Source organism: Pollicipes pollicipes, unplaced genomic scaffold, assembly GCF_011947565.3.
Source record: "Pollicipes pollicipes isolate AB1234 unplaced genomic scaffold, Ppol_2.1 Scaffold_7261;HRSCAF=8764_pilon_pilon_pilon, whole genome shotgun sequence".
Lineage (NCBI taxonomy): Eukaryota > Metazoa > Arthropoda > Thecostraca > Pollicipedomorpha > Pollicipedidae > Pollicipes > Pollicipes pollicipes.
Genome location: NW_023597054.1, coordinates 7,713,906 through 7,846,437, shown reverse-complemented (window position 1 = coordinate 7,846,437; position 132,532 = coordinate 7,713,906). Strand labels below are relative to the sequence as shown.

The 132,532-nt window shown below is 52.5% G+C and overlaps 5 protein-coding genes across 21 annotated transcripts in view; 3 read left to right on the top strand and 2 right to left on the bottom strand.

Annotated features, from left to right (window-relative positions):
- Nucleotides 1-13,421: 13,421 nt before the first annotated feature.
- LOC119112817 (cytosolic endo-beta-N-acetylglucosaminidase) lies at nt 13,422-49,079 on the bottom strand. Its single transcript, XM_037237103.1, has 12 exons — nt 49,047-49,079; nt 48,107-48,150; nt 28,588-28,736; nt 26,949-27,112; nt 26,452-26,591; nt 18,167-18,332; nt 17,574-17,786; nt 16,909-17,072; nt 15,163-15,327; nt 14,672-14,800; nt 14,175-14,339; nt 13,422-13,774 (listed from the first exon to the last, which is right to left on the bottom strand). Exons 1-12 carry the CDS (start codon nt 49,077-49,079, stop codon nt 13,654-13,656), a joined length of 1,653 nt encoding a protein of 550 aa, XP_037092998.1. The 3' UTR covers nt 13,422-13,653.
- LOC119111852 (zinc finger protein 345) lies at nt 48,123-53,719 on the top strand. 5 transcript variants are annotated; one of them, XM_037235685.1, is made up of 3 exons: nt 48,123-48,325; nt 50,147-50,595; nt 50,856-53,719. In XM_037235685.1, exons 2-3 carry the CDS (start codon nt 50,155-50,157, stop codon nt 52,683-52,685), a joined length of 2,271 nt encoding a protein of 756 aa, XP_037091580.1. In that variant the 5' UTR covers nt 48,123-48,325; nt 50,147-50,154; the 3' UTR covers nt 52,686-53,719. The 5 variants fall into 5 exon arrangements, with proteins under 5 accessions (XP_037091580.1, XP_037091579.1, XP_037091578.1 ...); XM_037235684.1 differs by having other exon boundaries at nt 48,123-48,353; XM_037235683.1 differs by lacking the exon at nt 48,123-48,325 and adding an exon at nt 48,394-48,464.
- Nucleotides 53,720-54,178: 459 nt separating this feature from the next.
- emei (transmembrane protein 161-like emei) lies at nt 54,179-66,449 on the top strand. Of its 5 annotated transcripts, none has more exons than XM_037235754.1 (13): nt 54,179-54,201; nt 55,760-55,809; nt 57,365-57,468; nt 57,665-57,800; nt 59,296-59,409; nt 59,770-59,849; nt 60,808-61,023; nt 61,763-61,879; nt 62,328-62,468; nt 63,508-63,682; nt 63,919-64,015; nt 64,464-64,597; nt 65,754-66,449. In XM_037235754.1, exons 2-13 carry the CDS (start codon nt 55,807-55,809, stop codon nt 65,862-65,864), a joined length of 1,428 nt encoding a protein of 475 aa, XP_037091649.1. In that variant the 5' UTR covers nt 54,179-54,201; nt 55,760-55,806; the 3' UTR covers nt 65,865-66,449. The 5 variants fall into 5 exon arrangements, with proteins under 5 accessions (XP_037091649.1, XP_037091650.1, XP_037091648.1 ...); XM_037235753.1 differs by lacking the exon at nt 54,179-54,201 and adding an exon at nt 54,211-55,015; XM_037235751.1 differs by lacking the exon at nt 54,179-54,201 and adding an exon at nt 54,217-54,275.
- A 38,004-nt stretch (nt 66,450-104,453) lies between these two features.
- Nucleotides 104,454-106,436, top strand: LOC119112798 (uncharacterized). The gene is made up of 3 exons (XM_037237084.1): nt 104,454-104,601; nt 104,926-105,164; nt 106,138-106,436. Exons 1-3 carry the CDS (start codon nt 104,511-104,513, stop codon nt 106,321-106,323), a joined length of 516 nt encoding a protein of 171 aa, XP_037092979.1. The 5' UTR covers nt 104,454-104,510; the 3' UTR covers nt 106,324-106,436.
- LOC119112796 (CLIP-associating protein 1-A) overlaps nt 106,384-132,532 on the bottom strand; it is a 59,565-nt gene continuing 33,416 nt past the window's right edge. For 3 of the 9 annotated variants that reach the window (XM_037237075.1, XM_037237076.1, XM_037237082.1), the window contains 24 exons: nt 130,863-130,962; nt 126,236-126,304; nt 125,614-125,768; nt 124,049-124,158; nt 123,624-123,750; nt 122,898-123,151; nt 122,452-122,585; nt 122,058-122,204; nt 121,365-121,514; nt 119,299-119,412; nt 118,680-118,887; nt 118,407-118,512; nt 117,820-117,876; nt 117,262-117,369; nt 116,719-116,796; nt 116,283-116,450; nt 114,868-115,031; nt 114,104-114,284; nt 113,396-113,527; nt 112,918-113,132; nt 110,712-110,738; nt 109,920-110,306; nt 108,208-108,595; nt 106,384-107,163 (listed from right to left, as the gene is read on the bottom strand). In XM_037237075.1, the coding sequence (XP_037092970.1) occupies nt 106,957-107,163; nt 108,208-108,595; nt 109,920-110,306; nt 110,712-110,738; nt 112,918-113,132; nt 113,396-113,527; nt 114,104-114,284; nt 114,868-115,031; nt 116,283-116,450; nt 116,719-116,796; nt 117,262-117,369; nt 117,820-117,876; nt 118,407-118,512; nt 118,680-118,887; nt 119,299-119,412; nt 121,365-121,514; nt 122,058-122,204; nt 122,452-122,585; nt 122,898-123,151; nt 123,624-123,750; nt 124,049-124,158; nt 125,614-125,768; nt 126,236-126,304; nt 130,863-130,962 (3,786 nt within the window). In that variant the 3' untranslated portion in view covers nt 106,384-106,956. The remainder of the gene's footprint in view (nt 107,164-108,207; nt 108,596-109,919; nt 110,307-110,711; nt 110,739-112,917; nt 113,133-113,395; nt 113,528-114,103; nt 114,285-114,867; nt 115,032-116,282; nt 116,451-116,718; nt 116,797-117,261; nt 117,370-117,819; nt 117,877-118,406; nt 118,513-118,679; nt 118,888-119,298; nt 119,413-121,364; nt 121,515-122,057; nt 122,205-122,451; nt 122,586-122,897; nt 123,152-123,623; nt 123,751-124,048; nt 124,159-125,613; nt 125,769-126,235; nt 126,305-130,862; nt 130,963-132,532) is intronic. The other 6 variants (XM_037237077.1, XM_037237080.1, XM_037237078.1 and 3 more) reach the window with 6 other exon arrangements.

Below are 132,532 nucleotides of genomic sequence, written 5' to 3'. Positions count from 1 at the left end.
AAATTGTTTCTCGCGTTTAGGTACGTTTATGAAACACACAGGCCAGAATAGTCCAGAAGATATCTTAAACTAGCCTAACCAACCTAACCTAACCTAACCTAACCTAACTGAGAATAGACCAGTACCTAAGCTAAGCGAAGCTAACCTAACCTAACCTAACCTAACCTAAATTAACCTAACCTAACCTAACCTAACCTAACTTAGAATAGACCAGAACCTAAGCTAAGCTAAGCTAAGCTAAGCTAACCTGACCTAACCTAACCTAACCTAACCTAACCTAACCTAACCTAACCTAACCTAACCTAACCTAACCTAACCTAACCTAACCTAACCTAACCTCCCCACCCTATATCCCCTTCAACCCAGCATCCCATTGGCATCCATGTTCCCTACCATATATATATATGTGCTGTATTGTGAGCTTTTATTCAGCCGCCATATTCTCATTTTGCTTTACATTCCCCACCCAATCCCCCCCAATCCATGGTCCCGTTGGCGCCAAGGATCAAATTTCATGTATTGTTGTTACCTTGGCCCAGTGCATTTTATGGTTCTTGATGCCGCCTGATTGCGCAGTAATGTTGTGACTGCACGCAGTAATGGCACCAGTGGTCGCAGGTGCTGTTGTGTGTGCGGCACTCTGGAGGCTCGTCATCATAATTATACAAAATTGAAGGTTAGAGCATGAATCTACCTGTTTTGTGATTATTTATATGTCCTGCCTTAAACATGATAAATGGTATACAATCATTTTTTCTAATGTTAGGTAGGGAAGAACACCCTGACCCAAGAGATACCTAAACAAAACAGTAAATGACCCCACAGCACTTGAATAATTTTGTACTCCACTATAGGAAAAGTTCTACTGCACTACCAGGAAAAATTTTGGGAATTTCCAACACTGCTTCACTTTTTACAATCCGCCATCATTTGAGCACATTCCCAGGACCAGGCAATCAAACTGCCCCATAGGACACACAAAATGGCCAACATATGCCATAGCCGCTATAGGTACCAGGCATGGCCCGTCAGGCCCGCCGCCGATACGTAACCAAGCATCCCGCTAAAACGCGCCATGATCGCCCAAAAGGGCGCAATTACTTACTTCTCGTCCTTGAACTGCTCGCCAGTGTGCGCAATCGTAATAATGCTCTCTTCTGATTGAACCCCATCCAAAGGCTTTTGCCACAGAATACCACACGACGCCTGATAATAGGCATGGTTGTCACAACACATCTGTCCGAACCCCCGCTCACCACAACCCCGCTACGCTCCCCAACGCTCTGTACACAACGGTTGACGATTAGCCGGCGAGCAGATTGGCGCCGCGTTTTTCGTGAGCAACGACTAAAACGCTGCAGTCTGTATTGGAAAACCTGAAAAGCCCGTAAATCACATATTTGATTACATTTACTAAATGCTTGACATTCGGCATTTCGGTGGGCATAATTAGAAAAAATCGTTTCTTAGTCGGTGTTTGATTTGACATTTAGGCAATGATTTTGACATTAGGCAAGGAAACAAACAAAATAGCTCATGACATTCAGGAATTAAGTGGCCAATTGCCGTAAACTTTGTTTTTAGTTTTTCGACGGGATAGACGAAAATTGCGCAAAGCACATGTCACACTGTTCCCATTATTAGTGTCAGGGGGTGAGGGGACAGAGGCTAAGCACCCAAACTTTCCAAAGTGTTTGTTTTGGCAGCTGCAGAATCAAAGGAACAAACAAAAATGACTGTTGCCCGCCCGATCAACATCGTTCAATCAGGGGTGCAATTTCATTTATATACCAGCATATGTACCATACCAGTTGGCATTCTAAAATGGGGCCCACGTCATACATGAGCGAAGTGTGGGGCAACTGAGTTAGTGAGGGCATGGATTACAGGGAGGCTTAGGCTCCAGCTGGGCTCCATATGTGACGCCCACATCACACCATATTTCCACGTGCACCAGAAATGTTCGTGCCTTGTGCTGCCCCGTCGCTATATACCATTTCAAGAAGAAATTATGTTCAGCGAGGCAATGCTTACTTTGATGTGATCCATACTTGTTATATGTGGACAGCCGAGACTATGGCAGCGTGATCTGCAAGCGGGGTTGGCATCTTGGCATAATATGGGGGTATATGGGCCGCCATATGTTGCATACGCAATGCCACTGTCACATAAACAATGATCTGTGTACTAATCGTTTTTCTGTCTTTAGGTTTTACCATATCATGCAAAATTATGTTACAACATCGGACGGCTGCCAGGACTGGCATCCGTTATGGGCTGAGTATGGACTACCTGAGCTCATGCCAATGAAGGCTGCAGGCGACCTGGTATTTGGGCCCCATCTGGGACCCGGATGGGCTGCCCATACGCAGGGGCGCAGCCAGAGACTTGGCAAGGAGGGACGCAGGGTTCACAAAGGGCCCACCCCAAGAAAAAATCGCCGGATACGACCCACTCGTTATTGAGAACATGCTTTTATTATTGTGTATACATGTGTAATATATATATATATATATATATATATATATATATACATATACATCTTAAACATTTCTGTCATCCATGACTATGACATAGGCTAAACGGTACTGCGAGATCAATGCCGCCTTAGTTTACAGTAAAGAAACTGACAAAATTGCGTGTTCAATGACTACATGAAATACGTCGCCGGCGGTCTTGATTATGTAAGAGCTCAGTGGGACTCTTTTTAATCGACAGACCCTAGAAACATTGTCGGATTTTTGGTGTTGTCTGGGTTGTGCAGAAATAGCAAAGATGCCGCGAATGTAGGCTGAAGATCAAAATGGGTCAACAACTTTCATTAGTATGAACAGGCCATGTTTCTTAGGATATCTTCATCATCCAGTCAGAACTGATTATTGGTGGTACTAATTATGTGACATAGTTTTGAGCAAGCGCGCTCGCATACCTTAGCAACAAAAAACTCGACGCTAGACGTTGCAGTCTCCCGAGGGCCGCGCAACGTCGGTCGCGTGGTTTACACTAGGCCGTGGTCAATAGGTGAGCGAAACGCATCTGAAGGAATTTCTCAGATGCTGGAAAGGTTTTTAAGTACATTTTAACGCTTTTGGGCACCAAATCGCACATATTTAGATATATTCTGGGCGTATATTTTAACCTGCGCGGTCTTCAAATTGACGACAGTAACGTTTTGTTCATTCCAGCATCGCGAAGTGGTGCCGAATCTGTTGTGGAACTGGAGGAGGAAAGGTAAATGTTCTATTTGTCGTATTGCTCAATTAATTTTGAAAGACATGCAGGAATATATGTTTTTACTACGGTCATTGTTGCGCGCTCGGCTTCCGCCTCTGGCATCATGGGTGTCGATTTCTGAAAATGATTCCGGGGGGGCAGGTTCGTGGGAGTCGTCATAAGAGGACAGGGCCAAAATATTCTAGAATTTCATGCTTTATGTTCTGGTTATCAGATGTATATATATATATATATATAATATATATATATATATACACGGAGAAGAGTGTGTGTGTGGTGTGTGTGTGGTGGGTGTGGTGTGTGTGTGTGTGTGTGTGGTGTGTGTGTGTGTGTGTGTGTGTGTGTGTGTGTGTGTGTGTGGTGTGCGTGTGCGTGTGCGTGTGCGTGTGCGTGTGCGTGTGCGTGTGCGTGTGCGTGTGCGTGTGCGTGTGCGTGTGCGTGTGCGTGTGCGTGTGCGTGTGCGTGTGCGTGTGCGTGTGCGTGTGCGTGTGCGTGTGCGTGTGCGTGTGCGTGTGCGTGTGCGTGTGCGTGTGCGTGTGCGTGTGCGTGTGCGTGTGCGTGTGCGTGTGCGTGTGCGTGTGCGTGTGCGTGTGCGTGTGCGTGTGCGTTGGTGGTGTGTGGTGTGCGTGTGCGTGTGCGTGTGCGTGTGCGTGTGCGTGTGCGTGTGCGTGTGCGTGTGCGTGTGCGTGTGCGTGTGCGTGTGCGTGTGCTGTGCGTGTGCGTGTGCGTGTGCGTGTGCGTGTGCGTGTTGCGTGGGTGTGTGCGTGTGCGTGTGCGTTGCGTGTGCGTGTGCGTGTGCGTGTGCGTGTGCGTGTGCGTGTGCGTGTGCGTGTGCGTGTGTGCGTGTGCGTGTGCGTGTGCGTGTGCGTGTGCGTGTGCGGTGCGTGTGCGTGTGCGTGTGCGTGTGCGTGTGCTTGTGCGTGTGCGTGTGCGTGTGCGTTGCGTGTGCGTGTGCGTGTGGTGTTCGTGTGCGTGTGCGTGTGCGTGTGCGTGTGCGTGTGCGTGTGCGTGTGCGTGTGCGTGTGCGTGTGCGTGTGCGTGTGCGTGTGCGTGTGCTGTGGCGTGTGCTGTGCGTGTGCGTGTGCGTGTGCGTGTGCGTGTGCGTGTGCGTGTGCGTGTGCGTGTGCGTGTGCGTGTGCGTTGTGCGTGTGGCGTGTGGTGTGTGTGTGGTGTGTGTGTGTGTGTGTGTGTGTGTGTGTGTGTGTGTGTGTGTGTGTGTGTATGCTCACATATCATTTAATGCTAATGTGTATAGCCACAGCAGTCATGCATGGAAGCCCCGCAGATTATATCTGCTTCTTATAAAGGCACCTATTTTGTGAACCTGTGGGGATGCAAGCTGGAGTTCTCTCGCCTACTGAAAAACTAAATTAGTTTATAATTCACCATTATGTGCTTAGAATGTTTTTCTATCTATTACCCCTTCACAAGAATCGAGTATACAGCGTCAACAATATATGTGGCTATCATAACCCATTTATACACAGGTTCTCGATGCACCAAAATGTCATCGATAACAAAATGTATTTTGGTGCGCGTCAAAGTGAACGAACTCATATAAAATATTCTTAATGTTCATTTCACGCACAAGTCAAGAACATGGTTTTCCACCTTTCCGCCAAGACGCTTAGGCAGATGCCCTGCTAATGAGAATCGATTTTCCCCGCTCTTTCCTATAAACACGAAATTCAAGCCAGTTGTACGTCTGGGGGGTGCTGTTCCAAGCTGTTGTGCCTCTGAGGGGAAAGCAGCCCTCGCTCGCTTGACTTCGAACGTGTGAAAAATGAAACATCCGTCATATCAATGTCATGCTTAATGCAGGTTATTTAAAAAGCGCTGCTAGTTGAGCTGGCTTTCCAGTTACCACGTCATGATACTTACGTGCACGGTGCTCATTGAGCGTTCCGACACAGGAACGCAGCCAGAGACTTGGTAATTGTGGGGTGGGACACAGGGTTGGCCAAGCTCTGCCAAGCTGGCCAAGCCAAGCAAATCTCCCTGCGGAAAGGCCCCTACCCAAAAAAAGTCATCGGTTATGGCCCACTTGATTTTTAGGAGAGTCCTGTCCTTAAACGCCATGAGTCATCAATAGATACAATGCTGTTTGCATTTTGAAGTCGATAAACTGAAAGAAATACACTGGTGCGACTAATTTTACAATGTTCCAGTGGACTGTTTCTAAGCCGATAGCACTCAGGGGCTGTGCCCGAATTTTTCTGGGTTGTTCAGGGACATTGTGAACGCAGATCTTAGATGGAAACAAGGCCATAAATTTGCGTTCGCATCGTCCCGTTTTGGTCTCAGAATGCTCAATTTTGTTCAGAATCAAGTGGGGGCAGGATTACATGAGTCAGTTTTGGCTGTGCGCGCTTGCAAGCCTTACCGTAAAAAACCCGCTGTCAGGCCTCGCGGTCTCCGGGGGGTCGTGCCGCGTTGGTCCGTTGGTCCGCGTTGGTGCCGCGTTGGTCCCTCTAAGAAATAGCCAACGGACGGACGAAGACGTTTCTGAATGGAAAAGCTTTGAACGTTCCAGGATATCGATTTGAACGCTTGGAAGGTGTTTCGGGAGTATGTTTCATCTGTGCAATTTTTATGTTTATAATATTGTTGGAGCATTTATAGCATTGCGAGCCGCTACAATAATTTGATGGTAGAACTAGACAAGCAAAGGTTAAATCTCTATTTTCGTGTTACTGTCGCTATCTATCTCTACAGTGGACAAGCTAAAAATCATTCAAGTTTATTATAAACCGCAGTCCACTGTCTGGACGGTGCTAAATGATTTTAAAAGACTCTTGGCAGCATCATTTTACGATGGCTGTTTTTGGGCGCCAGACGCCCACCACCCGATGTTAGTTGCACTGGCCAACGCCGATCGGTCTCATGGAAACCGCTACCTCGGCCATTGGTGCTCTTGCTCCTAAGATTGGGAGCACGCAGGGCCAAAGCTGTTCAATGCAATTTGTTTCACATGATGGTGATCCTGAACCAGGATGGACGCCTCGTTTGTGTCGGCCTTTTCATTGTTGACCTCATTGTTATCTACCCTGTCGGACACTGAGGAAACCTCTTTTCTTTTCCGGGCAAGGGATACAGTGGGTGAACCAATGGGGGGCACAATATATTTACCGGTTAGGAGCTTCAGGGCCGATCGCTTACAGCGTCAGTTGCTTACCGGCTGTAGTGCCGGTGACACAGGGACGGATCCCGTGGTTGATACCAAGACCCTTGTGCAGATAAATTATGGATTGGTCGCCTCCCTTACGCCTAAGGCCCCCTGAGCCCGTCATTGGTTCCCAAATAGATGCAGGGGTCCTCATTGATGCAAAAGATCCCTTATCGTCTCAGGTGTCCAATAATTGGCATAGAGATTACCGTTCAGCATAAGGGGCCCCTGGCTGAAAAGGGATGGAGAGCCCTGCGTCCGGTACCGGTGCCTTGCCTGACAAAAGGTCTTGCATTGTCGCGTCGTGGGCTCACATGGTTAATTCTCATCTCCACTTTTGTTATCAGAGGGCCTCAACTAACGCAGGGGCCCCTGGCTTTTGGGGTCCCGTCCCCTCACCTATTTAACAGATGTCGCCCTGGCCTACTCGAGGCCCTTTGCAAACATTGGATGCTTTTTTAGACGCCGTAGGTTTCCCACCAACACCGGAGCCCTTCTTTTTTTCAAGGTCCCAACCAATGCAAACAGCGGGTTCCCAAATTATTCGGTGTCGGTAGTCTCTGGCCAGAATAGAGACCGGCATTGTCTCAGGGTGCCCCCAATCGGTGCAAGAAGCTTCTAACTGACATCTGATGAAGGCCCTGCCTTCGTGCCCTCCAATTGGGCACTTGATCATCGGTTCCGAGAGACCCTTTGGCTGTTGGTTCTGCGGGGCCCTCGAATACTGTCGCAGGCCGACTCTGAGCTCCTTTTCAATAACCGACCCTTGTTAGGCACTGTGTTCCCCTGACTGACGCAGGAGTGATCCTGAATTCAGTGCCCCGACCAATGTAAATCATGGATCTCGCCCCTGTGTTTGCTTGGTAAATGGCTCTAAGCCCCGGACCTGACTTTGGAGTATAATCCGGTGGAAATATTTTGCGTGTCACGGTCATATCAACTCCACAATAATAGCGCGTTTCGCAGATAGGAGTGGTCAGAAAGAGCGGGAAAAAAACTAGCGCCAAATGCACTATAAAATGGGCTACCTCCCGGGTTTGGCCAAATGTCCCCTCAGCGACGTTATGGACTTGAAGTCCTCCCGAAACAAAAAGAAAATACAGACCAGATCAAATATGTTTGCTTGCTTGTCCTGGCGAAAGGTGTTGTCGTTGGGAATCGTTATAATTTTGTTTGGCGTCGATCGTCGAAACCAGGTTTTGGTAATCGATATAGAGTCAATGATAAGTCGCTTCAGAAGTTGTTGGACGTATACGGCCTCAGGAGCGAAGAGTATAAGGTGATTTGTGAGACTAAGAGCGTCTGCCGTGGAAATCCCGCCTGATTGCCACAGGGTGGAGTGTAGTTGCATCACTCCCATTAGGGGTGTTTGACACGGCTTGTGTTGGTGGTTATGGTCGGACGGATACCGTTATCGGTTTAGTCGGCTGGTGTTGATCGCCAGAGTTTTGCAACTGTTTCATCGAACATTCATGTTGAAGTGAAGGTCGACACACTGCAGGAGTTCTTCGGAAAGTGGACGGCTTATAACTTAACAGCGCTTTGTTTTCATTTCCCGATAAGACGTAGCAAAACAACACAATTTGCTACAGTCTGTTTAGCTTAAACATCACTTCATAACTCCCAACTCCTCCAATCAATAGCACAAAACTAGACAAAAGTCAACCATAAAAATACATCGTATAGTTAAATACAGACAGAAAAAAACAGAAAAACTTAACTGAACACGGCACGACTGCGGAGCTTTAAAAGTGTGACGAACTCAGTCAGGTGCCCTAAACTGGACATGATGACCCAGTTTTCATTTTCCGTCGCTCTTTAATCAGTGAAACAATTAGAAACCTTCTTTAAAATGGGTATAATTTCGAGCTTCTAATTGTAATGTCATACATGAATTTGGGCTCCGAAAGATAGGGGTGCCAGATTGAACATTGGAGGGGGGGGGGGGACAAGGGCCCAACCAAAAGAATATAAATAGACACCCGTGCCTGGCGTTACTTGCAGTTGCCAACGCCGTTCGGTTTTACAAAAACGATGACTTAAGTCGTCGCTATCCTTGCTCCCCGAGATTACGGCCGTGTCATTGGGGCTTTATGACGCACTCAGCTGCTGGGACTATATGGCGCCGCCAGCCTCTCACCCTGACGGGAAGGGCGGGCGCCGCGGTCAATCGAACCACGTGCCTGTGGTTTCCCAGACGCGCAGTGCCTAATGCAGCCGCGTGAACCACTACACTATAGGCAGCCAGCGCGCAGGCTCAAACAGTCTGATGGTATTTTTTGTACTGATGGTATTTGTTTTCTGCAAGATAATGAGCATTCTCAGAGAAACGTGAGCTGGCCTAGAACTCATTTCGACCCACTTCATTCAGCGCTGGTGAGACGCTTATTTCCTGTAGAGGGATCCCCTTTGAGTATAACACTACGAGGGCCGCCACTCTGTCCCACCGCGGCGAGTTTTCTGGCCGTCATTCTTTGGACACGGGACGGTATCACGCCCTTAGAGAGATGCACCACATCACATTTGTCCACTCCCTGACGCGGGAAGCCTTCTGACCCACGCAGTTGACCCGGGATGGATGCATAAACCGTCGTTAACGCAACAACATCCTTGCTCACCGTAGATGGTCAAATAATTGGCACATATACTCCAGTTGGGCTTAACGGGCCCGGGCTGGAAAAGAGATGGAGGGCCCACCGTTTGGTATTGGGAGCCCTGACTGGGACAGGACTTTTCTTTTACCTCAACGTGAGCACTCATTATAAGTTCTTGTTTCCTTCAATTGCCGGAGGGCATCGACCAACGGAAGAGACCCTCTGCCATTCAGGGTTTCGTCCACGTCCCTGTTAAGTAAATCTTCCCCTGACCGATTCGAGGCCCCATGTTGACACATAATGCCTGTTAAGCACTGTGGGATCCTGAACGATACAGGAACTCGACCGATGTAAATCACGGCCTGCCCTTGTCACTGCTTGGGAAATGGGCTCCCAGAGCTCATACCAACACGGAGCTGGGTGTTCGTTGTTCATGATCTCTGGCCGAAATAGAGGAACGCTCTGTCTCAGGGATCCCTACCGGTGCAAGAGATCATCTTAATGGCATTTGATATCACGGCCCTTTGGGCGGAGGTCCTTAATGTGACCTACAGTCAGCCCTTCGGAACCTTCAGTCATCCCATCGGGCCCTTGATCTTTGGTGCCGAGATACCCTTTAGCCCCTCTTCGGGCTCCCTCAAACACTACTCCGACTCGGGACCACTTGTCGCCACAGGGCCCCTGTTCGGCACTGTGGCCCCTAACCGACGCAGAAGCCCGTCATTGTGTTAGGAACCGGAGCATTGCAAAGCGTGGGCCCCGGCCTCATTTCTGCTTGAGAAATGGGTCTCAAGAGCTCAGACGGACATGGAGACGACTGTTCGGTGTTCGTGGTCTCTGACCGACTTAGACACCCTCATTGTCTCAGGGTTTCTTAAAACAGTGCAACAAGACTTCTGACTGGTATTTCAGGTCACGACCCTACGGGCCGCGACTCTCTATTTGACCGACAGCCGCTCTCTCGGGCCCTTATGCCCTCCAACCGGACCTTTGATCGACGGTTCCGATGGGCCGCCCGGGCCCCTCTTCGGGCTTCATGAAACATTTTCCTCGCTCGGTTCGGGACGCTTACAGGACTCTCTGCCGGGCGCTGTGGCCCCTGAAAGATATAAGCCCCTCCCCCCCCCACACCAGTGTAAATTGCTGGCGCCGGCTTTATAGCTGGTTGGAAAATGGGTCCTCAGGCCCATACAGACACGGAGCCACCTACGTGGCACGGTGGTGCCCGACCGACATGCAGGCCCACATCGGCTCAGGGGATCCCCGATCGGCGCAAAGAGCCCTCTGGCCGTCAGTTGAGGGTCCGTCTTCGCAGCTTTGGGCCCCTGAAGAAGACTCCGACCAGCCCTGTATGCCTTCAGAACCTCCAATCGGACCTTTGATTGTCGGACCGGATGGGCCCTCTAGGCTCTTCGGGCCTCCTCGAACACTGCCTCTGGCCGATTCGGGGCCCTTTGAGATCACAAAGGCCCCTGTTAGGCGCTTTGGGGCCCGAGCAATGCAAATCGGCTCCAGCTTTGTCCCTACTTGGGAAATGGGCCCTTAGGTCCATGCCGCCGCGGAGCCTGGTAGCGTCTTATCAAAATGTAGGCCATTATTGGCTCAGTAGACCTCTGATCAGGGCGCAGGGCCCTCTGGCTGACATTTAAATGCCCGGCCCTGCGGGCCAGGCCCCTGAATAAGACTTCTTTTTGCTTTTCTGGCCCTGGAAAGGTAACCATGACAGGCAAGGACTTTTTATGGACGCTAGTTCTTTCTGAGGGAATACTCTGGTGCTTGCAAGTGTAAAATCAATCGGAAGTTTTGGGCGATGTAGAGTTCCGCGTCCTTTAACATGCCGGTTTTCTGGCTTTTCGGCCCTTAAACGTAGCTTCCGAGGGGCCCTCCGAGTCCCTCGAGACCTAAGGGGGGGGGGGACGCGTGTCCCCCGTGCCCCTCTGCCTGCGCTACTGCCCATACGTCACCATATGTGGCACGGGTGCTTTAGGCTCGGTACTTTGCCAACATCTTCCTCACTGTTACATTTGTTTTGTGGTTTGCGCCCAACCGTTGAACATTTGCTTATCGTGCACAAACTCGTATGAAGCAAGAGAGGGGGCCGGATAGACTGGAATTCAAACAGACCGCATGTGACCAAGGTAGCCACATGCCGATATGGGATGCCGGGGGGCTGGTCCTTCGGTTTCATCTGGGAACCAGATGGGATGCCCATATGCTACCATCTTGACCATACACGCAATAATTTTCGTGCTGTGTGCTTCCTGGTTATGTCTTACCATGTTATGTACAAATGCGAGGGACAGTTGGCGTGAATATCATTCGGATGGCTGCGCATGGGCAAGCTGGGCCCATTTCAACATAAATTCGAGGTGGGCTAGCGGAGCGTCCAAGGAGTTGGGAGACATTGGACACGTCCCCGTCCCATTAAAAAAATGGTGCGCATAGATATGTGAAAATGGCAATAATACAAATGCAGACATGCAAGTAAAATTAAGAACATTGAAGATATGCGGTGTCTGTGTACGCCATAAGAAGAAATTCAAGCGCCTGCGGCGCGCTTGAATAGGGTTTTCGGCAATACATGTTTAATTATGCGCCTCTTCCCAAGCCAGCAAATACTGGCACGAGAAAATCAAACATGATGTTAGTTTTGCAATATCACGCTGCCTTCAAGGCCAAAAGCAAGGTCAAATGATGTGGAACTCCATATCACCAAACAGTTACCTGCCGATGTCAACTTTCCAGGCATTAGTATACCTGCCAGCCCATGAACTAGCGGCCATCAGAAGTCCTGCTCTCTCAAGGTCACCTTTCAAGGTCAAATCAGATTAAAGGACGCGGACCTCACTATCGCCAACAAACTTCCGACTGATTTTACACTTGCAAGCACCAGAGTATTCCCTCAGAAGGAACTACGAAAAAAGTCTTGACCTCTCGCGGTTACTTTTCCAGGTCAGACTAAGGCTCCAATGGCGGGAACCCCATACCACCAAAATTTGCCGTTCGAATTCAACTCTCTAAGCATTAGAATATTCTCTCGTGCATGAACTAACCTCCGTCAAAAAGCACTCACCTCTGAACGTCACCTGACAAGGTCAGACACAGGCTCGGGGGACGAAAAGTGCAAACTGTCAAAAGGAAGAATCCAGTCGATATCAGTTTTTCGAGTATCAGAATATTAACCAGCACATGAACTACCTTCCGTTTAAAAGCCCTGACCTCTCGAGATCACCTTAAGGTCAAACTAAGGCCAACATGGCGGGGACCTTTGGCGATTTGTGCAGGGATTTATTCAGCAACGTGTTCCGATTTCTTGGAAAACACGTGATATGGCAAATTATGGCACGAGAACATAAAAAGACGTATATGTCTCTGGATTGATATATATATATATATATATATATATATATATATAACAGTACAATCATCGCAGTATAATGACCTCATCTAAAAAGGCCCCGGTCTAGCCTTGCCACCACACTCAAGCTAACTAGTCATTGCTTCGCTATCTGATCATGTAGCCGGGTAGTAAAGTGATGGTCCGTCGCCTTTACACTTTATTTGTACGTCAATTGTTTCCTGATTGTTAAATGTTTGTGTTGTAATCAGTTAGGTTTCCTTGATTGATCTGTGTTGTAACACTGATCTATGTCATTGCCGTAATTATTTTCTTTGATTTTCTGTCCTAGTATCTGCCCTTGCGTCTACTTGTAGCCTGCCCTGAGACTGCGGCATGACAGTCTCAATCCAGCCCAGGTGCCCGGCGGTCGGCATACAACCCAGCCAGGTGCCCGGCGGTCGGCATACAATCCAGCCCTGGTGCCCGGCGGTCGGCATACAATCCAGCCCTGGTGCCCGGCGGTCGGCATACAATCCAGCCCTGGTGCCCGGCGGTCGGCATACAACCCAGCCAGGTGCCCGGCGGTCGGCATACAATCCAGCCCTGGTGCCCGGCGGTCGGCATACAATCCAGCCCTGGTGCCCGGCGGTCGGCATACAATCCAGCCCTGGTGCCCGGCGGTCGGCACAGAATCCGGCCCTGGTGCCCAGCGGTCGGCATACAATTTTCTGTGAAGCGAAGCGCGCATCACTCAGCCACGTTTGCATATACAGTACGATAACTTGGGAAACGGCAAGAGCTACGCCACCGGCCGAACCTGAACGCCATTATCCTGAGACCTAGATAACCATGACTTTGTGGCATGCCACATAAGGTGATCATTTGAAGCTGTGAAGGCTTCAGACCTGCGGCTTCGTGTAAGTCAATCGTGAAATGCCAACCGTCTCGACCCAAGAAGGAAACTAACGACGTCCTCGGCTAGAAAAAGTGGCATTGCCTGACCCCGCGACACTGAAAGGCGCATGCACTGACTGATGAAAACCATGCATTTCAACCAGACGTTGAAAGCCGTGATTTCTGTATATTTTGTATTCATATGGATTTATCATTTATTCCAAACCGCAGTGGAACGCACAGGAAAATACACATCACGGTGGAAACCGCTCTGTTCTTCAGCCCGTTCGACGAACGGAGAAGTAAAAAAAAAACTTGACTTCGTTTGTCATTGCTCCCAGTTGTGACCCGATCGCATCAGCATGAAGGCTCTGGCTGCCGCGGCGCCAGGCTGACCAGCCCCGCGGCCGGGCTGGCGGCAGGCCCTAGGGCGGCTGGGTTGACTGCAGCGCCAGGTAGCCGATTAGCAGCGAGGTGCGCGCCGCCAGGAACAGACCGATCGAGACGACCCGCGGGTCGTCCCCGGACACCGGCAACAGGTAGTGTCTGAAACAACCCGCGCGCGACTGCTCGACCGCACCTGAGTATCTGACGCGCGCAGCCGGTGCCTGAGCCCTCCACCAGCCCTAGGATTCCCCGACTGAGCCGCGCAGAAGGTACAGCAGCTCAGCACCAGCAGAGAGTGACTCAGCAGGTTTGAAGCAACAGCAACAGCAGCCCTGTGCTCATCTTGTTGTTGAAAACTGGTACACGGCGCACAACAAGGACCAAATCTAATCCACGTCACTTCACAGCTGCACACCATCGTAACGAAATGCACGATGGCATGTACACCTGCAAGCAACCCTTGAGTCAAAACATAGTTGAATACCGGCACCCAACACAAACTGGTTTCCCCCAAATGGAGGCCGCGCGTGGTGTGCCGGTCCGTCGGCTGTTCGCTCACCTGATCTGCCAGCCGTTGTGACCCGGACCGGGCAGAGGACGGCCCGCCAGTCGGGCCTCCGCCTGGTCAGCCGGCACCGGCAGGTGCACTGACAGACGACGGGCGTCGGCTCGCAGACCCGGCTCGGTCCCCAGCAGGCCGCTGGGTGGCTCTAGCACGTAACGGCTGCCGCGGCGGCGGACCGCAGTCAGCGGCGGACCGCAGCGAGTCGCCGCCGGACGCGACCGCCCCCGACGGCGCCCTCAGCCAGGTGCGTCCCATAATGCGTAGATAAATAAGGACATATAATACCTCACAACACCTTGCATCCTCAAAAATGATAGCATTCTATGTACGGTTGGAGAAAAGGGTTATGGGTCCTGGAGTATTCTATGCATCGAAGAATATTCCCTCTGATAGCTTCTTCACTACTAGCGTTCATTTATTCCTACCAAAAAGTACCGCTTAGAACTGATTAAAAGAGACCCCTGGCCACGAGGCACAGCCCAACGTCTCACCTGACACCCGGCTCCCGCCGATCCGTCAGATCCACGCAGAGGGCGCAGCCGTCGTCCGTCGTCTTCACGGCGTACAGCACGGCCAGCGACTGCCGGCCGGAGCTCAGGCTCAGGTCACACGCAAACAGCCTGCAGCAGAGACGCGCGCTGAGATGAGCTCACCGCCGCCGCGACACGGTCCGTAATGGATCACCCGACCTTGGCAGACGAACACATGCGCGCTTGCTCCATTAAACGACGGGAAAAACTGACAAACGCAAGAAATGGAGATTGGACTGGTTCTTGCCCCTGACGTCCCTGACGTCGGCCACAGCAATTGCACAGACCAGCGTTGTCAGAACATTCGACCTGTTCAAGCAGGGTATCACACGTCCATAACACGTTAGGCGGTGTCAGAGTGCCAGAACGGCTCCCGCTGTAATACACGCCAACAGGGTGGCTCGTATCACCGCCACCTGAGCACTCAGTGAACCCGAGCGCTGTACGCCTACCTGAACACGCCGTCCTGGTCTGAGGCGTTGCTGACGGCCAGACAGCCGCCACCACTGAAGGCGTCCTTATCTGTGTGGCGCACCTGCCAGCCCGGCTGGGGTAGCACCTCACCAGCGGCAGAGACAGCTTCGAGCCGGCGCTGTTCCATCGTACGAGCATCTTCCCTGCGGTTGTGCAATGGCACGCACGTTACGATCCGCAGACGGGCGGCAGGCATGTCAGGACGCGAACAGGCAGCATGCTTGTGACGGTGCATAGATCAGCGACCGTCCCTCAGAGTCGCTGGATTAGTGGCGGGTGCGGCAGGATGACAGACTGTGGGTATGTCAGAATGACAGGCGGCGGGCATGTCAGCGTACATAAAACGGTGGCGAGTCTCACGTGCAGGGGCGTCACTTCATATACTTTCGGGGGAGCTCAGCCCCCCCCCCCCCATGCGCCTCTGACTCTGACCCTCTCAATACATATCAGCAAGGAGGGGATATTGGACCAAATAAGTGCAGAACAATTGTCTTTACTATGGGTATACTAGGTCGTAGGCGCGTAAACACATCACAATGAGTACCATCTTTATGTTGTAACAAACAGGATCCTGTAGGTGCGCGATGCTTTGTCATGCCAACTCCTTCATACGTTAAGTCGGTCTGCAAATGGTTGACAAGTTTAAAAAAAAGATAATGGGGTTTGGGATCAAGAAAAGTTTACCGCAATGTGCGGCAGCTTTTAAATTTACAGGGTCGCCCAGATAAAAGTAAATGCATGTTTTCCTAAACAGCGGCAAGTGCATTTGTCGCATAATCATGGCTGTGGTGGCTTTACAACATGATCAGCGACACTGGTAGTCATCAGTGATCCCTTGCTAACATTTACCGAGATAATTTTCGGTGAATTAAACCCCATTCTAAGATTTTCACAACAGTCAGCTCACATTCACTTGAAATGAGAAGTCATTCCTCCGCGGGAAAACAGTTTTGAAGCTACCAAATATTAAAAAGTTGTTTTTTACTTGAACATCAAGGATACAAATTCAAGTGTCCGAAATCCAGGGAGAAATCAGGCTTTTATTAAATTAGGCTAATTAGGCTTTTATTAGGCTTTTATTAAATTTGATTTTATTAAATTAGGCTACGTCAACCTTTTTGGCTGAGCTCCTAAACCGATTTAAAGGGAGTGCTCCACATTGATATGAAGTTTTGAACGGAAACAGTCATCTTGAAGACCTTTGGGTGCTGTTAACAATCCTGCCCTTCCTAAGACCTAAGACCTTTTGGTTGCTGAGCTACGCGCCAGTGAAAATGGGGAAATGTATACCGGGGAGAGTATTTCAAAGTCATCTTGGCATCCATGACATCATAATACTATCATTTAAATCCTGCCATTCCATAACTCATGCGGCGATTAAGGCCGATAAAAATATCATTGTTGAGGCACTCATATTTGACGTTCGTGAACGTGATTTCCGGATGTAACGGCCGTCAACTGGCTCTCGATCAATGTTATGCAAGGTACGATGGCGCAATCAAAACATGACGTATTCAGAAGCATATTTACTTAATAGAGAATTGTGCTGTTTGGAGCAGTCTTTTCCACTTAAAAAGTATACCATAGTTCTAAGTGAGCTTGTTTCATCATATCTGATGCTTGCTTCGATATCTTCAAATGTGAAACATTCCCTTGAAAAAGGCACTCCTGGTCACGTGACCCAACAAGCCCACACGCAAGTGTCGGGTCTCCACGGAACGCACCGTTTTGCCGAGGCGCCGAGGGCTGGTGCGCGCAGGGCAAAGCCGGCCTGCACCGGCCGGCCGTCGGCGTCGGTCAGCGCCAGCTCGGCCGGCCGCCGCGTCTGCAGGAAGGTCGGCTGCGGACTCTGGGCCGAAAGCCGATGCCACGGCTTGGCGCGTGTCACCTGCCGCCGGGCCATGACGGGCATGACGTGCACTGTACACCAGCATCACGCAGAGGAGGGAAAAGCAGACGGGGCACTCCGCACACAGCACCACACAGATGCCGCTACAGCGGACAGCGGGCAGGACAGGAGACGGGCCACCTTGGGGACAACAACTGGAAACGCCACACAGCGGAGAGGGGAGCCGATGGATGGCTCCCCTGACCACACCACACAGCCGTCGCCACAGCGGAGAGGGGAGCCGATGGATGGCTCCCCTGACCACACCACACAGCCGTCGCCACAGCGGAGGGGGGGAGCCGATGGATGGCTCCCCTGACCACACCACACAGCCGTCGCCACAGCGGGCAGTGGAGGAGGCGCACCAGCAGAAAGGCACTTCGCTGCGGGGAGTGCACAGCGGACAGAACGGTTTGCTCTCCAGGTCCCGCTCTGCAGATGGCGCCTTGCGAGCAACGGTTCCGACTGGATCCAGCGCCACATGGAGGAAATCGGGCCCACCTGGCCGTCGGCGCAGAGCTTCAGTCCGCGGCCTTGACAGAAGTCGGTGACGAGCGGCAGACGGGCGGGTCCACGGGCGCCGAGTAGTGTCGAGAGCCGCGACCACAGCACGTCCTCGGCCAGCGCGAACCGGTCGGCGCCGAGCCGCTCGTGTGTCCATCCGGGGGCGAACAGCGCCGTCGAGAGACCCAGCCAGCGCGACTCGGCCACCGGCTGCCGGCGACGCATCGCGCGTCGGGCGAGGCGCGGTACACACACGGGGAGCGAGACACAGGGAACGTTATAAAGGGAGAGTGAAAGAGCGCACGGACGAGGGCAAACATAAAAAGGAGATGATGAAATCCATGATGTACGTGAAAACAGGCGATTCAAAGTGACGGGAAGATACTGCGGTAGGCTTAACAGCATGGCCGTTACAAAGCAACACAACACAGGATAGGATGATCACCACAGAGCGCGTCGCTTTTTGCTGTCTTCTTTGCGCCACTCGGACGTGCCGCAGCCCCAAGCGCCGCCCGTGACGAACACGCCGAGCATCTCCAGTCCAGCGAGCGTTCGGCGGCGCCCGCAGCTGACCGCGGGAGACGGTGCACCTGGATTACGTTGAATCCGCCGCCACCCAGCGAGCCACGGCCGAACATGTCGACGCCGGCGTACAGGTCGGCGCGGCGCCGGCCGGCCCGCTCGCCCGACGCCGCCAGCCGCTCCGGCGTCCAGCCGTAGTTGAGGAATATGCCATCACACAGATCGAAGTAGCACCTGCGAGCAGCATTCGGGTTGTTACGCTCGCACACGGCTTGGTTGCTGGTCCACCGGATATACGTCCTCCCTTGCTGGCAATGTTCACTGCGGCATCGCAACAGCCAAAAGGTACGCGACGTCCGATGAACCATCAGACCTAGTGCATATATTCAATTACTCGTCAGGAGTCATTACGAGAGAGGCCGCAGGCCAAGCGAGCATCCCGTCAACAAACCGGAATTTACGTGGCTTCAGCGCTCCGGCTCGGCTGGGCATGTCACGCCTTTTGCGGGCTTAAATCTTTGCAGCCTCTGGCCGTAATGTCTTTGAGTTTTCGTCTACAAGTGGCCCAGATCTTTAATCTTAAACCCTGAATCTCTTAACCTTGAAAGCCACTCAAGGTACTTCAATTCCAACCGTTTGATCAGACAGCATATTTGTACAGCGTCATAATGTCGCCACCGTTTTCACCTTTCGACCCATTAGACTGGAATACAAAATTGTCAAATCGAGGGAACAGGTGTAAAAAAGGTACTGAAAACGCAGGTCGGAGAAACAGGTGTAGATCTCGGCGCACGGGCATCGCAGCGCGTCTCCGCTCGCTCGAGGTCATATCCACAGAACCATGCGCAGCAAAGAAGAGGCAGTTCGCGAGGACGACTCTACTGGAATTAAGTTAAATGTTGATGGAAAGTCTACGAATGTAACGATTTAGATGACTACATCTCAGCGGAGAGACAGCCAAGCCTCTGATGTATGTTCGATACATGATCGTACATTCTGCGGCTGAAAATGGGCGGAAGCAAAATCTCATACGGAAGGAGAATATAATACGGAAGCAAAATCTGATATGTTTGCATCCTGGCCATCTTTAGCTGTGAGCCGTTCCCGTTCACTTATATGCATAAATGGAACTGCGACAAAATCCACGCGCTCACCAGGATGGTTAAGGCTTGGCCGGCGGGCGTAGAAATAATTGCAATAAAAGTTTCTACGCTAAAGAGCTTCTTCAACAAGCATGCATATCACGTTGCCGAGATGTGCTGTAAACCATACTGCTGAATACTGTCACATGCTATTCCATTTTCATGGTTACATGCCAGATTACAACCAATGTCTCGGTCCAATGAACGACGTATGATGATAAAAATGACGATGATGCTTCCCGCAAACTCAGTTCTTTAAATCATGGCGTACCGTTTGGAAAAATCCTTCAGTCTTCGTTTGATCTGAATGTTTTGAATGGATGGTTACCTGGGATCAGACCTCATGCTAAACAGCGCTCATTCTGTAAACGTGAGCCGCAATGATCCACACAGCCCACCCCGCCATCCAACTTCATCTGATCTTCAGCTATGCTTAGGTCAGATGAGTCTTCCCTTGCGCTTAGTTTTTTCATGCCTTCTCTAAAACACCATAGGAAGGATTCATCAGTCTCTGTAAAAATATGAAGCCGCACCAAGCACCGCACGCACGCACGCTATCACGCACGCACGCACGCACGCACATTATGTATATGCGTGCGTGCGTGCGTGCGTGTGGTGTGTGTGTGTGTGTGTGTGTGTGTGTGTGTGTGGTGTGTGTGTGGTGTGTGTGTGTGTGTGTGTGTGTGTGTGTGTGTGTGTGTGTGTGGTGTGTGTGTGTGGTGTGTGTGTGTGTGTGTGTGTGTGTGTGTGTGTGTGTGTGTTGTGTGTGTGTGTGTGTGGTGTGTGTGTGGTGTGTGTGTGTGTGTGTGTGTGTGTGTGTGTGTGGTGTGTGTGTGTGTGGTGGTGTGTGTGTGTGTGTGGTGTGTGTGTGTGTGGTGTGTGTGTGTGTGGTTGTGTGTGTGTGTGTGTGTGTGTGTGTGTGTGGTGTGTGTGTGTGTGTGGTGTGTGTGTGTGTGTGTGTGTGTGTGTGTGTGTGTGTGTGTGTGTGTGTTGTGTGTGTGTGTGTGTGTGTGTGTGTGTGTGTGTGTGTGTGTGTGACCCTTTACGATGCGCAAGGGACGATAGTTTCCCGATTACAAAATAGGGATCAGAAAATGAAATGGCCGAAATATAGTGAAATTCTGTGAGAGGGGAGGCACCAAGTTTCAAGTCACCCGGTTCGAGTTCCGTAGTGCAGGGTGGTCTCTCCCTTAATATACCCCTGGATTCGCCCCTCGTGGTACGCCTAAAAACTGTAAAACGTTGTTTGTAGCTTCCACTGTGCCTGCGGAGCATCCATGGGGGACCCGCGCAGCACGAAGCGGACTGCAAAGACGCGCTTGAATTTTACATTCATTCACAGATGTCTGTTGTCTAAAATACGGTGTGCTTCATTTCACCAGCACAGTACAGGAACCCGCTGAACCAACAGCTTAATAATTCAATTTTGTTATATCTCGGGGATATACACAAATAAACACAAACACTTCAATTTGAGATGTACTTCTAGTTTTCCAAACTTTAAATTATCTTTATTTCAAAGAACTGTTTTTTTCAAAGAACTGTGTTAAGTATTGAGCGCCAAGTTCCACATTGTGGAAGTTCCGTTTAGTATTCTGGGCGCCCAGCCCACTATTGCGGAAGCCCGGCCCAACATTGGCCGGGGGGGGGGCGGGGTAAGGGGGTAGATCAGCATTGGGGAGCTGGATTTTGTTGGGGAGCATGGCCCCATTGAGATAAGAAGTTCCACCCCTTTTGGGTGGCATATTTCTGTAGCGTCGTAATGTGGTCACTGTTTTCCGTTTCGACTGACATAGGCAACGTGAAGCCGCCAAACAGACAAATGGGTTTAGAGAAGCGCGGAATACGCAGGTCGGAAACGAGTGCAGATCTCGTCACCACTTGTCGTGTAGAACGTGCCGCAAAGTGTGTTTAAAATTTCAAACATTGCCGGTGAAGTCACTTATATACTTTCAGGGGGGGGGGGGGGGCTGAGCTTCCCCCTCCCCATAATGCTCATCTGAGCCCTTCAATGTATATGAGCAAAGAGGGATTACTAGACCATATAAGAAAAGAACGATCATCAAATCTTGATGTACGAAGTAAAAGGTTCCTATGAGCACATCATTATCAGTCTCATGTTAATTTTGTACCAAGAATGTCCTGTATGTGCCTAATGTTTTTGTCACGTGAACTGCTTTAACTGATCAGCTAGTCCGCAAATGTTACTAATTTTTTTCCTAAAAAAAAAAACGCCTGGATTGGGATGGAGAACAATGAACTGCAGCATGCGCCAGCGTTTGAAAGTACGGGGGGCGGGGCGATTCATGTTAACGCATGTTCTCCCCAACAGTGGCTAGTATATTTGTTACATAACCGTGGCTGTTGCGGTTACGCAACAGGATCAGAGAAAGCGACGGTCATCAGCGATCCCATACTGAGGTATATGAAGTTTTCTTTTTTCTGAATCATTCTAAGCTTTTCACAAAAGCGTTGTTCAAATTTACTTGAAATGCAAATTTCTTCATCCGCAGAAACACAGCTTCGATTCCACGAAACATTGAAAGGTTTGATTTATTTCACCATCAGCATCAAGTGGACGACATCCAGGACAAAATCAAGCTTTGGACGCAGGTTATGCCGACATCTATTACCCTGGATTCGGTCAACCTCTTCGGCTGGGACCACCCAACCGATTGTAGAACGTGAAGTGACGTGACGTGATTTTAGAAGTTAGCTGAACTCCCAGTGAAATGACACATGTAAACTATACACAGATTGCGTAGGAGTTCCTGCCGCAATCAAAAGACCAGATGACTGAAGGTCCAGGCCATAAAATACCAGAAAATCAAACGTCACATACGAACACATTGCGCATCGCGTTATGCCGGCCTTCTATAATACAACACAAGGTCCAAATAAGCGGGCATGCTTAGGGGATTACGCTAAACTGTGATATTTTCCCAAATAACATTCAGGTGTGATGGCCGAAAGGCCGGCGATTTCGACGTGGGTTTCGAACCCCAGTCGCACCATGGCCCCTTGGCGCTAATATGGCCTTTGCACTTGCTAGCTCTCCATGAAAGGGGTGTGCGACCACGTGCGTCGCGTTCTCTTTTGTAAAAAAGCCGACAGGATTGTGGGGCAGGAAGAAGTCGACCCTCGCCCCCCTTTCTTCTTCTTCATATCCTGGTGGAGTTTGATGTGCGGGTGGCAGGAAAGGGATTTGCGTGCAATCACTTATCATTTTGCTTAATTTTCTTCAAGAGCGGTCAACATCGGGTTACTAGCATTCCGAAAGGTTTTGAAAAATTGTCATATTGTGGCGTAGCACCGAAAGCGGGGTTATACCGCCCTTCGCTTCCCGGTACAGTCTGTCCGAGTGTACCAATGGTTGCGGTCGCCTGACGTTTAGAAACCCCAAATTTGCAGGAAAAGTAGCCTGTGTGTTCTCCATCGGGTAAAAATTGTCCCTATGACCCAGGTCACGTCGTTCTGACTCGACGTGGGTGGAACGTCTCGACATTTCCCACTTTCCTTTCTTTAGATTTGCCCCCGTTTTCTTTTCAGTGTTCCAGATCTGAAATTTCAGGCGATATCGAAGTTCCTACTGCATCATATGACCACGGATATCCTGAAACTTTGAAGCATACCAAAGCCAGTTTACCTTCGAGGCATATTGCCTTCTTACAACCGATCCAGGGCTAATTAAGAAACCATCATCCTATCCTTTACACGGCAGAGACCGTTCGTTCATTTATCTTTCATTTCTTCTCATTGAATCATGCTGTGAAAACTAACCAGTAACTAAGCAGCGTTTCTTCTCACGACACGGCTCATTCACCGAGAAACCTAACTGCAGGACAGATCCCAAACGACTCCTGCACTGCTGGACCCGTTACTGCACGCTTCATGTGCCCTAACGACTGCATCCACTACAAAGAAGCCACACCTCATCCCTTCCGGTGACACCTGAGCAGTACATACAGGTGTCATCTGTACCGAGAACACTTTCTAATGGCCTGTTTTTTCCTACTGCTTCTTTTCTCTTCTGCTGTAGCTCGCTTTTGCTTTTTGCAAGGCGTTAACTGGTTTTTCGCTTAGGCATTCTCTTCCAGCCACCATTTTACAGGATAGCTGGTCATTATGAGGGATGTGCCTCTCTGTTTCCGACAATTTTGGTCTTTTGGGGACACAAAGACTATTGGAAGAGGGAGTATGTCACCTATTGGACTGTAAGGTGACGGTGTAGCCGGGGTGTCAAACCACACCGAAGTTGCCACGGTGCCACGTTGTGCCGCTGCTACCGACGTGGCGTGCCGCGATCGTGTCGGTGCTGCCAGGGCGCCGTGCTGTGCCGATAGGCTGCAGGACATGTGAACAGTGTGATGGTATGGTCACGATGTCTACGCCGTGTTTCCGCGCTAGGGCGATGACGTCCAGACTGACATGGCTGCTATGGTTGTTCATAACCAGCAAAACCCTTCTATCAGCCGCGGGAGCGGCATGCTCGACGAAGTGCCAGAACCACTGTACAAAAAGTCCGAGGCTGATCCAGCCGTTGTCGCTACGGCGCATATGGTTCCAACGGGAGTGTCCTTGGTTAGTGCCGGGTTCTTCTTTTTCTCCCACCGAAGATCATCACTGGTGGGACAGTCACGCTCGACGCGCTGATGCACCCCACAATCGTCGTCAGCTTGCCCCGTTCTGCTGTCGTAACTTGGCTGACCTTGCGTTGTCCTCATTCAGCCAGCACTTTCGGAATTTCAGGCACAGATTTCAGGCCAGTTTCATCAACACTGTACACCTTATGATGGGGGGTACAGTCCATGCCCTGATATTGCGCACGTCAGGTTGTCGTAGAATTTTCCCATGTTGTTCTTGTCGACGCCTTCCAGTCTTGCCAACTGTGGCCTTGGGCTTTTCTGGGCGAAATTTTCGGATGCCTTTTTAAAAAGCCAGTCTGAGCCAGCCAGTCTGGGCCAGCGCACTTCTTCTGGTGATTGAAGGGCTGCTTTATCCTCTGTCTTTCGGCGTATTCGTATGCAATCCTGGCCAACGTCTCTCTCGATATACCGCAGTACATGCTGGGCAGGTACAGAATTCGCTGCTCCAATTCTCCTCAAAATGGTTGGACATGACTGTCTTTTTCCCGACGCATAGAGGGTCATCTGGTTCTAACGGGCCGTCGTCTTTTAGGCGATCCATGAAGGTTGAGCGGGGCACTCCAAACCTCTTATAGGCCTGCCGTATTTTCAGGCCCCTACGTACAGCTTTTGCGGCATTCTTCATGGACTCTGGGGTCCGAGATCCTCGGTCAGATGTTCGAATGTAGTTTCGAGGCATTCTTGATAGGAAAAGGCTAGGTAATAGGTACAACCACAGGTGGTGCCATCAATTTTTGGGAGGGGGGAGGGGACGAGACCGTAAAATCATCACCACACTTGAATGCAAAATGGATGATAAATCACGCGTTTAATAACCGGTATTCCCGTAAATGATCAATGTGGTGCAAATTCCCCATGCGCTATGAGTTGCACCGCCGCAAGGCATGGGTCCCGAAAGCCGGGGATAGAGGAAGTGGCCGAGGGCCACCACTTTCCGAAAATCTGGCATTGGCCCGGTGGAAATTGACTGGAAAAAAATAATCTAAACGAATATTTCACTTTCACTTCCACTTCCACTCCCTCACTTTCACTCCCTCTCACTTCAAACGAGGCAGGGCATCCGATTTCCATGCCGGTGTTTTTTTATCACAGAAACAAGAAACAGGGGAACCTTCCCCAAAATATGCCTGAAGAATTTATTTACTGCAAGCAGTTCAGCCCCAAAATCCGATTAAATCAGAGCGTCCCGGTGCCGTAACCCCCGCTTCGGCGTCACAGTCGAAAGGGCCGTTACCTGATGATGTGCAGTATCAAGTATTCTTGATATTGAGGTGGGCGATGCTTCCCAAAGGGCGATGCTGCCCCTCCCTCCCCTAAATGTGCCGATAGTTTGTAAACGACAATTAAATGGAATGTCCCATCTGTGGGGCGTATTTCAGAAACATGCACCAGTGGAACCTCAGGATTAGTTACATCTTATAAAAACACTGGGTAGTGCTGGAGCAGCACTGTCAATACATCATAAGGATATCACTTTTGATTATTTTATAGTCCAAATTGTGCTGTCAACGATTTGTAACAATGCGCTGCTTTCCTGCAGTACCGACCACCGTCGTCATGACAGCGACCATGCGCACCTCTACTGGCGCGAATAAAAGAAAGCCTGCGATTGGCCCAGCGGGCGAGGGCTTGTAGGGTTCCAGGGTCGGCTTTTTCAAATCGAAACTCGGGGCTGTTCAGGATTTCGAGAAAGCTGGTATTACTGATGAAATTGTACGCGTCCGGTGAAACAAGAAGTGAAAAAGTACAAAAGGGTGGGATAGCCCATTTAATTAAATATTTGAACACAAATGGATGAATTATAAACCGTAACTTTGCTGTTAAGTTGTTGACTCCTTTGAGGGATATGTTACCTAGCGTCGTTCTTGACGCTGACGTCAGGATATGTCAATGACGTGACATAAACACCAATGAACTTTTCAAACAGGGAGACATAGAAGTGTCACTTTGTACACTGGGGGGGGGGGGGGGAGGGGGGCTGCCTCCCATCTCCAATGTTGACTTGAGCCTCTCGAATGCTCTTCTGAGCCCTTCCTTCAGGACGCCAATCAGCAAAAAGGAATACTGGGCGAAGGAAATGCAGTAAGTGCCTGGGCTGCCAGTACACTACGTACCTAAACGCAGCACTATCAATATGATCACCATATGTCATCATTGTCACTGCTGCACCGCCTTTAAATGCGAGGGCATTCCTCAATTTCAAAACAATTTTGGAGCCAAATAAACCATTTTCATTTAAATTTTGACATCCAGGAGCAAAAGAAAGTGGCCAAATTCAGATGGGAAATCAGTATTTGGGATAGGTTAGGTTAACTTTGTCGGCTCAGTTCGCCCTGTCCACGTTTTTACAAGACTTTACCCTCGGGAGACAGAAGCTGCAAAGTTAAGAGAAAAAACAGGGCACTAGCAAAATCCCCATCGTTCGGCACTGGACGGTTTGGAATATGTCTTCAAGCATCTTAAATTTCACCTTGATATACAAAGAACATACCTGAAATAGGTTCTGGTACACCCAACCAACTTCAGGAAAAACAAAAAGGTGAGAGAGAGAAAAGCGCCACTCACTCGTTCTGTTCGTTGAGCTGGTCCTGCCAGCGGAGCTCGCCGTCACGGGTCACTGAGTCATACCAGATGACACGCGAGTGCTCAATCTCCTGGTGCATGCGGCTCGTGAGTTGGGCTACCAAGTGCCGTAGCAAGGGCAGCTGTTGGAGAGAACACACAAGGCGCTTCAGACTACAAACAGAGAACGGCCACTCTCACTGGCCAGGGCTTGGGCGTGCCGTCGCAAGACGGACGGTCAGCGCGTGAGGAACGGCCACGGAGAAAGTCACCCCCGAAGCTCCGGCGGCAGCGGCAAGTTCCTGCTGTGTGCTCGCGAACTTCTGGGCGAGACGCACGCGATGTCAGCAACAGCTGTACTACCTGCGAACCGAATGTGTTGAAAGCGTACTCGGCTAGGCGAGAGACGCGACGCAGTCCATGAGGGCAAACACGCGATGCAGCCCGCAAACTTGGGGCGGCCGCTAGACCCGCCGTCGGCTGCTCGGCGGACCGCTTGCCTGTGCAGGATCGATAGCGTTCTCGATGTTGAGCAGCCACCCGTCCAGACCGTGGTGGCGGCTGACGGCCACGAGCCGCTCCACAACCACCTCCACCACTTCCTGCGAGCGCAGTAGCTGCTGACACGTCTCCTCGCCGGCCGCCGACTCGGTGATGATGGTCCCTGCCGGCAGGCCCGCGGTGATGATAGTCTCTGCGAGCAGACACGCTGGGGATGATGGTCCCTGCGGGCAGACCTGCTGGGGATGATGGTCCTTGCGGGCAGACCTGCTGGGGATGATGGTCCCTGCGAGCAGGCCTGATACTGATGATGGTCCCTGCGAGTAGACCCGCTGGTGATGATGGTCCAGACCCGGTGGTGGTGACGGTTCCCGTGGAGGGAGCCAAGGATGATGATGTTCCCTGCCGACGGACCCAAGGATTATGATGGTTCCTGCAGGTAGATCCGGTGGTGATGATGGCCCCGCGGATGGAGCCAAGGATGATGATGGCCACTGCTAACGGACCCAAGGATGATGATGGTCCCCACGGAAAGACCCGGCGGTGATGATGGCCCGTGGAGGCGTGGACGGGCCCAAGGATGATGACGGTCTCTGTCAAAAACCCGGAGGAGATGATGCAGCTTGAACGCAGCGGGCGATGGTCTCTGCGCACAGACTGAGCCGTGATGATTGCCCCTGTAGACAGGGCCACTGATGCTGATGGCCCCGACGCAGCATATTCCGACGTTGGTTTACGTACTAAGTTCGAGTAAATATCATATTGCAATGTACAGAAGACCAATATTGCCAGCGCATCGAATTAAAGATTGTTGGAGGGTGTGTATTTGCGAGCTCCGGGTGGTCGCCTCCATAATCTACGTTTTGGCATAAGTGAAGCTTGTGTAATGTAACTGAAACAAAGGCCGTCACTTATGGGAACGCCATCCGAACACCGATGTAACGCGTCGGTTCTGCTTCCGACGCAACAGGTGATATCAACTGCTTGTTGGGAACACGATGGGAAAGCCTTCCGTTATTGGCAACGGCTTCTAACGCGACGTCAGAAGACTGTCTAGAATAGTCCAGCCGCTTTGGAAGCACTGTTATCAGTCCTTCGCAATATCGCCCTTCAGGCTTTAGAGCTGTGGTCACTTGTATGAAAGAGCAGATCATTACAGTTTTCGGCAGTTTAAATCTAGGGATGGCCCTCCTCAGGGACCAAACAATTGCTTTACTTTCCTACGGCTACGGAAGTTGTTAAGTACATTTGCGAGGAATATCATGCATATAGATAAGACAGTAGTAATAGCCTTATACCTCTTAGAAAAACCAAGAGAATGAAGAGATAAATGTGTTGATATTTCGGCAACATGCCTTTATCGAAACGAATGGCGGAAGTAAATAAATCTACCTACCCCTTTTAATATCAAAAGCACATAAATTTAGTTCTGCTAATCGTTTCGATAAAGGCATGATGCCAAAACATCGACGCATCTATCTCTCCATTATCCCGGTTTTCTACGAGGAATAAGGCTATGGCTACTACCTACGGCTACGGCTCGATCATGACTGCGGTATTGTGTCTAGTTGCTCCAGGTACAGATCCATCGCGCGCTATGCACTGGCACCGCCTAGACAGCCTAGATGCCATACTCACCGTAGATGGGCACACCATGCGTATGGGCTGCATCCACCCAGCCGCAGGGTGGAACGGTCACAAACTGATGGCTGAAGTAGACAAATTCGTCGATTCGCGACCAGTGATAAAAGGTGTACGCAGAAGAGTCGTCGTGACCGTCGTGAAACCTGAAACCACGGCAAAACAGCTCACATACTATGATATGACCCCGCTCCGTGCTGAATTCTACATAAAAGCACGGTACAAGTTTATCTTTTCAAATCAGCTTTTAGCACTGCATAAGACTTGCTGTCCCCCATACATTTATAATCTAGAGCTTGAGAAATCGGCTCCTTCATAGTTTGGGCGAAGATTATGCTGTAGAGTGGAAGCACATCACATATTTCCTTGCTTCACTAGAGCCAGGATCATGTCTAAAATGCTTAGACAGCACCTACGAGACGTCGTATCTTCAACTTGATTGCCTTACTGAATGATATCTTTCTTTGTCGCTGCCGCCCAAATTTGTCTCAACACGACACTGATTCCGGCATCTCCGGTGCGTTTACACTCCCTTCACGGTCATGATTTTCCTCTACTTTAATATGTCAAGTGACGTCGCAGTGATCTTTGGAATGCTGCCCAGTCTTGTGTATGCCAACAATCATAACGCACAGGGCATCTTTTGAGTCTGATCGTCCACCCCGATATCACCAGTCGAAACATGCTTAGAACACCGCAGTGAGATTCATATGTTGGAAACATTTTGCTATCTATGGAGAACACTGCTGTCACCGTACTCACAGCAGGAGCCTGGCATTAATCAGGACTGGGCCTCTGGTATCGCTGCCTTTCCCACCCACAGCCTCGTTGTGATACGCATTATATTTTGCGATGTTTCGAGCTTTGCCTTGCTAAACAAGCATCATGCATATCTTTCTTTTCTAAATAAGCTGTCCAATAATACAACGCCAACAGAATGGACTAGAGATGATACGGGGTTCAGGGCGGAGGGGGGGGGGGGGGAGGGGTACAGGGAGTCCGGACCCTGAGCTTCGGAATACCCGAAAAAGGATACATAGGCCCCTTGGGAGGGCTCTTTCGGCCCGCGAAACGCGAAGAACAATGACAGCACAGCATGATGATAAAATATTCCTTGTCAAAGCGTAAGTTCAGATCGCAGCAAATCACCCTTTGGGAATGCTCAAAATAACCCATCTGGAAACCGGGAGCCCCTCTGACTGTTTAGTGGGTCTTTTGTGTCCATCAAGTGCCCTTCAGTCGTTTCAGGCTCCTTATCCCTACTTAAGGCCCTCTGGACTTCCAAATTCCCTTCAAGACATCAATGGGGCATCTGGACTGCCCAGTAGGGCATGCCATCAGTAACAAAAGCAAGTGAGACAAAAAAACTATTTGGCGCAGGAGTCCAAAATATACGGCATAGCGAAAGTTCTTTCCAAAAACTTTAATTCGTTGGGCGCAAGTCGATCAAATAATCGCCGTTAACCAAACCCGGCGTTGCAGTCACCCCATGCTGGGCGGCGTCCGCCGCCGCAGGTAACACCAAGCTGCGGGCGGCAAGCGGCACAAAATACCTTTGAGTATAGAAACGATGCTACTGGAGCGCTCCTTAAGCCGTCGTACGAGAATGTCCCGGTCTAAGGTCTAATATGCGGATCAGACATTGCCCGATTGATTGCCATTTGGCGGAAACTTTATGTGTTGTTGAGTATGAATTCGTACGAATATGCTGGTCAGTATTGGTTTAGACTTTCGCTACTCTAAGACAACTCGCATGATGCAAACAAAACTATGTATAACATATGACTCAGAATGTGTTGTCTGCTGTACGACCTAATACATACAGCAAGTTCTGCAGCCTGTACCACGGACGCAGAAACGGGGGAGGGGGCGGGTAGGCTCACACCATGCACATCTTGCTCCTTGCCGAGCCTGTGTATTCGATTGCACCGGCCCAAACAGCAACTGCTAACAGGCTGGAAACGCAAAACGCGTGTTGGCAGAGATCGCACAGTAGCAGAAATACATTCGCAGCTGGGCTCCACATACTGCCGAAGCTCCAGCTCCAGCCACCAGACGTTCTCGGCAGTACGGCGCTGCGTCGCACTCCTAGTGTGAACCAGATAGGGCAATATGGCCAGCGGTGCCTGCACTTTGTTCCGCAGCTCGCAGTCGCTGAGGTATCGCAGTGGAGGCTGTGTGACTGGTCCGTGCCAGGGAATCAGTTCGGTGTACATCACGGCCTCGACGTTTACCGCTGAGATGGTGAAGACCCTGGGCTGAAGAAGACCCTCGGTTTGCTGCTCACGAGCGGCGCAACGATCGGAAACCGCCTGTTCACGGATCATGTGGTTCTCATCGCTGCGGCAGGGCGCGGAGCAGCGCAATGCTCCGGAACAAGTTGCGTAAGCCAAAGTCGCAGCCGCTGTTTTACCGGATGGCGGACCATACCGGCACATAGTGGCCGACGACGCACTGGACGAGGTCCTTAAGAGCGCAGCTGGAGGTCTCGGTAGAGATGTGACCTAGGAGCAGACGAACGGCCAGTGTCAACCACCTGAAACAAAGCGAATATATTAGAACAATTCGCTAAACTAACCGTTAGATCATAAAAATATTGCGCCTCTTAAGTGTGTGTAATTCTGTCGATATCCGGAGTCCTTAAGTGTGACAGAAAACTTATCAACAAATATGCTAGTACGCATGAACCAACCAGCAAATGATGCGACGGTACTACGGCACAGGTATGATAAGAGTAAATGCTCAACAGTGAGCACATGCAACATCAATTGATACTTGATGAACTTTAACCACTCATTGCTATAACTTCGAAGATAATGCGTTCCCATATTTACCTGACATGATCGATGGTCCGATTCGCCACTGTGCTGCCACGTTTCGGACAGAGCCGTTTTGAACGCCGGAGGCCAGAAAGTACAGCAGCTGCTGGTTGCTGCTCAGCTGCTGAATCAGGTCGACCGGCAGGATTGGCACGTGCCCCGACACAGGCTTGAATGCCACAACGTCCCTCTCCCAGACCTCTCCGGCACAGGTCTTGCCGATGGGTCCAGACAAATTTCGATCCCGTGACGGTGCCGTCCAAGCTCAGCAACAGATGGAGGAGGTTCAGCTCATTGCCGTGCAGCTGGCAGATGAACCAGTGTACGGGTGATTCGGGGGCCAGCTCAAACAAGCCGGTCGTCTATCCTTTCGGTGTTGACGGCCGTGCCATCGCATCTGAGCACATTGATGTGACATTTGCGCTGCGGGCTCACGAAGTGTAACTCGTTGAGCAAGTGCAGGGCGCGGCCGAACTCGGACGTAAAATGAGTCACGTAGCGGCTGCCTAGCTCAGTGATGACAACCGCGTGTTTTCGACGGCATTCATTGGCTCCGCGTGGTTCATGTAGCTCCTGCCTTCGCGCCCATCGGAGCAGAGGATGGTCAAACCTGAATCGTGGATTGCTTCAAAATTTTAAGAAGCCCTCTCCTTTCTCGCTCTGTATCTGGCGCAGCATATCTTCTTAGGATCTATGGTATTTGATTTCAAGCAGCCAGACCGTCTCCCCCGTCTTGTTGAAAGGCGTTGACGATAGCAGCAACAGCTGCCTGGTTCGGGCCATCGAGCCACCTTCTACCAGATACGGAACCATGTAAGAATCCCTGCTCTCGGCTGACTCGCCAGCGCTGAGACCACTTGGTCCCGGAGCAGGCTAGGGGACAGCACTAGCAGCCAGCGCTGGCTCAGCAGGCGGCGCGGGCTCAGTAGTCTGCGGGGAAGGCGACTCAGGTTCAGCAGCAGACACCGTCTCACTGTCGGCCGAGCCACGACGCTCCTGGAGATGTCTAGCCATCCTCCGCACCTCACGAGCCTCCCTGGTCACAGTCGTATCCCGGTGATATGACCCACAGGGTGAGCTTCTGGTGCCTGCACTGGTCCTTCATGGCAACCTCCTCCTGATACACTGTTAAGGCAACTGGGCATGGAAAGCTGCACTGAGGCTTGCATTTACATTCGCGACGTCAAGAAGCTTGTTGAATTTCACGGTGTCTTCCTTTCTTTGATTTCTTGCTGATAGCTCTGTTGAGATGGTATCAATCCCTCTCGATCAATTTGTCACATATTCTAGATTATGAACAGGGATCGCTTCGTTGGTTCACAGTACCCCGAGTTCTGCCGTCGCGGTCTTGAAGTGGAAATTAAAGAGATTCCTCTTCGATTTCGCTCAGCCACCCTGATGTAGCTCAATGCTTTCCGTAGTCGACAGTTGGTGGTGGGACAGTAGAGCCGGGTGGCTTATCACAAAATGTTTTGTGCGCGACCGTGTAGCCTTCGGCATGCTTATGCAAGTTAATTGTTGGAAAGAAATGTTTCAGCACCGGCAAAGCTAAACTAATAAAACCAAACAACTTTTGCCACGCAAAAAGCACATAAATTCCAAGCCAACCATCACAATGATGCGTTAGCAATAACAAACTTGAAACCTAACCCGACCTGCTGGAGCAATCTCATAACTGCACAGCTCCGGGTTGCACCAAAATTAATGTTTTTTACTAAAAAGTAAGCTTAAGAGCTGCTTTGGCAATGTTTTGCTGGTGCTCATTATAATCTACTTCATACTTAACCCACCACGTACCAGGAGCGTGGAAAGTGCAGCTTTGAGGCTTGTTGGAGGATGATCCCAGTGCGTAACGTAGGTGGCGCAAGTATTGAATACGGTTTTCTTGGCCTATCAAAGAAAAACTGCTCTCGCCTCACGAATATCGACACTGGTGCGGTGCGACAGACCTGAATGTTAATCATTAATCCGTGTGCCAAAGAAAAACTTTGTCTCAGCTGATTACAAGAGATTCACCCAACTGCCCAGGGCCTACTTGGTCGCTCAAAGTCCTGTATGCTGAGGCCTCTCTGGTCTCTTATGAGCACTTTTAGTTGCTAAGAACCCTTCTGGCCATTGAGAGGAGCTCTACATACAAGAAAAGGCTACACACTTTTGAAAACAATGGTCCTCAACCGCGCCGCAAATACATTTAGGTAATTTCGTTCTTGTTTGGAACGCCTTTTCTTCGTTCGTTTCAGTGAGCACGCATTGCAAACCTGCTGTGTTTCTGGGGTACACTGCTCCAAGCTGTTATGTCTCTGAACGGAGGGCGACCCTTCCGATCCCGCTACAATTCTAACGTGTGGCAAACAAAAAGTCGGTTACGTCCATGCCACGCGCAATCCGGTTTGATTGCAACAGAGTTACTACTTGAGCTGGCTCTTTCGTGATCAAATGGTTATCATGGTGCATGCATACTCGACGTTCAATGAGTTCAGCCACTCTCAGCCAGCCTAACCACCTCTGGACGGCACTGACGATGATCGTGCATTCGAGAGTTCGCTATCACTCTGGTCGAAAAATATTTTCGAACTCAGCACCTGTACAGTGCTCGCTGGCATTCAGCAGTGATGCAGCAAAACACATTAGGCAGCAATGGTGATTGAGGTGTTTGACGCATAGGGTTCTTTGGCATTAGATGACAATATAATAAAACAGCTGTAATCCCTGCGCACTTTCTGCATTAGTCTATAAAGTTGTGATGTCCAGGTAAGAGTTTCACAAAAAATAGCACCCAGGTTATTGCAACTTTTTTAGCGAGCCTTGGTGGCGGAGGGGGCGGGGCAATGGGCTCACAGAGCCCTCCCCATCCGCCCACAAGTAAAACCATCGGATGTGTTCCTCTTCGTTTTATTATTCCTCTTATCCACTTAAACTTCAACAAGGCCAGAACCGACCGGAAAATGCCATTCTGTCTGCATGTGTACGCCAAGAAACTGAAGGAGCCAGGCGTAAAATAACTACACAGAATACAAATTTTTCATTATTTTCAGATATTCGCCTTGCATGGGTTCAGTGGTTTCTTTGATAACTGAGAGCACTCAGGGCTTTCAGCGGATTTTTGACTCCATAGCGATAGGCATGAGTACTCCGTGAACGTAGATGGTAGATGAAAAAAACAAAGTCATGTACTGACGTTGCCAACCGATATTCGTCTAGTAATGATTAACTTACCCTCAAAATTGAATTGATGAAAACAATACACTAGATAGTTCTGAACATGCGCGCTTGCAAGTCGCAGCGACAAAACCCCCACGCTTGGCGTAGTAGTCCTCCGTGGGCTGCACGGTGCCCCCCCCCCCCCCCTTCCTTGCCCAGCTTTAGGCGGTGACCAGCGGGGCGAACGAGAACGATGACGTGTCTGAAAGAAGTGACATTTCAACGCTTTAGGGCAACCATTAGTAGGTTTAGAAGGCAGTCTAAACAAATATCTTACCTACATGATGTTTCAATTGCCAATGAGAACGAATAAGTATTCACAGCACTGCGAAATCGTGCTGAAATCCGGTGCGGAGCTGGAAAAGTAGATGCAAAATTATCATTTTCGTATTGCTATAACCTTTCAGCTGTTCAGAGGGTGACGTCAAAATCATACAGGTGTAACACACATCCCAGTCTAATCTTTGAGCGATACGAATTGATTTTCAAAGGCTTTTGGAAGGACCATTTCACAACGGTCGTTCTCGCGCGCTTAGTGTGGGCCGTGCGGTGTGATCTGCAGCGGCTAATGTCGCTCGGTTTGATGGAACCGCAGCCCCGGACCGGCGGTGTTCTTGCCCCCAAGATCGCGAGCACAGGTTCAAAACTGGTTATGTAGCTTGTTTTACTGGTCAATTCTGGAGAAGGATTGACGTTTTCAGGTGCCGTGGTCTGGTCTTGTGCATTTCTTACCTCATTTTGATTCACTCGATTGAATACTTATAAGGCCATTACCTTTTTCCGAGGGAGGAAAAACTTCCTATCAGTGTCTTTGATATTCTTTTGTCTCTTTTGTCTCGATGATGGATGTTTTGGTGTTTTGACATTTTGAACAATGCACTCATATATCATATATTTTTTCTCTCTAAAAATACAGGTATTAGATTTACATGCTAGAAACATGATGGTTCGTAAATCCGATTTCTTTCATTCAGCAACATATTCGTGTGTAATGTGCGTTGCGAGAACCCGATTCAGTTTCAAATTGTCTTCAACGAAGTCGACATCCTTGAAGATTTTAGCTCCGCCACGCGGGGTCGGTGTAAGCTGCAGATCACTTGCATTGATTTGAGCCACCTGTCTCTTGACTCAGACGCTTTCCACTTTGGATGTGGGTTAGACGGTGAAGAAATATGTGGTGGCGAATACGTCGCATGTTATGTTCATTATGCGTCCACCACGGTGGTATAGTTCAGCGAAACAGGTTTGGGGCGCTAGTCGGAAAAAAATAGCTTGACCAGCCCCAAAATGTACTTAAACATATTTTCATCCGGGCTTGACCTACCTTTTTCTCAAAGTTTGGGAGCTGGAGTCTCACCTAGCTGTAGAGGAAGACTTTCAGACACATTTTCTTGCTCTGGCTCGGTGTGAGATGTTGTCACGGGGCATCATAATAATTTGTTTGGGCATCCATGGAACGTAATGAAGTTTCGGTAACCGACGTGGGGTCGATGTTGTTTTGGCTTTACACGATGTTGGACGCGTATGGCTCAGAAGTTAATTGGGTAAGTCGATGTGCGTAGCTATAAGGGACTGCCACGGAAAACCCTGGTATGTGGACCAAGCCGGGCTTCAGGCCGCAATGCGGCACTCACGTCGGGCAAACGCCTAGTGTTGTTTTTCTGATCATTGTCGGATGATTACCGCTATAGGTTGAGTCGGGTCGTTTCGATCGTCAGGTTTATGTAATTGTTTCATTGAATATTCACTCAAAGTGGCGGTCAGCACTTTTCAAGAGTTCCTCCGAAAGTAGCAGTTATTAATTCGTCACGTTTTTGGCGTTAATTTTCGACGGATCTTCGCTTAACACGCGCCCGGGTGGCCGGCTGAATGCTCTTCGCTCGAGTTGGGGACGGGGTCAATTTGACCCATTGAAATCTAAAAAATTAAGGAAGCTAGAGGTGCCAAATTTACAGGGTGGGTCGCCCTGCATATGATCTCAGTTGAGTCAAAATTTGAAGTTCCTACATTGTGACGTTTGTGTCAAATGAGGCCAAACAACGTCAAACTCCAGATAAGTGTTCAAAGTGGTACCAGGCCCATTATGCAACCGCCATGACCCTACACAAGTGCTCTAAACAAAATGTCACTGATGTTTCTTTAAGGTCAGTAACCTTGTTTGACCCCTAGTAGTTCATGGTGATCAAAATCATACAAAATTGTTTTTATTTTTGCATTCGAATAAGCGTCGCGGATTACGCTGGCAGGGTGTTTTTTAAGCATAATGTTTGCCTTGATCATTTAGGTCCGTTGCCTACTCTGACTTTTAAAGAGAGTAGTCCACATTTTCATGGGTTTTGAAATGAAAAAGCCATCTTGAGGGTCATTCGGTGCAGTTCAGAGCCCTGTCTTTCTCGAGACCTAGACCTCTTGTTTCTGAGGAGTTTAAATTTATGGGTCTAGGTTTAGGTTTCTTTTCTTAAGGTTTCTTGTTTTAGGACTAAGTCCCTCTAGTTTTAGGGGTTCTAAACGCGCTCACGAAGATATGCAGACTATGTTGAGGAAACTATTTTTAAGTCGGCCTGGCATCCATGGCGCCATAATAGTCATTCATATCTTGCCATTCCATTAGGCATGCGACGATCAATGCCAAGGAAAATATAGTTGTGGAGTCGTTCATATCTGGCGCTCGTGAGCATTTCCAGACATAACAGCCGTCAACTGGCTCTCAATTAATGTTATGCAAGTTACGATGATGTAAAGAAACAGTGACGTAGTGAAGAGCGTATTTACTAACCAGAGCAACTCTGTTGTTTAGTGGTTTTCACTTAAATGCATGCCAATTGTTCTATAAGTGAGCTTATTGTATCATATCTGATGTTTGCTTCAATTTCTTCCAACGTGGAACATTAACATTGAGAAGTCCATGCAAGATGTTTGTTACGGTCCCTGTTACTAATCAATTCGAAATGAGCACCAGAAAATTCTCCACAGCAAGCTCTCGAATAAACAAATAGGTTGCTTTTGACCTAAGTCTGACCTTTATACCTGACCCTGAGCCAATAAAACTTGTAATCCTAAATTTAAGTGTTCTGTTACCTAAGAAACTATCTCAGAGGGGTCTGACTTCGTCAAACACTCCGTTGTCGCATCAGATTGAACGAATCCCTAGAAACCGCTTTCGCTGACAGCCGCGGCCTGACTTTTACCTGTCATGGGTCAGTGACCTTACAAAGTACGTCTATTTCTTACGCCAGACAATCGCCACTCAACCGTCTGCTGCCAAACAAAGTTTGGCGTGGCTATGCTGAGTTATTCAGACATTTTTCCGTACGAGCCTTTGGGAGGTCAATTTAACTCATTCACGAACGCGTGTTCATTCTCCGAGAACACGTCTTGGCAGAACTTCGCAGTGGCCACAGACTGCCACAGTCTAAAGAAGTTGAAACATCGCTGAACATCGAAAACAATTCATGTAATAACCCGAAACTCGAACCAGGGTTAACAAGACGCATGACTCGTGCAATAAGAACGAGCAGAATGCAGTAAAACAGAAAATGCTCCAGTACACACGGTGCGAATGCGGAGCTCTAAGAGTTTGACGAGCTCCGTCAGCTGCACTCAGTTGAAACCGACCTTGCAGTTTGTACTCTCGTTGTTCCTTTACCTGTGAAACAGTCACTAGAACCCTTAAAAATTCATACAATTCTAAATTATCACGTGTAATGTTTTGCTTGTGCCTAGGCTCCAGAAGATTGTGGGACAAACTAACCGTTGGGGGCCAACTTGAACCTGGGGAACGGGGGCAGTGGCCCACTTAAAAAAAAATCGTTAAAACAGAACCAAAGTAAAAAAAACACGGTACGACCGCGGACCTTTAAAAGTGTGAGAAACTCAGTCAGGTGCACTAAACTAAACATAACATCGCAGTTTTCACTTTCTCTGGGACTTTTATCACTGAAAAAAATAAGAAAAGCCTTCTTTAAGTTTGCTATGATTTCGAGCTCTTATTTGCAATGACCTGCATGTATTTAGGCTCCAGAAAGTTGGGGGGCCAGATCCGCAATGGGGAGGAGGGCCAGATAGGAAACTGGGAAGGGGGCCAGTGGCCCACCCAAAAGGATATAAATCAGCACCCGTAGCAGTGGTCATGTCGTGTACGAGTTTTTGAAGCATACATTTTGTCGTGTGGCACTCATATCGTATAGATGTCTTTGCATTAGAAGCAATGCTGCGTAAAAGTAAAGCCTGCATAGTTTTGCAATAAAGTAATGTCGTGTATAACTGATATCATAGAAATTCTGTCGGCAGGAGTTTTTGCTGTAACATTAATGTCGTGACACCGTTCCGAAGTATGCGTTATGTGAGCAGCCAGCAGGGCATTCGTTAAAAACGCACTAAACAAACCATTCCAGCCATGTTTTTCTGGATACGTGAACGTCGCATTCATGGTTTATTCCGCGGATGATCAAATTGATGGACACACATCACTTGTAAGGAAGTGGCCGACCGATCACAACTTAGGGCCATTTAGTACGTTTGGGTTGAAGCATATCTTTTGTGAGTAATCTCGCTTGTTACCATTTTAATTTAAGCGATATTTTCCTGGAATAATATATAGCATCTTGCTGTCAATGGGGACACTGATCAACTTCCCAATTTCTGGTATTACTATGAGCATTGACATGACATGGCACGTTTTGTAGCAGTTTCGTGTAGCACTATATAATTTATGTAATTATGTGCTCTTAGCTACGACTAGGAGTAAAACTTGCGAAGCGTAATATACCATACATCATCAAATGTACTATTGCCCAATAGTTGCCTTCAATATCGTATCTCTTGTCGCCACCTATCATTGAAATCGGTTTTGTAATAAAAGACTGGCTTTCCGGTGCCTCAATTCAAATTATTAACATTCTCAACTAATCATGTCAACTGACCGCCCGAGTCAACACCGCCGGAACGGGGACTTAAAACCGACATATGAAGCAGATTCGTTAGTTCTCCGAAACCGTAGGTTCGATCGCTTGGAGCGTTCACCCGTTGATTCAGCGCAATGAATTGGGCAGGGGATGGCAATATTAAAACCTGACCTAGGGATCCCAAAAACGTGAATGAAAAATTTTCCACACAAAAGCAATTAACCTGGTCAATTAAATGATGCCATTTGTCTCGATAATAAATCAAACTTGATCAGATGATAAAACTGTCACTTGCCTGTCGTCTGTGTAGCCACCTTTCATATCATGGCACATCAACAATCTGGGACTTGTGTTGGGGTCATTAATTGGCTTCCCATTTGCACCCAGCGAAATATACGCACGCTTATGTAGCTTGTCTGGAACATGGGTACGCGTTGGGTCCCAGCTGAAAAGCTCAGCCAAAGACGAAATAGGCTTACACTCCATCTGATTTTGTAGCTTAATCCTGAAAAACAGCGAACACCATTGTTAGCTGCCAGCAGTTTTAGAGGGACAGTTTTTGGCAAGTTTTGACAATGTTCAAAGGTTTTTTTTTGCTCAAGTGCCAACGCCTGGATTGAGCTAATGAACAATTGGGTGCAATATGCGGCCGCTTATAACAGTACAGTGTGGCTAAGATATAGGTTACCGGATGTTTTCCCCATAGTGGCAAGTGTATTTGTCGTATAATCGTAGCTGTGGTGGTCAGGGGTGGATCCAGAGAGGTAGGGGTCGGGGGGGGGGGGGGGGGCACGGGACCATGCCCTCCCTGGACCCCGAAGAGGCTTAGGCTTCAACGGGGCCCATAGCCGGCCGAAAAGACGCAGTTCTTAACACAGGAGACAACAAAATTGGACGTCTTTTGCCTTCCAGGTGGGCAAGAACACTCGCAAGCGAAAGTGAAGCGTCTACGACCGCACAAAATAGTTCTTCACTGAATTAGAGGGAGGTGGTTGGAAGATTTTAATGCTCAGTTCACTGTCCGGAGGCCCTACGCTGTTCCTGAGGCTTTACATGTCCACTAATAGGGTACATTTGATCGCGTAAGTCTTCCATGATACCATTGATTGTCTTATATTCGCTCGGAGGGTCCCGCGCGGTTATCACACAGTTATCAGGGCCCCATCTGCTGGCATACCGAGGCATTTTTGCCGATCAGGGGCCTTCCACGGATTCTTTCCATTCGCCCGAAAGGCTGTACACGCCATAGCTGGAGCCCATATGTTAACGTCCCGGAGTATTCTCGGTTGCTCAGGGGCCCTTCACGTAGGTCTCTGTTAACCTACCGATACACTCACGATATGTTCATGGGCCATCTACATTGATCTAAGGCTCTTCCGAATAACACGCGCCAGGGTGGCCGGCTAGCTACCATTCGCCCGGGTGAGGGTATATTTGACCCCCCCGAGATCTCGGAAACTAAGAAAGCTAGACACACCAAATTTACAGAAAGCGTTGACCCGTACGTGAACTCACCCAGGTCAGAGTTTCAACTTCCTATGTCATGACCTTCAGCTCAAATAGGGTCAATAAGGTCAAATTCCAGGTTGGTATCTAACATGACCCCAGAACCTGAGCACCTGTTTCTAAGAAAAAGGTCACAAGCCCATTGAGATCAGTGACCTTGCTTGACCTTTTCAAGGACATGGTGACCAAAATCATAAAAGACTGCTCTGAGTTTTGCATTTGAAGGAGCGACAAAGATTACGCTCGGTAGTATGTTCCTAAACCAAAATGTCGACCCGGTTCATCCCAGGTCAATGACCTTTTCTGACCTCTAAGAAGTCAATGGAAGGTGTATAATGCGGCTCCTGCTGCCAATAGATTCGAAATGAGCACCAGAATATATCCCACACAGCAAGCCCTACAATAATAAATCAGGTTAGTTTTGACCTTGGTCTGACCTTCATACCTGACCTTGGGTCAACGCAAGTTGCTCATTCAATATTTGTGGTGCCTAAGAAAGGATCTCAGAGATGTATGGCTTCGTCAAACAATCCGTTATTGTATCAGATTGGATGATTCCCTGGAAATCGCGTTCGCTGAAACCACGTCCTGACTTCGACCTGCCAGAAGTCAGCGACCTCACCAGGTACACCTAAATTTCTATGTCAAACGATCCGCTATTCAATGGTCTACAGCTATGCAAAATTTGGCGCAGCCTCACCGCGCCGTTCGGAAACCGTTCTAGAAAAACCTTTGGGGGTCAAGTTGCCCCCCCCCCCACCCGAGCGCGTGTTAACTTTCACTCGCTCAGGGCCCTACGCTCTTGGCGAGGGGGGGGGGGGCATCTGCTAACCTGCTTGGGCGCACTCAGTCGTTTGGAACTCTAAAAAGCGGATCCTGGATATGTCCTACTTGAATGGAGGGCCCTACGCACTCGTCCATCCGTAATTCGGCACACTGGATTGTTCGGGGGTAGCCTATACATTAGGTTTTGATAATTGAATGTAGTGTCCTACGCTTTTGACGGGATCCCACCTGCCAATCCGCACGGGCACGTTCCATTGCCCGAGGACCCTCCTCCGCATTGGGTCTGGGATAATTCCTATTTGAATGGAGGCTCTAAGCTCTTGCTAGGGGCCATATTCGTTAACCTGCTTGGGTACACTCGATTGTTCATGGCCCTTGCACGTAGGTCCTTGGGTTCTTCCTTTTTAATGTGGGTCCTACCGCAGTAGGGTCCTATCATCAGCTTACATGCCTAGGCACTCTTAATCGATCAAGGGCCTTCCACAGATTCTTCACATTCGCCTGGAAGGCTCCATACGCTATTACCGGGCCTCATTTGCCGGGTACAATCGGTTGCTAAGGGGCCCTTTATATTGGTATCATCGGATCGGAGGGCGCTATCATTGTTGCTCTCATTGGATCGGAGGGCGCTATGCTGTTTCTGGGCCCCATATAAGATAACGCACTTAGGCACTCGATACTCGGGGGCTCTCTAAATTTACCTAGGGCTCTTTCCCTTTGAGATGATTTGCCGAAGACCCCTCACTCTCGTCCGGACCCTTTCTGCTTTCTGTGTCCGGGGCAGGTTGTCCGGATTTTCATTATTGCGCAGGGGCATTGATAAATGCCTCCTTAGTCTTTGATTATTCCCCTTTGCCCAGCGGGTCCTGTGCTCTGGCCAGGTCCTTTATGAGTCTCCCGGGTTACTCCTGATTGTTCAGGGCCCCCATCATAGTGATCTGAGGTTCTTCCCGTTTGCTTTGAGGACACTACAATGTTTATCGGAGCCTGTTTATTGACCCGCCGCGGCACTCTCGATCGCTCAGGTGCCGTTCCTATTGGTCTTGGGTTTTCCCGTATTATGGGGGGGGGGGGGGGGGCTACGCCATTGACGGGGACCTAAACCTTAATAGCATTACTCGAGGGTTTACGTCTCACCGACCGCTAGGGGCATTTCGAGACGGACGCCTTTATTAGGTACGATGTGGGGTGCGATGGTAGCGTGACCGGGGTCCGAACCCCAGACTGACAGATCCAGAGTCGAACACCCTAAACATTATAACACTACTGTGCCGGACCGTAACCTTAACCGGCCGCGGCGCTCTTGATCGCTCCGGGGCCCTCCGCATTGGTCGTGGGCTCTTCTGATGAAGTCAGGATGATCTTACTCCGTTGCCGTGAGTTCCACGTGTGCTTGCGGGTGCCAGGGCATTTCGCCTGCTCGCGTGAACGGGCCTGGCTAAATTATTTCATGCACACCTGTCCCAGATCACAGAATGACGGTTTCCCTGGCCGCCTTAGTCTTAAAACATAAGTCGGATATGCGCCGATGACTTTTCACGCATAATCGTCAAACGCAATTTTATTCGCCACCGACGTCGTGCATGACATTTATGTTCGTTATTGAATTTGTGATGCTTGCTGCATTTGCGTACCGCGATCTTATTACATTTTGAATGTTAATTTAGTGTGTACTGCTTCATAACAGTCAAAACAAAAACACTATATCAGTCACCAGCGATCAGCTGATCACGCCGACCACCCGGTCAGCCGTAAATAAGCTAGGAATGGAGCTCGTGTTTGATTTTGATGGTAGCTGCCAACTTTAGTGCGTTTTACCATGTTGTCTTCAAAATACTTCGCCTCAAAATAACATGGTTCCTTCACCATAATTTGGAGACAGTGAACAAGTTTTATGCATTTGCATGAGTGGCGCATTTTTCATCGTCATAAGTTTTAACGTTTCCTTCAATTATCCGAGGGCCCCAACCAACGCAAGACACCACCTGTCATTTGTGCTCCCGCCCACGTCCCTGTTGAGCAAATGTTCCCCTGACCAATTCGAGGCCCCTTGTTGACACAGAATACCACTAAAATGTTGTTAGGCACTAAAAGGCCACTGAACGATACAGGAGCCCTGAACAATGTAAATCGCGGTCCGGCCTTGTCCCTGCTTGGGAAATGGGCGCCTTGAGGTCAGACAAGCACGGAGCCGACTGTTCATCATTCGTGATCTCTGGCCGAAATAGAGGAACGCCCCCCCCCCCCCCCCCCCACCCACCGAACACCACTCCGACTCGGGACCACTGGCCGCCACAGGACTGTTGAATGACTTCGGCACTGTTGTCCCTACCAGACACAGGAGCATTGCGTCAGGGACCCCAAATATCGCAAATCGCGGACCCCGGTACCGCTTCTGCCTGGGAAATGAATCTCAATGGCTCAGACGAAGATAGAACCGATTGTTCGGTGTTCGTGGCCTCTGACCGACCTAGACACCCGCATTGTCTCAGGGGCTCTTCAAACGGTGCAAAAAGACCTCTGACTGATACCTCAGGTCACGAGCCTAGGGGCTGATCCTCTATGTAACCAACAGTCAATCCTTCGGGCCCTTACGCCCTCCAACCGGCCTTTGATCTTCGGTTCCGCTGGACCGCCCGGGCCTCTCTTCGGGCCTCACCACACTCCCCTTGGTCGGCTCGGGGCCCTTGCGAGCACAGGACCCTCTGTTAGGTGCTGTGGCCCCCAGACACAAAGCCCCCGACCAGTGGAAATCACTCGCTCCGGCTTTACAACTCATTGGAAAATAGGCCCGACGGAGACCCGCAACGACACGGAGCTGAATGTGCGGCGCTGGTGGTACCTGACCGACATATAGGACCTGACCGACCGATATATAGGTACCTGACCGACATATACATAAAATCGACTCAGGGGGTTCGCGATCGGCGCAAAGGGCCCTCCGACCGATATTTAGGGCCCGCCTTCGCAGGCTGGGGCCCCTGAGCAAGACTTCGACCAGCCCCACATGACCTTAGACCTTCCAATCGCGCCCTAGATCGTCGGACCCAGTTGGCCCTCTAGGCTCTTCGGGCCTCCTCGAACACTGTCTTTGGCCGACTCGGGTCCCCTTGACAACACAGGGCCCCTGTTAGGCGTTGTTGGGCCCTCAGCAATGTAAATCGCTGGCTCTGGCTCTGCCCCTGCTTGGGAAATGGGCCCTTAGGCCCATGCCACCACGGAGCCGGCTGTGCGTTACTGGTGATGTCTGGCCGAAATACAGGCAGTTATCGACTAAGTGGGCCCCTGATCAGCGCATAGGGCCCTCTGGCTGGCATTGGAGTGCCCGGCCCTGCGAGCCGGGGCCCCTGAACGGAACTTCCGGGTGGCCTTTCGGGTCCTTAATAGAAAGTTCCGGAGGGCCCTCCGGGCCCCTCGGAACCTGGGGGAGGCACATGTTCCCTGTGACACCCCCCGCCTGCGCTTCTCACCCGGCCCTTGCAGCACTCTTCATACTGGTTTTATCGGGGTCGCCACGCCACTTCGCCAGTGTCCCCGGGTTGATCGGATCCTGGTGGCTGATGGGCGCGGTTGTGCGGGTTGGTCACGGCGTGACCCAACACTCCAATTTGGCCACGAAATCCGGGACGCGGGGATCCGTGGGGTCCCAAAGGGATCTAACGGCTTGCCGCCCGCGCTGCGGCTGGGTGCTCTGTGCGGGTCCCACATGGAATACCACATGGGGCGCGCTACGGCTTGAGGGCTCAAGAGGCGACAGCGCTGAACCACAGTCAGGATGGGGATGTGTCTCCCCAGTTGCACCCAGTCGTCTGGGAGGCGTCGTTCGCACCGTACAGCACCGGGGTAGCCCTGGCGGTAACCATTTCCTGAGGGAGTGTTGTGCTGTCCCCCAGTTGGGCTGCGAGGTGCGGGTAACCCCGGTGCCGAATTTTTCAAACGACTTCTATGGATAATCCCGCAACCAAATCCACCAACGACTCCTACAGCGAGCCTCGGAGCATGCGGTGGTCTACAATATGGTTTTGGTCAGTTTCAGACAGTTCTGGTGACCTTTGCCGACCCAATGTCACCATTTGCCAACCAAGCTAGGTCATCGACCTCTGCGCATCAATTGGTGGATGTTTTGTTTGGATTGGTACCATAAGCTCGGAGCATGTGGTTGTGTACCGCCAAATTTGGTGGTTTCAGGCATATTTTGTACCTTTTGACTTGACCAGAGGTCATCATATTTTTGAGAGGAGAGGATACTGAAGATGGTACATTAACTGGCGACGGTTTCGTGGTAAAATGTTCAAAGGGCTTGAAGCATGGTTTGGCTTTAACTGATTTTTCCATTTTGGGGACATTTTTTGTGAGCAATTTCAACTTTTTTTCATTTGACCCAAGGGGGGGGGGGGCATAGGGGATGTGAGGAGGGGATGGAGGGGATGTGGCATCGACCAAACAACTGACCAAGCAACACTGAAAGGTGAATCTTTAGGGTGCAGGTGTACTTTCCTACCTAACGTTAGAAAAAATCATTGCACACCATTCGTCGTGTTCAAGGCGGCACATATCGTAAATAATCTCAAAACAGGTAGAATCATGCTCCTACCTTCGAATTTCAATAACTTCGATGGCGGGCGGGCGCCGCGCGCACCGCACCGCCCGGACTCCCCAGCGCCGTTTCTGCGTTGCCGTTGCGTAAATACAATATTTCTGCGTACCAAGAACTGTACAAAATGTACGGGACCAAGGTAAACCATTCGTCGTGTTTAAGGCGGAACATATCGTAAATAATTTCAAAACAGATAGAATCATGCTCCTACCCTCGAATTTTAATAAATACGATAGCGAGCTCCCGAGCGCCGCACGCCCCGCACCGCACTGCCTCGACTTCCAAGCGCCGTTTCTGCGTTGTTGCGAAAGCACAATATTTTTGCTTATCAAGAACCATAAAACATGTACGGGACCAAGGTAACAATAATAAAGCAACCAAAATCGCTTCTTATCGAGTTTAGGTACATTTATGAAACACGCAGGCCAGAATAGTCCAGAACATATCCTAAACTAGCCAAACCTAACCTAACCTAACCTAACCTAACCTAACTGAGAATAGACCAGAACCTAAGCTAAGCTAAGCTAGCCTGACCTGACCTGACCTGACCTGACCTAACCTAACCTAACCTAACCCAACCTAACCTAACCTAACCTGAGAATAGACCAGAACCTAAGCTTAGCTAAGCTGACCTACCCTACCCTAACCTAACCTAACTAACCTAACCTAACCTAACCTAACCTAACCTAACCTAACCTAACCTAACCTAACCTAACCTAACCTAACCTAACCTAACCTAACCTAACCTAACCTAACCTAACCTAACCTCCCCACCCTATATCCCCTTCAACCCAGCATCTCATTGGCATCCATGTTCTATGCCATATATAGGTGCCATATAGTGAGCTTTTATTTAGCTGCCATGTTCTCATTTTGCTTTACATTCCCCACCCAATCCCCCTGCAACCCATGGTCCCGTTGGCGTCGAGGATCAAATTTCATGGGTTCTTGCTACCTTGTCCCGGTACATTTTTATGGTTCGCAGTAATGTGACCCGAGCAGTAATGGCGCCGGTGTCGCGGGTGCTGTGTGTGTGCGGCGCTCGGGAGCTCGCCATCGTAATTATAAAAAATTGAAGCTAAGATCATTAATCTACCTGTTTTGTGATTATTTACGATATGTCCTGCCTTAAACATGACGAATGGTTTACTTTGGTCCCGTACATTTTGTACAGTTCTTGGTACGCAGAAATATTGTATTCACGCAACGGCAACGCAGAAACGGCGCTGGGGAGTCCAGGCAGTGCGGTGCGCGCGGCGGTCGGGGGCCCGCCATCGAAGTTATTGAAATTCGAAGGTAGGAGCATGATTCTACCTGTTTTGAGATTATTTACGATATGTCATGCCTTAAACACGACGAATGGTGTACAATGATTTTTTCTAACGTTAGGTAGGAAAGTACACCCTGACCATCTTTAGTGTTGATCACTTATAAAGGCTCGGTCGGAGCATGGAATTGTCTAGAGTTTTTTTTTTTTTGACCGTTTTGTCCCTTCAGACAAGCTCTCCCTGGCGGGAGTCCGTATGACGAGTGCAGGCCTCGCATTTTCATCTCTGACCCAGCATCGCCCGAAATCCACTATTTTGGTACCAACAGACATTTCCACTCAAAATGTGATTCAAGCACATTACAAAACCTGCACGTACCACGTAAGCCTTCCAGTATTCCACATTTAAGCTAAGGCATGCGCCACCACAACTCACTCAGAAACGGGCGACGACGATGGCGATGCCGGGGAGCGAAATGACTAGACAATACGCCCAGTACACACCACTAAGCAGTCAGCTGGTCTGTTTTCATGACGTCAATGGTCACCACTAAACACGAAGCACGAAGTAGTCAAACGTAAACTAATGGGACAATGCGATGTTAACTTGCCTAGCGCAGTTCTTAGTTACAAGGCACTATAGTAACGAGTATACGTAAGCCAAGGATTCGGTTAATTCCTTAGTACGTTTCTATCACCTCCGTATTTCCCAGCATCAGGCGCCCTCCCCCCCCCTTCCCCCCTTTCCTTCCAGCACGCGAAGTGCGCGCCGTTGGTGTGCGTATTTTGTGCACGTGGGTAGTGTGGAAGTGGACTAAGGCCAACAACATGAAGTGGTTTTAGTCACATATAAGCATATGAATGCATAGCTAGTGGCATATTGAGGCAAAGGATTTTATTCAACCCTGCTAGTGCTTAAGAGGAAGTATGAAGCCTGTGTGGGTTATGTCCAAAAAAATGATGAGTTGTGGGCGGCACCATGCTTGTCTTGTAGGAAATTTAATCGCAGGCTGAGAAGGAGGGGAGATAACAGAACATATACTTATATGTAGAAATTCACTCTGTTTCGCTGTGGATAACTACAATAAGCGACACCTTCACAGGTGCAGGCAAACAACTTGTACATCACCTGCCATGCAGGTGCTGATTCTGTGCTAAGTTATGCATGCAAATGCAGCAATACTTATTGTAATTACCAGCAGTGTACAGGGGTGAGTTAGTCACTGACTAAGCCAGCTCATGGTGACTCTTGACACAGCTCATGTGTTAAATACTTTTCAACATCACCATGGTCTGGCCGTACTTTGAACCAAACTTTTGTTAAGTTACAATGGAAAAGTTTCCTTGAAATTGGATGGTGTGGAGTCAACTTTTACTGGTGCAATGATGTATGTGGTAAGTAAAGTCATTTTGGGCAATGCCTAGAATGATTTGGCATACCTAAATTGTTGCTGCTAGGATCACCACCAGGATTACCACTGGAGAGTTGAGTGGTATGTGCTAGGGCTGGATTCAAATCAAGCTAAATTGTCTTGTGGTAGTCTGGATTGTTCTATTATCTGAAATTGTCCTCAAGAGCCATAGTCAGAATCAGCTCTGCTCTGTGAGTCAAGGTAGAATTGGTTGTACTGGAGAGTAATCAAGCACATGTCTGCTGCAAGATCAGTTGCAATCAAAGTCAGACAGATTTCTTAAACAGTTTTCTGTGCTTGAAGTCCCAAAGATAGTGTATCAACTATGCACAAATTGATATGACTATCCAAGGACACATGATGAAAATACATGAAATAACCATGACATGGTTGTGCTTGTATTTAGACTGTCAAACATTCCATGAGAACAAGTGTGCTTATATGAAGATGCCAATTTGGTAACTTAACATAATATAAAAAATGGCCTTTAAGATGGCCCACCTCTATAAGGGCTTGAAGCCTTTGTGACCCAGGGCCACCTCAATTTTGGGACATACTTTGGGGCCTAGATGTGTTAGTTGTTTAGTGTGGAATAGATGTGTTTTAAAAGGTAGTTGCACTCTTTGGGAAGTATTGCATGCTATGTCTGTTTTGCAGTTAAGCTCATTGGAATGGTTTTATATGTGATGAGTATACTCTAAATGTACATTTATATTATATATAATGTACATATATATAATGCACATGTGTTTGGATGATAGTGAATCAAGCTTCAGTGTAAAATTAAGCAAGTAAAAAAAACTGTAGCATTTAACATCAGCACCTTACACTTAAGCACTACTTGAGAGGGACTGGTTGATATGGGGATCCAAGGTTTTTGTTCCATGCATACTGAATATGTTATGTTATTATTATTTATGTTATGTATATATGTATGTACATATATATATATATATATATATATATATATATATATATATATATATATGTGTGTGTGTTACTATGACTGAATATGTTACTGAGGATCAGTCTCCAATGTTATTTAATCTTTATATATGTTTCAGGTTACAACATGTCCAGTACTTCCAATACTGTTGACCTGTGGACAAATGGTGCAACTGATCCATATCCTGTTTTAAATATTGGTCAAGCAATACCATTGTCCACAGTATCCAGTGATGCAAATGGCCTTCCTTCAAGCATACCAACAAAGAGTCAAGAAGCTCCTGGAGCTCTCAGTCACCTCTCACAGCAAGACTGCATTGTGCTCTCACCACCAAAGTGTGCAGTGTGTGGTCGATCCATTCCACATTATCCCACCCCTGTCCCCCATCTGGCCCCTTTCTCCCAAGCAACTGTTGAAGAGCTTTCAGGCCTCTCACTGGGGCTAAAAACAACTTGCCAGAGTTGTGTAGGACTCTTTCAGAGATTGGACTACCACCAGACAATAGTAAATACCATCAAAAATGGTCTGAAAAAATGTGTTGAGCTACAACCAAGAACTGACTTTCAGGTAAGTACTTAATATTGACAACCAGTGCACACTTACTGCAATGTTGTGGTAGCTAACTGATGCTGAATGTCACTTATGCATACAAATGAGTTCAATATTGATTTGACGATTTGCGCATGTGTCAAACCTCCATGCAACATACTTTGTGCTGGTACATCTGCATGTATATGCTACTACTACTTGCACAGACTTGCAATGCATATCCGAGATGAGCGTGAGAGCTGTATTGTTCACCATTAATGTTGTTTTCTGGCGCACAGGGCCCTGTCGAATCTGCGCTGCCATGCACCATGTGCCCGGTGACGGTCGCGGACAGGGCGGCGCTGTCCAGCCACCTGGCCTTTCACCTGCAGGGCAGTCAGCTGCCTTGCACGAGATGCGGTCGCCAGTTCACCAGCTGGCTGACGCTGCGACGCCACGCGCTGGCGGTGCACCAGGGCGCGCTGCTGAGCCGCTGCCGCCGCTGCCCGGCCGCCTTCAACACGTCGGCTAAGCTGGTGGCGCACAAGCTGATCCATCACGGCGCTGCTGAGAGTCTGCGCCGCCACTGTTGCCCGACCTGCGGCCGTCGCTTCGCTAGCCCACACCGCTATGTGACGCACCTGCGCACGCACGGCGCCGACACCGAGCCGGAGGTGCGCCGCACGCTGGCGGCGCTCGCTGCTGGCCGGTGGCACGCGGCTTCGTCCGAGGGCGGTCAGCGGGACTCGGGGCTCGACGCGCCCGAACTGGCCCGCGATGAATACGAGAGCATGGACGCGGCTAGCGCGGACGACCCTGACGACTCGGACGGTGGCGGTGCGATCAGGGACGAGGCTGAGACGGAAAAGGCGGCTATTGCAGTGGATAGCAGGACCAGCTCAGGTGTACCCGATTATCAAAGCCCAGCTGAGGCTGGGAAGACCACTGTGCAGCCTTCGACGGGGAGCTTTCATTGTGGTCATTGTGATAAAGTGTTCAAACGGAAGCAGTCCCTTGATCGTCACATTGACGCCATCCACAAGCCATCGGCGAATTGGAAGTGTACCCAATGCGAGAAAATGTTCAGCATCAAGTTCTACTGGCAGAAGCACATGAACCGTCACCGCGACAAGTCGGAGCAGTGTTCTAACTGTCAGCGGAGGTTCGTGAACGCTCGGGCGCTGTCACAGCACAAATGTCTGAGCTCCGACTACTCGCAGTTGGCGGCAGTGGCGCCCGGCGCGACCGCTGTCGCGGCCGAATGTCCGTTCTGTCAGCGGCAGCCTCTGACAGGGGCCGAGCTAGGGCGCCACGTCGGGTCGCACGACCCGCAGCGGCCCTTCACCTGCACGTGCGGAGGCGCCTACACCTCGCGCCAGGGCCGCGACGCGCACGCGGCCGTCCACTCGGGTCAGCGACAGTTCGTCTGCGGCGAGTGCGGCGGGGCATTCGTCACGCAGGCGCGACTGGCGGCGCACAGGCGCACGCACCAGCTGGCGACGGCCGTGCACGCCTGCCGCTCCTGTCCGGCCGTGCTCGGCTCGGTCGCAGCGCTGCGCAAGCACAGCATGCAGCACCGCGAGCGCAGCTTCCAGTGCTCCGTCTGCGGCAAGTGCTTCCGCTGGAAGAACAACCTCGACATCCACGCGCGGATCCACGCGGACGAGCGGCCGTACCAGTGCGACGTGTGCGGCCACGCCACCCGCTGCTCGGCCAACTTGCGCCTGCACAAGCAGCGGGTACACTCGAGCGCACGGCCGCACGTGTGCGGCACCTGCCAGAAGGGCTTCAAGGAGCGCTACAACCTGGCCATTCACCTGCGCAGCCACACGGGCGAGCGTCCGTATGTCTGTGAACGCTGCGGCGCCGGGTTCGTCACAAAGGGCAAGCTCAACAGTCACATGAGCAAGCACTCGGATCAGCGCCCGCACGAGTGTCCGCTGTGTCTTAAGCCTCTGAAGACTGCGGCGATCGTCGCCAAACACTGCCGCAGGGTGCACAGTCTGACGGCGGGGGAGGCGGCGGCACGCGCCCGAGAGCAGCGCCACCCGCCCGCCTCGTCCGCGCGGCTCAAGCACGAGCTGGCTCCTAATCACTATCTCTCCGCGTTTGTGCCCCCAAAGTACTGACGTTGTCAGCTGCTGGGACTGACTTGGTGTTGTTCTTGGCTGTGGTATGCGTGGTTTAATCGCGCTGGGGTTCCAGATTTCAGTTGTTTGTGAGGGTTGGACCACGAGTTTGATTTAATAATGCCTCGCGTGTCAACGATGCTCAGATAGGAGGGACTGGTTTACAAAAAAATCTTTTCTTAGCGAATGAGTTTCTCAATGCGTCTAGTGGTTTGTTACGGCAGTATCATTCGTACATCCGACTGTAAGTAGCCACACAACTCCATGCGATTAGGATTACGTATGGAAATTAGAAGCATCAAAGGCGTCTTGCCGTACCAAATACTATTTCTTTTTTGAAAGGTGCGGATAAGTGATGATTTCCCCGCCGTAATAGGTAGGATTTATTGTACAATTATTCATTGTTTTGGCCCAGTAACAATTAGACCAGTACAGTGACACTGCAATCGGTTTTTTAAAGACTTTCCAGTTGCTGTCGAGCGTTAAGTATCCGTGCGTACTGCATTTAAATTTTTGCTGTCGCAAAAAATTTCGATGTAAATCCGCACAACGGAAGAGGCGACACATGTACGCGTTAAATGCAAGAACCGTCAAGTATACGGCGAAACAGCCATGCTGATCCAGTCGTTGGTGATAGAGGATACCTAGGACTCCAAGTGGGCCTAAGTGACTTCGGTGACATGTGGACGTTCTTACTGGTTATTTCGTAGCAGAATGCGGCGGGGCAGTCGTACTTCATAGTGTCATCGTGCTCATCGTCTCATCAAGCACCACCATCATCAGCATCATTACAAATCGAACGTCCCCACCAATTACATCATGATCTGGTTGAGAATAAAAGAGAACTCTGTTGTGTGGAAGTCAAGATTTGGGTTTTCGGACGAGTTCACAATTTTGACCTGGCATACGTTCACCATTTTGTAACTGGAAAAGAGAATCGGCTACCGCATCCGATGATCGAAGTTTCATGTGCAGTCTACGGATAGGTTCTCGGAATTAACTTATAATTGCCGAATTCGATTCGCCCCTAAGCTACCATAAGTTCCTAGAGTTGCGTGAGAGGATCAACCGTGCCGTATCGCATGACGAGGGATTGTAATGATCGTGCCGCAGCGTTTTGAGTACGGCGTTGTATGCAAGCAACGGTTTTGAAGTTCGTGAAAGTTGTTGATCATGTCGTCCGACATGTCACCATTTTCGCAGCTGCAACTTACAATCAAATACGGTCTATCAAATACCGCACTTTTCTCGACATTCGCAACTGAGTTGCTCACTTTTGCACGCGCAATATTTGTCATTTAAGTTTTTAAGTGTTTATGTATAGGTTGGGTCACCTTATTGTCACCCCATAATTGCTTTACAATATCTAATGGCTTGGAGAAGGCTAACATGCGACTGGGAAAACCAGACTAAGCGTGTTTGGCAAATATGTCTGTCGTTTAATCCCAGATTCTGCACCCGGATAACAGTAGGCGAAGACGAGGGACTAAAGGCGTGGAAGTGGCGCATGCTCGGGGTAAGCCGAGGCGGTGTATGTGGCAAGGTCGAATAGTTCGCGTTGTGTTGGTGACATCGGTGCCCCATTGCTAGGTACTTGTAATAATTACACCCGAAAACCACAGAAGCAAACTGCTTGCACTGGACTGTTTTTATTTGCCATAAGTTGTATTGGGTGGTTCCGAAACTGTGGCCGAGTCTCAGAGGATTTTGTAGATTGGTTTGCATCTGAGTATTCCCCTGCTATTTGTCGGCTATTTGGTATTGACATGATGACGAAAAATATTTTACCATCTAATTCTGTACCTACCAGCCATATGAAAAATATTTGTCAGTGCTATTGATGATGTCCATGTTACACTCATTTGCTGGTTATTGTGCAGGCATTTTGTGTATTATCACTGGTCTGCAAGCCATGACAGATTTTATGAGGCCTTGTTAGAGCAGGGGTTGAGCACAATCATCCATTTGGAGAAGGTCATTTTAATTTTGGTGGCATGAACTGTTGAAATGGGGCACAGAGGGCATGGCCATGTGCCCTGATTTTTATGGCCAGAGTACAACATGGTTGAATTGGATAGTAAACCAAGTTTTGGTGGTAAATAAGGCTAATGAAAATTGACCTTAATGGCAAAGTTTGGGTCCTATTTGGGGCATGCTTCTGTGTGCATCAAATACCTTGATAGCATGGTTGCCAAGGTTTGTAGACTGGCCTAACCATGTGTGTACATTCAAAGCAGACCTCCCCCCTCCCTCCCCCTAGGGCACAAGTCCCTTCATTTTTTATATGGATTAGTATGTTCCCAACTAAATTTCAACAGCAAAAAAATTGGGTAAGTACTTAAAAATCCCTAAATCTAGAATGCCTGTTAGCTATATGTAATGCAACAAATTTCTTACATCTTGTGCTAGGTTAACCTGGCTTCCAGTGAAAACTTTGGGATGTGGCCCCACCTTCATGAAAGCCAGAAAATGTTCCTGGCTGTGGTATATTTTTATATGGACTAGTTGTGCCACTAGCTGGTGTGTGCTGGAGCTGCAAGGACACAGGCTGTTCCACAAAACTGTTTAATTGAAGGGATATATAAATATAGTTGAATTTTGAATGAGTATGGGGAGCCCAAATTCATACCCAGGTTTTGCTATGTATTCAGGCCTAGGGGTGGGGGGCATGAACTTCATGGTAGATAGTTTGGGGTAGGAGTGTCATTTTGTATACTTTTGGTGGGCCTGAGCATCACCAATGCTGACTTGAGCTCCCTCAATGTTTTTCAGAGCCCTCCCCTCAATGCATATGAGCAAAAAGGGAATCCTGGCCAAGGATGCACAGCAAGTGTTGGGACTGCTGCTTGTGCCAACATTTAAGATTCTCAATCATGGCAGCATTGTGCTTTTTAGGGATCGATGCACCATCAGTCATCTATATCAATCAATATGTTGTGTGTGTGTCTGTAAATTGTATGTCATTGCTTAGGTGCTCTGATATCTTATTATGCACAACCATGTGCTTGCTATTTGTATGATTATCATTATTATCACATGCCTTTGATTATGTGTGCTGTGCCTATGTGTTACAGTCATATGCATGTGACCCCTGGTAAGGTGTCAGCAAGCAGATCATCAAATGGTGAGTATATTTGAAAGCCTTCTCAAGATTTTAACATATGCATAATTCATCACTGTTCTTACAAATGATGTCCTTCTGAATGAGTTATAGGCAATACATTTGCATGCGTGCCTTTCAAGGATAGAGATGTCTATAACAAATTTACTGGTGCCAAACACCCTCATCCCTTGTTGTTTCATGAATATTACTTTGTGGTTATTTAGTGTATTGGATCAATCTTTCCATTTGTTGGTTGCATCAGATGCAAATTTAAGGAAATGGTAGGTAATAGCTAGCTGCAGTCCCTTGCATGGACATTGTCAGGGATTCAGTTGCCATGTGAATCAGCAGAATTGGTTCATTTCATGTAGAGGTCAAGCTTTTGGCTAAAAATGTCCCTGTACTGGTATGTGATAAATGGTCCCAGTGACTGTCAAGTTAAACAGCAAAGTGCCATCAGCCACCAGGCAAAAAGGATATTAGGCCTCAACCCTATATGCACTACATCTTAAACCAGTTTCAATAAAATTGAACAACAGGCAAGTCACAGAGGTGCACAGAAACTCAGGAAAAGATGAAAGATGCACCCAAAGTGCAGTTGAAGAAAGGTGCACTGTATGAGTTTTAAAGAGACATTATTTAGTCCAGACTTCTTGTTCACAGGGATGTCTGGGATCAGTGCCCACCCCAAATGCAGTTGTTGTGTGAACCCAGGCCCCATCACCCGATGGGAATATCCAGGTCGACGGCAGAATTTTTTACTAAAAGCTTAACATGTAATGGTGGGCATGGTTCGACTTCACCCCCTGGCTTCACCTGTCCTTAAGCACTTCCGCTGCCGTACCTGCCGGCGGCCGTCCCACTCGAGACCGTGATAACAGGATCTGGATTCGGGCTGCTAGCATCTTTTTAGGATCTGCACACGTGTTTGCTGTAACGCGCTGAGGAAGCCCTGTCGCAAAGTTAGAGGAAAGCTTTCGGGGTTAAAGACCTTCAGTATTGATTCCGTTCGACGCCAGCTCAGTTGTTGGATACCAGGGCACCCCTCAAATAGAAACGAGAACTTGCGTGCGTGACACTTCATAAAGGCTTTGCTCAGTCAGATTCTGCAAGTTCCAGCGCGACCCGATAATCGTTTTGCGGTGTGGCCTGCCAGTTTCCTTCATCGACACGCCACGATACATACTTACGATTGGTGGAAATTTCACCTTCGTATCGCGGTTGGATGAAAGTGTATGCCTTGATACGAAAACAGACTGATGCAATTTTATGTGCCAACGAATATGTGCTAGGCATATGGGAGTTTTTGTCTTAGCAATTGTAGCATGTAAGAACAATGTTGTTTACGAGTTTCCTTAATGTTTCCTTGATGGTCCTTGCGGAGTACTGTCGGTTGCAGTTTCGACTGCAGACGTAATGTGTAGATGTTGGACGCTAACAATTTTTCGGATAACATGCTTTTGCCAACAATTGCAAATAAATGTCATTACAGCAGTGCAGTTGTTGATTCGAACATGGATGACAAGTACACATGATTCGCTCTGTGTTTAAAACAATTATTTGGTATTTATTTCAGGCATTGTTTGGCACTCAGCTGATCGTCACAATGGTGGCGGCATGTGTGCTACAGAAGCTCGGGCCGTACTATTCGCTGGCCAGGTGGCTGCTCTGCTCCAGTGGGTAAGCCTCCTTGTCAATGTTCACCTCTTCTGCTCTATCCGCGGCGCCGTGACTTCTCGCCATGCCAAGTAGACTTATGTGCGCTGGTGGATCTGATTTAAACTGCGCTGCCGGCATGAATACAAATATGGTTGAGCTTTGTGGCTTCAGCATGGCAGAGTATGGTTGTATTGACTGCTAACTGGGATCCGCACAGCCTGAGGAGATATCGCTACCCAACCGACGAGACCTTGAGGGACGCCGCCGGTGTTGCGAAAAACGGCAAAAAGAAAGGCAAGCAAGACGAAAACAAGGACGGTGGCTTTCTTGTGCCGAAGAGTGCGGCGTTTGAGGTAACATGCCTGCAAGTCAGTAAATACTCATAGTTGTTTGTCGTGCTTTTAGTTGATTAGTGCAAACTGCCCGGGGTATTTCACCAACAGCTGCCATCTCACAATGTAAAGATTGGCTTCCTCAGTATCATGCTCATCGCAAATATGTGTAGGTGTTCGAGAATAGCTGATCGCCATTTCATCTTATGGACATTGTTCTCATGAAATGGAGTGTGTCACTTTTTAATACTTTTGACATACTGTTTGATCAGACCCCACGATTTGCTCAGTAATACTAGTTTTCCCGAAATCCTAAATTGCTCAGAATTTCTATTTAAAATAGCCGCTCCTGCGGAAGGAATATCATTGAACTCCCCGCCCACCGCTGTGAAAATAAAGCATTTCATTTGGCGTACTTTTCCAACGTGTGTGTTCTGTGATATTAACAACACACTGATTTGTCAAAAGGTGTGTGTAATAGATGTTACGGAGGGTTGAAACACTGTGTAGACAAAAATATATACATACATATATATATATATATATATATATATATATATATATATATATATGCGAACATGAAGCTAATATCCCGCGTATTCAGCGATATGTTATACTTTGACTTTCATTTCTTCCCCATGACGTCTACCGCAGTGACCCTTTTCGAGGCGCACTTTCGCTTTCGCTATGAGAGTATTACATGGTCCATAGGGAAGCATGGGTCCATGCTTCAACCAATGCGCTTTTTGGTAGCAAGCCCTTGCTGCCCGCTGGACCAATCACAACCGTTCTTTTATTCACACCAGTAGAAGTGTCCCGGTGGTTGTCATGAGGACGGCGATCGCGACAACCGCAGGGAAAAAGTGTAGTGCTGTTACAAAGCGTTGACAGTGTAATTTTGATTCGCAATCATTACAGTTGACATCCTGATTGTGTTGACAGTGCGACAGTGGCACTTCACAGTGATATAAGACATAAGTGGTCGTGAGGTTTCAATAGGCAATCTTTTTAAATATGCCCCAAAGGTGAGACACTCTCAAGTGGTCTGTGTAAGCATCACGCGCGACTGAGTATGGGACAAGCCACATAACATAACTGAAATGGATGTGACCCACCAGAAATGTCCGCAGCTTGATCATCTTAAGAACGAGGGTCTTTACGCCAAAAACCAATATTTCGTTGTCAGCAGTTGTGCCACCGAAACGTGATGTGCCTGCACTGATGTATTCGAGTCACGGCGCTACAACGCCAGGGCGCAAAGTTTGGCAGCATTGCTGGTTCATTGTGCTTTTATTAGCTCGCTATAGGATGTGTTTTAAAACGAAAATTACGTGATATGTTATAGCCTTGAGTCAGTTAGGACAAAAGGAAACCTGGCACAGGAATTACGTGGAGATGTTGCTATCTGCTACGTATAACGCTCAACACTTATGTTTTCCGTGCATTCAATCTCTAAAAAGGCATTGAGCTGACATGACAACAGGCATGACGTCTATTTTGTGACCACTTGTTTCAGCTGGAGACATCCCCGGTGGAACACTTCGAGGTCATCGCTTTTAACTACTATGCCGAGTACCAGTGGCTGTTGGATTTCGCCGTCTGCACGGTCTTCGTGTATGCGATCACCGAGGTGAATGCACAGTATTGGCGCCTCGCAGAACGTTGAGTAACACATGCAATGGCCAGGTAACAATGAAAGCAAACAGCGATGAAGAGAAGTCGAAGACGGCAGGGCGATTTATGATTTGCCTCGAGAGCTGAAGTGCTAGGCGTGAGAACGGCGTTGTCGTCCTTGTCGTCCCTGCGAAGTTGCTGCGAAAAGTGGATTGTGGGTGGTTGTACCAATGCATTTCAAGCGGGCCATGTGGCTGCTAGGGTGTGCTGTGTCGAGTGTGCTGCAGCTTGGATGGTTGGGTCAACTGTTGTCAGGCTGCTGTTGCTCTGGCCATTGGCGGGGCTTCAGGTAAGCCAGCTCTCCGATCTGTTACAGGCCTACACGTACCTGGTGCCGCCCAAGGACGAGGTCAACCTGAGCATACTCTGGTGCTTGATGGCCGCCGGCTTCGCCATGTATCCTCTCTGCCGTCGAGTCGCCGGTCCACGAGACCCTGCTCAACCCGGCACCTTTGTTAACCAGTCTCTGCCGAGCGAAACACTCTGTTCGGTGCTCATTTTACGCTGATTTGGATGCCTTTGAGCTTACTTACTTTTTTGGTGGCTCGATTTTGGGAAGCTTTGAATTTTGTGCCCTGCCAGACTTGCACATACAACGTACCTGGGTCGGCGAAACGCCCGGTGTTGCCAGACAGCCCCCGGAGCGTGGCGCCGACCTCAGACAGCGTCCGGAGCGTGGCGCCGACCTCAGACAGCGCCCGGAGCGTGGCGCCTGCCCCACCGGCCCCAGACGAGCGCGAGAGGGGTGGGGGAGCGCAGCCGGGTCGGCTCTCCGCTAACGGTGGCTGGACCGGTTCGAGGCGGACCGACCTCACGCGGGACCCTGCGTCTGAACGGACGGGTCAGCGCTAGGTCACTGATGCTTTCTGCAGATGATGGGATCATTTGTTCGAAACTCACCAACTCTGCATATTCGGCAGAGTTGTTGTAGCAGAGTCTGACTTTGTCAAAGAACGTTGACTTCTTTTCGAACCACAGGCTACGTTTCTGACAATTAGCGGTGTGCTTATAGACAACTCCTCCTTTCTTGGCTCAAAAAAGCGTTCCTCGTTCGTAAAAGACACGGAGTACCAGGTCGTTCTCACTCCTCACTAATCAAGTAAAAATGTCGTTTTCGGCGCAAAACGGTCATTGTTGTCTACGCACCCTAAAACACCAATAAACAACAAAATGCCCCCCCCCCCCTCCCCGCCGCAATAGCCTAGCCATATACCACCATGCAGGGTCCGGTGGGAGATCAGACCATTGAGCAGGCGTGGGCGGCGGAGGGGGGGGGGGGGGGAGCCTGGTGTCAAACCGGCGTCGGTTGGACGAGGCTTGTGTCCGGTTGGTTCTCCTTGACCGACCGTCGCAGAAAGATTCTGTCACGACTGACGGCCATGTTCTTCCGCTCGACGGCCGGCTCTGGTGAGCTGGAAATCTGCGCCGTCTCCGGACTCGCCTACTTTGTCGTCTCCATGGTGATCCTAGTGACCAGCGACGAGCTGCTGGAGCTGGAGCTGGAGCAGGCCTACGACAGCTTTAATGACAGTGCCACGCACTTTCTGCAGGCGCACGGGATGGGCTCCAGGTGGGTGCAGGCCCTTCACATCGTGATCTGCGAGACATGTTACCGGTGCACCACACCCGCAGCGGGCCAGCATAACGTATGGTAAACAGCACCGTACAGCCCAACTGCGGAGTGCTGCAACAGGCGACACTGCAAGAGCGTTCCTCCGGACGGGAGTGGAGGTTAACAAAATCGGGGCCCCATAGAGTATGCAGTTTGGACTCCCCAGCCGAAGTGGTTGCGCCACCTCTCGTGTCTCTTGAGGTAGCCGCCCCCCTTGTTTCCCTTTGTGAGGGATGCTGACGTTCACTATCGCAGTCCCGACGTCGCCGACCGAACCAGGAGACTTGTGCAGCAGCATGTCCAAACGCTTCTCTAAACCGCGTCAGCGCGGCCTGTCTTCGCCGGTCTCGTCCGATCGTACGGTATGGCACACGCGTGATTTGAGCCCGCGCCCAAGCGTGTGCTGGCTGTGATGACTCGCTGCCAGCACCTGGCGGCCGTACCGCGCGCAGGTGGACGCCGTGTTCATCCTCGCCGGAGTTGGCCGGGTGCGGGGTGCGGTCCGTCTAACCGGGTCGGACCGGCACAGGTGGAGGCCGTGTTCAGCCTCGCCGGAGTTGGCCGGGTGCGGGGTGCGGTCCGTCTGACCGGGTCGGACCGGCACAGGTGCAGGCCGTGTTCAGCCTCGCCGGAGTTGGCCGGGTGCGGGGTGCGCTCCGCCTGACCGGGTCGGACCGGGCGGGCGGCTCCGTTTCAGCGGGCCGGCGTCCATGTTCGCGTTCCGCCTGCTGCTGGCGGCGTGGTCCGGCTTCGCGGGCGCTATCCTCATGTTCCCAGGCCTGCGCTACACACGCATGCACAGGGACTGTCTGAGGTAAGTGTGGGCGCCGTTCTGGACTGAGGTCCGCTAAAGGACAAAATAATAAGCAGGTCAGGTCTGTCCTAGAAGTAAGGCGCGACAGAGACAAACACAAAGGCGGACGAGGCATTTATATTGAACCACCGTAACAGTGATCCTGTCAATAGAATGTCAGCAGCTTAGAAAGGTCGGAGACTTCCCTCGACACGAGTCTGAAGCAGAGCTGACTCCTTGAGCTTGGAGCCGTTGCCAGCATTAATGTGGGTGTGAATGACGCTCCAGGCAGGAACTCAAGGACGCTTTTCAACATTGACACGGAATGACAGAGAAAAGGGGAGTGGGCCATAACTTGGTGATTGTGACGGGCAGAAAGCGAGAGAGCAACGAATTGAAGGCGAAAATAGAATGAGTGAGACGGAAGAGCAGAGGCCTGGTTTGGCAGTGCTCTTTCGATAACCGACAGGTTGTGCCAGGAGAACCGACCGCTGCAGCTCTTGTACCACCTCAGCTTCGTCATGCCACTCGTCAACGTGCTGACTTGGGTGCGGCCGCTCTCCAGAGAGTACCTGGCCGAACGGGCGCTGCCCTCCACCGGCGCGCCGCTGTAAGTGTCCGATGGTCTTTTTCGGTGGAGCCTGTGCTCCGCGCCCAGTGTCCGGATACTGTTCTCATCTGATTCAAACACAGCCCAGAGAGGGACGGCAGGAAAGCCGGCTTGTCGCGGTTCACCTTGGTCGCTGGCCTTAACGGAACGCTTATGCTCGCAGCTGACAAACCCACTGGATTCTAAACTTGCAGCGGTGCAGCGGGTGAAGCGGTTGAAATGTCTGTTCTATACTGTGCCGTTCTTTGCCAAGTATACATGGGACACAAATGCATTGTATTGATTCATTAAGAACGTGCGCACACCTGGGTTCTCCAAGTTCAAATTAGATTTTCGAAACTGCCAAATATTGATTGCGGTGTGGGTGGTTTCGTTGCTGAAAAATACCTGTTCAAAGCAGATAGCATCCATTCTTGCCAACTGCACGAAACCGTTAGCACGCAGCCGGTTTGTCGGCCCACAGGCCCGAGGCAAAACTGGCGGAAGCCTCTGAACCTATCGGAACATTAGAAATAAGTATTTCCTGTTCCTAACTGTTGCTGGAAGACTGATGCTTACGTTTTTGTTTTTTTAGAAATTTGCTTTTTTACATCTCCCGTAGTTGTCTGCCGCTCAGTTGATTGGGTTTGGCCCTTGGACTGGCGTCATTGTTTCATACCTCCATTAACACTTGGCATGGATGGAACGTGACCTAAGCACCAAAAGCTTCTTCCTATAACCAGTTTTCACACGTTCAGCCCGGAGCCTGTTTCCGCCAGTTTCCGCCAGTTCCACCAGTTCCACCAGTTTCCATCGGGTTACGGGTTACAGAAACTAGTCATCATTCAGAAAACTTATCAAAATGTAAAAATGTCAGTCAAAATGTTTTCAGACCATAAATCCATGTTATTAATGTCAATCTCAGTAATTTTAGACGGCCGGGAGAGCGTCCCTGGGATCTGTGGAATGTCTCTTTCACGTTTCTTCGGTACTGCCTCGGTGGCCCTGAGATTTCAGCACGAGCGGGGCTGGATACGAGACGGAGTCTGTCTGTGGGCAGGATGAGCGGCGCCTGGTTCGAGAGCCTGCGCCTTTGGTTGCTGGCGGCCACGGTGTGTGTGCGCCTGGCGCTGATGCCGCGCCACCTGCAGGCCTACCTCGACATCAGCCAGCAGAAACTGGCACGCCTCCGAACCGAGGCCGGCCGGATCCGCAGCACCGAGCTGCAGCGCAAGGTGGGCCGCGCACGACCAGCTGGCGTGTGAGGGGCGGCCGCGCCGGATCGGGGGACAACGTGCGCCGTTAGTTGCTCTGGTCGGGCGCTGTATCACAAATATTATATCGCTGTGCTCTATAGGCAGTGAACGACATTCGTAATGAGTATTGCTGCGTCAGGTAGTCTGTAACCTGGGCTGTATACCGGTGTCCCTGCTGGCCTCCATCCCCCCCCCCCCCCCCCTGTGTGTTGCAGATTGTCAGCGTGTACTACTACGTATGCGTGGCTGCGCTCCAGTTTGTGACGCCGCTCATCCTCAGTCTCTACTTCACCCTCATGTACAAATCGCTCGGTGAGTCGAGTGCCATAGATACAGGATATATCCCGCAGAAACGGGATAGTATTGCCACAAATAGCCGGTTTCCCATCGTGTCATTCATGTGCTAGCGGCGGGCGCTGCATGACCTACAGCAGTCGATGCGCCCTAAATCCCCAAATCATCATCATCGTCATCGTGTGCTAGCGGCAATTCTTCAAGGTACATATGTGCATCGTTTTCACTCAGACTTACCAGCCAAACTCAGGCTTACCAGCCAAACTCAGGCTTACCAAACAAACCTGCAGATAAAGAGCATCACCGGCGAGGCGTTCAGGTTTTTAGTTGTTAAGCTGTTTTTATATTATATGATATGTTATTATGATCAGATTGGATTATGTCTTGAGTAACTGAGTTATATGTTGTGTGGTGGTTGAGTTATTGAGCTGCGCGGCCTGCAAGCGGTACTGCGCCTTTGCTGCAGGGGGCTACTCGTGGGTCGGTGACCCGACGGCTGCGCCGGCCATGGTAGCCGCCCCGCCGCCGCCGCCGGCGCCGACGGCAGAGCTGGACTCCGCCACACAGCACGTGACGTTCACGCTGGCAGCCGTCAAGCGGGTGGGCTGTCGGCTGGAGGGCGCCGCTGACCGGCCCGGCAGGCGTCAGCCGGGGAGGACGGTGCATGCACTTGGTTTTGATCGATAGCGACGCTCCAGGCGCTGCTTGGATTTGTGGTAGTGATTGTCATTATGTAAGCTCAACGGTGTTATCTGGATTTCTATTTCAGAGCCGTGGGCTCGAGTTGCCGCTATAGCGAGCAGTAATGTGTATTGGGTGAATTTCGTGACACGTCATTGTTATTTGTTTTTCTTAAAATGAAGGCATTACCTCACGGCAATTAAACTAGACTTGGAAGCATTGTTGTGTTGTTCTTTTTTCGTAATTTGCACAGTTAGCTGAATGATGAGTGCCTGAAGGTATCTAAAAATGCTTTTCATTTGTTATTTTCATTTGTTGGGGAGGAGGAGGATTTCAACAATTTGCTTTTGAGTGCTCCTATAACATTTTCGTTCGCCCAAGAACGTGTGATTTAGGCCTAATGACACCTGTGGGGTGTTTGCGTGATGTTCTGAATGTGTTCGACCTCAGTGTTCCTGAAAGCGTTTGACCCCGGCTGGTTCTGGCCCGGTTTGGGTGGCTTGCATATCACCTCTGCTCATGTGTGACTTTGGTGAGTGGTGCGTGGCCCCGGTCCTGCCGGGCACCTTTGTTCGGCAGGACCGGGGATCAGTCGTGTTTACCCGTATTGCGGAATGTAAGGACCGATGGCATGTGTGTATGGCGACTCCAATTGTTGCAGGGGACGTGTATGACCCCGGTGATTCGTGTGTGACCCTGGTGTTGAGGAACATGTCTGTGACTGACGAAACCGCGCTCTCGCCGTTGCTGGACACCCGTGTCACTGATGGTTTGTTTGTGAACCCAGTGGTCAGAGGCTTCTATGTCGTTGGTGACTCCTGTATGACCCATGTGTTTAGGAACTGGTCCGGTTCTTTCCAGCCGCGTGGTACGCAGTGTTTCCCCAGCACGCTTTGTATTTGCGTTGTTTTTTTAATATTCCGAAGGCTCCGGACCATATTTGGCGGACCGCTCGGGTGTGAGCCGGGCGTTCCGGAGCACGCATGCTACTCTTGACTGTGGTGACCTCAGGTGCTACGAAACACGCATTGGCTCCAGCGACCCTTGGGTGACCCGCACTGGCGCTGCTCGGCAGGTGTTCACGCCCGGCTTCTACCGCGGTCTGCTTGGCTACCTGACGTGGTGGACCAGCTTCGTCATGTTCACCAGCTCGGTGGTGGGCTCCGGTCTGCTGGGCTACACGTGAGCCGGCCCGGCTGGCGGGCCTCAGTAGTCCGTCAGCGGTGCGCGGCGGTCAGGACGGCCGTCGGGGGTGGGCGGAGCGGGCGGGGCGCCGCGCTGCGTACCGGTCGCGACGCGTGCCGGGCGGGAGGGGGCGGCGCCCGCGCGGCGGTGGCTGTCATCGCACGGGCCAGAGTCTCTGAGGACGCGCTTTGATGGTGACGTCGGACTCGGGCCGGCCGTCCTCCTCCGCTGATGGGATGCGCCGAACCGCTGCTGTGCCGTTGACTATGTGTGACCCCATCGCTTTGAACGGCGTGCTGATCGGTATGCTCACCAAGTGCAATGTGCATAGGCCTGAGGTATTTGCGTGTTTGTGTGTTTTCACGTCGGTCTTCGACACTTCGTCGCCAAGATCGTCTAGGAAAAGGAAAGGAGAATGGTTCTTGGGCTCTTGTTTTCGAGGCCGCAGGTGTTTTAAACGTGGATCTGACGTGTGTCTCAGAACATTTGTACGTTTTTACCTCACCTCGGTGTCAAAGCATTTGTCCAGCCGTTGTCAGCGTCGTTCATTAGGATTGTTGTTGTTTTGAAATACAGGTATGAGCTGGCTGTTGTTTTGCCACCTACGCAGCAGGCATGAGCTGGCTGTTGTTTTGCCACCTACGCAGCAGCGCGCCTCCCCTGGTGCTTTGTGTAACAGCCGGGGCTCGCCGGGAAGCTGACAGGCCGGGCTTTAGCGCTCCCGCGACTAGGGCGGCCGTCGTGGATCGGAGCGAAACACGGCAACGCGACGGTTTGATGGCTCTGTTGTGAAGTCGTGTCAGCTGTCGAGTCGGCGGGCGCCGGCGGTCCGCGTCCGACGCCAGCAGCTCGACGCGGCCGGCGACCCCGCCGTCAGAGCCGTTCTCGTTCGCAGTAGGTCACGTGCTTCACCGGCCTGAAACTTGAACTCCAAATGCTTGGAAGAGGGACCGCACGTCGCCAGCTTTCGGGTCCCGCCAGGGGATTGTTAATCTGCCAACGGATATTTGTATGGCGTACTCGACGGCCAGCGGATAGTTGTACGGCGTACTCGACCGGCAGCGGATAGTTGTACGGCGCACTCGACCGGCAGCGGATATTTGTACGGCGTACTCGACGGCCAGCGGATATTTTGTACGGCGTACTCGACCGGCAGCGGATTCTCTTCATCCGTTCGACGGATCTTTTCCGTTATACCCAGCTGTGACCGTTGGCCACGTATGGCGGGTGTGGGAACGAGCTGTGTAATATTTTCTGGGCCGGCCGATGTAAATAGACAGTCTCTGTGGATGATTATCGGAGAGATAACTATGCGTCGAAAAAATTTCCGTCTGCCGAACGCACCCAACGTCTGGAAACTGTTATCGCCAATCTAACTTTGCGGGATCGTTGAGTGCGATAGTGAAAGCCACCGCACGCTAGTCGCTGGATGGGTCCTTCCGCCGAAATCGATGTCAGGATTAAGCTAACCGTGGTTGAAAAATTCAGTCCCTTGGTATAAATTCCATGACTTCGTTGAAGCAGCATGGCAGATGTGGCTAATTTCGGCGAGAGTCGCAATCAACTCCGAAATCAATCCACACCTTCGATGAGCCAGGATGAGACTGCTTCCTGTGATATTGTCGGGCGAGTCGAAGCCATAGCTGTGCGGTGCAAATATCGGAATCAAGTCAAATAAGGTGAGCGAAAGGACGTGGCCATAGCCTGACAGCTTATGTAGATGCCAAATTGGTCAGCCATGCTGTGCTGCGTGGTGATGGAGATGAATGGCCTATTCGGGCTTTTCACTAAATCAAATTTAAAGTTGTGGGCACTTAACTGAGTCTATGGCTTGGATCAATAGGTTTGGCTGTTGATCAAATACACAACTTTTAAATTACATCGAATTAAGATATCGCATGCCATTATGAATCCGTGCAGTAACTGGCGGTTGGCTTCAATTTTCGATGTGGATTTCGCACCGGCGCGAAATGACATTTGATGCCAAACAGCAGGTGATGTTATAGAGTGGGCACCATCGGAAGCCTTGAACCAAGTAGCAATGTTCTATCGTGCCTTCTGTCCTAAGCCCCGCTTCCGCCATCTGGGGAAAGGATGCTTGACTTGCAAACCAGCGGCCCTGGTACGAGTCCCGGGATAGGGACTCGTAGCCCGGACAGTAATACTAATAGAGTATTATACGTGTAATAAATCTGTGTCCAATACATATACGCGAAGGCCTGATGCGTTTCTACATGAAACAATATGGGAACTTGGCATCGATAGCCATGCAACACAAACAGTGCTGCATGACTCTCGACAGAGAAAGTGAAAAATACTGGATCACAAGTTGGGGGGATTATTGCCCGAGGGCTAAGACACAGGGGATGTTTGCTCGATGTGTCGTGCGCTTCCAGGTAGTATCCTTCACAACTGATCTCGGATTCTTGAATCGGGCCAATGTTGATATTGCTAGATGAATAGCGTTAGTCCTAAGCTGTTCAAGCTATTGGTGCATGAATAACTTTAGTCCTAAGCAGTCCAGCAGCAGCAGATGAAAACATCGCCGCAGTATCTGCGGTCATTAAGCACAAGGATGATTCCCAGCGCCGACGTAATAAGTTGTGGTGACACCCGATTGGTCCGCAGGGACACATCACGCTCTGGTATTGGCCACGGCTTGAAGTAAAATGTTAAGCCGCTCAGTTTAGAAGAACCGTAGAGTGGTCGAACCGTGGACTGGACCACGGTGCTTCGGCTGGACAGGCCAAACGATTGGTCCTGTCAGCTGACGAGGCTGATCAAGGCTGGATTCTGATAGACTTGGGAAGCTAAGTCCAAAGTAGAATTCTATTTTTTCTTGGACCCAACCGCTTTCCATTATCTGAAAGTCTTTTGTCGATAGACAATGCGGCCATTTTGTCATGTGACAAGGGCCGTTAGACCTGTGTACCTGCGCGGCACACGGGCCGTGTCGATCACCTCACTTCCCGTCGTCAAGCCCCTGGATGAGTTTGACGACATGCAGTGGCCAGTGGCAGACCGCAGTATGACAATTACCATGTCACATGGATAATACCATACCTTTGTGATATAGCCAAATGCAACGAGTGATCATTCATTCCAAATATTTGGGTGACCTTTCGCTACGAGTTATAATCCTCCGTCGCGTCGGTTTTGCCGGTTTGTGCGGCAGCTGCGAGGCGGCCGGCGGCCGGCGCGCGCGCCTCAGACTGCCCTGTCACTTTGCGAGACATCTGTCGGTATAAAGAGGACGGCGCCCGCGCCTCAGACTGCCCTGTCACTCTGCGAGACATCTGTCGGTATAAAGAGGACGGCGCGCGCGCGCGGCGCGTACACAGCGTCCGTCAGCTCCTGAGTTGGCATCATGCGCCCCCTGCTGGTCACCCTGCTGGTGCTGGCCGCCGGCGGCGTCCACGGTGAGACGGCCGACCATCTGGCCCGGCCCGGCCCGAGCGCGCGGTCACCGCAGGCCGACTGAGCGGCCGCAGGCGAGAGGCCCTTTCCATTCGAACAGCGCTGAGTGCATCGCAAAGCAGATCGTCAAACCCGTTCCCAACAGATGTTCTCAACCCCGTCCGCAAAAGGCTACGCCAAGCTAGACAGCGGGTTGGTATTCCCGAGATTAGGGCGTCACAAAACGGCCTGGCTGATCGCCCTGTGGGCTGCACGCACATATACGCTCAACAGTGCGTGCCGACGCCTTTATCTCGGGGCATGCAACTAACATCTTTTGCTTCCCTTGGCCATGTAACAAATGTGACGATCGCATACCATGCTGTTGTCACCATCCCCACCATTTCTGGTGCACTTTGTGCTGCCGGCAGGTTTTCCTCAGAAGGTGATAACACTAACTAAATCCAGCAACGTGGCCTCTACCAGGGGCGGCGGCAGCATCGTCGGATCCACCACGGTAAACGGTGCCTCTGGCAGTGGCATTAACACGTGCCCGGGGGGCTGGCTGAATACCCTTCGCTCGTGTGGGCGCGCCAATTGACCTCCCCCGCTCCTGAGATCCCAGAAACTAAGGGAGCTAGAGATACCAAATTCACAGTGTGTGTTGACCTGTACGTGAACTCGCTTGCATCGAATTTTGAGGCGCCAAGACCCTGAACCTCGGGTCAAATAAGATCAAACAAGGTCAAACTCCAGGTTGGTGTCCAAAGTGCCCCAGACCTGGATACCTGTTCTACGCAAAAGGTCACCGATGCTCATTTAAGGTCGTTGGTCTTGCCTGACCTTTCGAAGGTCATGGTTACCAAAATCATGCAAGTCTGATTTGAGTTTTCCATTTGAATAAGCACCAAAGATTACGCTAGGCAATGTGTTCCTAAAAACAAAATGTTGATCTGGGTCATTTTATGTCAGCGGCCTGTTCTGAACTGTGAAAGTTCATGGGAGATGTATAATGCGGTTCCTGTTATCAATACATTTGAAGTGAGATCCAGAAACTCCCCCCATACAGCAAGCTCTAGGGTAATAAATTAGGTTGGTTTTGACCTTGGTCTGACCTTCATACCTGGGTGACGACATGCAGAGCACAGCGGCCGCAATTTGGTAACAAGTCTAGCGGATAACCGAGCGAATGTGTACGGTACGCACCTGAAACGACGGTACGGTACGCACCTGAAGCGACGGACGCCGGGGCAAACCAGCAGCGATAGCTCATTGATACGCTGTGCGCTGTACGTACAAGCCTTTGCGGGATCTGTTGGTCCGTTGGCAGTGCGTAGGTTGTCATTTGGGCTGGGACCCGCTCGTAAAAAACACCCTTTCCCAAGTCGTGGCATCGCTCCCGTCACAAATTCTGGCTCCACCCCTGCATGTTGGTATCAACTCTCACTGACCTGCACCGTCTCCCCCCCCCCCTCTCTCTCTCTCTCTCTCTCTCTCTCTCTCTCTCTCTCTCTCTCTCTCTCTCTCTCTCTCTCTCTCTCTCTCTCTCTCTCTCAAATACCAGACAGCGGCACTCAAACCCAACAAACTTTTTGACCAAGTTTACTTCCGCTGGTCCGCCTCCGCCTGCTGAGGCTGGCTGGGTTTGAGTGCTCCGGTCTTTGCTGAGCTGAGCGCCGCGCACTCACGAGCGTGCCGTGTTCGTTTGGTAGGGCTCGGCCAGCGGCTGTGCTGCAGGCCGGAGTGGTGGTGCCCGGCCTGCGCAGGAACGCCAACCTGGCCAGCTCCGTCTCCAGCTCCGACAACATCGCCAGCGCCGGCCACGGTCACGTGGCCACTGTGCGCGGCATCGGGTCCGGTAAGGCACGTCTCCTTCCTCGTGCCAGCCGCAGCCCCGCACCGCCGACCCAGTCCCGTCTCTCGCCACTGCTCTGGAGCTCCTGTGAGCCCTCTCGCTCCCACTCACTTGACTGCTCCTCCGTGATGCAGATGTGCACCGTGACTGTGCATGCGTCCCAGTGCAGACCATGTACATTGTTTGGGTGTGCGCCGATACAGGAGGGCGCCTGTCTTCCGCATGTACCCACAGGCATCTACCCCGCCCCTGTTCTCTCCATCACGGATACGCGCCAAGCCTTCGTATATGTTCGGCGCGAGTAGGTGTATCCCGCCCCGTACGTGCCCCAATTGACCAGTGTAGGACCTGTTTCGTATGTAACCTGTACAGGCATGTACATACACGCCGCAGTCGACTCCGGTACAGCTGTGTGCCCTGTTTCCGTATGAGCCCACACAGGCTTGCATCCTGTCCCGCATGTCCTTGTGCAGTTGTGCATTCTGCCTCTGTGTATATTCAGCACATTTAGATTTAGCTTCGCGCGTGCTCGGTACAGCTGTGTATTTTGAGCCTCACCGGCACGGCTGAGCTGACGACAGTGGCCAAACTAGGACCTCGCCTAGGGGGGGGGGGGGAGTGTGTGAGTTAGCAACAGTCCGACACTCGTGTTCAGCAGAAATCGACGACCTGCTCGACATTAAGGATGACACATTTGTATGGAACTATACGCCCACGAAGATGTACATGCCCGCCGCAGCCTACGTCGGGGAACTATGTCAAGGTCACCCAGGCATCCATAATGTCATAGCGACGTCATTCAAATCCTGCTAGGATGCCCTTCGCACGGATGGGGGAGGAGTCAATTTACCCCCTTGAGATCTCGAGAACTAAAAAGGGTAGACACACTAAACTCACAGGGTGTGTGGACCTGTACGTGAACTCACGTCAGTCAAATTTTGAGGTTCCTAGATTATGACCTTCGGGTCAAATAAGGTCAGAAAGGTCAAGTTCCAGGTTGGTCTCTACAGTGCCCCCAGAATCTAGATAACTGTTTTTATGCAAAAGATCGCATGTTCATTTGAGGTCAGTGACCTTGTTTGACCTATTTAAGGTCATGGTGACCAAAGTCATGCAAGACTGCTCTGAGTTTTGCACTGGAATAAGCGACAAAGATAGCGCTTAACAATATGTTTCTATAAACCAAATGTTGACTTGGGTCGTTTTAGGTGAATAAACTATTCTGACCTCTAAAAAGTCCATGGAAGATGTACAATGCCTTCCCTGCTATCAATAAATTCGAAATGAGCACCAGCAACTATCCCATACAGCAAGCCCATGAGCAATAAAACAGGCTGGTTTTGACTTTGGTCTGACCTTCATACCTGACCTCAGGTCAACGTAATTTTCTCATTCAATATTAATGCTGCCTCAGAAAGCACCTCAGAGATGTGTGGCTTCGTCTAACACTCCATTGTCGTATCAGAATGACCGATTCCCCAGAAATTGACTTCGCTGAAACCATGGCCTGACTTTGACCTGCCATAGGTCAGCGACCTTACAAGGTGCACCCAATTTTTTATATCAAACGATCCGCTATTGAACTGTCTACAACCATGTAAAACCTTCGGGGGTCAATTTGATCTCCCTTCCACCCGTGCGGCGATCAAGGGAGAACAACAGAATTGATAAACCGTTTATGTCTGGCGTTTGTGAGCAGGACGTACAGATATAAAGGCCATCAACTGGCCCTCAATCAATGTTGTGCAAGACATGATTATGTAATCAACAATGCTGCATTGAGGAGCATATTTAGAAAACAGAGAAATGGTGTTCTCTAGAACAGTCTTTTCCACTTAAAAGTATACAGTCAATACACGCCCACGCCCACTCCTCCTCCAGTCACGCCCACGCCCAAAAGTACAACAGTCAATATCTTCAAATGTGGAGAACGAAACATGCACCGCTGAGCAGATGGAGCGTTACAAATAGCGTCCCAAGGGGAACATATAGGGGCACACTTCAGCCAAGGGGCCCTCTCCGTCTTTCTGTGGGCCGTTTCGGGGATTCCGAGAGCATTAGGGCTCAGAATCCAATTTGCATGTCTTTCGGGTTCGTTTTATGCTTTAAGCGTCATGCGGACGCCAAAAAGTATGGGACCTTTGGCACCAAGGGCCCCCGCCACCTTCAGGGGACCAACGCCCCCTTCTCCCCCCTGCACACATGCATGCGGCAACGCCGCTGATTCACGACAAAGCATATCGTCACGACTGTCCGGCACAGAATATCGCCACGGCGGAGTTCCATGATCCTGCACTGTCGATGCATTCGAGTCCAACGACTGCCGCGTGTGCCTCAGTTGCCGTGTCTGCTCCGGTACAGGGAAACTCCCCGATACTGCGCTACCGGTATATCGGAATCCACTGGTACCCTGCGTGCCTCGGCTGCTGTGCGTGACCTTGGTACAGTGGAGTCCCTCGCCGCCTGTGCGTGCCCCAGTCCGGCCGAGTGCCCCGCCGTCCGTGTGACGACTGCCCTGTTGCAGTTGCCCGGGTCGGTCTGGGCGGCGTGCAGACCCAGACGCAGCAGCAGCTGAGGGCCATGACGGCCGGCGGCGCGGCCAGCACCGGCGCCGGTGTCGGCTCGGGCAGCGGCGCGTTCCAGCAGGGCGCGCGCGGTCTGCTGATCGGCCACGGCCGGCCGCTCGGCGCTGCCGGCGACGACGTGGCCGTCAGCGCCAACAGCCGCGTGGCCGCGCAGAACTCCAACCAGGGCAACTCACTCAGCGGTCTGTCGCAGAACTCGGCCCAGCAGGCGGGCTTCATGGGCTCACTAGCCGGCGGCGCGACCAGGAGGGTAGGCGTTGTCGGGGGAGGAGTGGGCGTGGGCGGGGGAGGAGTGGGCGTGACCGGAGGAGGAGTGGGCGTGACTGGAGGAGGAGTGGGCGTGGCCGGGGGAGGAGTGGGCGTGACCGGAGGAGGAGTGGGCGTGACCGGAAGAAGAGTGGGCGTGACCGGGGGAGGAGTGGGCGTGACCGGGGGAGGAGTAGGTGTGACCGGGGGAGGAGTGGGAGTCGGCAGGCGCGGTGTCGTGCGAGTACCCGTGGTCAGACCGGTGAGACGTGTTGGAGTCGTGCCTCTGCCTGGCGGCCTGCCGCATGGACCAGCTCGGTTCGTGGCCAGCGGGGACCCGTTCGCTCCGCGTCCCGGCACCACGACCACCACAACAACGACGACTACCCGGCGGCCGACCATGCGCATGAGGATGATGCGCGGGAGGCGCGGTGACTGACCTCCGAGCCCGGCGCGGCAGCGGCGCCTCTACTTTCGGCTCAGCCTCCGGCGTAGCTGGTTTGCAGGAAACATTGCGCTCGGGGGTTGTGGTTGCACGCAGGAATGGTGCGCTGGTCATGGCGCAGGTGTGCAGCCAAGTCTCGTGCGTGTGAGGGATTAATTCACACCGTCGCGCGGTTTCGCCCATCTGCACCCGGATAAATACTGTCAGGTGGCCGATCACCGCAGGCGAATCGGCTGCAAACATGAAACAGAGACAGATTAACAGAATGTAGCGTCTCAGACGCTAATATTGCAAAAATTATGCTTAATAAAAGAAACGAGTCGTTTAAATTCAGCTCACCGGGCGGGTGGCAGCGACACAAGCCGTTTGATAAAGCCTGAACTAGAGCGTGGCCGGCGGCACGGCGGCAAGGTCCGCTCCAAGACAGCGCGTCTCCGTGGGGGCAGCTCAACACGCCCCCTCATTGCATTCAATGTAAATGCTGTGCCTGTGAAAGGAATGTATGTCCACCATCTTCGAAGTTAAAATAAATTCACACAGCACTGTACACACTGCGAGAAGCTGGGCAGAGGGCATCTAAGCAAGGGTTGAAATATAACGCCACACGAACGCCACTATGCATCCAAACACAGCGGCATCCCACGTCCCGCAGGGACACCAGTCGGTGCATTTAAACTTGACCTCGAAATGCGCGGCTTCAAGGGTGCTCAGCTTATCAACTGTCACCGCCACAAACTATCGCATACGGCGCGGGAGTCGTGTCGCAATGTTTGCCCGTGGGAAGCCATAGCCTTCTCGCCTGAGCACTGCCAATAAAGCCTTTGACGATCAACTGCAGTGTAACGATCGGCATTGCTGGAATTTTATCGGGAGATTTGTAGGACTTACATTGCTTAAGCATGTAGGACATACATGAACTGTGTGCCAGGCATAACTAATATTTGCATATAAAGCGGTCAATTCTCGACTGGGCCTATACGTGCGGTCACCAGCCGTTGGAGCTGTAATTAGCTTTGATATATCGCGGATAGAGAACTACATGTTTTGGACAACGTTGGAAGGAAAGCTATCACCGCTTTTATGAATAACAATAAGCTGCGTGTATGTACTGATTATACATTAAATCCAAGCTTTTGGCCTGCACCAGCTCCAGATAAATAAAGCAGGCACACTTTCACCTGGTGTGTCAACGAAGAATGAACACGCAGTCTTCTTCCCTGAACCAGGACGATCGACAGCGAGCCCAGCCGTTCGTGTCGATCCATGTGCACCCATAGATTGGCGATTAGCTGTCTCCCCGGTGTCTTTTTTTTGTCCTACGCTTTCCTTCCATTCTTGGTATGTATACGCATGCATGTATATGGCGATGTGCACATCGGCACGAAGATGTCAAATATAGTTTGTGGTCTGCGTACCGCAGAGAATACAAATAGTATGACTCTTCGCAGACCTATGGCAGTGATCAGGTAGTACCGCAGAGAATACGAATAGTATGACTCTTCGCAGACCTATGGCAGTGGTCAGGTAGTACCGCAGAGAATACAAATAGTATGACTCTTCGCAGACCTATGACAGTGGTCAGGTAGTACCGCAGAGAACACGAATAGTATGACTCTTCGCAGACCTATGGCAGTGGTCAGGTAGTCTGTCTGTATCAGTTCTTGGCGTTCAACGAAGGCATTGTTGCCACAATGCTACCGGTGGCCGCGGAGTAGTTTTGTGTTCCTGAACGCAAAGCTGGCGAAGAAGCTGTCAACCTTAACAAGTATTAATGTGTGCAGCCATCAATAAAAATTGCTGTGGTGTCGATTGATAACGTTTTGTGCGGTCCCCAATGTTGGCTCAGGCCTTCCAATAGCTGCTTGGATCCTCGCAAAATCTTTGCTGAAATATTACAAAATATTAGCCATCACATAAAAGCAGGTTAATTTTGACCTCGGTCAGACGTTTACACCTCAATTTATATAAATGGAATGTATGGCAATCTATATTTAATCGGGTTATTGCCTAAGAGGCTATCTCAGATATGCATGGTTTCATCAAACACTCCGTTGTTGCATCACATTGAACGGCTTCCTTGAAATGCTCTTCGCTGGCAGCCGCGGCCTGACTTTGACCTACCATAGTTAAGCGATTTTACAAGGTACAATTTTTACTTAAAAATAGACGCGCTTCTCATTTTTTATAGCTATGTTAAGTGTGGCGCGACCACGCCGCATCGTTCAGAAATAATTTTGGAAAACCCTTCGCGGTGTCAAATTGACCCCATCCGAACGCGTGTTAAAGGCTGAAGTACGAGGCTGTTTGGGGGAGGAGGTTCAAAACTTTATGGGGAGCATAATGTTGCGTGCCCCCTCCCCCCTGACGAAATTCTTGATCCGTTCCTACTCACAGAGCGAATTTGAAAAACAAACTAAAAGCAAATACGACGAAAATAAACGAAAAACCAGCCCCTCGACTGACATCTATTTGATTTTAACACCAAGCGAGTATATGAAAAGTCTCAAAATTTCGCGGTCCCAAGGCGTATGGTTAAGGAATGACAAGCAAAAACTTCCGGAGCGGTAACGGCCCCAGCATGAAACAGCGTTAAGCCTTCGAAACATATTTTGATCTCTCTACATCAACCATCGTGACGAGTGCGGCTGGTATGGCTCTGCAGCGGCAGGAAAAGCAATCAACCAGTGCTCATGAGATATGAAAAACAAAGACTAATTAGCCAGTGGTCAAATACTAGTTTTGAACACTTAATCAGCCGAAATCAGGGGATGGACCTGTCAGGGGATGGACCTGTCGGGGTATGGACCTGCTAACGGCGGTAGCCTTGGCCACCATTCTCAAAAAACAAACCTGAAAGCTCGAGCGGGATCAGCGGCAGGCAGTTTGGAATTTACCTTTATTCGCATCGATAACGGCATGTTGCCAAAATATCAACTCATCTATATCTCCATTCTCCTAGTTTTCCTACGGGGAATAAGGTCATTGCTAGTGGCTTATCTATGCGGGACTGACAATGGGAAGGACTAGGAAATTTCCGCAGTTTTGATGATGGGCTTGTTGATGTCATTTATGGCCAAATATCCCTGCTCCTGGTCACGTTTTAGGCCTGCCGGTTATTGTCGCGCATGCTCACAAGTGCTGATAGGAACTTATAATTGCCTAGGGTCGTAAATTGCTCCCATTGTGCAGCACATAACAGGTAAACATGTTTTCTGCTTGTACTCGAACGTACACCAAGGTCTCCTATGGGGTGGGCCATCAAGACGATATGATCCCCTCCCCCTATGGTTTTCTGCTTGTACTCGAACGTACACCAAGGTCTCCTATGGGGTGGGCCATCAAGACGATATGATCCCCTCCCCCTATGGTTTTTTGCTTGTACTCGAACGTACACCAAGGTCTCCTATGGGGTAGGCCATCAGGACGATATGATCCCCTCCCCCTATGGTTGCGTCTTTTATCTGGAGATAGTCCGTGACACACTGGCCAATGTTTCCAAACTGATTATTTGCACAAAGACATGCTGTGGTCTTCAATGCGCCTATTTTCTAGGTTATGTTACACAGTCTTATGCATTATTTTTGACGGACAATGATGCAGAAAAGAAGAAGGTGGCATGTACATGACGTTCGCGCAAAACCCCGCCCGTAAGCTGCGGAATGGATCTAACTAGCGGTGTCCGCGCAGCGGCACCCATGTTACCCACCTGTGTTATCCGGCAACTATGTTAACAAAAGTGATTAACTCACGCTATTATAACAGCCCCTGAAGCAGGGATGTAGTTTCCTATTCAGTGGGTGGGCTCCAGGCACCCTAACATGGGCTGCCCCAAGTTTGAGAAAAAGTTGACCGAACCCGGGGAGGAATCCGTCTGTTGGAATGTTTGAAGGGTACATTAAACATTTTTTCACTTTTCGGCCCCCCCTCCCCCCATTCATTTTGCGAAAGTATGCCCCTGCCCTGAAGGGTCCTCAGGCGGCTAACCCTAGACACCATGACAAGTAGCCAAATATAGCAATGGTAGACTACCCAATCAAAAGTAAGTATAAGGTTAGCCATAGCACGGAACAAAACCAGCTGGAGAAAGGAAAACACATGGCACCAGTCCCTATTTTTTTCATCTCGCGGCGGGAGTCGACTCATGAACATCGTCGCTGAACAGACCGGGACGCAGACCACAGGGGTCAGCACGAGCTGCGAGTGCGTGTGTGACCTTGTCTATCGGGGCCGAGTTATGCGCACAGCCTTAAATTCGGCTTCATTCAAAGGAGCAACAGAAAAAAACTTGCCTTGAAACCCAGCGAGCCATGATTACAACTAAGCCCTCCACTATGGTACAACAAACGTTAGAAACTAAGATAATCGACCAATGAAACTAGTGGTACCAATCAAAGGAAACTAACTTAACCAGCCCGGGCTTCTAACGAAGTTAGCGGCCAAAAAAGACTACTTTACAGTATTATAGCAACCCCTGAAGCGTACTAAGGTAGCTAGCCCTCCACGCTATGACAAGTAGCCAAAAATGATAAAGATGCAGCCAAATTAACGCAGCATAGTAACGGTAAGGGTAAGGTTACCACCTGAAAACACGACACTTGATCAATTATGGCACGAAAAAATCGAAAATGACGTTTATTTTGCAATATCATGTGAGCTTCAGGGTCAAAAGCAAGGCAAAAGGACGTGTAACTCCCTTATGACTAAAACATCTCTGACCGATTTTACATTTCCAAGCATCAAAATATTCACAAGCGCGCGTTCGTAAAACGTCCTGATCTCTAAATGTCTTCATTCAACATAAAATTCAGGCCCAAGGCACCGGGGACTCAATGTCACTAGAAATTACCGGCCGAATTTAAGTTTGAAAGCATCAGAGTATCCATAAGCATAAGAAGTGGAGTCCGTAAAAAGGCCTTACCTCTCAAGGTCACACTTCAAGGTCAAACTCAGGTTCAAAGGACGGGAAGTTCCACATCACTGACCGATTTTTATTTTGCAAGCATCGGAATATTCCCCACAGAAGGAGCTAGCGTCCGTCAAAAAATTCTGACCCGAAATTATCCGTCAACTTCAAACTAAGTCTCAAATCATGGGAAACTCCACATCACCACAAAATTACCGACATAATTTTAACACGCACCTCGGTGGCCGGTTGGATACCCTTCGCCCGGGTGGGGGTCAATTTGACCGCACAGAGGTCTCAGTAACTAAGAGGGCTAAAAATACCAAATTTACAGCGTGTACTGGCCTGTACGTGAAGTCACTAAGGCCACATTTTGGGGACCCTGAGTTATGACCTTCTGCTCAAATAAGGTCAAACGAGAGCAAACTTCAAGTTGGTCTCCAAACCCCCCTAGAACCTAGATAACTGTTGCAAGCAAAGCTCACATGCTCATTTTAAGTCAGTCACCTTGCCTGACCTTTCGAAGGTTATGATGACCAAAATCACAGAAGAAGGTCTTGAGTTTTGCATTTGAAAGAGAAACAAAGATTACGCTAGGCAGTATGTTCCTAAAAACAAAATCTTGACTAGGGTCGTTTTAGGTTATTGACCTACTCTGATATTTGAAAAGTTCAATGAATATGTCCTATGTCTTAATTATGTCTTAATTATGTCTTATGCGGTCCCTGTTATCAATAAATTCGAAATGAGCACCAGAAATGCCTCATACAGTAAACCTTAAGTAGGAGTAATACGACAGGCTGGTTTTGACCTTGTTCTGACTTTCGTGCCTGACCCTAGATCAGTGGAATTCGGTCAGTAAACTGTAATGTCGCCGAAGAAAGTATCTCGGAGATGTATGGCTTTGCCGAACACTCCGTTGTTCCATCAGATCGAACGATTTCCTAGGGCTTGTCTTTGCTGAATCCGTGGTCTGGTTTTAACCTGCCGTAGGTCAGCGACCTTACAAGGTACATTTAACATTTTGATACCACACGATCTGCTATTCAAATGTCTATAGCTAGGCAAAATTTGGCACGCCTACGCCGCGCCGTTCGGAAACCATTCCGGAAAAACCTTCGGGGAGAGAGGGGCAATTTGAACCCCACCCGGGCATATGCCAGATTTTCAAACACCAGAATATAAAGCACAGAAGGAATTAATGTTCATCAAAAAATCTCAACCTCTCAACGTTCCTTTCTAGGTCAAAATAAGGCTCAGATTGCGGAGGACTTTGAGAATTTATACAACGATTAATTCTGCGACGAATTCCGATTTCTAAAAAAAACACGTCATATAATCAATTTTGGCACGAGCACATAAAAATGTCAGTTATGTTGCAATAGAACGTGACGCTTGAGGTAAAAATAAATCCAAAGCACGGGGACCTCCATATCACACAAAAATACCGACTGATTTTGAATTTTCAAGCATCAAAATACTTCAAACGCGCAAAAACTAGTGTCTGTCAAAAAAGTTCTGACCTCTCGTGGCTGCCTTTTAAGGTCAAACCAAGGCTCAAATGACGGGGAACTCTACATCACCAAAAAATCACTAGCCGTTTTCAGCTTTTTAAACATCAGAATATTCACCAGTGCAGGAACTAACGTCAGTCAAAAATTCCCGAGCTTCTCAAGGTCACCTCCTTTAAGTGCAAAATTTGGCTTGAAGGACGCGGAGCTTCATGTCGTTCAAAAATTACTGGCTTGTTTGAACTTCCTAAGCATAGAAATATTTACCAACGCATAAACTAGCACCCGTCAACAAGTCCTGATCTCGCAAGGTCACTCTTCGAGATCATACTCAGGCTTTTAGGACGGGGAACTCCTTATTACTTAAGAATAACGGTCTAGTTTTAAATTTACAATCACTAGAACATCCATTTCAGAAGGATCCAGGGTAGGTAAAACAGTCCTGGTCCCTCGCGGTTACACCTCAAGGTCAAACTGAGGTTTAAATGACTGGGAGCTTCGGCGATTTAAGATCCCTCGGTAATTAGATAGTGATATGCAGATCACGTCCTTGAGCACGACTTGGTATTGAAAGATGACCTTGAGAGGTCAGGACTCTCTGACGGATGCTAGTTTTTGCGCTTATGAGTATTCTGATGTTGAAAAGTTGAAATCGGCTGATATGTTTTGTTCATATTTCCCACCCTTTGAGCCTGATTTGGGCCCCGAATGATGACCTTGTCAGGTTGGAACTTGTTGGAGGAGCTAGTTCTTGTGCTTGCAAATATTCTGAAGGCTGCAAATAAAAGGAAGTCGATAAGTTTTTGGTGATATGAAGTTCCTCGTTATTTGACCTTGGTTTTGGCCTTGAAGGTCACACAATATTGCAAAACAAACGTCCTTTTCGATGCTCGTTTGTCACAATTGACCACAACGCGAGTATTCAGGGAAATCCGATGTCATCGATGAATAAACCGCTGATTAAATTACCACATTAATGGACACTGCAGGGGGCAAGTGATACTAATACGGCCTTGGTGATACGGTCTATCTTCATGCGGCCTTCGGTGATACAAAGAAAGGTTAACATTGACCGGCGTTTTGTTCGTGGTACGCCTGGTTCCGCGAATCATGAATCGCACCTGTAACTCTGACCCTACCCAGCTATCTCAATCCAGCGATGCTCAACACTTCATTTTTGCGGACCGGTTTGCCACATTTGAGTCCTCGACTTGTCTCCTCCACTTAAGGTCCAGTAACGCTATGTTGATGAAACAGTGTGTCCTATCAACGTTTGGAATCCTTCAAATGTTTTTTTCGCACTTCTTAGGAGACGGGTGTTCACCGTGCAATGAAAGTGTTGGCTCGCCTGTAGCGCACATACCAACACAAGACTACGCGACCAGCATAAAGAATTGCGTTTGTTTTCACCGTCAGCTGAATGAGCCCAAAACAGCTGAGAACACTTGAGGTGATAGACCAAGCAATGCAATTTATAGACATGAGGTCGTGATGCACGGAAAATTTTTGGGGCTGGACTGTGAGGCCCCTGAGTATGGGCCTGATCAGCAATGGTTAAGCTTGTTGACGCCCCCGCGCCAAAAAGTACTTGCCACCGCCTATGTCATTGGCGTCCGCGTCACATGTCACATGTCACTGGCGTCTGCGTCACGTCATATGTCACTGGCGTCCGCGTCACGTGTCACATGTCACTGGCGTCCGCGTCACATGTCACATGTCACTGGCGTCCGCAGGCCAGCAGCCATGTCACAGCCTTGTCGCCGAGGTCGACCAAAGTGGTGAGGTAAAAGCCTAGGAGGAGGCCCATAGTGCTGCCGAGGTCTGATAGCAGGTCAGTTAGCAGGTAAGACCGCTGCTCCTCCAAAAGCTGCTTCTGGTACGGAAAACGCAGCTGGATGTTCGTGAAGCCACCCGCCGGCGGGCGTAATGCAGTGTTTAGTTTTCGATCACTCAGAGAACTATCAGCAGACCACCTTCACTTCTTCATCTTCACAGCAGGCAAGTAGGCACTTCAGGGCTACGTGTCGAACATACTCAGTGGCCGCCACACTGCCAGTGCCAGCGTGCAGGGAAAGCGGTCAGGTCTGACACAAGCAGGCCGCAGCTTCAGTCCGGCCGTCGGCCCATGGCCGCCGGCTGCAGTGTACCAGCCGCTGTGGGCATCGGGCCATGGCCGCCGGCTGCAGTGTACCAGCCGCTGTGGGCACCGGGCCATGGCCGCCGGCTGCAGTGTACCAGCCGCTGTGGGCATCGGGCCATGGCCGCCGGCTGCAGTGTACCAGCCGCCCCAGTCGGCTTACCGGTGTTGAGCAACGTGCCACTGTAGGCGGTGAGCGTCACCTGGCGCGCGGTGCACGGCCTGGCGCAGCGGCAGGCGGGCTCGACGTTGCGCCACGCTTCTAGCAGCTGGTGGTACTGCGCTCTGGTGGCGCACGGCGCCAGGCCAGGCTGCGGTGAGTCCCAGGACACGCTGCAGTTGGCGGCCGAGAAGGCGGCCAGCGAGCGGCAGTCCTGCAGACACTGCGGCAGAGTAACAGCGCTGTAGCCATGCGACATGCAGACAGCACAACAAACACCGTGTGGCTATATTTCTGCTGGCAATGCTGCACATATCATGTCGCAACTGACAGCTGTCCTGTATACACTGCACTGGAGACTTCGTAGTGTCTGCAAACATGTGCGACGTCAGCCTCGCAGATAGTGCGGCGGGCATTGCTGCATTTTGGGTCGAACTTCTGTAAATAACGCACCAGGCATAGGATGGTGACCATCTCGCACAACACAACAATTATGACCTGCCGTTGCGACAATAGCCTGCAGCTAGCTGATCACGGCCAGTGGTCGGTGTTGACATGATCACAGTGGTCTGTGATAATTAATCATGGAGTTGGTCCGCATCACGCTCGTTGCAGTGGTTTACAGTGACTTGGTCACGTGATGATCTGTGAAGACCGGGCCACAGCGGCGGCGAGTGGTGGCCTGATGACGCCAGTGACCTGTGATGACCTGACCGCATTGGCGCTCTGTGGTGGCTTAATCACGGTGGTCGTCCAGTCTGGAGACACCAGTGTTTATCTGCGGTAGCCTAGACCACGGTGACCAGTTACCTAGCTACGGTCGTAGCTGGGCTCGGTCCGGCACGGATTCTGGCGTCGGCCCACCTGGTTCGTCTCCGACATCGTCAGCGTCAGTTCCTGGTCGATGCTCTTTCATACCAGATAGTATGCGCTCAGTACGCCGCCGCCGTAGAACGTCTTGGCTACGCCGCTGCCGTGCACAAACAGCGTGAAGAAGCTGTTCCTGCTTGCCATGCTGTGGAGCAGGCGCAGGCCCAGGCGCGGGCGCAGACGAAGCTCGTTGCCGTCGCCGCCGACAGGCAGCGTCCCTAGTGTACGGCAGATGACGCCGGACGCCGGGTAGCGCACGCGCCGCTAGCGGCCCTAGACGAACGCGCCGTCGCCGCCGGCTGGCAGACAGCTGCGGTTGCTGAAGGTGAGGCAGCGCACCAGGACGGAGTCGAGCCGGGGCTCGGCGGCGCACAGCACCGCCTCCGTGCTGACGCTGCCATCACCCCAGGATGCGCGTGCTGATTTCAGCAAGGTGTTGTTCCGGCTGCCCGGACACACGGTGACGGACGGCAGCGGCGCGGCCGCGCTGCGCACCGTGTTGGTAACCTGGCCGTTCAGGGAGTCATTCACCTTGAGGCTGAACGTGACGACCAGCGGAGCAGACGCAGAGCAGACGCAGCAGGGCAGCAGTAGCGGTCCAGGCGACCGGGGCGCGCGCCGCGTCAGTGGGGGTCGAGTGGGCGAGGCGGCCGCAGTCGCCCGGTGACCCACACGTCTTCCAGGTTGGCCGCGATGCTGGCCGGCCCTCGGCGGTGCTGCAGGTCATGTCTTCAACCAGGTTCGATCCCAGAGGTCCACCCGAGGTTCCCGCCAGTCGCACTTGTTGGTCAGATTCGCCTGTGACGCGGCCGCCCCGGATGGCGGGACCGGCTGTCGGGCTGTCTGCAGGTCACACTGAACTCCCAGGACTCGGCGACCAGCGCCCAGCCACCCATTCTCATATTGCCCGCAAGTGCATCGACGAGATAGGCGGGGCTGGCACAAAGTACGGCCAATAGCGGAGCCTGGCTGTGACAGTCAGAAAACATAGTACTCGCTCATACTGGCTGTTTGTGGCGCGCACCACAGGTCATTGCTGTTTGCGGTACCTGGTTTGTCGGTGAGCCTCTGGACCGAGGCTAAGCGAGGTGCGATCGTATGGAAGTGGTGATGGAAATACCTGCCTTCCTATTTAGCAACATCCCCTGGCCGCTACTCGGACCGCACCGAGCGGGGTCGGTGTCGGGGACTGAGCTGACGCAAGTGACCCTCAATGGTATTTGCGACATGAAATACCCTGTGGCCGATTCCAGCCCGGTCGGAGTGCTACCGCGATGTCCGCTGGTCTGGGGCAGGCAGAACACCGTTGCCCTGCGCGCGTACCCCACTGCGGTGCGGAGGGGAGCAGCTCCTGGCACGGCGCAGCCGCGGCTCGCTCCGGGCGGTCAGCCGGCAGCCTGTATAGCTTCGTTCGGCCACTTGCATTGTTGAATCAGCCGGTCCACGCATGACCCACACAGGTTTTCGCACCAACTGCTACACCAGTTGAAGCAGCTGGCAGTGAAACGTTACATTTGGGAGAGACAGACACACTTTGTGCAATATTGCATAACTTTTAATTAATTCTGGTGCAATTTTACAATTTTATGCAAACAATTTTACGACCGCTTGTTGCGCGATGACTACGGACCCGATGACGGGCGCCCACAGGAAGGGATGTGTCAGCGCGCCTCGTGTCTTATTTTCCGCTCAGCAATGCTGATTTCGAGACATACTGCGTTCGTCGTCCATCCCAAAGCCAGAATGCTGAAAAAGTTTAACGCGCCAGGTAAACGCTGCTGAGTTGACACGCGCTCGGGGTAGGGATATTTATGGAAAATTGATACCTTGAGGTCTCAAAAATGAAGACAGCAAGAGGCGCAAAATGTACAGGGTAAGAAGGACTTTGTGTGAAATCAATTGTGTTAAATTTTAGCTGCCCAAGTCACAGCCTTCGGGTCAAATAAAGGCAAACAAGGTTAAACTTGAGGACAGGATCCGAAGTACTTTCAGACCTGCTCACGCCATCAGCCACGCCTCACCTTCAGACCTGCTCGCGCCACCAGCTGCGCCTCATCGTCAGACCTGCTCGCGCCATCAGCCACGCCTCACGTAACGCCGCCATCTGATATTGGGAAAGGTCACTTGTGTTCATATAGGTTGTTGTTGTGCTGTCTTCAACTTAATAGGCCTTCATTCCAGCCGGAATTTCGGTCCAATCCTGAACATTCTTCAACTTAAAGCATGGGCGTAGGAACGCGAAGGGGGTTGGGGGAGCCATGCCCCCGCCCACGTTTCGAGGTGGGAAAGGGGTCCAGCAATGTTAACCGACCCCCCCCCCCCCACACACACACCTTTTCAGATTAAGGCTATGTTTGGCTTACTTTTGCACTACATTAAACATACATGCCGATTTACCTAGTTCGCCAGCCATCTTTCACAAGATGTGTCACCTTTTTTGATTGCTCATTGGCCACCACTTAGTGCCACAGCCATAGGGCCGACGCCGCGCGGTCTATGGAGACTGCAACGACGGGTATCGAGGCTGTTGTTGCTATGATTTGAGAGCGCGCACGTTTAAACCAGGTTACGTAGTTTTTACCAGTGATCAATACTGACTGAATCTTGAACATTTTAAGAAGAACATGGATTAGCTGTGATAATACAAATTTGGGCCTCCATTTAATCTACAATCTACGTTCAGGGAGTCCTCAATATCTCTGAAGAACACACGCAAAAAAAAAACATGAAACCGGAGCTAAGTGACAGTTATTGGACCACCTGCGGCGATCAGCGATGTTGTGTCAATGAGGGTTTCTGTGCTGATCCAGGGCCAACTGCACGGGTCAGAAGGCCTCCCGTGCCAAGGAGGTCTTTTGAACAATGTAATATATGTCCTTCTGGCCTCCGGATGGACCAGAGATCCTGCTCCCTGTCGCCAGAGCGACAGCCAGAAGACACTTCGCGATGGGGCGGAGTGGCCCTTAAGCCCTTGACCGGAAGCGGCAACGTGCCCCTGGTGTTCTACTCAAGGGGCCCCCTGCTCGGAAGGAAATAAGTGGTCTTACTATTGTTAAGTAGAGTGGAGGGTTCATTATTGTTAAGTGGAGTGGGCGAAATGAGCTTAAAACAAGAAAACAAGGTCATCCCATGTATACCTGAGAACGTTTATTTTTTTAGAGTGGATTAGTGAAAAAAATAACATCAAAAGGTGCCGATGAGGTGAACATACCCGCCCGCAGCCTCGAGAGCAAAAACATGGGTGACATGGGCTGCAGCTTCCGCAAAACCGAACGGGTTCGACCACTGCAAGTGCCACCAAGCGGGCGTCGTGTTAATCTGTCTCCTAGAAAGATGAATAATTACAGAAACACGAAACGTAGAGATTCCACCTTTACTCTTCCAGTTCAACCACCAGATACCAGCCGCACTGCGCGGTGCTTTAAGGGCCAATCCGTTCTTATGGTCAGTCTAAAAATCGCACAGGTGAAATATGAGCCCAGACTACCTTCTAAATGTAAGATTTGATGGCACGAGGCGTTCAAAAATACTGCTTTCAGAAGCGTCATCATTTTCGTCCACACGTTGGCCACGGCTCAGTATTAGCTGCTAGGTCGACGCTGCGCGGCCTACGGAGACTGCCACACCCTAGGTCGAGTTTTTTGCTTCTAAGATTTCCGGGTGTACATGCTCAAAATTACGTCACATAACCTGTATTAATAATCAGCTAGTGTGTTAAAAGACAATTATTTCGGAAGTGTCATCATTTTCGTGCACCGAAAGGCCGAGACTACAAGTTATCTGCTGAGCTAACGCTCCGTGGACTATGGAAACTGCAACGCCTGGTGTGGAGGTTTTTGTTGCTAAGAGTTGAAGGCGCGCATATTAAAAAAACGCGTGACATAAATTGTATCGCTAATCGATTCTGACTGAATAGTGAACGTTTACAGACAAACATGGCTTGGCCTCTTAAAACACATTGTTGACCACGAACAGATTTTGATCAGACATATCGATTAAGACCTTCGCGATGTCCTTAATGTTTGTAGAACCCAGATAAAAAATTATGAGAGAGCTTCCGAATTCCGTCGGGTTACATGGTCGTCTACGTTGAATGATGGGCAATGAAATGTCCGTTGGGCCGATTCATACCTAAGGTAGGCAGCTTCCCAAAGGCTATTTTTATGCTGTGGTGTGGTGTGAGAGAAGATAATTCGTAAAAAGGATACTGTTACAGGTGTCCAACAAATGTTTCACACACCAATTGATAGCAATGCTGATCCAGGAAATTGCGACAAAGCAGCCATGCGATCAGTTCACAGTCATGCGGGAGACAGTCGGGCCGGGGCAGTGGCCGCCGACGGCGGACGGAAGCAGGGTCCAGATAAGAAACACATGACAGACAGGCCTTCATTTTTGGCTTGGTTCTTAACAGAGTATCTCCAGTTTTACGGTTTTGTCAGTTTTTTTTCTGGCAATTTCAAGCTTCCAAATTTGTTTCGGCCTAGAATACTGCGACAAGTCTTATCTTTTGAAAAGAATTTGGCGAAATCAAGGCGCACGAAAAATCTGTGGCCGCTTGAGCCATCGATTCACTTTCGAATTCTCACCAGCCTACATCCAGACAGTATTTTGGCATCTACCCCGTGGAGGCAGATGCATCCTTAATGACCCAAAATGCTCATCCGCTAATGTAAATCGCGGGTCCTGACCTTGTCCCTGCTTGGGAAATGGACTCCCAGGCGCAGGCCGGAGCCCAATCGGTGCGACGGGCCCTCTGGCTGGTATTTGAGGGTCTGACCCGCGGCCCCTCGATGACATTTAGCCAGTTCTTCGGGTCCCATATCGGATTTACGGTGCTCCCATTTGAGATTTCGTCGTGGTCACCTGAATGACACTTCGGGCTTATGATCAATCACTTTCTCCCCACGCCAATCCGACATCAAGGGCAAACTGAGTTCGGGGGGAGCAAAAAAGGGGAAAATAACAAAAGTATCCCCCAAAACGTACGGTAACAAGCAGGGGCGGATCCAGAGAGGGGGGCCACGCGCCCGCCCCCCCCCTTGGGCCCCGAAGGGGCCATCGGCTCAGGGGGGCCGATAGCCGGCCGAACAGGTGCAGTTTTTTTTTACACAAAACGCAACAAAACTGGGCATCTCTGGACTTTCAGCCCACCAAGAAGTTGTAAGCAAAAGTGGAGGGCCTATGAGAAGTCTCAAAAATTACTCAATGATTGGAAAAATTGTGAACTGGAAATTTTAAGCCCCATTACGCCGTCTAGGGCCCCATGCTGTTTCCGGGGAACCTATACGCCCCCTGCACGTCAATTTCGGTCGCTTAGGAGCATTCCACGTTGTCCTTCATTTCTTTGCATTTACTCAGAGGCCCCTGCGCTGTTGTCGGAGCCCTTCCTGTTAAGGCGCCGGGGAACTCTTGTCAATCACGGGGCCTTCTGCGAATCCTTTCCATTCACCAGGAAGACCCTATGGGCGGTAGCCAGGGTCCCATACCTTAATCTTCCGGTGTATTCTCGGTTGCTCAGGGACCCTTTACGTGGGTATCGGTCAACCTACCGACACACTCGCGATATGCCCATGGGTCCTCTACATTGGTTAGGGCGTTTCCAATTCTCTGTCACTTGCTTAGGGCCCTACACTCTTATCGGAGGCCCATATAATGGCCCGCTGGGGCACACTCAGTCGTTTGATTAGTGCATACACACTCAGTGCAGAATGATGGGAGTTTATTGGCTGGGCAGGCTTTTAGGTACAATGCGATACACGTGGCTTGGCGCGTCCCAATCCACTCGTGAGTTGGTTATATTTCCAAACGGCGTAGCGGAACATGTTGAAACACTGCCGTAATTCGCTGCGTTACAATACCACAACTCCTCCCTTCTTGGCAAAAACTAGCTTAACGGTGCCTACTATAAGTCCAGGCAAAGTGGCGGGCGCTGGTTGCGTACCAGACGAGCAGGCGGCGGAACCAGATTGGCTGTTTCCGTCATTCGCGCGCCACTGGGCTGCGGGAGGCTGGTTTCAGCTTTCGCGGACGAAGCGGACGTCGCTGGCTAGTTGACAGCTTCCGCGGACGGAGCGAACGTCGCTGGCTTGCTGTCAGTCGGCTGTGATGCGGTCGCGTTCCTGGGCGCAGCCTCGAACGGCTGCGACGTTAGGCTACCAGATGCGAAGTGCTTCTCTGTTTCGAGCAGTCCATCCCCTCCGGACGTATAACGGGGACGGATGTGATCAAAGCGACGACGGAACTGACGGCCATCTTGCAACAGAACCTGGCAAGATGGTCCGCAGACATCTAGCATGGTTCCTGGGAGCCACTTATAGGCCGAACCAGTCACTTCTGTGATGAAGACTGGGCCTCCCGTACGGAGCGATCTGTTGACAGAACCACTCGCTGTGCTGCTACGGTACTGCCTCTCCTCCGACGGGTGGAGCTGCGTCAGGTGCGTTCTTGGAGCGATTTGCCAGCAGGTGAGTTTAAACAGCACCTCTGCTCGGGCTTTCCCTGTTGTTGTATGCGGCGTATTCTTGTACTGGAACAACCACCTCTGGAACTTCGTGAGCAGAGGAGTAGGGCATTGATTCTTGATCCCGGTTTTCACGAGCTTCACCATGTTTTCCGCTTGACCATTAACGCAGGGTAAAGCGGAGGGGTGAAGACGTGACGGATACCGTTGGCGCTTGTGAAGTCGCTAAACTCTTTACTGGTGAAGCAGCCACCGTTGTCGCTCACGATCACTGTGGGGATACCATGCGTGGCGAAGATAATCCGTAGGTGGTCTACGGTCGTTCCTGTGCTGACGTCGTTGGTTATCCAGACGTCTGGCCATTTGCTATACGCATCCACCACGATCAGGAGCGTCTTGCCTTTTACAGAGTCAGCGTAGTCAACTTGTACTCTGTCCCACGGAGCGTCTGGGTACCTCCATGGTTGAGAGGGCACTTTAGGCGCTGCTTTCTGGTGTAGCTGGCATGCATCACAGACTTTGGTCAGCTCGGCTGTGTCTGAGTCCATCCCAGGCCACCAGATCTGACTGCGGGCACGATGTTTCATAGAGCAAATGCCAGGATGCCCTTCATGAAGGAGGTCGAGTGCCGTTTGGCGGCACGGTGGTGGCACCACCACTCGGCATCCCCACAGCAAGCAGCCGCCCTGGATACTCAGTTCGGCATTTCGGCACTGGTACGGCAGGAGAGCTGGCGACACCTCTGACGACTTGGGCCATCCGTACCGGGTGTAGTGCAGAACTTCAAAGGGAACGTATCTATATATCTATCTATATAACGGTATCTCTTCTGGTCCCTTCTCGAACAGCGTCCACAGTCACCAGTCCATCAACAGCTTCAAGCATCTGGATGACTTCCATGAGCGGAGCTACTGCAGCCTCTGCCACCTTTTCAGAGGTTGGCAGGCGTCTGAGGGCGTCTTCTGCTGCATGCTGTTCTGCATTGCCGGGGACGTGTACCAGCTGGTACTGGTAGGCGTCCAGCGCGACCTTCCATCTCACCATGCGTGGTGGGACGGCTTCTGGCAGGTTCCTGATTTTTCCGAGGAGCCCCAGGAGCGGCTTGTGGTCCGTTCTGAGCGTGAAAGGTCTTTCATACACGAAGCCGTGGAACCGCTTGACGGCGAATACCAGAGCCAGACTTTCACGGTCGATCTGAATGTAATTCTTTTCAGCTTGGCTCAGAGTGCGGCGGGAGGCGAAGGCGATTGGGCGTTTTCCTTCTGGCATCATCTGAGACAACACAGCTCCTAGGCCATAGGAGCTGGCATCGCTGACACGATGACTGGTGCATTACCGTCGCATTGTGCGAGGCAGGGAGCCTCTGAGAGACGAACCTTCGTTGCCCTGAAGGCGTCCCGCTGCTCTACGCCCCATCGCCACTCCACATCCTTCCTCAGGAGTGCATACAACGGTGCGGCAACCGCACTCAGCTTCGGGCAGAAGCGGCTGTAGTGGCTTAGCATGTCGAAATAAGTCCTCAGTTGTCCGAGACGTTTTCAGAATCTGGGGCGTCTCGCACAGCTGCCACCTTCTGTTCTGTTGGGGGCAGACCTTCCTTGTCGATCCGCAGTCCGAGGAAGGAGACCTCTGGTAGGAACTACCAGCGCTTTCTTGGGTTGATTCTCAGGTTCTCCTGATCCAGTCGTCTCACACTTCCTCCAGGCTAGCGAGATGTGCAGCGTCGTTCGGACCTGTGACACAAATGTCATCAAGAAACACCGTGGTTTGGGATGCCAGCTAGCAGGGTTTCGATGTCGCGCTGGAATATAGCAGGACCACTGCTAACTCCATACGCCAGTCTGGTCGCTTTAAAAAGACCTTTCTGTGTGTTGACCACTGTGCAGTCTTGGCTTGACTCTGACAACGGAATCTGCAAGTACGCCTGTTCCAGGTCGATTGTGGTGAACTTTTGACCTCCAGCAAGTTGGTTGAGAAGCTCCTCCACTTTGGGCAGTGGATATTGCTCCAAGTGACTGGCTCTGTTTACGGTTAGGTTGTAGCTACAGCACAGTCTCACTTTGCCATCCGGCTTCAACACTGTCACGAGGGGTGCAGCCCACTGTGCTGACTTGCAGGGCTTCAGGATTCCGGCTTCGATTTGACGACCCAGCTCCTCTTCCGCCAGTGGTCGCGGAACCAGGGGCACCGATCGCGGTTTGCTGAACACCGGTTTAACGCTCGGATTTATCTCCAGGTGGGCTTCAGTGTTGGATTTCCCCAACTCAGGCTTCATCAGATTTGGGAACTTTTTCAGCATCTCTTGTGCTGTTTCCTCCAGTGAGGCCTTCGCGTGGAAGATTGCATGCCAGTTGAGTTTCACCTTGGAGAGCCATTTTTTACACAGTAGGGGCTTGCTGGATCCACGCACTACAACCAGGGTAGCTGAACTCTGGTGTCACTTGCTTGCAACAATCACCTTGACTTCCCCTACCACAGAGATAGGCTCACCAGTGTAGGTTTTCATTCTCTGTCAGGATTCCTCCAATTTCCTGTTTGGCCACAGCTTGCGGAACAGCTGTTAACACATCACTGGCACTGTTGCACCAGTATCAACTTCCCACTGCACTGGCTTTCCATCCACTTGCACTGTTGTCTCGATTAGGCGGTTTTCACTTGCTGCTGTCTCCTGTGTAGACTTGTTAATCCTCAGGAGGAGCTTTTCAGGTGGGCTTTCATGCTGAGTTTGCAGATTGTGTGCTTGGTCGACCTGTTTTACTCTGGTAAAACCATGCTGACCTTTGTTGCAGCTTGTGGCATGCTGTTTGAGTGTGAACCCGTTTTCCACAGTGAAAGCAGTCCTGCTTTTTAAGGGGCACTCTCACTGGCCATGTTTCGGGCTGTTGCATCTTGTGCATTTTTCTGTGTTCGAGACGCTGTGACGGGGCTGGTTGCTTTGGCACACTTTCTTTTGCACCATGTTTGGAACGGGCTTTTTTTGCACTACGTGTTGTGCCTGCACATTTGCCTGTAGCGCGGCAAATCTGTTTGAATGGCGTGCTTCAATGGCACGGGCTTGGGCTCTGGCTTGCTCAAAGCCTCTTGCAAGCGAGTGCAATTCCTCGAGTGTCATTTTCTGTTGCAGGGCCTTTTCCCTCACCCTGGGATCTCTGACTCTCATGATCATCTGCTGGCGGATTTCCCGGGCGGAATCGGTGAAATCACAAGTGCTGGCGAGGTGCCTGAGGCAAGCCACAAACGCGTCGGTGGACTCACCTTCCATTTACATCGTTTGGCGGAACACAGCGCACTCGTCTGTATTTTTCTGCGAAACAAAATATGACCCGAGCTGCCTGCACATCGTTTTGTAGACATCATCTGCGGCCTCTCCAGCGACAGACGGGGGCTGCGGCAGCGTTTCTTGATGATCAAACACTGCAGGGCCAGCAAAATGGAGCAAGTAGGCCTTTCCGGGCAGGACCTTCTACTCCTATCGCCAGACACGTGCTTTCCAGTCGACGGAACCACTTAGACCACTGATCGGGGTGCGTCACATCAAACTGCGGCAATGCCAGCGTCGGCAACGCCATCCCTGCTCAGGCGGGATTTAAAACTTATGGCGGGCAATTAAGCGTGAAAATAACAATTCGAAATTAATATCCCCTGTCGCCAATCTTGTTGCATACACGCTCGGTGCAGAACGATGGGAGTGTATTGGCTGGGCAGGCTTTCAGGCACAATGCAACACACACGCCTTGGCTCGTCGCAATCCACTCGTGAATTGGCTATATTTCCAAACGGCGCAGCGAAACATGTCGAAACACTGCCGTAATTCGCTGCGCTACAATACCAGTGATCGTTTGGTGTCTATCACGCATAGAGCCGACTTTTCGCAAGGGATTCTGCATTTTTTGCACTTTCTTTCCTCCAAGGCTTCCAATCCGCGTGTGCTTGACACGTACAACCATCTGAAAGACTTTTGGAGGGTACACAAGCGCGGTGCGTAACCGCCCTCCGTTCTGGAGGGCGTATACGCACTTCCTTAGGGAAATGTCCCACGTTTGAAGATATTGAAGCAAGCAACAGATGTGATGAAATAACATAACTTGTACCCATTGATATGTTTCTAAGTGGAAAAGGCTAGTCTAGATAACACAACGACAAATTTCTCTGTATAGTAAATGTACTTCTCAATACGCCAATATTCGATTACGTCATCGTACCTTGCACAACATCTATCGGGAGCCAATTGAGGACCGCTGGATCTGGAAATCGTGCTCACGAATGCCACGTATGGAAGACTCGACAGTCATATATTGCTTGGCCTTCACCGTCACATGATCAATGAAATGGCAGGAGTCGAGAGGCGTTATTATAACGCCACGGGTTCCTCGCTGAAACCCATTAAAAGAAGAATTTCATAGTTGAAAGGAGTATGTATAGGATCTTAAGCAGTGTCCTAGAATTGCCGACTTTGGGTGTAAAGCAACACCCTACGAGGAGAAAATTTTTACTCCTTTTTCCCATATATGTGATTTTTTCACTCCTGCCTGATATTGTCTAACCGCACATGCGAAACCCCTATTTCCCTTTCTGAGGTTTTCAGATGTCATCCAAAACCGAGCTCACTTGAAACCACCAATCATAAACGAGGCTCTACAGAACCTGGACACCATATGGCTATGTCCTGCCTCACCTACATCTGAATCATGTCTATGTATCCACAGAGCAAGGGTGCCAGGTACCTCCAAGCCCAAGAACCCCAGCGACGCCAGCCGCTTGCACGCATTAAGGTTAGTTCGTTTACAAAATGCATCACAATCGGCAGCGGCGTGTCAAAGGCAAGGTTTTCACGCATCCCGTATTTCATTTTTATTTTTTTGTCTCACCACCACACCACGAAATCAGAGCCTGGTGCAAACATCGGCAAGGCCTGGTAGAGAATTTTGGTAGAGAAAAGAGCGATATTCCCTTTAATAGTTATTTGACGATTGGTACAAACGTTAGGTCGCGAAGGGGAGGTTAAATCGTCGTGCCCTCAGCTGCCCCCCCCCCCCCTTCCCAATCATTTACAAAAATCGACACCCCTGGTATGGTTAACAAAAGATCAGAGCGCACTTGGTTCCAAGGTACGCTCCGAGGGGTTTGCGACGTCACTGGTGCCGAGGCGCCAGCTGAGCGGCGCCGCGCGCCGCGGGCAGCCGTCCGCCGGTCAGTCACCCCGGCGGCGGCGGCCGGCGATGGCTCGCTGCCGACTGCCAGGGCTGGCCGCGGTCCTGGCCGCCTCCTGCTGCTGTCTGCTGCTGCTCACCGGCGGCGGCGGCCGGCGATGGCTCGCTGCCGACTGCCAGGGCTGGCCGCGGTCCTGGCCGCCTCCTGCTGCTGTCTGCTGCTGCTCACCGGCGGAGGCCAGCCGCCGGCCGAGCCGACACAACACGGTGAGTGGCGGGGCGACGTCACCGACCCGCCGGCGAGCGACGGGGCCGGACGCGATCGGAGGCCCGCTGTTCCAGTTCAGGCCGGGTTCGGTGCTGTTGGCTGTCTCTCGGCTGCAGATCAGTGAGTACAAACGCCAACCTTTGTTGGAACTGGTGTGCGCATTGTTGGCTGGACGTGCTGCCCGGTTCCGCTGCCCATGAACAGTGGCGTCAGGATTGCAGATAGCGTTGGTGAGGTAAGTTGGTGGTAGTTGTGGGTGTGGTTGTGGTTGTGGTTAGGATTGGGGTTGGGTTTGGGGTTGGGGTTGGGGTTGAGGTTGGGATGGGATGGGGGTGATGGTTCGGCTTTCGGGCTGGGGTTGAAAGTGGTAGAGCATGCCACCCATGACTACTAGAAAGGTTGAAAGTGGTAGAGCATGCCACCCATGACTACTGGAAAGGTTGAAAGTGGTAGAGCATGCCACCCATGACTACTGGAAAGACCATTTCCTCATTATCCCGTGCTCGGCGTCGTAACCCGGCATTAAACTGTGGTTAAATCTTCCCCCTTTCCAATATTCGTGATAATTCAAAATTGCTTTGAGATATTGCTACGGAAATTCTTAGTAGTGGTTCATTAATAAATTCTACCCCTTGTGTGAAACAAACAATTATGAGACCACTATAGACCAAGCGTGAGTGACGTCAGAGCGACGCCATGTCTGCTGATTTTTTACAAAAGCACACAGCCATAGACAAATTGACAGCAGCCGAACGAGAGAACATATGTTATGCCTGAAAACGGGGAATATGAGCCGGTTAGTCCATAATACATATGATTTGTCGTTGTGTTATTTCCATATCGTACATTTAAATATTGGGATGTCAAAAAGCAAAAATAGTTATGAGAAGTACACATACGTACACAAAAGTACCAAGTTGGTCTCAAACTCAAAATTATGAAGAAATAGATGAGGTGTCCTAGATGCGACTGTATAGGATGTCTGTGCCAAGTCTCAAGCGCTTATTTACAGCGATGACCGATATATGGCTTGAAATGCCTCCCTCCCAGCATGTTGCCCATGCCCAGGCGGGCCGGGCCCGCGGCGGCGGGCGACGGGACTCAGGTCTGCCGCAGCAATGCGGTGACGGGGCGGCACAATCCGTTCATCAGTTTCACACGCAAACCGACGACCACGTGACTGGCGGCGGGGTTAAAGGGTGTTAGTTGGCGCTGAATAGATAGACCGGAGTGTACACATCGACCAAGGTTTCAGCTATCAATTGCATGGCACGTGACCTTCATTGTAGACCTAGTGCGGCACGTGTAACATTGGATGCCTTCCTTCGCAGCATGTTTGATCAGGGTACAATGATATCACACCGTGAGATTTCACACCGGTCGTTGATCACACACCTGAGCCTAGATTAGTGGGTTGCGTGGCGGCTGTTTACTCTGCGACGGAAGGGCGGTGTCCGGTGTCTCGGCAGACGCCGAACGTTGCTTTAAGGTTAAACGGTCGTCTAATCACGTGACTGGCAACCGTAATGCATTGCCTCCGACCGATTATGCCATCTCGCACCAACACCTCGACAACGGTGGGTTGCAGCGACACGAGAATGGTGGTGCACCATGCGAAGTAGTACGGTCACACGTATCACGTGTCACGGGTTCACAGATGGATTTTGCTCTCCTCCACGGGTTGCACATTTTGTGTCACATTTCGGCACCCATGGCGCGAACACACTCTGGGTTGACGCGCTTCGATGATGGATTGAAGGAGCGAGATGGTAAGGTGTGGTGGCACGTGCCACATGTCATGGCGCCCACGTGTTGAACAATGGATTTACACGTGTTTGCTCTTTTGGGGGGCTTACACGTTTTTGCGACATCTCAGCAACCAGGGAATAAAGTACGTCGAGACTGGCATGCTCCGATAGGCGATCTAATGGACAATCATTCAGATATGTACGATGTGATGCTGCATGTGTCATGTGACACGAGGTCATTAGCTGCGAAGATGTATTTGGCCACTTTTGTCCATTTTTACGTTTTACTCAGGATTTTCGCTCTTATGGCACGTAATAACACGAGACTGGCATGCTGCGGTGGACCATTGAGCGGGAAACCGTATGGGGGTTTTACACGCTTTGTGCCGCATCTCGGCACCCAGGGCACGGAGCCACTAGGGGCTGGCATGCACTGATAGGGAATCGAACAGACATGACGCTTCTTGAATTATCATGTCGCGCGTGTTGCGTGTAACGCACGCACGGGTCAGCAAGATAGATTTGGTCATTAACGGCTGTTTTTACATTTTGCGCCACATCTCGGCAACCAGGGCACCTAAAACCATGATGATTGATGACTTTTACTCAGGATGATGGATTTTGCTCCGTTCCATAATTCTGCACGTTTTATACATCTCTGCACCCAGGGCACGGTTGCATTCAAGAGTAGTATGCATTGATGGAGAATCGAACGGACAGTCACGTGGTATTGTAGCGTGTATGAGTTGTAGCGTCACGTGTGCGCGAGCCAGGATAATTGATTTGGTAGATACCGACCGTTTTCACTTTTCGATATAATGCAATGCCGTTCAATACAACGCAGTGTGTTCTGCCACCACTCAAAAGCGGACAGTTGAGGCAATGGATAAAAATAACCGGTTACGTAACACGAGCAATCACCGGTCTCATGGAATAGGTTAGCCTGTGTTGCAGAGAGCGCAGGCGAAATGCGCTCTCTCCGGCCAGAGACCGCCAGAGCCACCAGAGACCGCCAGCACCGTGCGGCCTGCGCCAAATCTTTCACGTTATACGCGATATCTCGGCAACCAGGGTACCCAGAACCAGGAATCCAACTGCAAACGATAGATAATAGATGTCTACGTTTTATCAGTTAGCGCAGCGAAGCAAGCGTGCAAACGCTTGTACGCTTCTTAATGAGATGCCTTGGGGAAGCCGCCAAATATCCCAAAGTAGCATTTTTCTAATCTGACCTTGGCCTGTGACCTTAACACACACCTCAACCTAACCTTTTGTGCGGTCTTTTTGTGCGGTCTGAAACCGCACGCCACGACACCATCGAATGCAATTCGATTTTTTTCTATTCGGCCCGGTCGCCCTTGACATAGGCAGGGGTCATATCTGCCTCCCTCCGGCCAATGGTATGCCGCTGAGGAGCCCGTTCAATGCCGGGTCAATGTATGGTCACATATTTTCGTTTCTGGACTGCACGTCTTTTGGCGGTGTTGCCAATTTTAGTAACAAAAAGGGAATTACATATTACAGAAGCAAAGCCAGATAACTGAGTCACCAATCTCAGGAAGTGCAAAACAAACACCCACAGCGATCAGTGAGATTGCCATAAGAGCTCGGTGTGTCGGGGGGGGGGGGGGGGGGCGTGTTCCCGACTATCGTCGCGTCGGAGGGGACAGTCCCTCTAAGGCTAGCAACTTTCTTGCAGGAGAGAAATTGTCTTCTTCGCACATCCCTTCATTAAGACCCCATGCTTGCAATTTTTATCGTAATGAATCTCCCTCACATCGGTAGGATCGCATTGCTACGAATGCTTGTGTGATACTGCTAAGATTTTAAAAGACCACTCAGTGATTTTCCTCTACACCAGAGAGCTAGAATCGCTTTTAAACTAGGGTGGGAGTGAAAAACTCCATCGCAACAAGGCTGTGCGGGAGTGAAAAAATAAATTCACAAAAGACGGAAGTTATGAGCTCGTGACGGATGCTTCAGCAAACAAAGACATCTATTTCAGGTTGGCATGGACGTAATATCAGAAACCTGACAAAAATATTTCGTCCTTTAACATCTTAGTCCATTAAAGTGAAACAGAATACATTAACACGCGCTCGGGTGGGGGGGGGGGGCAAATCGCCCCCCCCCCAGGGCTTTTCCCGAATGGTCTTTGAACAGCGCGGCGTAGCAGCACCACATTTTGCAAAGCTGTAGAAAATTGCATAGCAGATCGTTTGAATACCAATTCTAGATGTATCTTGTAATATCGCTGACCTATGACAGGTCAAAGTCAGCCCATGGTTTCAGCGAAGGCAATTTCTAGGGAAACGTTTAATCTGATGCAACAACGGATTGTTTAACGAATACATAAACATCTGAGATGCTCTCTTAGGCACCGCAAATATTGAATGAACAAATTACGTTGACCTGAGGTCGGGTATGATGGTCAGACCAAGGCCAAAACCAACATGATTTATTTCTTTAGGGCTTGCTGTATGGGATAGTTTCTGGTGCTCATTTCGAATTTACTGACAGCAGGAACCGCATTATACATTTTCAATTGACTTCGTAGAGGTCGGAACAGGCCATTGACCTAAGACGACCCGGGTCGAACGTTTTGTTTTAGGAACATACTGCATAGCGTAATCTTTGTCGCTTATTGAAATGAAAACGCAGAGCAGTCCTGTATCTTTTTGGTCACTATGGCCTTCGAAGGTTCAAACAAGGTCAATGACCTCAAAAGGGCTTGTGACCTTTTGCTTAGAGACAGTTGCCTAGATTCTGGGGGCGCTTTGGAGACCATCCTGGAATTTGACCTTGTTTGACCTTATTTGACCTGAAGGTCATGACCTAGGAAGCTGGAACCCTAACCTAAGTGAGTTCACGTAAAAGTCAAGACACCCTGTAAATTTGGTGTCTATAGCTTTCTTAGTTCCCGAGATCTCAGAGGGGGGATCAAATAACCCCCCGCCCCACCCCCGAGCGAAGGGTATCTAGCTGGCCAACCGGGCGCGTGTTACAGCATAGTAATTTCATGACAGTATTATGAGCATAACAAATTACTAACACTAATAATTTGATGCTGCACCTTTCAATTCCCTTCCACAGCACTTTTAAAACAAAACAAAGCAAGGCAAAGCAAATTCAACAACAATGTAACAACAGAAAAGTCAACAAGCATAAAACACTCAAACAAAAACACATCGGACTCCTACACATCAGTCCAGCACCAAGTCAAACACAATATACATAATTCTGGCTTCTGTTAAGGTGGGGTCAGGGAAAACAAGCATTTTGTCACCGTTTCTTACACAATACCAATGCTTATTTCCATGAAAGTAGCCTATGCCTAACCTAAAGAGGCCTTACATCATCTCATCCTGTATAACCTGTTTGCATCACAGCAGCAGTTGTGAGTTACTGATTCTTGTACAATTCCTGTTGCCACTTGCCATGCACTTGACCAACTTAACCTAGCTTAGAGTAGCCCATATGATGGACATTATCTCAGCTCACCTATCTGTTGACAGCAGCACTTGTGATAAAAACATCTCATTTAAAGCTAGTTTTTGGCTGGTTTCAACTTGCATTTTTATTCCGTTCATTTTTCCATGCTTGTTGACATCAGACCAGGCTGACAATATGCAAATTAAAACGCTTTAAATCACTTTGAACAATGTATTTTGATTGTCATGGTTAGCCTATGTCAAGGGGAAAATGGGTATGCTCTACAAAACAATCTCTCTTTTCCAAAAATAGCATAAATTTTAGATGACCATGCCAGAATTGCTACTTGCCTTTCCAGCTGCAGCAAATACATCCACTTGGGCTTGTTTATTCATATTTAATGACAAAGTTTGAGATGTTGGCTTCACATTTCAAATGGGGTGGTCTGACTATTTGTTACATAGCAATATTTAACTCATAATTGCTATGCAGCTTAGAGTATCCCTGTGTTAAAAATATAGTACATATATACAGTACAGTCATTTGCCAGTCAGCAAACCATAACACCTATAGAAAACCTCTGGTTAAAGTAGCCATGAGGGACCACTGTAAGAAATTTGGGGCAAATAACCAAGACTATGGAACAAAATAAGCCAATTGCATGCCTTGAGGCATCGTAATTTGTCTTATGGCAAAACTCGATGCATTAAAACAGAAAATGGCTAACTCTGGTTACCAATCATGTGCTGAAAGCAGGCAAGGTAAGCAATTACTTGGTCCACAGGGGACTTACCGGCTTCTTCCTGCTCCCCAAAAAACCAAAATTCAGCACCTTTTGCATGGTCTGCTGGCAGACCGAGTCATCCGACTCACCCCCTAAATATAAATATCAATCATGCCCACCAACCTTCGAGATTAAAATGCGAAACAAGTAAGAGGTGCGCATGATCAACATCTTCACAGGGCAGAATTTCGCCATCAAACACTTCTGTATTAGCTGCGTCAGGTCTGTCCCAAGGCTCCGTATGGCAGCATGTTCTAATGATGCCATACAGAGGCAGCATTACGCAAGGCTATTTTGAGCCTTGCCAGGTAGCATGGTAAGTCAGAAACTCGAAAAGCTTGGATTTATCCTTATTGAGCACCGCTATGAACCAAGAAAACGGTTAACCGAAGGTTTAAGCGGGTAAAAATGGCGGCAAAAATAAGTTCCGTGGTTCAAATTGTCTCCTTCATTCACTGTGAATTGTTCACGCTGGGGTGCATATCAAACATGTTTGGGCGGCCGGCAAATTTATCCAATTTATGCATGAAATGCGTACAAGCTTGCAATTTGAGCTCTGTGCAGAGAAATTGGTCAACATTTTAAGCAGCAGATGGTACTTCTAAAGGCAATCGAAAAGGAGGGAAGAATAAAATGGTATCACACTGGTAGGATGCCAAGAAAAACAAAAGCAGCTAAATAAATATAAATACTGGTACTTTTCTCGCAAATTTTTGTAATCAGCTGATTTGACTTAAAATCTGTTAATATAAGTGCTCAGATGGTGACATTCATGTTGTAAGTTTATATTAAAAGACATTTCTTGAACTTTTCTCTCTTGCGTTTCGGGAACGATGCGATTTAGTAGTCAAGTTTCTTCGGGAAGAAAGAAGTACGTGGAGTAAAATTCCCTACCAGGCCTTGCTGGTGTTTGCACCAGCCTCTGCTTTCGTGATGTAGTGGTGAGACCAAAACAGTGGGGGATGCGCGAAAACCTTGCATTTGGCGCACAGCTGCAGATTGCCATACATTTTGTAAACAAACCAAACGTAATGTGTGCAAGCGGGTGGGGTCGCTCGGGTTCTTGGGTTTGGAGGTACCTGGTGCCCTTGCTCTGTGGATACATAGACATGATTCAGATGTAGGTGAGGTAGGACATAGCCATAGGAGTCCAGGTTCTGCGGAGCCTCGTTTATGCTTGGTGGTTTCAAGTGAGCTCGGCTTTGGATGACGTCCGAAAACCTCAAAAAGGGAAATAGGGGTTTGGCATGTGCGATTAGACAATGTCAGGCAGGAGTGAAAAATTCACATAAAATATGGGGAAAAGGAGTGAAAAATTCCGCCTCATAGGGTGTTGCTTTACACCCAAAGTCGGCAACTCTAGGACACTGCCCTACACTGTCCGAACACATTCAATGTTTTTGTCTTCCCTGCCGAGAGTAAAAACCAGACTAGGTGATTGAAACATCACGTGCTTGCAACCTATGGATATCACACATTTTTAAGGAAAAGTTAAAAACTGATATTGAGTCGCACTTTACGAACAACAATGTAAAATCCTTAAACCAGGTACGGCTGCTCTCTGCGTACGCTCTTGTCAATTCCTGTGACGTGCCATCACCACTTTCACCGACGTGTTGTTCAGGAGCTTTACAACGCAACTAGATACAACCTTGCAATTTTGCGTATTTTCCTGTTCATTACGCACCTTGAAACGTTTTGTATACATGTGCCCGGCATCATAGCATCATGCACAGCCTCGTTGCATGATGTTTGCTTCACCCGTAACTGTTCTGGAGTGACAATGGTCATTGGTGATGTGATGTATTTGAATCGAACAATATTGGTGAATTCTTTTGTTATAGCAAAATTTTTATTTGAACTAAAGACAGGGTCTGAACCCGGCCCGACATGATATATAAAAAATTTCCGTCCCCGGGCATATTAAAAAACCGGCGGGGCAGAGGGCCGCGATTTTTTTGGAATGTTTATGCATTCGTATTTCATGAATCCGATTCGTCACTGTTCACCGTCTCGGTCAACCAGTGGCATAGAGAGAGTTTTGTCTAGGAGCGGAACAAATCGGGTAATAAAGGACTCATCCAGCCAAGAAGCCTCTTTCCGTTCCTAGGTGGACGCTGTTATTTGATTCGGGGGATCTTTGCAGGCCACGGGATCCACTCGATGTCTGAGAGACTGCTTTTTGTTTTTTAAAGCCCTACGGGTGTCAAACTGCCAAAACGTACCGGGCCTCCGTCACCTCCGGAGGGGGAGGGGGAGGGGCATGGCCCCCCAAACACCGCCCCGGCCGCTGCTGTTAGAGAGGCGTCTCGTTACTGTTAGCCATCCCCGTCAGCAGATCGGTGCGTGGCCCTGCGGCGTCTTCGCCTCTCAGCGACACTCGGCACGCCAGCGGTAGCCCTCTCCGGCGCCGAGCTGCGCCGCTGCCTGGCCGGCCGACGGCGGCCGCTGCAGCTGCTGCTGGCCGGCCACTCGCGCGTCTGGCAGCTCTTCTGGGCAGCACTGGCCCGCTCTGCCGGCCGGCTGCGGCCGCGCGCCGCGCCCGCCCATGGACCGCCGTACGGGGGGCAGCCGGCGCCGGGCGCCGCCGGCTGGCCGCTCGGCACAGCCGACACCTGCGTGGAGGTGTTCCGGCGCCCGGGCCGGCAGCCTGCCTGCAGCTGGGCGGCGGACGCCGCCGGCCTCCGGCTGGACATGCGTTGGCGCGACCGCGTCAACCGCCACCTGGGCCAGCTGCTGTGGGACGCGGCCCGGCCCGGACTCACACCCGACATGCTCGTGCTGGGTGAGGCGAGGTCCGGTGGTCTCTCTGGCACGAAATGTACTTCGGGATGCCAAGTTGGGCGGATTGGGGGATGACCGTTGGCGCCAGCCGTTTTCTTGTGACCTAAGCAAGTCCCTGGAAGAGCCACACGACACGCGTTAAGTCTCTATTTTGGGGTCATGGATAATCATTCGGTTTTCAGTATCACTTTCTTCGCACTTTATTTCATCTGTAGCCGCCACTATTCACGTCTGGCAGCTTCGACAGCTTGATCCAGCGGCCAACTGCTTGAATGCACCCAGCCCGGTGGCCCTCACTGTAACCGCGCCGTCCAACCGTGCGCAGCCATCGGCCTGAGGGACGCTGTGCGGGACCAGTCGTTCCGGACGGCGCCGCAGCGGCTGGCGGCCCGGCTGCGGCAGCACGTGGTGCCGCCGCTGCTCCGGCTGGCCGCCACGGAGAGTACAGTCGTCCTGCTACTCGACTACCCGGCCAACCGGCTGCGGGCCCGCGCCAAGTACGACCTGGGCGCCGGCGCGGCCGTGCTGGCGCACAATGCGCTCCTGACGCAGCTGCTCTCGCCGGTGAGAGGCGGCCGAAGCCTTCTGACCCAGACGCGGAGATCCTGCAGAGGGCACGACCAAGCCAGAACCGCGCACTAGCTGGGACGCCGTGGCATAGTTTACCTCGCTCTCCCCGCGACGTATTTTCACATCTGAAGCCTTCATCTGATCATGCCGCCGCGCGACCCTCTCACGAAACGTCACGCATTAGCGGACGTCTTGACGGCCGGCGGCCATGACACCTGCCAGAAATCCAGCACGGGCCTCCCGCCTGCACATCGGAGTCGTTGCATGATGTGCAGGATGTGCAAGCGAGCTGCCGTGGCCTCTGGCCTCATACTGCACTATTGCTCCATCGTACCGACCGGGCTCGTACATATTGCATGGTAGTGTTCGATGCCGTTTCACACCTTGCTGAGAGCTACGCGCTATAGGGAGCGTTTCACATTTCTATGGTTCTTTTGACAGCAACAACCATCTTGGAGATCATTCCACGCAGTTCACAGCCCTGTCCTGAAAACCTAAAGCCCCGCAGTATTTTGAGCTACACGCTCCGCGAAGATGTGCCGACTATTCCAGGGTTACTATTTTAAGGTCGCCCAGGCATCCATGACGCTATAATGGCATTCGAATCTTGCCGTTCTCTAAGCCATGCGTCGATTACCAAGAAAAAGATGTTTGACGAGTCGTTCACATCTGGTGTTCGTGAGCGGGATTTCCAGATATAATGGTCGCCAATTGGCTCTCAACCAGCGTTATGCAAGGTCCAATGACGCAATCAAGCATCGAGGCGTTGAGGAGCATATTTACTCAACAGAGAAACTGTGTTGACTGTGACAGCCTTCCTCTTAAAAGTATACCGCTGATTATAAGTGAGCATAGTTAATCATATATGGCGTTTCCTTCAATATCTTCAACGCTTTCACATTCCCTCTGAAAAAGTGGCTAGCATCCGGCACCAGCCTCACGGTGATAAGTTTTCCCGCGTTTGCAGATCCCAAACCTGCACATCTGGACGTCTCACATGCCGCACGTCATTAAGTTTTACACAGACACCTGCCGGCGGAGCAACGAACTCGAAGATCCAGGCACGGTGCATAGGTGCTTCAACGACACCTTTCACCCAGGACCCAAGGTAGTGGATCAGCTCCTGGACCAGCTGTTGAGCGTTGTATGCTGACGTCACACGGCTGTAGCAGGCTGCCGGGCTGTCACCGCATTCACGTTAGAGGCCATGAGCGAGTCCTATGTAGACGTTTATTTCTAGGTCGTGAATACACAATAAAATAATTACACAGCTGTCCCGCCCGTACAAGCAGCGGCATCACAGATTTCTCTCGGCAAAGAAGCTTGATCAGTCTCTGGGGGCGTCGCCCTCACGATTGGCGCGGCGCACTGCGGCGTCGGCGGCGGGGACGGCCGCACACCGGCGCGCGCCAGACGACCGGCGCTCTGGCCACTGCTCGGCGCGCACTGCGGCGTCGGCGGCGGGGACGGCCGCGCACCGTCGCGCGCTCTGGCCACTGCTCGGCGCGCACGCGACGGCCGGCCGGTTTAGTACACGTTAATCTCAGACGGGCGCCGCGCGGTCCGCTCTGCCTCCCTCACCTAAGTGTGACTAGCACCCCACTCACCGCCGTTAGCGTCCCCGCGCGCACTATTATGGCAAATAACAAAAATGGAAAACTGAGTCCCGCTCAGCGGCCGAGAGCCGGCGCCATCACGCAGCTGGCACGCGGGTGGGCGGGCGAGCGCACTGGCTGCTGTCCGCGCCGAGCGCCGGGGCCTGCAGCACAGCCGACCGGCGGGCCCGCTACTTGGGCGAGCCAGGGTTGGTGCGCGGCGTGCCTGGGCCACTCTGAGCCTGCGCCCGCTTGATGTACAGGTTGAGGAGCTTCAGCTTGGTGGCGTTGAGCGTGGCCAGGTGCGGCTGCATCACCTCCTCGCCGCACAGCGTGTGGATAGTGACCATGCAGAAGACGGCCGCCTTCCGCACCGACGACTCGCTGTTGTCATACGCCTGAAGCCACCACGGACAGTCACCGTCACGGCACGGCACGTGCAGCCACGGCGTGAACAAGGCCAGACACGTACTGCACATAGTCCGCGCTCATTCGGTGGTAACAGCCTTAAGCACACAAGAGCCGGAGCAGCTTGAAGCTCACTCTTAGTTTGGTGCAGAACCTTACGTCATATTTTGGACGGCCAAACTCATTGCCATTTTCACACCTCAACCAAAAATAACCCTAACCCAAAATATAACCTAATAGTTTTTATGGTACATGCCACAGCTCTCTGGACATCATGTCTGAAAACGGACGATCCTCCAGGTACCAGTGGCCGCGCATCCATGCGTGCTCACATTCGGCCAGTTGTACACACTTCTTAGAAATAACAACGTATCCTCGATAGGTATATATGCATCCCACAGGTTAAAGATACATTAGAACCTACCTTAAACAAAATTGGAATATATAGGCGTCACGGATACGGAAACACACATCACAAAAAGGCAGCTGATCTAAAAATAAGTTTGGTCACACGAAGGCTAAGTTGGCAGATAAGCAACTCCTGTTGGTGGAAACGTTACCCCTCGCCCGCCCAAAAATTTAGACCACGTTCCGAGTCCTGGAAACTCTGCGGTATCGACGATATTACCTTTCTTTCCAGCAACATTTTATGAAAAATACCTCGCTGGTGCTAGCATCTTGCCACATGATTGCATGATAGCTACTAGTGTATGCGGCCCAACTTCCTTGATAGTTTCACTAGCGTTACAGGTTAGGTTTCACAAGCCAATGTTTACTAGTACTTTCACCACAAGCTAATGCTTCACTACTGCTGTCCCAGTACGGTTGTATCTCTTCACCCATCCTTGAAAACTATTCACAGGCCCTACCATATTTTCTGGCCCTAGTTTGGTTCCGCAAGATTCGGCACTGAAATGCACCCAAACCTTTGACGTTGCACACCGTTGTGGCTGTTGTCCTGCAGCAGCGCGCCGGCCCGGTGCCGGTGTCTGGCAGCTGTCTGCGGGAGGCGCGGCGCGGCGCGGCAGGCTCACCTTGAGGAGGCTGGGCATGATCTCGGACAGGCAGCCGGCCACCAGCTGCCGACTGTGCTGCTCCATCAGCCGCGTCAGCGTCTTGATGGCCGCCTGATTGACCGGGTACTCGCCCGTCTGGATTAGCGGGTTGAGCACGCGCACCACGCTGTCGGGCGGCAGGCGGCCAGCCAGCACGGCGGCGCACTGCTCGGCGGCGCGCACCACGTCCCGCTCGCTCGGCTCGCGGTGCGCGTCCAGCACGCGCAGGAAAATCAGCTCGATGAACGGGTGGAAGAGCGGCGTGATGCAGTCGCGGCGCAACATCTCGGTGAGGGCGGCCAGCACCAGCTCGCGCACGGGGCCGGCGCCGTCGCGCAGGTTGTCCAGCAGCAGGCGCAGCAGCGTCCTGGCACGACCGGTGGCGTCCGTCAGAGACGGCCAAGGCCGCCACGGCCCGCCAGCCAGGCCGGCGCGCGCAACCGAGGCGGAACGAATGGGGGCCCAGAATGTCCTGATTGCACTTGCGATGTCAAACAACGAACGAAAATATGAACACACGTATATATACCAACCAATTATGACAGGCGGTAAAGCGAGTTCCTGGTTGAAACATACATTGGGACAGAACCGGAGGCTACTGTGCGATATAACTGGGGGCCAAGGCTTGACTGTATGCAACGCGGTGCACGGCATAGTGCATGGAAACCATGAGTGGGACGGGGCTCGATACCACTGGATGAGACAAAGCCGGGGACCACTGGATGAGACAAAGCCGGGGACCACTGGGTGAGACGGAGCCGGGGATCACTGGATGATGCAGAGCCGTGTAACACGAGGTGGGACAGAGACGGGGACCACTGGACGAGACAGAGCTGGGTAACACTGGGTGAGACAGAGCCGGGAACCACTGGGTGAGACCGGGTAACACTGGTTGAGACAGAGTCGGGGACCAATGGATGGGACAGAGCCGGGTAACACTGGGTGAGACAGAGCCGGGGACCACTGGGTGAGACAGAGCCGGGTAACACTGGGTGAGACAGAGCCGGGGACCACTGGGTGAGACAGAGCCGCGGACCACTGGGTGAGACAGAGCCGGGTAACACTGGGTGGGACAGAGTCGGGGACCAATGGATGGGACAGAGCCGGGTAACACTGGGTGAGACAGAGCCGGGTAACACTGGGTGAGACAGAGCCGGGGATGACTGGGTGAGACGGAGCCGGGTAACACCGGGTGAGACAAAGCCGGGTAACACTGGGATCGCTGGATGATGCAGAGCCGGGTATAACTGGGTGAGACAGAGCCGGGGACCACTGGATGAGACAGAGTCGGGGACCACTGGATGAGACAGAGTCGGGGACCAATGTATGGGACAGAGCTGGGTAACACTGGGTGAGACAGAGCCGGGGACCACTGGGTGAGACAGAGCCGGGTAACATTGGGCGAGACAGAGCCGGGGACCACTGGGTGAGACAGAACTGGGTAACACTGGGTGGGATAGAGCCGGGGACCACTGGGTGAGACAGAGTCGGGTAACATTGGGTGAGACAGGGCCGGGGACCACTGGGTGAGACAGAGCCGGGTAACACTGGGTGAGACAGAGCCCGGGATGACTGGGCGAGGCAGAGCCGGGTAACAATGGGTGAGACAGAGCCGGGGACCGCTGGGTGAGACAGAGCCAGGTAACACTGGGCGAGGCAGAGCGCCTGGGCGGCCGGCAGCCGATGCCGACCTGAAGTGCTCGCTCCAGAGCTGCGCCGAGCCGAGCTTGGCCAGCCGGCAGACCGAGAGCAGCGCGGCGCGGCGCTCGGGTGTGCACCGGTCCGGCTGCACGGCGTTCAGCTCGGCCAGCACGGCCATCACCAGCTCGTGCTCGTCGCCAAGCGGCTCGGCCGGCAGTTCGTCGGCGGCGGCCGCCTCGCCGACGGCGCGCGGCCGCGCTGGCGAGCGCGTCTCGTCGCGCCGCTCCGGCTCGGCCCGGTCCAGCGCCAGCGACATCTGGCTGATGCCCGAGTCCTGCGAGGTGGAGTCGCGCTCCGGCTCCGACTCCGGCTTCGGGCCGCCGTCGCGGCCGTCGAAGCTGTAGTTCTGGATCTCGGCCGTGGTGCGGCGCAGTGACCTGCGCGGCGGGCGGCGCGGCGTCAGCGCCGGCGCCGCGGCCGCCATCGGCCCCGCGCACGCCCGCTCCCCTCCCGCTTCGCTATCCCGCCCACCGTGAACCAGCCATGTTGGACAGACTGCACGCCACCACGGTGCCGGGGCCCAGGCGTACGCAGCGATGCTTGCAAGCGAACATTGTATGGCGCACGAAGGCTAATGCGGGCTGATCGGGCTGCTGGCGCTATAAGGCGAATGCGCACTCATCATTGCCTTCTGTCAACATAACAAAGCAACGCGGACATCCCATGACCATTCGCAGCACAAGGAACTAGGCAACTGTGTTGTTCAACACCGAAGACCATGGTTACGGAGTTACTGACAGCTTAGAAGCACGGACACAAAACAAGGTGACGTAGTGACTCACCCGGAACCTAACGTTTGAAGCCCATCGCTAAACATGAAGGCGGGGAGAGACACAGACGTAAGATAGTTTATGTGAAGCCATACACGGTGATCATCACAAAATGCACCCAAAGGCAATGCAAGACGGCTTAATGCGTGATAGAGCCATCCACGCTGATCAGCTCGGCATGGCTGAAAACGAACAAGGCATTGCTAAGACCACCACATTTCAAGCCATCTGAGACCTCACCAGGCCATCACATCACCCAGTCGATCTCCTTTCATAGAAGCCGCATTTCTCAGGCATTGCAGACAATGCTAGACCGTCTGGTACGCTACCTGCTGGGTTTCATCTCTTTGGATCAGGCCATTTGTCCCAGCTCCTCCTCAGCCTCTCGGGGTGGAGCTTTTCCGCATCGCGCGTTCACGCCTATATGATACGCTGTCTTGACACACCTATTTTCCAACGCGATAAGCCTGCCGTATTTCGGTGCGCTAGGATATGCATAAGCAAGAGTGTACGTGTTTTACTATAAAACTACACTCCGGTGTGCGCCATCCAAGACTTCCCATTGCGAATGTTCTGCCGGCTGGAGAGGAAACAACAGTCGACCTGCAGATGTCATCAATGCACATTCTGAACTCTTGATGTGACAAGCGGGCTGCTGACCGTCAAAACGTAAGAACTTATTTCTGGCTATCCATGTTCGTAGTAAATAGCAACGTAAACAGTAAAAAAATGTAATGCCGGGACAAACCGAGCAAATACCTGCGGGGAACTAAACAAGAGCGTGCTCATACCTGCAGGGAACTACACAAGAGCATGCCGTACCTACAGGGAACTACACAAGAGCATGCCGTACCTGCGGAGAACCAAACAAGAGCGTGCCGATACCTGCGAGGAACTAAACAAGGCATGCCAATACCTGCGGGGAACTTCACAAGAGCATGCATATATCTGCGGGGAGCTGCACAGGAGCATGTTAAACAAGAACTATTAAATGCGTAATTCAATGTCAACTCATTCCTAGGACAAAAAACCGGACCACGTGCGCAGGAAAAGAAACCCAACGGGGCGGGATGTCCCCGTCCCGAGACCATGAATGCTCCGTCCCGGGACATTCACGTTCATGCAGTCTAGCCGGACCGACTCTGGACGCCGCTAGTTCACAGGAAAGGACGTAGAACTGTAGAAGGACGTCAGCTCGGCGCACTCCGCGAAAACCGGACCACGTCCGCAGGAAGTCTAGCCGGACCGACTCTGGAGGCCGCTGGTTCACAGGGTACTGCAGAAGGACGTCAGCTCGGCGCACTCCGCAAAAATGTAGTATTTGTCAACCTGTACCTTGTGTAACATCTGTTTACTGCCCAAAGCATAACTGGAGAACGCAAGACACCGGAACAGCTGCGCGGCAAGAAGAAAGTCAGTTTTCAGACGCATATTGGCAGCGGTTTGACGTCCGACACCAACAGCTGACAGAGGCCACCAGCTGACGGCTCTAAATGCGGCCGGTAGGTTTCGCTGCGAGCGCGATCTTATGAGCATACTGCCTACACTGCCGCGCCGGGCTGCCACGGTGAAGCTGTACAAACGGCTGCGAATTTGGCGGCGAGAGGGCGAGGGGGGGGGGGATCGATGTAAATTGTCGACGTTAAAATGGTTCCTCTGTTCGTGTAGTTTTAGCGATAGCAAACGTAGGCGTCGACACAAGCTCCAGAAACTTCGTGGTATGCATCCGCGTGGCAAAAGCAATCAACGCTCACCCGCACGGAACCAGCAAATGATCGTTTGCGTTTGGAACTAAACAAAAAGCCCCGAGTGAATGCCAGGAACTGCGCCTTCGTGCGTTTCCAAACAGTTTCCACCATGCGCTCCAGTTGACCTACATACTTTCTTACCTATTTGTATCTTACCGTACCAGCACAAATGGGTGCCATCATACACTACTCCGCTTACGTCACCAATGAGATCGCAATGGAACCACTTAACTTTTGTTCCAATCAATGAACACAGAAACTGTGGATTTCGCCAGCGGGCGGAAACTCAGGCAGCCTTCAGTCAGTTAGCCAGTCTTCGATCGGCTGGCGCTAACCGAGCTGTCGCTTTTGCGAACATAACTTTAAGGCCTGCAGTAACTTGCTACAACCAAAATACGACAGGCTCATCGCGTCTCATGAGCGGGCTCGGGGTCAGATTCTCCGGCCGTCGGCCGTCCCGGCCGCCGCACCTGTACAGCTCCTCGGGGTTGAGGTTTTCCGTATCGTCGGGGTCGCTGCGCAGCCGTGTCAGCGAGCGCGGCCCGCCAGCGCGCGGGAACGTGCCGCCGCCGCCGTTGGACGGCGTCATCGGCGATCCCGGTGAGCGGGCACGCATCAGCGCCGCCGACTGGTCGATGCTGGCGCGCCGCCGCAGGTGCTGCTGCATCACCTCCGTCGCCGTGTCCTGGCGGCCGGCGCACGCGCACCGTCAGACGCCGCCCCGGCCGACGCAGCCGGCCGGCCCCACAGTCGGCACGCGGTGCCAACAAGCCACCAGCTGGCCAAACAAGCCGACAGTTGCTAGCATAGCCTGCCCTCGGACAGTACGCCAAACAGCGGATGTGCGAAGAGCGGAGCGACAGAGCGCGCCGCCTGCTGGAGGAGCGGGGCAGGGCACACGGCCGCGCCCCACCGGCGTCAACCGGCGGCGGGCGCCCACCCGCCCACCTGGTACAGCTTGGACAGCTGGGAGAGCAAGCGGGTGAACTCGGGCGTGTTGACGCCGAACATGGCGACCACCACCGCCTTGGCCGAGTTGCGGATCTCCACTGACTTCTGATCGCTGGTCCAGCCGATCACCTGGCGAAGGGTGGCGCGCCACCGGGTCAGGCGAAGCGAAAACATCGGGCTGGTGTGCCACAGCGCCCTGATCGACACGTCCACTGAGGCTCGTGCTGACGCTACTTTACGGCCCACACGAGCCCTAACACCCACAAGAGATATCGTAATATAATCCTAGCTGACGGTGCGCAAAAAAACAACAAAAAACATCCGCATCAAGGCAGTCAAACATGCCATTTCATCTTCATTGCGGATTTTGGTGGCCTATCGCAAGAGCTTTACACACACACATTGTGCATATCAGAGCTCTTCATTTGTCGACATTTCTTCCGGAGTCTTTACAGTAGCCCAGGCACTAGTTGGCGTGGTGCCAATAGCCCGCTAAGGACGCACAAGACGGAATCACCTCCGCTGCGGCCATATCACGGCCTGGAGCCCGTGGAAAACCCTACCAAAACACCAGGATTGAGCAGGGCGTACCTTGGTGACACCCAGTGACAGGTCTCGGCCACACGTACCTTGGTGACGGCCAGCGGAAGGTCTCGGTCAGACATACCCTGGCGACGGCCAACAGCAGGTCTAAGCCAAACGTACCTTGGTGACGGCCAGGGGCAGGTCAGCGTCGCCCGAGGAGAACTCGGCTGGCTCCATGGCCTCGAGCAGAGCGCGCACGTAGCGCAGCGTGGCGATCTTAACCTTGGTGTTGGGCGTCTGCGTCTGGTCCAGCAGGAAGCGGCAGATGCAGTGCAGCTGCTGGTCATGTGGGAACGACGCCCTGGCCGAGACAAAATTGCACGTCAGATCGCCGGAGCGCAGCACAGCACGCCTCCAGCCGCCTCATGTGGTCAGAGCCCCGTCAAGCGGGACCAGGGTACAGCGGGACACCAGCCCCTGGCACAGTCGGAGGCTCGCCCAGCACGCCGGGACGGCACTGGTGCAGGAGGGTGCCGGGATGCCCAGCTGCAGGACCGCACCCACCCCTCGCCAGCAGCCGCGGCAGAGCAGCCAGCCGCGCCCCAGCTGCAGGACCGCACCCACCCCTCGCCAGCAGCCGCGGCAGAGCAGCCAGCCGCGCCCCAGCTGCAGGATCGCACCCACCCCTCGCCAGCAGCCGTGGCAGAGCAGCCAGCCGCGCCCCAGCTGCAGGATCGCACCCACCCCTCGCCAGCAGCCGCGGCAGAGCAGCCAGCCGCGTCCCAGCTGCAGGACCGCACCCACCCCTCGCCAGCAGCCGCGGCAGAGCAGCCAGCCGCGCCCCAGCTGCAGGATCGCACCCACCCCTCGCCAGCAGCCGCGGCAGAGCAGCCAGCCGCGCCTGCTGGGAGCCGAGCGGCGGTCCGGCGCCGGCCATCTCTCACCTGACGATGTCGAGCGTCTTGTTGATCTTCTGCACGACAGAGCCGAGCAGGTCGGCGCCGAGCTTGTTCAGCAGCCGAGTGGTGAGCACGTACAGCCAGTCGCCGAGGTCGGCGTGGTGCTGCACCACCAGCTCTTGCAGCGCGTCCAGGAAGATACTGAACACCTGCCGCGAGCAGCCAGACACACCAGTCACAAAGAGGTAGGCGGCAGCGCGCCGGCCGGCTGCCGGCCGCACAGGACAGCGGCGTCGGTGCGGCGGCGGCGGCAGCGGCAGCGCGTCACACCCGGCCACCGAGCTGTCCTCTGGACGCCGGTCGGTCACATGTGCAGAATGTCACATGAATGTGCCCGACGCTTTCGCATGAGGCGCGGGGCAAAGATCATGATGATTTGGGTTGTAGGATGCGACGGCTCCTTGGCCACTGACGCACGTGTGTGGGATGAGAAATGACGTAGGATGCAACGCACATCGAACGAGACCGCTCCTTTGGCGATGTTCAATACGTAAGTGTTGGAGATAGGCGAAAATGCCAGGCGCTTAAAGAACTGGGCTAGAAATAGTCCCCGCATGAGGACGTCCCCATGACATCTCCTAGCATGGAGACGCGAGAGCAGATGGGCCCAGCCCGGAACATAATGAGCTTACAGCGACATTCTTTTTCAACTTCTTGGGGCGAATTTTGAGACCGGTGAATCATGTCGTTTGTGAATTTTTACTGAGACGATCATGACGTGGTGTTCAAGAGTAGCAAAACAGCTAACATTTCGAAAAAGGAACCAACACCCAACTTTGGCACATCGTGTTCAGAATCAGATCCAGCCCGGAAAGCGGTTCACAGCCGACCTCAAGGACTGGAACGATCATTAAGGGTCATTGAGCTGATTAAGCTTGAGAATATCGGTGACCTTCCACGTAACCTGTGTGCTCGCAGAACACACCGGTAGGCTTGTCCCTCGTGGTGACGTCATTGCGTGACGCAGAGTTTGGTACTAAAGTCACTGATGAACGGGAAGTGTCCGCAAAACAACCAAGTTTGTGTTGTGTGCTCCCATATCGCGAAAATTTTTAACAAATAGTTTTGCTTTGTGAAGGCGGCCACAGCTAAGGTACCGGTCAACGACGCAACGTCAAGCGAGTTGCAGAACCTAGGAATGCAAGTTCGATGATATTCACCACTGCGTCCATCAATGACGAAAATGGGATGCCGCCCGAGCAGGGATCTACAGCCATTGCTCACATGACCCAAATTACAACATTAGTCTCATATGGGCTAGTCAGGGATCCATACACAGGTGACGATGGACCGCTGACTGACGGACGGCACGCGCCTCTCTACAATCGGCGGGGAGGGGGAGGGGAGCAGCAGAGGGCTGCCGGACACCACACCGGACAGCGCGCCTCTCGACGACCCACCTTTGTGTGCGTATCCATGAACATCTTGGTGAAGATGTCTGTGATGCGCTTCAGCTCGGAGGCCGTCAGCATGCGGTTGGAGCGCAGCACGGCCTGCAGCGCCAGCAGGCCGTCCTTGCGGTCTGCCCACTGGGTAGCCGCCATGCTGTTGATGACGTCGCCCACATCCTGGCGGGCCGGGCGGCGTCAGACGGAGGTGTGGAGCCGGCGTCAGGCCGGGCCGGCAGCAGGGCCGGCGGCCGAGACGCTCGACGAGGACGGCCGGGCGCCCTCAGCACGGCAGATGAGGAGAGCAACACATCCGCACAGCCTCCTCTCCGCTGAGTGCGGTCCGTGACGCCCATGGTGCGCACAGCCACACGTTCCAGCCGCAGAGCCACGCACGTTAACTGACCGCTGGCCGCCAGTAGAGCTACTGCGACGGCGCAGGACGTACCTTTCCGCTGTCCTCCCAGACATCTCGCAGCCGGTTGGAGGAGAGACTGTGCGGGCCGCTGTGCCAGCCAGCGGCGTACTGCGCGTGCGCACATAAGGCGCGCGTCAGACCGAGCAGGCGGCGTTAGACCCGGCAGCGGGGCTGGCAGACGGACAGACGCGAAACGCACACGGTGGCACACGGACCCAGCCAAGGCAAGCTGTGTTAGGCAACTGGATTGATGTGTTAGCTCAAGTAGCAGGGTGCTTACGCTACCGTCCAGGCGTATTAATGAGTCAAGCAAGGAACTGTCTCATTCCGGCGCAGGCTTCCCGCTTCAAGTCACCACACGGAATCGGTGAACAGCATCAAACACCGATGAAGCTACAGTAGGGCATCGAGACTGGAGCTGATCGCGGCCGGCACCGCCGGGCGACAAGCCACCAGCCCCCGGCGGACACTGCAGTGCGGGCGGGCGGCGCAGCAGACCACCGGCCGCAGAGGCCGGCAGGGCGGCGGACAGCGGCGCGGGCGGCAGACCCGCCGCGCCGTCCGGCTACTCACGTCGCGGCGGTTGGCCGAGTCGTAAGAACGCTCTGAACAGACGCTGCTCGTCTCCGACTCGTCAGAGTGCTCGTCGAACGAGCGGTACGGCCGGGACCGGGTGGTGGCCTGCCGGACGGGCTCAGTCAGAGCGGGTCGCCTGCTGCGTCACGCTCCTCGACAGCACCGCTTGATGCTAGGCTACAGACCGCCGTCGGACGGTTATCGGAGAAGATGACGAGGCAAGCGAAAACACGAAGCGAGGCTGCAAAGCACGCGGCTCACTTCTGGAATAACTCGGATATCATATCCAAGTGCTGCAAAGAAGTGAAATGGCCAATGACCCGGCAGCAGCCTCTTCAAGGGACCCCGCCCGGTACACTGCTCATCTCAGGAGGTACCCAGCAAATACTGCGGGCTACCACCACACCGTGTACAGCCTGCAGCTGCCTTTCCTGCTGGAATTGCCCAGTTCCCAGCACGCTCAAACAATGCCAGAGAAGACGGAGAAAGCCATGCCACATGCAGCGCCGGGCGGCCGCCGCTGGACGGCCGGGTTACGGGGAGGACGCCACTTACATTGAGCAGCATGCTGTCGCTGAGAGAGAATGGATCGTTGAAGATGTCATCATCAGACTGGCCGGAGCGGAGAAAGGGCGTCGCGTTAAAATGGCACGGGCCGACTCCGGAGCGGTCCGGAGGCGGCTCCTCCGAACGGGTCAGTCACATGCCAACTGAGCGCATGGCGGCGGGAGCCAGGCCGCTCACACCGCGCCGCTCGGGCGTTACAGATGGCCACGGCCATTAGGCTTGGTTAGAACAATCAAACGCCCAGCTCGCACGCAACTATGTACACACTTCAACAGCGTTCCGGGCATGCAAAATTGGCGAAGTAATAGGTGCAGGGCAAACAGAAGACCTAAAAAATGCATGTATATGGAGATGTCAATGAGGCATGCTGAAAGTTACACGATATCTACTACGAAAAGAAACAGAAAGATACGAAGAGTTCACATCAAGAAAAGTGGCACCCATGCCGCCAACTGTCCAGCAGCGAACCACAGTCTGCCACGGGCGCGGGACGCGGCCGGACCCAGCGCTGCACCCGGCTGCCGCCCCCGCCCTCGACCCCGCCCGCGAGTGACGGGAGCGGCGCGCACACTCACCAGGGCGTCGGCCAGCGCCGACTCGGCCTCGCGGCTCTGTAGCAGGATCTTGTGCACGGTGACCGGCTTGCCGTGGGCGGTCACTTCCGTGCCGCCGGCTATCGACCTGCGGCCACGGCAGCCGTGTCATCCCGGCGACCGACCTGCCGCACGCGAGACGGGGCGAGACGCCAGCAGCCGCCCCCGCCCGTCACACGTGCGGCCCCCCAGTCAGCACGCTTCGGAGAGACCTAGCGTGCCTCCTCCCGTCCCTTTCCCTGGCGCACTGCGTACCTGGAGCGAGCCTTGCCGGCCGACGAGGAGGCCGGGGCGGCGCCGGCCGCCGTGCGGTGCGGAGACGGCTCGCGCGAGGTGCCCGTGGAGCGCGGGATGCCCGAGCGACGCCGCGTGCGGCCCACCGTGTGCGAGTCGCCCGGCGAGAGGCCGGACGTGTACGTGGCGTAGCTGAGGCGGGAGGACGGCGAGCCGCTACGACTTCCCGCTGCCGGCATGGCAGGCGGGCTTCGTCAGCGCAAGCGCGCACACGCGCGGGTGGACAGCGTACATCAGTTCACGTGCACACGCTGATGACATACATGGAACGGTTAAAACGTTATACTGGGCGCGAGGAGTGATGCTACTGGAAACATCCCAGCCAGTCGCTGGTTAAAGCGAAGCGGTCTGAGGCGCGCTAGTCAATGGAACCACCAATGGGCAGTCGAAGCTTGTCAAACCTCACGCTCAGACCATCTCCAATACCAGCAACCACACAGCAGACGTCTGCAGCCGAGTGGGAGATGGCTGGCGGCTCCCGGGAGCAGGGCCGCCGCCGCCGGAGCGAGGGCCGGCTGCAGGCCGCGACGAGACCCGCGCCGGTCCGGCGGCGCCCGCCGGCTCGCGCCGCCGTACTCACGCTGGCTCTGCGTCACGCCCCGGGTCCGGTTGCGGGGCGTGCGCGGCGACTCGGCCGCGCCCGACGGCGGAGGGCCGCGGGCCGGGCTGGCCGCCGCCAGCTTGCGGGGCCGCGCTGCCGGACACACGTGCGGGGCGCGCTGTCAGCGCGGAGCAAGCCGAGCAGGGCACAGCACACGGACACGGCGCAGCCAGGCAGCCACGGCCCAACCCAAACGGCCTCGGGCAGCCGAAACAAAACCACAGCTGGGCACGGCGTGGCGGCGACCGAGCAGTGAAGGTACACCAATGTGGAGAGAAAAACAAAAAGGAGCCACAAAGCGAAAGAAACACAGTCCACGACAAAACTATTGCGACGCCAAATCGCCTCACAACCACGCCACACGACTCTAACAAGAGCTGGGAGCATCACACTAGCCAGCCGGCGGCCGGTGCGACCCGCCAGGCCGCGGAGGCTTCCGACCGACCACAGACAGCGTGCAGCCGGACGGGCGCAGGGCACACACCCGGGCACGTACCGTTGGCCGCGTCGCCCGATGCTGCTCGCCCGGGCACAGGACACAGCGTGTTACAGTGGGCGTCGGTGGCGCCGGACGGCCTCGCACACACGCGCGACGGCCAGCGGGGCTCGCCCACACCGCGCGCCACGCTCCGCACAGAGGTCTGTACCCGCACCGAGCTGATGACGGGAGCCGCTCAGACTGGGCTATCTTTTGCTGATAGGCGACAGCAGATGGCGCCAGTGTAGCGGCATGTGACCGCCACACTACTGCGCTGGCGAGGCCGCGCAGCGTTTCGACAATCTGAAGCCAACTTTGACAAGACAGCAGTAATAGCCTTATCCCTCGGAGAAAAAGCCAGGATAATTGAGGTATAGATAGGCTGATATGTCGGTAACATGCCTTTATCGCAACAATAGCAGAAATGAATTGAATTAACTGTGAATTCAATTCAAAGAAGTGAATTGTATTCACTTCTGCTGTTGTTCCGATAGAGGCATGCTGGCAAAATAACAACCCATCTATCGGAAATGAATTGAATTCACTGTGAATTCAATTCACTTCTGCTTTTGTTTCGACAATCGCATGCTGCCAAAATATTAGCCCAACTATATCTCCATTCTCCTGGATTTTCGCCGAAGAATAAGGCTATCATCACTGTCTTATCTATGTGAATAATGTTCCTAGCAAATACACTGAACATCTCACGCAATTTTGAAGCCAACTTAAAAGCACAAGGGCAATTTCATATTATTTTTTAAATCCCGCCGCGCAAGCATGTATTCCAAAGGTACTTGCATTTCACAGCTCTGTTTCACTCATCGGCTACGCAAGTACCAATATCATGGAACAAATGAGCTTTCCGAAGAACATGCTTACGACGTGAGATTCACAAACGATTCAGCTTATATTTGAGGTTTGTAATACTGACTTCAGTGTGCTGGACCGCACCGTGGGCGAGCAGAGGCTATTCAGCCCACTCTGCAGTGAGCAATGTCGAAATGTCGAGCAATGTCGAGTCCATCCCCAACAGGTTTGAGACCCTCCATACATCTTTTTACAACGCGGCTCCAAACGGGCCTTGTAACACGGCCATCCCAGTCAGATCCGGACACTGTTGTTGCGATCCAAACTGTAATCAAGACTATGTTTAATGATAGAGCCATACAAGGAGCACGTTCTCAGTGGCGCCATGACCAATAAAAAGCTGGCGAACTACAACTATCGCGTATCCAGTTCCCTTGTAAACGCACTGCTCGGCATGTAACTGCCAAGGTGAAATGTACACGCCGCCGTAAGTAATACAACATCAAAGTAGGACAAATTTCCATCAACTTCCATCATTCTTGATCGTGAGCCAGTATTCACAAAGCAAAAATACTTCACGCGGATGATGATTTCCTAATGGGATTCAAAATCCGGTCCCATTTCTTAAGGCGACATAATCCGTTTCCCGGCCGACGCCGCCTTCCCTCACACAGCGTCGACCCAACACAGGCGCCATAAACAGTGGGCCGGGCTGGAGACAGCGGGGAGGTCGCCACCGCCGGCGGGGCCGACTACTTACGCAGGCTGACGCCGGATCCGATGCGCATGCGCTGAGCGGCGGCGTACTGCGCACGCGCTCGGGCCCGCTGCGCCGCCTGCAGGTCAATGGCCGACGTGGAGCGGAGCGAGCCGGCCGCCTGGCCGGCCGACTCCTCGCCTGCGGCACACACTGCACGCTCACACTCAGGCAGAGGGGCAGACGCCAGCCGGGTGGGGCATGCCGGGACCAGGCAGCTACGCGTGCCGGTCTAGCGCGGCGGCCGCAACACGCTACCATTGGTCGCGCACGACACACAGGGTCAATCGCTCTTGACTACGCCAAACGCTAGGGGCGACTACCGACCGCCGACCGACTCGGTTGAGGTCAGGGCGCGACGGGAGCGACGGCCTGAACGGCCGGCAGTGGACGCTTAGATTTGTGAGCGCTGAAAATTGCGCACTGTGCGGTATTCTCATAGAATGGAGAAGCGTAATAAAATTAACGCTTCTGCGTAATCCAAGTAACTATGTCACAACCAAGCGGCAACACGATGTCCAGGATGGCACAGACACAAATAAACTCTTCGCGGCCACGACCACCCCAAACATGGCAACACAGCTGGAGGCCGGCCATGACGCGACAAGAAGACGGGCAGGTGGGCCGTCCGTGCGCAGGCGAGGGGCGGGAGACACCGCCGTTCGAGTCGGCGGACAGTCGACTCAGCAGACTCACCTCTGTCGGGCCGGGCCGGGCTGGGCTGCGGGATGCCGGTGCGGCGCGGCAGCGAGGTGGTGCGGCCGCTCAGGTTCTCCTGGCTGCCGGCGCGCGACGAGGTGCGCGAGCGCGAGCCGGCGGGCACGTGATGCGAGCGGGTCAGAGCTGCAACAGCGCCGCCGCCGCCGCCGGTCACCGGTCAGAGCGGCGCGGCGCCGACCGCCTGCACACAGCGGAGCGCGCGGGGCCGGCCCGGACTGGCCCGCCGACATCGCACGCCGTCACAGTCGTCTCAGCAGTCGTCTCATCACCCGCTGGCACGGCCCTACCCCGCATGCGCGATGCAAGCGTCCAGCGACGACGGAACAACGCGGCGCTGTTTCAGGGACAACGGTCGGTCAGAGGTACTCACAAGAGCCCGTCAGGGAATTGTTTGAGCTAGACTTCGACATCTCTCCGGCCAGCAGCTTCTTATGCTGACTGTCCAGTGAGTTCAGCAATGAGTCCGCCTGCTCCTTGAAGTGATCGGCGAAGCCCCAGAAGGTTCTGAAATGGGCGCAGCACGTTACGACTGAACTTCCTAGGCATGATGTCCGCCAACCTCGCAAATTAACGATGGTGACACGGTAACACGCACTAAGTGCGGTGCAACCAGCAGGACATGGTCGTGAACTCGCGAGCCACGCACGCCTTATCCCGCACAGTGTCCCCAACACTCATGTGTTCCTGTCCCCCTTCTGTGTTCATGTCTGCCTGTCTCGCTGCGGCCGGTGTATCGTGCAGCCGTGTGCATCTGAACGTGTCTGCCGCCGCCGCGGGACTCCTGCCGCTGCCGCTCCCGCTAGCCCACCGGCACACCTGCGGCCGGTGGCGCGGACTTCGCTATCAGCGTCGCCCACGGCGCGCCGCACCGCCTCTTGGATAACGCCGACGTGCCGCTCCAGCGCCTGGGTCGGCCAGCTGGTCACCAGCTGCTCGAGGAACTCGCAGCAGGCGCGCCGGATCTCGCGCGACTTAGCCGTCAGCTGGCCCGTGATGATCGGGATCAGCCGGGCGTAGTGCGTGTTCTGGATGATGAAGCGGACCGCTACCACGCCAGACGTGGACATCACCTGGCGGCAACACCGGCCCGCCGGTCACACGCCGCCCGTCACCGACTCACGCGTCAGGGCCTCCAGTGTCAGCCGGTCCGGGGAGCACCGCTCAGGAGTCGGGAAGGCGCCCGGACTGGCGGCTCCTGCTCCGCGGCACGCGCCCCGTGTTGCTAAATTGGAACCACGGCTGCCACGAGCAGACTCGGCAGCTCTAGGCAGATGCTTGTACAGTTAGACCGTAGCCAGTATGATCAGTCAGTTGTGCCGTACGGCGCATGACTGGCCGGCACCATGCAAACCGGGCTCATGAGAAGCGAATGGTAGCTCTCCAAAACCGAAGAAGCAGTTGTGAGTTAGAGCAGCCTGCCCCTTCGTGACTGAGCGTTGCGTCATAAAGATGCAGATCATAAATACCACTCAGCAGCGTGTCGTCGAGCTTGACTTGGGAGAGTCGGCGGACACCTGGGCGCTGTGCCGTCGGGGTATGTACCTTAGCACTGTTTGGGATCAGCTCGATCAGGTAGGGCAGCAGCGACAGGCAGACATGATCGACGCGGTGGCCCAGCTGCTGCGACAGGTAGGCTATCGTGATGCAACCCTCACGCACCACCTGCGACCTGGAACAGGGCACGGCGCGTCAGCCGCGCCACTGACGCTGGCGGGCGGGGGGCCGGGGATGGCGCCACAGCAGCGCTACACTGCAGACGTCGCGACCCACCGCCGACCGGCCGGGCACGCAGCCAGCGCCGAACGAACAGCCAGCGGCCGGTCAAAGGCGGACCAGCGACCCGAAATGAGCCCCTATCAATAACTAGTTGCTGGCCGGAGCCGAAGTCGGCGCAGCTGCAGGTGAAGCGCACAGTCTGAGCGTGCGACGTCCGGCCCAGCGCGGCAAGATCTGGGCGGTAGCCCCACCTGAGGTCCTGCACGGTCAGCTGCAACGCCGGCTCCATCAGGCGCAGCTGCTGGTACAGCTCGTCGAAGCGGGTGCCGCCCGAGATCAGGATGCCACGCAGCTTCTTCAGCTGAGGACGGAAGACGGCCGTTCCAAGCGCCAGACGAGGACGGCGTCACGCCACGGCAGCAACGTTAACGAGGGTGACCAACGAGAGGGTGCCAAACGGACACAACGAGGGCAAAGACCAGGAGGGTATCAGGCACCGGAACGAATAGGGCCAACATGAGGCTGGCAGTCGCCGCGAGGATGACGGACACGAGCCGACTGGGCATGAGGCTGACAGTCACCGCGAGGATGACGGACACGAGCCGACTGGACATGAGGCTGACAGTCACCGCGAGGATGACGGACACGAGCCGACTGGACATGAGGCTGACAGTCACCGCGAGGATGACGGACACGAGCCGACTGGACATGAGGCTGACAGTCACCGCGAGGATGACGGACACGTGCCGATTGGCAGACAGGGGACGGGGGACAGCCATGATGATGACACACATGGGAAGGGCGACGGACACAGCAGACACGGGAAAGCCACGACGGAAGAGGACTACGAACACAGGGAGAGCGACGGGAACGGGGAGAGGGCACACGATGACAGTGAAGAGCACGGGAGTGGCGACAGAAATGGGACAAAACACGAGGACGGTGAGGTGCAGTACTCTGGCCACGTGAGGACACCGCTCGGGCTGACAGGGCAGGCAGTCAGTGTGAGGAAGGGCGTGCTGCTAGCCGGGACGGTCGGCGATCCTCGGCGGTCGGGGTGGACGGCGCCACGCTGCTCTCTCTGGCGCGCTACGTGCACCTGTGCTCGGTGAAACAGCATGCTTCTGTAACCAGTCAGTGGTGACCCCCTCCCACGTAATCCCTAAGTGGTGACCCCTCCAATCCCCCCCTTATAGTTATTCAGCCAAGGAAAGCGTTCTCTGTGGGAGTCCAGCGTACCTCGTGGGCACTACATGGCTCGTGTCCGAGTACAAAGCCGGTGGGGTCGATCGGAGGCGGCAGTCTAAAATTAACCTTTGCGGAGGCGGTACGGTGCAGTTGCACTACCGTCGCCGGCTGGCAGCTGGCTGCGGGCCACGCCGACCGAGCGCGGCGCCCACCAAGCCCATGATCACGGCCAGGATGGGAGGAGGAGGAGGCATCTTGAGTCGTGTCATCCTTCAGTATGACGCTGGGAGCAGGCAAGTGGTGGCAGCCAGCAGCGGCTGCTAATTGTGACCAAATGAACACAGCCAGGTCATATCTCATCAAAGAAATGGCGTACTGATGGCAATGCGGCAAAACGTCGCTCCAACGCTTGAAAAAAATCGCAAAAACCGCGATGAAAAAAAGACAACATCACTACTTCTTCTTACGACGGGACCGGGCACACACAATCCTTGCCACTATAACACAATCGCTTAAGATCACCTAAAATCGCCTAAAGCGATGTTTGAGATGGACCTGTGTCCTTGCAGCCCCCCGTCCCGCCCCGGTGCGCCAGCTGACGCGAGGGTCTGCGGAGGCCCCCACTCACGGCCTCGATGCGCTTGTCCCAGGCATTGGACGGCTGGTTCACCGTGTCCCGGATCTTGATCATGTTCTCCTCCAGGTCCTTGGGCGAGAAGATCTGCACCTTGGGCACGTCCTCGAACGCCGAGATGAACATGGCCTCGTCGATCGCGCCGGCCGCTGAAAACGGGCCCAGCCGTCCAAACAGCTCGCCACACCGTCGGCCACGGCTGGGGCAGACACGGCTGAGCGTGCTGCAGACTCACACAACTGGGGCGGACACGGCTGGCAGCACTGAAGACATCCACATAACCAGGGATGGGACAGGCGCTCCAGACGTCCACATCTGTGGCGGACGCAGCTCAGTTGCGCTTCAGACGTGTGCACCTGACATAGCCGCGCTGGACCTACCACAGATGATCATGCTTGCAGCGGGCACCGCTGGGAGGAGGTGGGGGTACTGAAGACATGCGGCCAATACGTCCGAGACGTACTTAAAACGTCCATATCTCGATATCACCTGTAACTCCGCACTCCAGACGTCCGTGCGTGTGGCAGACGCAGCTGGGGCTGGTGGTGGGGGCACTAGGGACATCGGTACCTGTGGCGGGCGTAGCTGAGGCCAGGGGCCCTGAAGACACGCGTACCTGTGGCGGGCGCAGCTGAGGTGGTCGACTTTCCGGAGACAAGCAACGGCACCCTTCGCACCCGCGAATCTGCACGCCCGGCGACAAGGGAGAGGGGGAGGGGGGTTAGTGGGGCCGTTAGCGGTACCGGCGGCGCCATGCGGAGACACAGGCCGGCGGCAGCGGGCTGCCTTCCATCGCCGCCGGCCACACGCGCGCGGCGGAGGCTGCGAGCTACCCAGCGAAGCCGGCGGCACGGTTAGAACCAAGCAGCGTGAACGACGGACGGGTGGGCCATCTGCGACATAGGCAAAACACACACGCACACACACACACACACACACACACACACACACACACATACACACACACGCACGCACGCACGCACGCACGCACGCACGCACGCACGCACGCGCACGCGCGCGCACACGCACACGCACACGCACACGCACACACACACACACACACACACACAAACACACACACACACACAGTATGCCCCAGAATACGAGCTATTGAGCAGTATAAGTAAGTATAATCTCTGAGAGCTGATGGAGCAATTTACATACACTAAGTTTGAGTACGGGCCCGCCATGGCCGTTGTATTGTAGCTGAAGCGCTCTCCCAGACTTTTCCAAGCATTACCCACCAGACGAATAGTCCAGCCTGCAGGCGTTGACAGTGTGCTAAATTGGCGGGACAAGGCCCCACCCTGGGGACGGCCGGCCTCGCGGGCGCACCAGGCGCAAGTCAAGTGACCACTGGTGCCGCGCCAGCTGTGCAGTGAACCGGAACCTAGAACGGGTTCTCGGGCCTATCCCGGGGCAAGCCTCGGAGCTGAGGGCTTGAGCACAGGTCGGCTCACAGCTACTGCTCGCGCTACAGGAGCAAAGCCGCCACCATTTCTCGCCAAAATTTCGGAACACAGGTGCCAAGTCGAAATTTTGACACACGCGTTTTTTTCTCCACATTCTGAAACAAATTCCAATCCTGGATAACACCAGGTCATGTATAAATTGAGCCAAAGCCAGGATGCTGCACTAGTAACTCGGCATTGTCCGTTATGCGTGCTTCACACGCACGCATTCCACAAACTATGCACTAAAAATAAAGCGAGGGGAGATTCCACTGTGTACCTGTAAGCGGTCTTTTAAGTATTTGCACTGTGCAAATACACATATAGGATCCCATAGTTACCTCGAAGCAGGATATGACCAAGGCCCAACTACGTGAACGTGCGTAGTGGCTCCAGAAGCACGCAAATAACGATGATTTGGTGCCAGTGACAGAAGAAAGGAGTCCATTCACCCGAGAAAACCAGCAGTGTCCTGGACATCAAACGTTCAGCAAAACGAGATGGCGAAACGCCGGGTAAAACGTAAACACAGCCAATGGATCTCCAAGCTGCCATGGAAGCGGGCGGAATCCACTCCATCTCGTGTGGCGCTAGAGTAAAAGCCATCGAAGCGAGCGGACTCGCATGGCGAGGCTTTATCTCCGCATGTCAAGTGTTCAAAGAGCGCACGTGGTGTGCAAGCAGCGAGCAAACACCATAACTAGGCTGTACTAGCCACCACTTTGCGGTACCAGTACGCCATCGGGAGCAGCTGGCGGCAAAGCACGGGCACACCGGCAGTCCCGCTCACATGCAGAGCGGCGGCCTATTCTGCGGCGCGGGCGGACCACCCATCAGCGGCAGCGAACCGCACGTCCGTCAATAGTCGACACGCAAGGAGTGCCGACGGGGTTCGATGGAGCACCAACGAGGCGCAACAAAGCGACGAACAGCGTAACAGCGATGGACAGCGCTACACTAGGTTCGGGTGTGGTTACAAATCATGCTGAAACCTTTCCGCCCCGGGTAATCATTGGACAACCGGATGGGGAGTCGAAAAAGGGACAAAGATGGGCACCCGCAGTTTGTGGTAGTTTGCCAAGGTTTGTGGACGACCGCTAATAGGACTAGCATGTGACTGGGTGATGGCTAACGGGCCTGGCCACAGGCACCGCCGTCCGGGCACGTCCGCACCAGCGCCAGTTTGGTGGTCGGTGCCGGTCGGCGACGGCAGCGGCTGGCCGTGCCCCCGACCGATGGCCCATCGCCACGCCGGGCCTGGCCAGCCAGCCGCACCGCCACCCCGCCGTCTGGGCCGCCAGCCAGCGACACGGCCGCCCAAACCACCACGGCAGCCACCAGCTGGGGCAGCGTGAAGCAGCTCGCTCTGGTGGCTCACCGTCCTATGGTTGATCCCTAGCCCTGATGAGACTGTCTGTCAAGATGCGGACCCACCGGCGCGCCGACTAGGCCGCCATTTGGCAAAAACAATATGGCATAGGTTTTCGTACAGAAAGCTTCTAAGCCACCAGCTGGCGACCGACTATCCCTTCAGGCAGCCAACGGATGGGCCTTCACATAAGGGACAATCGGACCTCTACACACCAACAAACTACGCCCCGGCCGGACAATGGCGTTTTGGGGCTTTACGAGCGCGTACTGAGACCAACTGGCGCTCGATCCCGGGGCGTCCGTACGGCGACCGACTGCGGCGCCGTCGTATATGCCCCACTGGAGACAGCAGCTCTGAAGGACCCGGAAGCCCTTCACCTGGCGCGGCCAGCCGGCCGGCCAGGCGCCACCGCACGCCTGTTCCTCCCTGCGTGCGTGCAAAAACTAACTGGGCTCCGGTCGCGCACCCCAGCCGCCTTTGTTACCACTGATGGCCGACGTTTATCTGGCGCGGATCTGCAGCGGACGACGGCCGCCGCCCGACGCCGCCTGACCCGGCGGCTGGTCCTCTGAGGGCCGGCCAGGCGGGCGCCAGCCGCTCGCGCCGAGAGACCGCGTCCCGAGGCATCTCCTGCATCGGCCAGGTGCCTGTGACGGAGCCGGTCGCCGCGCGCTCCGCCCTCCCCGCGCGCGTGCAGCAGCCAGCAGTCGGCCTCGGCACGCCCGGTTCCGACGGCGGCCCGCTTTCCGCGCGTCGTATCACGACACTGGACCGCGCCGCCACTGTTGGATCACGACGCTGGATCGCGCCGCCACTGTCGGATCACGACACCGGACCGCGCCGCCACTGTTGGATCACGACACTGGACCGCGCCGCCACTGTCGGATCACGACATTGGACCGCGCCGCCATTGTCGGATCACGACACTGGACCGCGCCGCCACTGTTGGATCACGACACTGGACCGCGCCGCCACTGTTGGATCACGCCACTGGACCGCGCCGCCACTGTTGGATCACGACACTGGACCGCGCCGCCACTGTCGAGCGGGCCGCTGCGTCTCACGGGCGCGACGGCAGACCGCAGCGCGCCGCGCCGCGCTGCAGCCGGCTCAGGTGGTCAGAGCCCGGCCGTACACCTCTCGCCAACTATTTATATCGCCGGTCTCAGGCAATCTTGAAAAAAAGACTCAACTTGAGACGAATAATCTTACGAACAGCATCTTAGAAAGACTTTAAACCGCAAAGGTGACACAGAAAAGCTAGCAAAGTGCTCCACAGGCCTGTTGTTGATTGCAGTGTTGTAGGATGAGGCTGCTGCTGATACGCGGTGCGTTGAATGCATACAGAGATGGGAGAGAAGGCAGGGAAACGAGCCAATGTGCCAACACCTTTCGGGCCAGTGCGCGTTGAACTGCGATCAACCGCAGGACAGCTTAATAACACCCGCGACAAACTGGCATACGCGTGAAGCTGCCAGTCCAACACCCGCGGTAATCGTGAACATTTTGGTCACTTTCTTCTTTTTCCGTTTGCTTTTGTCTCGTCTCTTCCAAACACGACGAAGAATGCCGAAGATTCGCCCGCTTTTTCTTCCCGTGCCTCATATCCTACTCCACAGAAAACTAAAGTCACAGCAAAGAAGTCAGCCAGACAGCTAGAGCAGGGTCACCTCTCTACCAATACACCACATGCCAGACGTGTCCGTGGCGATGCGCGAGTTTTGCACTGACTTCGACACGTTCTGGCGTGCTCCGCCGTCCACACCGGGGCCCGGCCGCCGTGCGTCCGGCCGCTGTCCCGACACGGCGGCGAGGCAGAAGGGGCTGCACCTCCGCCGGCCGCGGCCCGGCGCGCGCTCCGACGCTGCCGCCTGCACGGCCACATTGCGGCAGCAATGCAGAATACAGGTGGCGAGAGGTGAACGAAAAATACGGGTGGCGAGAGGTGAACGGCGGAGTAAGGTCAAGCGCCAGCGCCAGCGTTGCGGCCGCCGCCTCTGAAATACGCTACAAAGCGCGGCAGAGACGACAACAGCCTGGGCCGACTGAGCTGCCGCGAATGTGTGGCAGCCTGCGGTGGCAACGAGACGGCCGCGGTCATTCAGTCACCGTACGAACAGAAGGAAAGTAAAGCCGACAGACATCTGCAGCTGACACTTAACAGCGCAGTAGAGAACAAGCGAAGCATGCTAGCAGCAGCCGAGACAGTGAGTGACTCCGCAGAGTAGTAGACCAGCAGCGGCATGCATGTTACAGCGAAGGCGGACACGTCAGACGACCCAGCGGAGTCGCAGATGGCGCAGTGGTCTGCGGGTGGCGTCCCCCCTCACAGCAGGCGAGAGCAGACCCCGTCCATCGCGCACACGTGGCCGAGCTGTGCTGATGCCGGGCCGGGCCGGGCCGGGACGGTTCTCACTCACTGGTACCGCCGCCGGGCAGCGTGCCGTTGGCTCCGGCCGCTTTCTGGGGGGCGCGGCGGCTGGGCGGCGCGCTGGACGTCCGCGGCGCCACCGACTTGGTCTGCGGACAGAGAGAAGTCCGGCCCAGTCACACGGCCGATCAGGTCGGGTCACGGCGCGGCGGCACACAAGCGCCGGTCGTGCACGAGGCGGGCATTAGTTTACAGCGTCAACTGATGCACGGGTTATCGACGATTGCAATCGGCAACAGTGAAACACCACCTGCATGACCTTGCACTCTCAACCGCACGGCTTTGTCCGTACAGTGCTCACACAATCGAACGGAGCTCATTCAGAGGACGAACCGAACATCCCGCACAACTCATATTCCAACACCGTCTAGGAAAAACCAGTGCCCACCACATGGCATGATCCGACGGACACCGCGTCTGTACAATATCCGTTTCGCGAAATATATAAATGCACTCGCACACGCTGCATCCAATCCTGATCAAATATTCTTACAGCGATTCGAAGACAACATCGAACGACCCGCCATGTTAAAGTGGAGGCAATGCATTGTTCTGGCGAATCGGTCGACACTGTCCGAACGCCACGGGTGCGGCAAACAACGGGCCCTTCAAACCGCGTGGGCACAGCCCGCTTGGACGCCGCGTCATCAGCTGCGGAACGCCACGGGTGCGGCAAACAACGGGCCCTTCAAACCGCGTGGGCACAGCCCGCTTGGACGCCGCGTCATCAGCTGCGGAACGCCACGGGTGCGGCAAACAGCGGGCCCTTCAAACCGCGTGGGCACAGCCCGCTTGGACGCCGCGTCATCAGCTGCGGAACGCCACGGGTGCGGCAAACAACGAACCATTCAAACCGCGTGGGCACAGCTCGCTTGGAGGCCGCGTCAGCTGCGGAACGCCACGGGTGCGACAAACAACGAGCCCTTCAAACCGCGTGGGCACAGCTCGATTGGAGGCCGCGTCATCGGCTGCGCCAGCTCAGGTGGCGGCTCCGAGCGGTGGTAACGGGCCAAGCGCAGGCTGTCAGATGGTGGCAGTGTCAACCGAGGGCCGTGTCACGTCGCTCCAGCGCCAGTCGCCTCGACCCTGACTGTGTGGGAGCGTTGGAAAACACGTGGCCGAGAACGCATAGAATGTGCGACAGCGGAGCCCGACAGATCTGCTGACTAGCGAGTGGAATGGACAACAGGAACGGAGCAAAGAGACAAAGACAGAGAGGATTGCCAAAGAAAGTCGCGGACATGGAGATGCACGCCCAGACGCACAACAGCAGCGAAGAAAAGGAGAAGGCGCACACAGCGTGACAAACTCACGAGCGTGTTCGCATCACGGTGAGAGAGAAGGGACGAGGGCGGTGCGCTGACCACTTTCTCCAGCTGCACGCCGGACATGAAGTACCTCCCTCACCGCCGGCGCACACACGCACGCCTCCACACGCAAACAAACAGCCGGCCACACAACAGCGGGCCGAGGCGGCCGGGCCCGGCCCGCCGAGAGGTCACCAGTGAGACGCAGCGGCCAGCAACGGTGCCTGGGCACCAGCGACCGCCGGCGACGACCCGGGCGCGCCCAGCCGGTACGGAGCTCCTCAGACCCGCAGTCGCTGCTGCTCAGCGTCGGCCTGGCGAGCGTTTACGACAGATACACGCCAACCGGAGG

Coding starts and splice junctions, on each gene's coding strand:
- LOC119111852 (XM_037235685.1), top strand. CDS start 50,155: ATGTCCAGTACTTCCAATACTGTTGACCTGTGGACAAATGGTGCAACT. Junction 50,596..50,855: donor AACCAAGAACTGACTTTCAG/GTAAGTACTTAA, acceptor TCTGGCGCACAG/GGCCCTGTCGAATCTGCGCT.
- LOC119112798 (XM_037237084.1), top strand. CDS start 104,511: ATGCGTTGGCGCGACCGCGTCAACCGCCACCTGGGCCAGCTGCTGTGG. Junction 104,602..104,925: donor ACCCGACATGCTCGTGCTGG/GTGAGGCGAGGT, acceptor AACCGTGCGCAG/CCATCGGCCTGAGGGACGCT. Junction 105,165..106,137: donor TGACGCAGCTGCTCTCGCCG/GTGAGAGGCGGC, acceptor CCGCGTTTGCAG/ATCCCAAACCTGCACATCTG.
- emei (XM_037235754.1), top strand. Junction 62,469..63,507: donor CCCTCCACCGGCGCGCCGCT/GTAAGTGTCCGA, acceptor GTCTGTGGGCAG/GATGAGCGGCGCCTGGTTCG. Junction 64,598..65,753: donor CGCTGGCAGCCGTCAAGCGG/GTGGGCTGTCGG, acceptor GCTGCTCGGCAG/GTGTTCACGCCCGGCTTCTA.
- LOC119112817 (XM_037237103.1), bottom strand. CDS start 49,079: ATGACTTTACTTACCACATACATCATTGCACCA. Junction 17,787..18,166: donor GCGGATTCAACGTAATCCAG/GTGCACCGTCTC, acceptor CGTCGCCGGCAG/CCGGTGGCCGAGTCGCGCTG. Junction 17,073..17,573: donor AGCTCTGCGCCGACGGCCAG/GTGGGCCCGATT, acceptor GCCCGGCGGCAG/GTGACACGCGCCAAGCCGTG.